Below are 144,179 nucleotides of genomic sequence, written 5' to 3' on the forward strand. Positions count from 1 at the left end.
AAATGACAAGATTTCTTTTTTTTCTATGGCTGAATAATGTTCCATAATATATATCATATTTTCTTTATCCATTCACCCATCAGTGAACACTTAGGTTGTTTCCATGTCTTGACTATTGTAAATAATGCTGCAATGAACTTGGGGGTACAGATATCTTTTTGAATTAGTGTTTTCATGTCCTTCTAATAAATACCCAGGTGGAATTACCTGTTGTTTATACAGGATCATTTGACTTGATGTTGACACTCACCCTCTGAGTAGCATGGCCTTGGGGGATACAAGGTCTGAGACTGCTTTGCAGGAAAATGTGTATCAAGAAGGAAGAAAAATGTAAACAGCATCATGGCAAGAGTTTGTGCTGATGGGAACTCTCCACATAAATTAGAGCCGCTGCATGGCCAGAGGGTTGGAAACCTGGGGAGGATGAGAACCTATGTAATACAGAGGAATTTGGCAAAGGGACCTAAGAGAGACATACAGAAATATCCTCTTTACCTTGATTTTATCATATGACCCCTGGAACTCAGGGTCTCTTACTGGGAAAACAAGCAAGAGATGTCTTTTGTAAGAGAAAGAGCCACAGAGCTGTTTTGAGTTAAAATTCAGCCCAAGACATGAGTCCAAGACCACTGAGGCTTGGGAATCTCCATTGTTTGAGAAGCTGATGCAGACAGCTTCCTATACATCCCAGTGTTGCCACTCAGAGGGTAAAATGGGGGTGAGGTCTATTTCTTAGGAGAAAACGAAGAGCCTCCTACTCTGACCAACTGCTATGTTGCAGTCTCTTCATAGCAACAACAAAGATCCCCCAGCAACAACAGAGATAATAACAGTAATAAGACTTACTTTTGCTGCAGTATGCATACTCTGAACACAGTGATGTGACAGATGGAACACGTAGTCCAATGCAGAGAAAGAGGTGGCATAGTGTCAAAGAGGGACGCCATGACTGACAGTGTGATAATTGTGGTTGTACTTACATATATTGAGATGTTTTACTTTATTATGCTTCATTATCATTTTTACTGGCTTTCTGTGTGTATGCTGTTTTTAATCTCTTAACTTCTTTTTGTATGCTTTCAAAAATTCTAGTATACCTCAAACCCAGAAAAGTGGAGAGCCACTGCTTTAAACCCTAGGATGATGTCAGGGAGAGAACCCTTTCAGTATAAGTCATGTCAAAACTCTGCCTGTAAAAAAAAAAAAAAAAAAACCAACTCTGCCTGTCACTTTGGCATATTTGGAAGTTAAAGGAATGGAGACCTTCAACTCTAATCTGATCAAGAGACTGGTGTTCTCAACTAAAGATGCAAAGTCCAGATAAATAAAGAGATACAGTAGATAAAGATACAAAGAGTCCCTCTCTTCCTCAAAAGAAAGAAGCTCAATAACAAATCTCCTTTAGGGTTTAACAACGTTTGGCAAGTCAGTCTCATTGGAAGCTTGTGGACTTTGCTGTCTGATCATTCACTCATTTCTTCAACAGCTCTGCCACTTACCAGCTAGGTAAACACACACAAGGTATTTGCCTTCTCTGAACCTTAATTTCCACCTTCGCAAGAAGAAAGAAATATCTCCCTCATGTATGATTGTAAAGATTAAAGAAGATAGTTTACTTAAAAGAACAGCGCACAGTGGTGCAAATAATGGGAATTCAATAAATGTTCAATTTCCTTCTTTTGCATTCTTTTTTTAAAAAAAAATTACATTTGATCTATTTTTTAAAAATCACCCCGCTGGTCTATGGAGACGACATATAAATGGAATGAATGGAAACAAGGTGAGTTCAGGAGGCAACTGCAGTTGTGCAAATGGGAGGTAATAATGATTTGGACTCAGAGGACAGCAGCAGAAGAGGAGAGAAGGGACTTCTCTGGTGGTCCAGTGGTTAATAATCTGCCTTCCAGTGCAGGGGACGTGGGTTCAATCCCTGGTCAGGGAACTACGATCCCACATGCCGCGGGGCAACTAAGTCCGCATGCTGCAACTACTGAGCGCATGTGCTCTGGAGCCCACATGCCACAACGAAGACCCAGTGCAGCCAAAAAAAATTTTTTTGGAAAAAAAGGAGAGAAGAGGTTAGATCTGGGAGTGTGTTTTAAGGTGGAGTTGACGAACTTACTTTGGGGCACAAAGAGAGAGAAAAATCCCTTTTAAAATTTGTATTTGGCTTATTTCATCCCAAAGAAAGGGAACTTGACCCATTGATGGTGCCTAGATTAGTGTTGTCCAGTAGAACTTTCCATGAAGATAGGAATGTTCTTTACAGGTGTTGCCCAATATGTTAGACAGTAGCCACATATGCCTATTAAGCACTTGAAGTGTGTCTAATGTGACTAAGGAACTGAATTTTTTATATTATTTAATAGTACTTAATTTAAATTTATATAGTTACCATATTGGACAGCGCAATTCTAGGTAATAGACCCACTAGATTATGTTTTCCTGCATAATCCCTTCAAGTTACACAGACACAATTTACAGAACCTACAATTTGCTTTCGCATACATTTTTATTATCTTATCTAATCTTAACTACTTGACCAGTTTCTGTTGACTAAGCTAAAACCTGAAAAAAATTAGCAAGACTCTTCTACTTATGGGACTTCCCTGGTGGTGCAGTGGTTAAGAATCCGCCTGCAAATGCAGGGTACATGGGTTCGATCCCTGGTCTGGGAGGATCCCATGTGCCGTAGAGCAACTAAGCCAGTGCGCCACAGCTACTGAGCCCGTGCACCACAACTACTGAAGCACACGGGCCTAGAGCCCGTGCTCCACAACAAGAGAAGTCACCGCAATGAGAAGCCCGTGCACCGCAATGAAGAGTAGCCCCCGCTTGCTGCAACTAGAGAAAGCCCACACGCAGCAACGAAGACTCACCACAGCCAAAAATAAATAAATAAAATAAATAAATTTTGTAAAAAAGACAATTCTGCTTCTATTAATCCCAATATTATAACATTAATGGGTAATCCATTTTGACCAACTGTACACATCATATAAATTATATCCTTGCATGTTTTAATTAAGTTGGAATATTGCTCTCCTGCCTAATTCATGTGAACTCAATTGCTGTGGTAACTACATATCATGTGCTTGACCATATGCCTATAGGAGAAATGATTAATTTCAAAAGGATTCAGAAGGAAGGCTATGACCTAAACTAACTGGTAATAAATCTGACTGTTTTCTAGCCTAAGAACTGGAGTTGTCATCAAACCACAGTTACATAGCAAATATCTCAAGGTCAACGTAATGGGAATTGCAGTGGTGTTATTAAAATTGAAAACAAATTTTAATTTTGTTCTATCTCATATTTTTTGTGAGATAGTAATATTTTCAATTTATTTAAAAATCTTTTCTTTTTCTTTTCTTCCTTTCTCTTCTTTTCCCATTCTCCTTAGGTGAGCTCCAAATATCTTCTGGCTACCATACAGTTCACATACAGCTCAACAATGTATTCAAAACTAAACTTTTCATCTAAGCTACCTTTAGGGAAAAGTTCAAGGTCTTATTGTGGTATGTATACTCCCTCCATATTCCTACTAGATATTTCTAGTGAATATCTTTTGGTTCTGTCGGCTCAGCCTCCCCTTGTCCTTTTTTTCTGGATAAAAGCCACTCTTTTCTCCCTAAGGTAATTTCCCTTCCCCACTACCTGTGATTTTGGTGGACAGCCAATCACAGTAAGCCTTCCATCCCCAGCCACAGTCATTGGCTAGAATGGTATATGTTGCAAATAGAGTTCTTATCTGGGATTTTATACATATTCTGGAAGAAAGAAGACCTCGCTTTCCTTTTTGGTAGCTAAACTGGGTTGCTGTAAACCTTGAGCTGCCTCTAATCATGCCCTGCCATTCCCCATCCATATGAAGGACATGCCTCCGAAACGGAGGAGAGGAAGACCAACACACAGAGGAAAGTAGAGGAGAGTAAGAGAGCAAAGAAACAGACCTGATGATCTCATTTCACTGCCCTTGAGGCCAGCTCCACTCATGGACCTCAACCAGCCAACAATTTCCCTTTTTTACTTCAACTCCCTAAGCTGGGCTTCTACTGCCTGTAACCAAATGAGTCCTGAATATAGTACCTGTCTAGATTCATAAGAATTCACACTCTCCTCCACTCTCCAGGCTCCAGCCATACTCAAACATTGTTTGAGTTTCCGTGCTAAAAATTATAAGCTCCTCAAATGCACCTGGGTTGAGCACCTCTGTTCTAAAATCACCTCATTTTTTAATATTAGAAACAGCTGATACCACTGAGTGGTATCACTGTAGTTGTTTTGTATGTCGCTGTGTATTTACTGTAATTCTCTTAATGAAATCATTACTTCCTTGAAACTTTAATCTTGCCACTCAAAGTGTGGTCCCTGGACCAGCAGAATTGACATCATCTTGGAGCTTTGCAGAAATGCAGAATCTCAAGCCCCACCTCAGACCTACTGAATTAGAAACTGCATTTTAATAAGATCCCCAGGTAATGTCAATGTACAGCCAAGGTTGAGAATTGCTCCTCTGGAGTAGGCAGTGACACCACATATTTTTATTATAACATTTGTATTGACAGCACACGGGTTGAGGGGAGACTATAGGTAAAGGAAAATACTTAATACTTACTGTTGAACAATCAGGTCTCAAGGGGGTCAATTAGGACAATGAGTCAAACTGAGAGTAACAATCAAGGCTTTATTCACTTACTATGACAGTGCAAGTAAGAGGCAAAAGAGAAAGGCTTCAGCTCCCCTCTGTTCCATTTTCCACCACGAAACAACACAGGTGAGGCTCATATGACATGCAGGACAGTCAGAGAAATCAACTCACAAGCAAAAGGAGCCCTAAACCAAAGGCTCCTCCCTCTTTATGGACTCCATAAGCTGGAGAAACGGGGAAGGGGAAAGACTAGAAATGGAAAGGTGAGTCGAAGGGAGAAGTGTCTTAGCCAAGACCCTCAGTAAAGAGGCATTAGAATGGAGGCACCTGGGCTAGGAAGGCAGCTATGTCTATGATCATGGAGAGGTGGGGGAACCTGAGTGCTTGCATGCAACTCCCTCCAGAAAACTGTAATGCACCAAGTCTGGAGTGGGGAAGGCAGCTTCCCTCCATGAGGCCTGCCAAACAAAGCTTTGTAATTGCTTCTAATCACACAGAGATCACACAAGGGATTTGGACCTGAAGCCAGACTCTTCCACTAGCTGGTACAAATTTTGTACCATTTAACAAGTAAAAACACTAGCTTACTTGGTAGGCTAAGCAAAGCAGCCTCTGAAATCAACCAGCGCATATTGATAGAATCATCTCCAGCAGTGGTTCTCAGAGTGTGGTTCCTGGACCAGCGACATCATCATCACCTGGGAACATCTTAGAAATGCAAATTCTTGGACCCCACACTGGACCTTCTGAATCAGAAAATGTAGGGATAGAGTCCAGCAATTTGTGTTGTAACAAGCTTCCCAGGTGACACTGATAGATGCTAAAGTTTGAGAAGCAATGCCCTAAAGGAGGGTTTCTCAAACAGATAATTCTTTGTTGTGGGAGCTAACCTGTGCATTGTAGGATGTTTAGATGAGTCTCAGGCCTCTACCTCCTAAATTTCTACACCATCTCCCTAAAGTGACACTCTAAAATATCTCCAGACATTACTAGGTATCCCCTGGGATACAAAATTGCCCCCAGTTGAGAACCACTGCCCTAGAGTGATAACTATGACCTAGACTGGTCCAAGTCTACATCATGACATATAAACAATCATGTCCATAACATATATGTATTCATGTGTTCACAGATATGTGAAAATGTGACATAAACTAAGGTTTGAATAGTTTACACTTTACAAAGCACTTTCATATGTGTCATTTGTTCTTCACATTAATCCTGTGAGGAAGGTAATTATCATCAGTCTCATATTACTGGTAAGGAAACTGAAACTCACAGAGGTTACTCGATGTGCCCAAGGTCATTGCCTGCTAAGTGGCAGAGCTGGAACTTAAACCCAGATCATCCTTTTTCATAAAGACAAAGAGAATTATCTTATTAAACACGTTATGGATGGGATATTTCCAGCCTTGAAAAATATAGTCTCTCTTGGAACAAATTCAATATTAGCTGAGAAGTAATAGTTGTAGGAATACTTAAATATACTGTTTAATATGAAAAATGTGTTGTATATCCAAGATTAGAGGAAGCCTATTTATAGATGTTGGCATGAGCTATTACTTGGAAACAAAAGCTTTATGACAGTTATCATGAGCCTTAGGCAAGATGTTGGGGAGATCTGTACTCAAATCAGAGAAGAAAAAAAAAACAGCACAATTAAATTCAGGAATAGTCTTTCTCCTCTAGACCACAGCCTCTGATGAGAAAGTGAAAGAGAATCAGAATCATTGACTGAACGAGAGAGAAAGAGGATGCCCAGAACACCAGAGAGCCATTGACCTGCCGTGACCCAGGTCCCAGCAGGATGAAGTGCTGACGACCAGCATCAGGCTCCCAGGGAGCAGGGTGCGAAAAGCCTGCAATGCCCACAACTTCCAGAGAGTGGACACAATACTCCTGCAGAGGTGAGCTGGGGATTTCCACTGCACAGTAATAGACTTTGGCTTCTGAGGGAGCATCCAATCGTCAGCAGCCAGCTCGCTGACCTTTGGACGGTCCTCCAACATGGCCAAACTTGTCACAGAGCATAAAACTGAAATGCTAAATAAAGACCAAGGCCAAATCAAAGTCACGATGAAACAAATGACCCCAAACAAACCTTTTGATGTCAGTTCTGTTTTGCCCTGAGAAGAATTTGAAACCTCTTGCCTCATTTTTAGAGAGGACTGTTAATGGTCCTATAAACTGGAGTCCAAATATGGAAACATTTCTAATCAGAGGAAAGAGCGCTGGGCTTGGAATCAGAAGGCCTGAGTTCTAGACCTGAATATTCAAAGGAGAAACTACTCAGCCTCCTTCAGCCTCAGGTTTGGTTTTGTGTGTGTATGTGTGTTTCCTATAAAACAGAAAGGTGTGATTACAGGAACTCTAGGATTACTTCCATTTGCAGAATTCTACTCTTTACCGACATCCTAAACTTGCAGTTAATATACTCACAACTTGGGAAAATACCATGCATAAAGTTAAAGAAGCTGGGATTTGGAGCCCTGCAGACCCAGCATGAAAGCCTTCCTCTGCTGTGTTCTAGCTGGGTCACATTGGACAACTCCCTAGCCCTTCCCATCCTCAGTTTCCTCATCTTTAAAATAGAAGTGATAATAATAGTAACTAACCCAAAGGGCTATTGTGACAATTAAATGGAATCATCTGGGTAAATAATTAGCACACAGTCCTTGGCATATAGGAAATACACAGTAGATTGTAATTATTATCATGTATTTGAAAACAAACTCAGAAAAATAAAATTGAAGGTTTTGAGTCAAATCTACACCTCCTATTGTGCTAGAGAGAATTAGAGCCACTTAAAAATCAACAGGCTAAGAAATATTATTTACATTCTATTAAAAGATCTCAAAACTGGTAGATGACAGTCTCTCAAAGCAATGCAGGTCATTTGCCATGTTTCCTACATGATCCAAATTAGTAGATAATTAGACCTAAAGGGTCCCTGCACACATAGCATCATTTTGTAATACACTGATTTCTGCCAGTTTAGGTAGAGATGGGGAAATGATGAAAGAAAGGGGGAAGGTGTAGAGCTGGACTGTCCAATACTGTAGCCATTGGTCACATGTAATTATTGAGCAGTTGAAAGTGACAGGCCAAGTTGAGTTGTGCCGTAAGTTGTGCCATAAAATACACACCGGATTTCAAAGACTCAGTACCAAAAAATATATATATAAAATTTCTTATTAATATTTTTATTTTGGCTATACATTAAAATGATGAAAACTAGGTACACTAGAGTAAATAAAATATATTTAAAATTAATTTCACCTGTTTCATTTTACTTTTCTAATGTGACTACGAAAAACTTAAATTACACGTGCAGATTGCATTATATCTCTATTGGACAACGTTGGTATAGAAAGAAAGGAAGAATACAAACACACACACACACAGATTGAGGAAAAAAGGAATCTCCAAGAATGTAGCAAACTGAAAAAAACATCGGTTCATGAAGGAGGACACAGGCTTGATAATCCTAGCTCCACTAAAGAAAGGAAGGCATCAAGATTAGATTTTACTATTAGCAGAAAAAGCTGAAAGAGACTGCATCCCCTATGCCTTTTACATATTCCATTTTGTAACATTTGGAAGAGGAAAGAAAAGAGAGGCTACAGGTCCTTCAGCCCTTTTCACTGGATAACAGTTTTTGATCTTATAAAACAGCTTGTTCCCTTTTTGGGAAGTGGTTGGAAAGACTTAAATTAAGGAAAGGGCACCCTCTGCTGGCTACTTAGTAACATTTTAAGAGAAAAATAGGCACGGAGGAGTCTGTAAAAATAATACAGAATAAACAAACGAATGAATGAGTTACATTTCACATTATTGAACTTACATCTTTCACTATGGATTCAGTGATGATGGAAATTAGGGCAAGGAAACAGGTTTAATAATGTGAAAACTATTATTAGGCCATGTCCAACTCTTTTTTTTTTCCTTCCCTCCTACTATCTTTTTCTTCCTTCCTTCCTTCCTTGGGTCTTTCCCTCCCTCCTCCCTTCCATCATTTTTTTTCCTTTCACCCTTTGAATAGCTCAGACCCTTTTTGTAAGTCCCTTTTTGTAAATCCTATGTAAAGACAGAAAGTACGAGGTTTCACCTTAGAGATCTATGCTGCTTATTTCAATACGATTTCTTTATGAGGTTAATACTTCGTTCCTGTGTCTAAGACCAACCTGGCAGACAAGGTCAAGAAATTATAAGACCACTTAGGACTTCCCTGGTGGTCCAGTGGTTAAGACTCCACGCTCCCAATGCAGGGGACCCGGGTTCAATCCCTGGTCAGGGAACTAGATCCTGAGTGCCACAACTAAGACCCGGCGCAACCAAATATATAATTAAAAAAAAAAAAAGAAATTATAAGACCACAAACATTCACCAGCTACTAACTTAATGGTGTCAAGTACAGAATAACAAGCAGCCATCAACTTAGGAAAGGGTTATCCTCCCAGAGGCAGTTTATATGCTGGTTGTTTAGAATTAGACATCTTTCTCTCATTTGTTCCTGGGCCAGTTTGCAAATATACAAATACACATTAACCTAGAATGTATCTGAGACAGACTACTAACAACACCATTATTTCTACTCTCTCAAAATAATATACAACAGTATTTTTATGGCAAAAGACCCATAAAAGTTCCAACTTGGGATCTGAGGAGCCCATCCGACTTTCCCCAAGCAGTATGAGCAGCCGTCCACAGCTTCTTCATTTAGGGAGGAGAGGTATCTCTGGGAGACCCACGCCCCATACTCCAATATCTTGTTAGTTCCCTCTGCACCAGCACCAGTATCTTGTTGGTTCTCTCTGTTGCAAAGAAAGGTAGCTAACTCACTGGGACAGTCACACCCCAAGATTCCAAACTAAAGAACAAGGAAACAAAGGAAAGTTCACGTCATCATGAGGTCAGAGAAAGCAGGACCACAAAAGGTGGACTGTCCCTACCTTCCTCAATACACACACACACACACACACACACACACACACACACATGCTTTCCCCTGTGTCAGCAAAACTCATTTCCTAAGTTGATCAATTGTAGGCTAAGATTGCCTGTAATAACTGGGCTTCAGCAGCCTCAAGAAATATAGCGTTAGTGTTATGGAATACATTTCCTATTAGCATTTATATTATTTGCAGCATAATTTATTTTAAAACTAATTTAATTCCTTTTAACCTATCAAATAAAACTAGCATGCTTAAATTAAACTTTGCAGGGTGTGAAATAACTTAAGGAGAGCTTATGACAGGGCACTTACAGGAACCCAGAAATTACATTTATTCCTTACACATAATTCAAAACAAATTATTTGCAATGATGCAAATGTAATGCAAGCCTGCAAACTTGTGTGCTTTTTGTCAAAAATGGATTACGTATTTTAAAATAAACACTTGCAGGAGAACATAACAAAAAGTGACAGTATTTGTTACTTGCTGTTTATGCTTATGCTTAAACTCCTTAATCATATTTAGAACAGACTAAATTGTGTGTCTATTTAAGCTTCACTTTTCATAGTTAAACTGCTGAAGAAGATAAAAGCATCTATGTTGATCAAAAGTATTAGAACAAAATTGAAATATTTTTCCAGCTCTGCTCTCTCCTGAGTGCATAGTCTTGAAATTCAGCACTTTTGAGAAATATGGGCACTATTTAATGCATAGTGGTTCAATAAAGTGGTTCAATAAGTTAACTAATTAACTTAGTTAGTAGATTACAACACAACCAGAATCCCTCTCCTGGGCATCGAAGTTTAGTTTTCAGCTATTATCTCTACATGAGTTCAGGTTTGATGTAAAGAGATCTCTTAATCAGTGTCTTAAAGCATGGTGGTTAAGAAAATGAGCTTCGGGATTAAGCCTGAATAAATACTGCATAAGCCTTTAGAAGCTGGGTGGCCTAAAATAGACAACCTCTCTGTGCTTCAGCTTCCTGATCCAAACATTGGGGTTCATTGATTTATTGATTGAATACCTTCTGTGTGCCGAGCACTGTTCTAAGAGCTGGAAACATAAAAACAAAGAACATGTTTGGTCCAAATTCTCAGAAAGATTACATGCCTGAGAATGTAATTCTTACATTACATTGGTGGAAATAGTTTTAATTAAGCAACATGAAAATTTTCAGGGACCGTTAGGTGTTATGATGAAAATAAAACAGAGTGATGTGAAGGAGGTATAGAGGAGATGCTTTAGATTGGAGTTGTCAAGGAAACCCTTTCTGGGAGGTGAGATTTAATCTGGGACCTGAATGACAAGTGGAGTCATCCATGCCTAGGTCTAGGAGAAGAGACGCCCAGGCGGAGGGAACAGCTGGTAGAAAAGCCCTAAGGAGGGAAGGAGTTCGCATGTTCCAAGAACAAAACAGAGGCCTATGTGGCTGTGGCAGAGTGAGTGAAAAAGAAGCAGGACAAGCAGTAGATGGGGACCAATCATGCTGGGCCTTAGAAGCCCTGGTGTAAAGCGTGGTTTTATTTTAAGTCCAATGTGAAGTCATTATAGGCTTTGCATCAGGCTGGCTGTGAAGATTAAATGAAATAACAAACATGAAGGGCTCAGTACAAGGAACGCATTGCACAGAGTAAACACTCAACAAGAGGTGACCTCATCATCATCACCCTTAAACCCTGACATATAATATTGGGAGGTCCAAAATATTCATTCTTATACAATTCAGAGTCAAGATATAGCAAAATTAATGTAGCAAGAACAGGGCTCAAGCAGGGGATAGGACTCAATTGCCAATCACCATAAAGCCAAATTCTTATCACTGTGGGGCATGTTTTACTGTACTATCTTTCTTGTCATCATTATCATCAATCAAACTGAAGTCAAATCTTAGGCCAGCACTCTCCACCACTCTTGATTTTTGCCATCTGCCTATGGAAAAAGGAATTTGAAGGAACAATCCCAAACACCGTGGTCACTATGAAATGACACAAACATTTCTTAATTTCTCCTAGCACCTCATCGGGTAAGTGGACTTTCTATTTCCCAGGCTTGGTGAGAATTCTTCCACCCACTTCCCAAAACAGGTGGGCAGCAAACGCTAGGCTGGGGACTTCCAGAAATCCATTTCAAGTTGGAACTCACATGGGTGCATCAAGGATTTTTTTTCCTGGCCACACTTGATCATCTGTGCCTTCTGTTTCTGTGAGAACACCATATAAAGCAATCCTTACTCCGTGGATCATTCTGTTTACTAAATCATGGTTTATTTTTTCCTCAGGATATCACATGCTATTCTAGAGTCAGTTTTCAAAAGGTCTTAAATGGCTTGGCTCAAAATTGGTTTTGTATTAAGGGAAAGAACCAGTCCCAGAGTTTCAATCAGCACATCAACAAATAGGCGAATGACCTGCCCCAGACTGCCCAGAGGTTGCCAACAGCAGTAGTTGACTCAGAGACTTCCAAGGTTCATTTCCCTCTGCTACTTTTCTACATTTTCCTTACCCTATTTCTGATGAAATACAGTTGTCAGTCTTATAGGAAGAGGTTGGAGGAGGGCATGGGGTAAAATCTGTCGCCACATCCCACGTAACTACTGAATACAAGTATCTGAAATGTTCGGTTACCTTGCACAGAAGCAATTTAACTACGTGAGTTGTCTTTCACAGAGAGTGATAAAGAGTTATGATTCTGCATCAAAACCATCACAACATTGCTTCAAACAACACACTAACCATGTCATTAGCATTCAATTAATGTTAAATATAATGGCCTTTCAGTCATAAATAATATCGGAGGAATGAGGTTGTTTTTATAAATGAATTTTCCAGACAAATGAAGCTCCCCCATCAAGAACCAAAAGATGTTCAAATTTTGCCATCATTTTTGATAGAACTTAAATGTATTTCACATATTCAATGACCACTTAAACAAGGTGCAACATCATTATTTATTTTGTTTACTTATAGCCAATGATCACTTTAAATGCAAAACACTGATACACACAGTGGCTTCTCTTAACAGCACCAATTATGTTGTTCTAGTTCTTCAAGTCTCCTTTAAATATTTCAGGCCCTTGTCTGTCTGGCTATTATCTGTCGGTCTGACTGTTCTTAGGTTGTGCTTTCTCACACCTGTTCCCATTTGCTCTATCTGAGAAACCAGATGATAAAGTTTATGGGAATGAGCTGCATTATTTTGCAATTCTCAGTCCAAAGGCCCCAGGTAAGGGCCTAAGAGTCATTCCATATTTCAAATAAGGAGAAAGTGCATGGGCTTGGAGACAGGTATTTTCCTTGCTAATTTTTTTTCCTTTTTCCTTTGTAATTTTTTGCAAAGTTTGAGAGTCATCTTGAGATAAGTGATTGCGTATTTTCACATTTTCTAAATTTTGCCTTGTATTTTCTAATACATATTGCCTTGTATCTCTTCTTTCTAAATAAATTTTCTCATTCATCTCAGGAAGTTAATTTCTAACTGTTGTTCGACTGTTCTCCTAAGTTGTCAAAAGCCCTGTTATGATGATGTAGGGGTATAAAAAGATCTCTTGGAAGGAATCTTTGGTAGCCATTCCCCTCCTTCTTCATCAGGATTCCTGATGTGGCTTAACTTTCACCTCAGCAGTGCAGTTTGGAACAGAGTCAGAAAAGTGAATATCTGTTAAGGAACAAAAAACAGCTCAGTCAGATAGCAATGAGAAAACATAATTGCTCTAGCCAACCATTACATAAATAGACATGAAGATCCTTCTTAATTTTATTCCCCTGAGACTAATGACTGACCCTATTGAAAATCCTAGTAGAAATCATTGTAACAAAAATAGCCAAAACATTAAGAATAGGACACGTGAGAATGACAATGGCTGATAAACATTTGAACCATCAAGCATCCTTGTTAATCCAACCACAAAAATAAGTACTAGCTCATGGGCTAAATAACTAAAAGAAATCGGGGACCATCTTACATGAATCAATTAATGTGTGTACCTTAAGGAAAACATTTCTACAACAATCCTTGATTCCCCTTACTGTTTTTAATGGAATCAATGTATAGTAATGTAAGAAGGTCTCAGACTTGTTTTATACTTTAGTTTTGTGTTACTTGCCGTGTGGTTGTGTTTCTAGCAAAAATGTAAACTCCTCTGTTTAAATTAGTAAGAAAAGAAAGAAAGAATGAAAGAGGGAGAGAAAGAAAGGGAGAGAGAGAGAAAGGAAGGAAGGAAGGAAGGAAAAGAGAGGGAGGGAGGGAAGGAGGATGGAAGGGAGGGAGGGAGGGGAAAGGTCACTCTACAGTAAAGCTTCTAACCCCTTTAATTATCCCCAAACCGTCTGTAAATCCATAAATTAGCACTTTAAAAAATATATTTATACCCCATCTCATTCCATAAAGGATTTGATGTGACTTATAAAACAAATAAAATTGATTAAAAAAATTTTTTTAAGTTGAGACGGTCTGGGCAAAATAAGAAAGAAGAAGCAAGAAAATAAAACCAACTAGTGAGTAGTACACAGATATGTCACACCATAGTCATATAGGTGGTAGAGCTGGGCTACATATTGCCTCAAAGTTTCTAGTAATTTAAAAGAGAAACAGAGAAGTTGTAGGATTCATAGAGATCACAAAATAAAAACAATGGTTGGATGGTAAGTTTTCCCCACAGGTCATATAAAAAAGATACTGTGTAACGAAATGTTTGACATCCACAAAAACAGGCCTAGAGTAAAGATAAGAGTCCCTTACCTTTGGCCATTCCTTTACTATTCCTTGTTATAAGACAATGGTAAGATATCAAAATGCATTTTGTCAAACTCAGTTCTCCAAAGAACTAGAATGTTGATACTCTGGCTTGATCCAAGGGCAAAATTTATTATCTAAATGAGAGTGCATGGAAGTTAGGGAATTTCCCTCAAATGTTAATTTTTGCAATTAGGCTTTTGATAAAAACTTGATAAAAGATGGTTAAAAGTTATATTCTCAAACTAGAATACAGGGTGCAGATATTCTGTGCAGTAAAGTCGAGAAAGTTGAGGAACTAACTGAGGCAAACACCTAAATATCTTTAGAAAGTACCAATTTCTGCCTTCCCAAAAGTTCTTCATTTATTTCAAATTACAAATAAAAGGAAAAGTAAGACACAAAAGCTCTACAACGCAAAGAATGACCACACTGATTTTTAGCCTGAATCTTTTCAATATAGATATTACCAACCATTCACTGTGGCTCAAGGATTAAAAAAAAAAAATCTCAGTAGCACACCAAAAGAAAATTTTAATTTAAGTAATGTTGCTTTCTAGTGAATCCTACAAGGTAAATTGGTTCTGATATTTTCCTAAGATAACTTTCTGAGTGGAATTGTTGAATACAAAGAAAATCAATATTGGAAAACTCTTACAAAAAGGATAGTTGGGGTTGAATAGCTATGGTAGTTTGACTGCACTATTGTCCTCAATTTTCATGCTCCTTGTGCCTACACTCTTTGATACTGCCCTCCTACACTGACTCTGGGCTTGGCCTTGTGACCTACTTTGGCCAACAGGATAGTAGCAAATTTGACAAGGTACTTGCACATTTCTGCTGGCTTTCTTGGAACCCTCATTTCCACCAGCACCAGTCCAGGTAGGCTGCTGAAGGATGAGGATTGTCCCAGTTGAGGCCTCCTAACCTACCAATTCTCAGCCCACCCGCCAGCTGACTGCAGATACATAAGCAATCCCCACCTAATACAACAATATCTGGTCCAGATCAGCCAAAGTGTCCAACCAGTCCTAGGTTTGTGAGGAATAATTAGTGGCTGTTGCTTTAAGCCACTAAGTTGTGGAGTGGTTTGTTTTTGTTAACTGATACAGCAGTTGCTAACAGCTACAGTGCTTGAATTTAAGCTAATCCTTTAGGTAATGGAAAAGAGAATCAAGAGCTGGTAAAGTCATTTCTAGAGCTTGATAATATTAGCAGATAATATGTATTACTTTTACTCTCAGTGGGAGTAGGGAGGGATTCAATTGGCTTATCTAAAAGTAATACTGAATCTTAAGAAACAAGTACAAGGAAAGGGGGTAGTCAAAAATCTCTATTTTACTCATCTTGAAATAATTACTTTTCAGGAGACTGTTCTTCCAAACCCAGATCTTTGCACTGGTGTTAAAGATGTAAATTCTACATAAGAATCAGGACTAAGCTCAATATTATACAGTTTAGGCTACAGCTGGTTCCTAACCACAGAGTCAAATACTGAGTAAAGAGCAATAAAAGTTATAAACAATCTTATCTTGTTCTTGAAAATTTCTGCATAAAACATACAGAAGGGAAAAAGTAGTTTACTGTGGAATAGCCTTGTCAAAATCTTGCTCCTTGCTTAAAATATTGGCTTGAGAAATCCGGTTTGCAATTTGTCATGGGAAACTGGCTAAAATGTAAAAAAAAAAAAAGTGATCTGATAAAGCCATAATTCAAAAATAATAAATAATCTATTTTTTTGAAAAGGGGGGAAGGTGGGGAGTGATATGCTATACTTTGATCCATTAGAACAAAGTTAGAAAGGCTAGTTACCAGCAGACCATAAACAATTTTAATAACAGAAAATCTTCACTGGGTAGCATATTTAATTTAACCTTTTTAATCAGTAAGACTATGAAAAGAAATGTTTTCTGCGTGTACTAGAGAGAAGCAATTTATTTCAAATTATAAACATAAGAAAAGGGGTGGTCTCTCATATCACTTGATATTGAGCCTTCTTCAGTCTTCCTCGATATTGGGCCTTCCTCAATCTTCCTCATCAGGTTCATCTCAAAATCTTTTCTGACTCTCAGTTCTGGGCCAGCCAAAAAGAATTGATTTTTAAAAAACTTTTTTTTAAAAACAAAATCAAGAGTAAAAATTAGATTTGGCAAGATCCTGAATGACTTCTGAATTTCATCTCACATGTTAGCTCACAAGCCTGGCCGTGACTGTTTTTAGCTTCCTAACAATCATAAACACAGGAATTGTCTCAATCAGCATCCCATGTAGGAAACAGAAACCACTCTAGGTTTTAGAAGCAGAAAGGGTTTTCATACAAGGAATTAGATGCTTCAAAAATCTACCATGGATGGATGGAGAAACAAGTTCTCAGGTGGGCCTCCAGGAATAAACCACAAATGTCACAGAACTGACCCACCTTGGGAGCCATACTTTCTGTATGATCGGAAAGGTGGGAATCAGGAATCACCACTGGACAGCCTGTGATCAAGAACACACCACCACAGCTGTGATGCAGAGAGCAGGCAGACAGGATAAGAAGCCTTCGCTATCGCCACAGCTGTCCCTCCACACAGAGTAACTACTGGAATAGTAAGGCCAAAACAGCATCCTCTCATAATTCTGCTTGCTGGAAGAACTATCAAAGCAGCTTGAAAATAGACTTTCTCTCCCTACCACCTTCCAACCCTCACATGAAGGTATCTAACTGGTGGAGACTTATTTCTATCCTGAACCATAACAGCAAGGGAACCTGGGAAATAGTTTCAGCTCTCTGGCCTCTGCAATACAGGACTGCACAAGTGTGCCAATCTAGCACATCCAACAGAGGAACTAAGGCAGTAACTTCTAATTTTACTAAAAGAGGGACTGATAAACACAGTTTTAGTTTATCGACAATCCATTCATAACAGCTGAAGGGAAACTTCTCTCTGAAGTCCTCTAAGAGATTTCATCAATCTTCAGAGATCTAAGGCATCACTAATAGAATTTAAATGCACTATCTCACTCCATTTCACCTTTCTCATCCCCATAACCTAACCAGCTCAATCATGGCCAGGCACCAATAGTCACTGGGACAACTAAGCCAACATTTAAAGTGAGTGGGAAATGATCACTTTCATCCTGTCCAAGATCTCCATTCTCAGAATGGTAATAACCAGGGAGTAATTAACTAACTATACATTTCATTTCTTTTTACTTTGCCTTGATCCAGAAAGCTTTAAGAGAGCTACTGACTACAGCATAGCCTTGGACAGATTGACTAGACTACTGATGAAATTCTGAATGTCGGCCACGTTTACAGCTCATTTTCACACAAAACAGCCACAAAGCATTCCTTACACCAAAGTCACAGATGATCCTGGCCCCCTGGTCACCATTAAGTGCACCAGGAATTCCTGCTTCAGCCAAGGCCGCCATAGAGATTTGTAGTATCCTTGATGAGAATCTGACAGGACCTGGGGGCTTTTTGTTAGATAGCAATAAATTGAATGAACCAGATCTTTTTTCTTGGGATGTTTAAGTATGAAACACACAGAGGCCCACCTGAAGGGGGTCAGGAAACTAAGGGACACAGAGAAAAGGATGCCAGCCAAAGCTAAGATGTAGAAAGAAGAAAAAGCAGTTGAAAGAGGTAAAGAGAATCAGGTGCCACCTTGGTGGAAGCCATAGAAAGAGATAAACTAAGATATGAAAATGGTAACTTAGAGACACCCAACCTATGGCCATATACATGAAAAGTCATCTGGCTCTAGGATTGTGCAATTTTGTACTTTTTTGTGATCCTTAATAAACCAAACCCTCTAAAGTGATCTCAGCATTTCTTTTCCTTGCAACCTCAAGGAACTCATATACCACTATTCCCAGAGTAGAGGGAAGTGACCTCTCCAGGTTTATCCCATTCGAATGAGCAGTCTCTGTATGCAAATGAAGTTGGTGAGGAATTTACCATTCAACAAATCCCCATAGAAGTGACTCATGGGAAGGTAAATCTGTCATTTGGTGCTTAAGGTTTAAGGAAAGTCTTCATCTGTTCTTTAACAGACCACGTGTTTAAATGGTTCTTCCTGCTATGGGGTTCACAGAATAAATTCCCCAAATGACAGAAATGTGGTCCAACACCTAAGCAGACAGTGGGTGATCTGATAAGGGCAATACATTCATCAAGGCAGATCTCATCGATTTATCAGATAAATTAATCAGGACAAAAACGCTACTATGAGCATGGAGAATACTAGGGATGAACTGTGTCTCCTTGGCCTTTTGCAAACTCCTGGGCAAGCCCTCTTGATCGCTTTGTGTTGTTCACTGATTTTATAGCAAGTACATCCGGAAGGGATGAATAGAGACCTCATCTCCCAGTCCTTTGGTCTTCTGTTCGGACACCCATTTAGTCACCCGTTAAGTCTCCACTTCATGCAATGCCCAGTGATAGATGCTGGCAACACAGCACCTACCTACCAGCTGCGAAAGATTGCAACTAATCTTGTCATTATAACTATGGTAAGTGCTCTGAAGGAGAAGCACAGAAGCTGTGAGAATGACTAACAGGGAATGTCTTGGGAGTCATCAAAGGCTTTCTAACCTAAGTGTTTGTTTACTGAAGTAGAACTAACTCAGCCAAAAGGGACCAGAAGAGCTTTCTAGGTAGAGAACAGCAGAGGCTAAGACCCTAAAGCAGAAGAGGTAAAGCAGACAGGATGAACTATTCAGGCTATTGCAGCCAGAACACAGAGAGGAAGGCCAAGAGGGCAAAGATACATGTGCTGAAAGCAGGGACCAGAACCTAGTCCTTGAAGCCACATTGAGGATTTGTGTTTATTTTCTATTCTGGGTGAGGAATATTTGACCTACTATTTGGAGCCAGTGGAAATTTTGCCCTTGATGTTTTTTGATTCTGTAATTATGAATACACCATCTAACCCAAATAATACAAAATAAATGAATTTTTACCTGAAAGGCAGTCTTCTTAGCAATTAAATCAATTTAATTCTTGATAAATTACCATACAGATTTCCATTTCCTTTTTAATTTACTAAAATTAAGATCCATTTTTTATTATAAATTTTCCATGGAAACTTGATTCATCAAAAGTTTTATCCTCAAGTTATCTTCCATGGTCCTTATCAAGACTTGATACCTTAATCATTTTTATTAAAATTTCATCAAGTGTCATCTTTAATCCCTTTCAGTTTTTTTTGTTGTTGTTGGTTATGTTTATAAGCAATGCTCTCTTTGAGTTAGATGAATGAGTTTTTATTTATTTCTTAGCTAATCCATGAGAAAATCTTGTGTTGTCCCTGGACCACACTTTGAGAATCACTGATCTCTTGTAATGTTTCCCAACAGGTGGTGCACATACCATTTGCTTTGAGGTGGCAAGAGTATTTTTTAATAATTATGTATTTTAAGTGCTCATTAGAAAAAGTTATAATACACTTGATACGTGATTATTCCTTAAGACACACTAAATCTGTCCCAAGTTAAGGAAAATAAGTCATTTGCAGGTGTCCAATCAAAGAACAAAAGACAAGTCAAACGTTCTGCTCAAGTTTTCCATATTTTCTACAAGGAAAGTGGATTACTTTCACCGTGTGAAATTATTCTTTAAAGTATTCTATTACCATTCAGTTCTTTTGAAATCAGTCATGTGCTGATGTGGGATGACACAGAGGTCAGGTTTCAAAGGATTCTGGGAGAGTAAAAGGGAGTTATACTTCCAAGAAAAAGCAGGAAAGAGGAATGTAGTTGGTTAACAACGTGCATTTTGCAGTCAGTCTGATCTGCGTAGGAATCCTAGCTTTAACATTACTAGCGTTGTGATCTTGTACAAATTACCGTTTGTAAATTGCAAATTCCCCTTCTACCAAATGGAAATAATAAGAATTAACTCGTAAGATTGACCATTAGTTAAGATACTGCACATAAAGCAAATAACAGAGCCTGGCACATAGGAGTACTCAGTATACAGTTATCCTTACAGATTTTAATTATCACCTTCAAGTCCCCAGAGCTGCTACAGCACCCAAGTCAGAGCACACGCTCAACGACAGATTTGGGGGATGAAGGCAGGTGCCCTGCCTTAGAAAAAAAAAAGAGGCGGGGGCGACGCACACCTGCCCTGATGTTATGCGAGGGTCTGGAAGATTACAAGGAAGGTAATCTTGGAAGGTGCGGCTTCCAGGTCAGAACCGGCAAAATTCAAACGTCCCGAGCACCGAGTCTACTCAAAGGGAAAAATCGGCAGCGTGCCACAACGCCCTGGCTGGCTGCGCGTGCGTCGGCCGGAAGACAGACGGCGCGCTCCGCGACCCGCCCGATCGATCGACCAGATCGAGGATCGTCAAGTCAGTTCTGACTGCGCGAAGTGCTCCTTCTCGCGAGGCTTCAGACCAGGAGGCTGGGGGAAGGGGCGGACCCAGCTGGAGAGAGAGGAGGAGCGTGAAGCCGCCGCACGCTACGTTCCCAGGAGGCTGTGCGCGCCCCTCGCTTCCTCCGGAATATTCTGAGCGGGCGCGTGAACTGATCCTTGCGTAGTGACCATGGCTCTCCACGTCCCCAAGGCCCCGGGCTTTGCCCAGATGCTCAAAGAGGGAGCGAAGGTAAGCAAAGGAGGAAGGAGGAGTGAGGGAGAGTCGGCGTAGGGCAGTGGCGGCCGCAGCGAAGGAGAAGGGCGTACTAACGGGCCGGGCGTGCTCCCCTGACACAGCGGTCGGAGGGAGAGAAGATTCCAGAAAGGGAGGTGATCTCGGGAGGGCTCTGCCGCGGAGGCCCGCGGGCATTTTGGTTCTTTACGGACCCCGGGGAGGGTCGAGCGGGCAGAGACGGCGAGTGGGGGAAGAGGCCGCAGACACCGCGTTCTGTACTTGGTTGTCGGACAGATAGATGTAAGGCCGCTCCTGCATTTTTCCTCCATCCGTAAAACGGGGGTGATGAGTCTCTCCTTTAGAAGGCGACATAGGTGAAACAACGTAGGTGAAGTTGCTTTGGGAACTGCGAAGCCGATTGCCACGGTTCAGGGAGTGGGCGGTGCGGTTAAGAGAGGGACAAGGGCCTGTCTTGGCAACTTTTATCTAAATGAGAAACAGCGGGCTCCCCACTTAGTTCGCAGAAGCAGTGCGTTATAGTAGGATAAACAATGGTTACAATGCGAATGGATTCTGGTCCCAACTTAGGTTAGCTAGCTTGATGTAAAACTTATCCCTCTGGGTCTTGCTTTCCCCATTTTTAAATTGAGCAGATTGGACGAAAAGGGTTGTAACGAGCACAGTTGTAACCCACAAGATAAGTGACACCCTGGCCTAATTAAAACTGCTTTGTTTTATGGCGAGATCTTGGACGTAATTTCAGAAGCTTAGTTTTTTAAAAATATCTTAAAGCACTACTGATAAATGTGTCTCTTGTATTCAAATGGTAGTGTTCCTTTATTTGTCCCCCATATTTTTTGTGCTTAGTTAAAGGGCTATAGATAGTGTGGTTCCATTTATGGTAACAGGTTTAGGGAACTAGGTTCTTGTTGGCATGATGCACTTTTGGGATGTTGTGAATATAGTAAATATCAAGGTTTAATGAAAATATTGGTGAAAGAGCTTCGCTGAAAATGACATTGACTGCTCACTTTTTTAAAAGGCTGAAGAACATCCATGGTTTTTATTTTTCTGAGGCAGAAATAATAAATGGCCAAATAAACAAAAAGGATAATTTCAAATAATGATAAAGGAAATAAGAAAGTCTGCCTCCAAAAAAAAAAAAAAAATTAAAAAGGAAGGGTTGGGGTAGATAGAACAATTAAGATGTTCAGGAAAGAACTCTCAGCTCGGTGCTTAGTGGCCAAGATTAAAGGCAGAAGTGTTCCAGGCTGAGGGACCAGTGAGTACAAAGACCCTGAGGATGGAATGAGTGTGACCTGCTAAAAGAAAACAAGAAAGGTGATAGGGCTGAAGCTTACCAAGGGAAGGAACGGTAAGAGATGAATTGAGAAGAGTTGTAGGCAAGGGTTAGAATGTGTAGGGCCTTTTAGCCCTGACAGGGGCTTTACATTTTATCCTAAGTGATGGGAAGTCATTAAAGGGTTTGACAGGATCTGATTTATGATCAGATATGACTGTCCCTCAGAGAATGGGGATGGGGGAAAAACAAGAGTGTAAAGCAGGAGATCTTTAGAACCGTATTGTCTGTCTGCCGCGATGGAAGTGTTCTATATCAGGACTGTCCAGTATGGTATCCACTAGTCACAAGTAGCTACTGGGCACTTGAATTGTGCCTAGTGCAATTGAGGAACTGAATTTTTAATTAGTTACTTAAAATTTAAATAGCTACTTGTGGCAAGTGGCTACTCTCTTGGGCAGAGCAGCTCTAGAAAAATGTTCACATGAACAGTAGGCTCTTGAAATTTATCTGAGACCACAGGTAAATGCCAAGTCTAAAAGAAGTCCAGTGTAAAACTTGAGAATTTTAGTACTGTGACCAATTCAGCAGTTTTCAATGTGTACACGTTGGAATTATATTGCAGTTCAAATGAGCATTCAAAATCTGTATGTTTTAGTTCCTAAAAATTTGTGAGGCAGATATGTTAATTCCCAGTGAACATAGAACTGCTGGTTTTACAGTGCTCAGGTTTTAACACAATAAATATGACCACATTTCAACTTTTAGAAAGTACTGATTAACTCTGAAAAGGTATTTTTATCTGCAAGATCTCATTTGCTTTCTGTAATCAATCTTAGCACTCTTCCCTGCACTTTTCACTATATTTTTTAAAAAGTATAGGCTTTATGTTTTGATGTGTAAGAAGGTACCTGTGGGCCCTAAAAATGTCACGTTTTATTCATTCGACTAGTGGACAAATCTGTGGATCATTTGTGAATACCAAGCACCATACTTTACATATATAAATCTTGCTTGATAGTTTCTTCAACAATCCTCTGAAAACAGGTACTATTATATTACTCCATTTTACAGATGAAGAAATTATTGAGATTCACTGTCCTGCCTAATCAGAAGTTTTCTTTGACAGCATTTTTCAGGGTTAGAAGAGGCTGTGTACAGGAACATACAGGCTTGCAAGGAGCTTGCCCAGACAACTCGTACAGCATATGGACCAAATGGTAATTTCTAAATTCATGTTTTAAAAGATACAATACTGTAATAGAATTTTGTGTACTAGCTCTTTCAAACTTTTTCTGAAGATATTATATGTAAATTGAGAGTTTTAGCCATAATATAGTATGGCATTGAAAATTATTTCATAGCTCAGTGACACCAGTACAGTGTTTCTAATCTTTAATCAGCACTTCAGATCTTTTTAGAAAAGTTGGAATCCAAATGTTATGTTTTGTCCTGTTAAGAGGATAGAAAAGTTATGATGCTTTCACCATTGAGGCAGTACCTAGTGTTCACGGTTGCAGATGTGGAACAGATCTTTTACATAGAGTGACATTATAATTTAAGGGAGAAAAATTCTTTCTTGTCTCCTACCATCGACTGAATTAATTGATACAGATTTATGGAATAAGCAAAAAAGTAAGTGTACTTTTAAGTAGATTATTTTAGTCTTTGTACATGTTAATATGTTGTGTTGATTGAACAAAAATATGACAAAATTGGCATCCTCGCTAATAAACATCATAGGAGATTAAAAAGGAAAGAGTACAGGTGTGCAGTTAGGCAAAGCCATAGGGCTATGAGATAACCTTAAAGAATAGATACTATGTTTTGAGTTCTTACAAAGTTATTTTTAGGAATGGATATAAATTTATATTTCTTGACTAGATTTTCCCGGTATTTGGAGAAGGGTTTGAGTAATAATGGATTTCTTTTTCTAACTGTTACTTTTGAGGAATGAACAAAATGATTATCAACCACCTGGAGAAGTTGTTTGTGACAAATGATGCAGCAACTGTTTTAAGAGAGCTAGAAGTAAGTTATTTCTTTAAAAAAGCCAAGAAATACCACACAGTGTCATAACATTAAAAAAAAAAAAAAAAAGCCAAGAAATGTTTTGGTGACATCAAAAAATCAGTATGTTTTAACATAAAAGAACCTTTATTTCAAATTGGATAATAAGGGATTTTTTTTATTCCCAACTTGAAAATTCATTATACAGGTTTTCCTAACTATAAAGAGTCCTCTTTATGTTTTAACATCTTAGCAACTCAAATTTTAAATCTCCTAAATTATTAATTTATGGAATGATTGGTTGTGATAAAAAAATATATTTGCTCATAATCATATCAAATTGAATATGTCTTCTTGTTCTATAGAGTGTGACACTTAAGTGAATTATTCCATAATGTAGAAACAGCTGATACTTGAAAATAGTAGTGTTTTTTTTTTAATTGTGTTTGTGAAGATAAAACATCAGTTTGTGGAATTTTGCTTTGTTCACCTGCAGTTTTGATGTTATAGAATCTGTAGAATAGATACTGCCAGCCAAGGTATGAGGACAGTCTGGCACCTGAACACATACAGAACCATTCCTCAGCCAGCTGCTAATTGAAGCATATGTTCAATCTCGGAATTTTCCTGAACTTAGCTCTTAAAGTACCAGAGCTTAATGCTTTTAGACAGAACTCCATAGATAAGTTAACATTTCTCCAATTTCTTAAATAACAGTATAGTCTTGAAATAATAATACTGAACAAAACAAATTTAATTCCACAAGATATTTGTGGAGGGGCTTGTCATTGTGAATGTGAATGTTGTACTCTGATGTTCTCAGGAGTTGTTCAAGTGTGATGGGGATACTGTCTTCCTAATAAACTATAGTGTCAGCTTTTTAGTTTTCTCAGTGCTATCAGTTGTTAACTCTGATTATTTCTTAAAAAGCATCTAAATCCTAAGGAGCGATCACTTAAAATTTTGATACGCTTTTTTAAAGAAATATTTTATATTCCCCTTCTTTTAAACTATAATTGATAACCCCTTACAAAAAGAATGTACATAAAAATTGAGACTTGTGACGAAGTTAAATGACATCTATTTTAGCACTTCTGAAGGCTTTTTTAAAAGTGCCTTAGGTTTAGTGGTTGGAATTACTTTGTTTTTTAATTTAGTGAATATATAATAGTTATGAACCTTATGTATGCAGGTGTACATACTGGGTGACTGACCATTAAAAGAAAGTGCCCTGTGAAGTTATTTCCATTTATGGTGATGCATTCGTGCTCATAGGCCTAGGCGGACTTGGATTGTCTTCTTGTGACCACAGTATAAGTAGTGTGTAGCAATGTGATCAAATGAGTTACCTGGCCCATAGGGAGATTGGAGTCTATTAATTTAAGAAGAAATGGAAATGAACAATTTTATTTTGCTTTAAGGATCAAATGTTTTAGCTTGATATTCAAATTCAAACCCCTTCTGCCAGGTACAGCATCCTGCTGCAAAAATGATTGTAATGGCCTCTCACATGCAAGAGCAAGAGGTTGGAGATGGCACAAACTTTGTTCTGGTTTTTGCTGGAGCTCTTCTAGAATTAGCTGAAGAGCTTCTGAGACTCGGCCTGTCAGTTTCAGAGGTGAGTGTTCATTTTATAATCTACTCCTGTTTCATATTTGCTTATGTATATATACCTACTAAATAAAGTCATTAGAAATAGCTGATTTTGAGCAGTTTTCTCTGTGCCAGGCATTGTAGTACATATACTTCACATGCAGTATCTCATTCTATCCTTACAAGAACCCTATGAGTGGGGCCTATTAGAAGTAATCCTGTTTTGTTTCAGATAAGGAAAGTGAGCCTTAAGTTAGAAAAACCTTGCGCAAGTAGCTAGTAATGGCAGTTAGGATTCAAATTTGGGCTCTCACCAAAGCCTGTACCCTTAAATAGTAGGCTCCGCTGTGAATGTTATTCTGGAAGTGTGCTTTGTCTTTTTCTATTGAAAATAAAGATTTGTATTCATTGGGTTACCAAAATAAAGCTACCTTAAGTCATGTCAAAATTACGTCTTTTGAAGAAACATTTTTGCTCTTTACGTTTAAGGTCATAGAAGGTTATGAAATAGCCTGCAAAAAAGCCCATGAGATTCTTCCTGACTTGGTATGTTGTTCTGCAAAAAATCTTCGGGATGTTGATGAAGTGTCATCTCTACTTCATACCTCCATAATGAGTAAACAATATGGTAATGAAGCATTTCTGGCCAAACTTATTGCTCAGGCATGTGGTGAGTAAATATCAGTAAATGAAAAGATCCAAAATTAAAATGTCTTAATGTGATTACGATATTTTCTCTGTTGTCCCAATATATCTTTTGATATGTCTCGTTTTCTTAACAGTATCTATTTTTCCTGACTCTGGCCACTTCAATGTTGATAACATCAGAGTTTGTAAGATTCTGGTAAGTTTAGAAAATGCATTAATGTTATCTAGATAGATCAGATTTTTTTTTGCAAAAAAAAAAAAATTTCTGTTAATCTAAATTTTACCTTGTGGGTTTTAGGCACTTAGGACTTCCTGCTTTTGTTGTAACATTTGGATATTGCTAGATTGTAATACTACCACTTGTTAAATTTAAAAGGATATCAACATATTATCTTCTTAAGTCATCATTTTTCCATGACAGCTGGAAGGTTGAGAATACTGCATAAACAAAATATTAATTATTTGCTATTTTGATATATGCTGACTTATAAAAAGGAGCTTAGAAGGCAATTTTGAATGAGGTTCAAGTTTTTCTGTTGCTCTATAATAATAAAATTCATACTTTTAATATTTAAAGAGTATTTGATAAAAATATTGTGCTTGATACAGTAAAACGTATAACTGGTGATTTTACACATGTGATTGTTAATGTAGCTGAGTTTAGCTTACATAAGTACATGTGTTAGCTATAAGTGTGTATGTGTTAACATACATGCTGGGTGTTTTCTGACTTTATCCATGCACTGCCTTCCCCTTCGCCATTACATGGTAAGCTTGTGAGATCAGAAACTTGGCTTTGATCCCTATTCTGCCTGGTACATTGGTACGGAGTGAGTGAATGGCTTAGAGCAGTTGTTCTTTGATTCTTCCCAGTACACTGAAGGACCCCCGTCCATAACAGTGGCTCATTGCCACAGTGATTCCTGCATTGAGCAAACTGGTATGCTTTATGTCCACCACCGTACTCATCCCCAGAAGTCACTGCCTTTGTATATTACATTATTTAGAAATGAATATTTTTGGTGCATGCAGAATCAACAAATTAGCCCTGATGTTATTTTCATGCAATCACTGGTGATTTTGGTATCCAACTCCTTAGGGCTCTGGTATCCATTCCTCTTCAGTATTGCATGGCATGGTTTTTAAGAAGGAAACTGAAGGTGATGTAACATCTGTCAAAGATGCAAAAATAGCAGTGTACTCTTGTCCTTTTGATGGAATGATAACAGAAACTAAGGTATGTAGATTTCAGAACCTTAAAGGTAAAAATTTGCGGTTTTCCTTTCAGACAGTTTTAATGATTCTAAAATTTTGAAGTAGAGTTTCCTCTTAATCCAGTGAATACTGCATAATTATTGAAAATTGCCAGGTCATGTTTATTTTTTAATCAGACTTATATTTGAACATCTAATTCAAATACTAAATACAAACCTTGAAACATTAAGATGGTGACAGTATTGTTTGTATTCTAATAAACAGCTCTTGACTTCTAGTAGAACTTACACATTTCAGCAGGTTAAATGTTCAGTGAAGAAAATGAGTATTTGTGTGCTGTTCATTAAAATTTTTTTAATAAATTTATTTTTATTTTTGGTTGCATTGGGTCTTTGTTGCTGTGCGCAAGCTTTCCCTAGTTGTGGCGAGCGGGGGCTACTCTTCGTTGTGGTGTGCGGGCTTCTCATTGCGGTGGCTTCCCTTGTTGCGGAGCGTGGGCTTCAGTAGTTGTGGCACACGGGCTCAGTAGTTGTGGCTCGCGGGCTCTAGAGCACAGGCTCAGTAGTTGTGGCATACGGGTTTAGTTGCTCCGCGGCATGTGGGATCTTCCCGGACCAGGGCTCGAACCCGTGTCCCCTGCGTTGGCAGGCGGATTCTTAACCACTGTGCCACCAGGGAAGTCCCTGAAGTTTGTTTTTAAAAATACATGTTAAGAAGTTTGAAGTATATGTTTACAGGTCACTGTTGATTGCATCCCTAGAATTCTTGAAATCTGAGTTGTGGACGGGTTTTGAAGTTTCGCAGGTATGGGGTGGGGTGGGGCTGGTCACTTAGTCCACGTTTTAGAAAAAGTTTGAGAACCACAACGTTGTTTTGGTTGACATTCATCAGAAGACAGATGTCAGGGTACCTGCCTAACGTATGTAAAAGTACAGTGTATTTCTCCAATTTTTCCATCAAAGTGCCTGTCAAAGAGCAAATGTGTCAGTGTTGGGGGTGGGGGCGTTGGTCTAGGAACAAGCTGAATTTCTGTTAATTTCATACAAATTTTGTATTCTGCTTCATAACGTGCATGTTTATCTTCATATTTTTCTCCCAAATCTTTAAATTATTTCTTCAATAAAATGTTATTCTGTGACTTTGAACCCAACGTGGCGAAATGGTTTTAAAGAAAATCCTCACTTAATTTGCTAGGGAACGGTATTGATAAAGACTGCTGAAGAATTGATGAATTTTAGTAAGGGAGAAGAAAATCTCATGGATACGCAAATCAGAGCTATTGCTGGTACTGGTGCAAACGTCGTAGTAACAGGTGGCAAAGTGGCAGACATGGCTCTTCATTATGCAAACAAATACGATATCATGTTGGTGAGGTAAGAGGGGACTGCATTCTGTTAACCTGGATTGTAAATGGCTTTGGGTGGTGAAACACTGAGCAAATAAATTCAACACACCATGAAGACTGTTAAAAGGGGGAAAGTATGAGGTGTTAGATCACATGGCAAGAGGACTTAACTTGATCTAGGGGAACAGGAAACACCTCTGGGAAAACTTACATTTAGGCTGAGAGCTGAAGGATCAGTTAACAGATGTAATTGAAGAGGGAGAGGGAAGAGCGTTCCCGGCAAGAGGAAGAGCTTAAGAGACCAGACACAAACCTGGTACACACTGTCAGCTGGAGTGTGGGGTCCGGAGCATAGCTTTAAATTCATGAACACGTTTGTGGGTTACACTAGACAGTTCACCTACCCGTTCCCACCTCTCCAAGCACCTAAGATAACGTGCAGAGTAAATCACTCTTCTCCTCCTCACAGAACACGCTGTTGCCCAAAGTAACAGCAAAAGTTTTCTGTATACCAGGGCTTCCTTAGTGTTTCAGAACTGTGAACTATGAACCCTTGACATCCTAAGGAGACTGGAACTCTCCCAGTTCTAGAATAATGCCCTAAACACCTGTGACTGGATTGCACAGTGCAGTCCAGACCCATTCTGAGCTTGAACCTTCAGGGTCAAAAGAAGGTGACCTGAGGCCCAATGTACAGTTTCCTGTTTAATCTCTTGTGTTTTACTATGGTATCTCATGGAATTAAAACTTCTGTTAAGGTCTTTGTTTTGTTTTTTAAAGGCTGAACTCAAAATGGGATCTCAGAAGATTATGTAAAACAGTTGGTGCTACAGCTCTTCCTAGATTGGTATGTATTTTGGACAATATTAAAAGAGTTGAACCTATTTGAATTATTTTTATTACAAGAGTCATTTTCTCGCAGACACCTCCTGTCCTTGAAGAAATGGGACATTGTGACAGTGTTTACCTCTCAGAGGTTGGAGATACGCAGGTGGTTGTTTTTAAACATGGTAAGTAGTAGTGGTAAACTATATGTGTATGAAGTGTGGGGAATTCATTTTCTTTTACTAATCCCCAAATATATTTAATTTATTGACAGAAAAGGAAGATGGTGCCATTTCTACCATAGTGCTTCGAGGCTCTACAGACAATCTGATGGATGATATAGAGAGGGCAGTAGATGATGGTGTTAATACTTTCAAAGTTCTCACAAGGGTCAGTATCAGTATTCATCTTAATTTATTATTTGTAAGTCCTCAAAAACACAGTTGGCAGACATTTTGAGAACTTGAAAATGGAAAATGAATGGCTTGTGTAAAGCAAAGCACCTTTTTCCTTAAGACTCCACTTAAGTATTTGTTGCTGATGAATTTTCTAAAATGAAATATGAAAAGGAGTAAATAGCAAATCAAGGCTTTATTTTTTTATAACTTTTAAAGAGATGGTTTATGGTGGTTTTCAATTATAATATACCTTCAGTTGCTTCAGCGCTCTTCTTAGTGCTATATCTGGAAATACAGATAACTGCATAGTGATGTTCCCATTCTTAACTTTGGTCCTTCTTTTTCGTATACCAGACACTGGTGCAGTAAGGTAATTTGTTCAAATCACGCCATTTTTATGACATTCATAATTGGAATTTGAATTTTATAAAATTTGTAATTGATTCTGATTAAAACCTCTAGTCTGGTGGAGTACTGGAATCTGAAAAGATTTAGAAAACTGGAAATTGCCTCTTGGTGACTTCTGTTTTGTTTTTTTTTTTTTAAACTATGTATTATAGGATAAACGTCTTGTGCCCGGAGGTGGAGCAACAGAAATTGAGTTAGCCAAACAGATCACATCGTATGGAGAGGTATATGGCTTTCTGTGTACAAACTGACTTGCTTGTCATTGTTTGAATAAAATTGAGTAATAAGCACATTTTTGTTGTAGACATGTCCTGGACTTGAACAGTATGCCATTAAGAAGTTTGCTGAGGCATTTGAAGCTATTCCCCGGGCACTGGCGGAAAACTCTGGAGTTAAGGCCAATGAAGTAATCTCTAAACTTTATGCAGTACATCAAGAAGGAAATAAAAATGTTGGATTAGATATTGAGGTATTTGAAAAAAACACTATGAACTTGTTTTATTTTGTGAATGCACAACCTAAAAATAGACGTATTAAGTTTAAAAGGAAAATCAGAAAATGTTCTGATTTGTGAGCAAATGATTTTCATAACAGTTCGCTTTTTCATAGTTTGTCTGATAATTTAGTATTCTTTGTTTTATTAAAATTTGTTTTGTAGTGTAGATGGGGTAGTACTTTTTCCTAGCTACTTATTCTAGTTTTATTTAAGTAGCCATGTTTCTATTGAGTAAAATACTTTCACATAAACATTTAAAGTGAAAGAATAAAAATAGTTTTATGTTGACAGGCTGAAGTTCCTGCTGTAAAGGACATGTTGGAAGCTGGTGTTCTAGATACTTACCTGGGAAAATACTGGGCTATCAAACTGGCTACTAATGCTGCTGTCACTGTACTTAGAGTGGATCAGGTGAGTGAGAAGTGAAATTTTGATCTTTAAAAATACTTATTTTTATATAGTTCAAAGTATATTTTCATGGAACTACAACATAGCACAGTTCTCATTCTATTCAAAATACCCGCCCCCCCCAAAAAAAATTGTTTTAATTTTCTTCTATTACAGTTTTAAATTGTTTTGAATGTATTTCAGCTAATTTAAAATGAAGATTTTGCCAGTGAAAGAATCCTTTGCCATTTGGGAACTGGAATGGGTAAAATAAATCTGATATAGATTCATAGTTTTCAAGACTTTTTAGACTAAGAACCCCTTTGTACACATAATCTAGAGAGGAAGTTTAATATGGAACATGGAAGGGCCATAAAGCGTGGAGGCAGATATTGCAGACTACAGTATTTCCTCCCTTATTTGCAGTTTTACTTTCTGTGGTTTCAGTTTACCCACAAGTCACCTGCAATCCCAGAATATAAGTAAGAAAATCCTAGAAATAAGTAATTCATAAATTTTAAATTGTGTGCCATTACAAGTATACTGCATGATGAAATCTCATGCTGTCCTGCTCCAGGACATGAATCATCTCTTTGTCCAGCATATCCACGCTGTGTGCACTGTCTGTTAGCCATTTCAATTATCAGGTCAACATATTTTACTTGTCCCAAAGTGCAAGAGTAGTGATGCTACCAATCAGGTATTCTCTTATTGTGCCTAATTTATATATTTTATCATAGGTATGTATGTATGGGAAAAAGCACAGATATAGGGTTCATTACTATGCTCAGTTTCAGGCATCCACTGGGACTCTTGGAAGGCATCTAAGGGGGAACTACTGTACCACCTTCAAGGAAGTGTGGAGATGATAGGACCTGGCATTTAAATTTTTTTTCTTCTGTGACAGATTATGTCTTGGGGTACTAAGATCTTAAGGTATAAAAAATCAGTATTTCTGCCAATATTTTTGAGGAATTATGGCAGAGAAGAAAAGTGGTGAAGCCTATTTTGGATTCACAGATAAACCAGAATTCATAGTTTTTCAAAAAGGTGTTTTCTAAACTTAATGAAATGTATTTTCCTACAAAATTCTAGGAGTGATTATTAACCAATGAATAATTTTTAAATAGTAGAAAATTTTAATTGCTAGGGGCACAGTATAAATCCATTAAATGAAAATCATGCCAAATTAATCGTGGGAGAAGCAAGTTTTAGGTAGAAATGGAAAGGAAATTAGACTTATTCTCAGATCAGTTGGTTGTAATTATAGCAAAACAAATTTCACTTCAGTAAAGGAAGAACTTTTTCTTAGGTAAGATGACGAAAAATGGAACCTGGAGATCCAGTTGCAACACATTGAAAATAATCAGAGACTGGATATCTATGTACTGGATTTATTAATAGTGTATTTTTATATCAGTGCCTCAAATAGTTTTCAGTGGAAGAATATGTTTTTGGAGTTTTTAAACAAAGATAATGTTTAAATGCCTCAAGGAAATGTTTGTTCTATAAGTTAACATGTGGCTAAGAATAAAAAGGAGGACCAAAAGTAGAAGGGGACAGGAGGAGCTAAGTAGACTGAAGCATGAGGTAAGCAGAAATTCTAATAGTAGAAGTTCCTAAGGAACTTCTTGAATGTCAGTGTCCAAGCAAGACAGTAATGTTAATAACACAAGTGCCTTGCTCACACAGGTACTTCTGAATTTCGGTTTTAAACTGGGAAGGCTGTGTTTTGTTTTACCCTAGGGGAGGATGTTCATTGTTATGTGCCCTTAGCACTCTGTACATGAAATATGTATCTGAAGAACCCATCCAGCTGTCTAACGAACACTCTTCAATATAGTTTTACCTATTTTGCATAGTATGTATTCTGGAAAAGGACTTGTAAATCAAGTTTTAAGCATTGGAAAATGTAGTAGGGCTGGATTAATGTTTGTTCAAGTGTTTATTTCACTAGTTCTCAAATTGTCTGCTAGTCAATAGCATCAACATCACTGAAGAACTTACTAAAAATACAAATTCCCAGACCCACTGAGTCAAACTCTGGAAAGAGGCCCATTCGTCTGTTTTAAATTATTTATTTATTTGTTTATGGCTGTGTTGGGTCCTCGTTTCTGTGCGAGGGCCCTCTCCAGCCGCGGCAAGCAGGGGCCACTCTTCATCGCGGTGCGCGGGCCCTCCACCATCGCGGCCTCTCTTGTTGCGGAGCACAGGCTCCAGACGCGCAGGCTCAGCAACTGCGGCTCACGGGCCCAGCCGCTCCGCGGCACGTGGGATCCTCCCAGACCAGGGCCCGAACCCGTGTCCCCTGCACTGGCAGGCAGACTCCCAACCACTGCGCCACCAGGGAAGCCCCAGTCTGTTTTAAATAAGCCCTTCAGGTGATTATGATGCCCACTAAAGTTTGAGAACTGTTTTTAGGTACTTTTTTCTTAAACTATACTTGGGTTCTAAAATTATACTTATTGCCTCTAATTCAATCTGAATTTATCCTCAGTTGGTAATATGTTTCTCCAGGAATTTCAGGGTAGGTTTCTTTATGAAAGCAACTTCTGAAAAGGGGTGGGAAATCTATTGAAGGTGGTAGTGAAGATATTTTACGGTTTGTGTTGCATGAGACTCAAGCCAAACCCCTTGATGTTATACAGAGAGATCTCTTAATTATAAATTTGGGAAGCAATGAATACTGTATCCAATTTTGAGATTTAGAATGTATATCAGAGTTTTAGAATTCTACTGTGGGGAAAGCCAACTGACTTTAACTTCTCCCAAATTTATTTGAGCCCAAAGCTACCACACACCCCCTTTTTTTTTTTTTTTTTTTTGCCCAAACATAAATCCTTTAAAAATGCTATATGATTATACTTGGAAAATGCTGGATTAGTGCATTCTAGATAAATGAGGCTTCTGGCATGTAAGTTTCCAGGCAACTAGGTGCTTGGATTTTTTTATGAACACACATTTCCTGTATTTGAATGGCTCTCATTTATAGATACTAGAAAATGTCATTGTTGAACTTAATATATATATTTTACGTATTGACCACTTTAGATTATAATGGCAAAACTGGCAGGTGGACCTAAAGCTTCTAAACCACAAGGAAATTGGGATAAAGATGGTTGGCAAGACGAATCTCATATATAAATAGCAAAATCAGGTGCCAAACTGACTGATTTATGCCAGTGATGCATGCAGATATTTTTCACATTCCGAGCACTGGGTTGTTGAAGTGCATGTCTTAGCGTGCCCCTCGCTAACGTGTGTGAATTTTGTTGCTGTTAATGTCCACAGAAGCGGAAAACTCACCTGCTGGACGATAACAAACATTATGCTAGTGTTTCATATGCAGTGTAATAACAGATTGCTTATTGGTGATGATTGCTCAGTAATGAAGCAGGGTAATAGAGAAATATTCTTTCTCTTCACTCTGAAGCTTGAGTTTGTGAGTATACTCTTGTGGATTTTGTTTTGCAGATCATCATGGCAAAACCAGCCGGTGGGCCCAAGCCTCCAAGTGGGAAGAAAGACTGGGATGATGACCAAAATGACTGAATGGCTAGATTTTTACTGTAGGTGAAGGCTGTGTTTGTAGTAGTACTCTAGGAATTGCCCGATGTTTTCATATTCTCCTAAATTAAGAAGTGTTTTGTGTATCTTGTATTCTCGGCTGGATGATACAATAAACATGTTGTTACTATCAAAGCCTCTTTGAGGACCACTGTTCTTGGATCTGGATGACCTGTTTTGTCTCAACCTTGTTAATGAAATGAGCTGTGGCACTTAAGGCAAGTCACCTAAGTTATTAGGGGCCTGTTTGCAATATAAATCTGGCCTGCTGCCTGTTTTTATACAATAAGTTTTATTGGAACACAGCCATGATCAGGTATTTATATATTGCCTATGGCTGCTTTCTACAAGGGAATGGCAGAGTTGGGTAGCTGTGACAGAGACCAAGTGGCCTTCAAGGCCTAAGACATTTAGGCCTTGACATTTACTTAGGCCTAAGACATTTACTACCTATAGGAAGTCTGTCAGTCCCTGGACTAGATGTATTTTTTCACAGCTCTGAAAATCCCTAAGACTGAGGTGGCTTGTTTCAGTAACATTAAATGATGTGTTAAATGGCTGACTTAAAACACATATATTCTGGTAGCAAAGAACAAAGATACTTGTGATGCAGCTGAAAACATGCCTCCTGACATATAAATGAAGCAAGTCAGTTTTTATACAGTGGAGTTTTGAAAAAAGCAAAGACCATAGTAAAAAGTTAATTTAACTTACTTTACAGAACATGTACTACTATATGTTTTGGTTATATAAGGTCTTTGAATAGCACTTTGAAATTTTATACTGTTTTTGGTATTTCAAAGGAATTTGGATGCAGTATGGCTGACTGGGTCTTAGGTAAACTCATCAAGGAAATTCTAATAGAGAACCTTACAGGACGTTTAGACAGGTTTGGTATTCTTAAGGCTCTTAGGGTTGTTTGCAACTTGGAAACAGTGGCTGGCTTGGGTAAAGAAAAGGAATTTATTAGGACAGTTCACAGACTTTCTGGCCAGAGGCTGGCATTAAGGGGATTCCAATGAATGTCTTCCTTGGGTCGATTAACAATTGCACAGAACAAGTGCAGAGTTCAGCCTACACCCCAGCTTATGCACACTGCGTGGCATCAGAACAATTATATATGTTACTACCAAGGTCAAATACCTATGCTTATAAAATTAACACTTTTTTGCTTTAACTAACACACTTGAAGTTTTAGTCTGAAACTTTTTTTTTTTAAATGTTTTCTAGTAGTGTATGTCAGTACAACTTAAAATCTTCTAAGTAATAAAACAAGTTTTAGGGGTAATTCATTTTATTGACGTGTTGCAAACCACCACCCAGACGTATTAATAAGCACAGAGGACTTAAGTAATTCAGAATCCTTTCCAGAAACTGGAAGCAGGAATAAAAACCACTGTGACAATACAAAACCACTGTAAATTTTTAGGTATTTTCCCTTCAGTATTTCAATAAACATGATTTCTTCTGGCATGTATTTAATTTTAAGTGAACATGATTTACAGTTAGTCTTTACTTTTTTATTATTACAGCCATTATAAAAGCCATAAACATGTTTCCAGAGAAAGCACTTCTTGAAATTGTTACAGTATTCTCTCATAAAATAGGAGGTAAGCCTGTGAATTTAGTACTTTAGTTGTAGGCACAGCTTGCACATGTGTGTCGCTGATGTGAAACCACTGTCCTTTGGTTGATTCCATTTCAGAATCTGTCAGGAGGAAATGTAAAATTAAATATGTAAATGGAAAGATTCAAGTTCATCCTTTTTTGGTTTTGCCATAAATATCTGCTGAATACCAGAATTCTGTAAGACCTTTCTTACCCTGTAGAATATCACCGTGGAGAACAAGATTAGAAAGATGACTGTTTGCAGATCTTGCCTTGGCATAGGCAGTGTAATGCCCCGACCTCATGGTACCACTGTGTTCAACGACTCCATATAAGGAATATAGTACCCTTGTATTTTCTTCAGCAACATTCTTTAAAAATGAACAGAAATCAAAAGTTAGTTCTAGTCCCATTTATACAGATGCCATCGGCAAGACAATTTTAAACTATGCAGAGGGTCTCTAACCTTCGAGAATGCAGAAGTCCTGAGTCTGAAATGGACTATTATTTTCTCCCCACCTTTTCTCAGCCTACTGAGTGGTATCACGCTTATGTTTTTACTAGAAAGTTGCCATTGCTCTTGCCCCGCTGGAAGAACCATAAACCAGGGTCCACCTGCTAGAATCACAGTTTCCTGGCCCAGATACTTAGATAACTGAACTTGGCAAAGTTTCTTTAGGGATCTGGGATCAGATCATTCCAGAATACCTCAACAACGCATCCTATTTCCAGCCCAAAATGGAAGCCTTTAACAGCAAGAGGAGAGCATTTAGGTCACACCCAAGACCACCCCTTAACGTTTTCAAATACCCCCTGCAGATCTGGTGAGGAGGACATGCAACCTCTCAGGAGCTCACTTTCCCCATCGAACATGGAGGCTGCTTATTTTAAGATCACATGTGCCGTAGGGCTAGTCAGCAACAGGGACAGGTGTTCCAGCTGGGGGCCACTTGCAGACAACTACTCCACTTACGTTCTCTTGTAAAAAGTCTTCCTGAACAAGCATCACTGCCCTTCAACAGTACTGTCACTAGACTCTCTAATCTTTGCCTCCCTATGTGCTAAAGAACTCTATTACGTCATGCCAAATCCTGTCAGCTTCCTCAGGGATTTCAGTGTCCAATGAACCTCACGGGATTTTCCCTGACATTCCATTTTAACCAACCACGGCCAGGACTACGTTCTGGAATCGGTCATCACTCAGAACCCTTTAACTTCAAAAATCTTACTAATTTTCTAGTCTCAGTCTACAATTCCATTCTTCCAACTGTCACCTCACCTATACTAGTCAACCTAACAGGATCCTCCAACCCTCGTTTTCTCCTGGCCTATGAGGCCTCTTTTGGCCTCATTCCCAAAAAAAGTCTCTTCACTTGTCAAAATGTAATGGAACAGCAACAGCAACATTACCTGAGAGCTTATTAGAAAGGCAGAGTCTCAGACCCCACCTCACACCTACTGATTCCCGTGTGATTCACATGCACGATAAAGTGAAGCCCCACATACCATTCTTACAGACAACCTCTCAACGCCCACCACCAGCCCCAGCCACCACATCCAGCTCATCACATAACCCAGCTCTGAATTCCACAGCGTACCTTCCCCGACCCCATACACAGCTGCTATTGCTAGGAAACAAAATTCTGTAACCATGCAGCCTGGAAAATTCATGATTTTCTACCTCACCAGGTCCTCAATGTGACCGTGTAATTTTATAATGTGTCCTCAGTTAGCTGCCTCTTCCATGGATGTCCTTCACAGCAACTAGACCAAACTGTCACCACTCTCTTGTAGCCTCTCCTTATAGTTGACCTCACCTCCCACTTCAGGAAAATTGAGACATGACCTACCCAGCTGCATGTTGCCCACTCTCAGGAACATGAAGTCTCCTTCCCTTTGGTTCAGAGATTCTCCACTTAGTGTCCTTATCCCAGCCTTCCTGGCCTCCTCCAGGATCTTTCCTCAGTTATCTCTCTTTTCTGTGTCTTTTACTTCTAGATTTTCCTCTTTGCCTACAAACCTAATTAAGTCTCCTAGTATTAAAAAAAAAATCTTCATCGATGCACATTTCCTTTTCAGCAAAAGCTCTAATGTATCTATATGCTCTATCTCCAATATTCTCATTCATTTCTCAACCTACTGAAGTTACCAACACTTCTTAAAAAACTTACCATGACCTCTATACTGTCTAACACTTTCTAGGTTTTTTCTCTGATATTCTGACACTGAGGCCACTTAATCCTTTCCTTGAAACCTGAACACAGGACAATGGCATTTTAGGCAAAAGATGGATTCCTGATGACCCTGTATTCAAAACGAATCCAACCAAAGCTATTTCTATTTACAGGCATATCTCATTTTATTGTACTTTGCTTTATTGTGCTTCACAGAGACTGCATTTTTTCATAAATTGAAGGTTCGCGGCAATCCTGCACTGAGCAAGTCTATCGGTGCCAATTTTTTTAATAGCATTTGCTCACCTGGTGTCTCAGTGTCACAGTTAGGTAATTCTCAAAATATCTAAAACCCTCCACCAGCAAAAAGATTACAACTCAGTGAAGGCTGAGATGATGGTTAGCATTTTTTAGCAATAAGGTATTTTTAACTAAGATATGCACATTGTTTTTTTAGACACAATGCTATTACACAGTTAACAGGTTGCAATATAGTGTAAGCATAGCTTTTATATGCACTGTGAAACCAAGAAATTCGTGTGACTTGCTTTATTGCAATATTTGCTTTATTGTGGTCTGGAACGGAACCCAAAATATCTGAAGTATGCATATACCAGCAAAAGTGGCCCTAGCCTATGGTAGTAACATAAAAATAATGACAATTCACTCTACCCACCACGTCTGAAATACCTTTCTTGGAGAATTTTAAATTGGGAGAGAGGAAGGGGGAATTTCCATCATTTCAAGTTTTGCACATAAAGACTTAATATGTTTACACTGAAGTATTTAAAATCTGAATAAAGAACAACAGTTTAGCTTCTTTTCTTCTCCAAATTCTTCAACATGGAGATTCGCTGATATCCTCGGTGGTGTCTTCTCCACCTACGCCTCTTACACTCCGATGCTCGCCAGAGTTCTGTCATTAAGTATCTCTCCTTTCTCTCTCCTTGTTTACACAAGAGATCCTATCCTCTCATAGTTTTAACCACCACCTATGTATTGATTTCCGAATCCTTATCTCCAGCCCTAACCCCTCTATTCTGGCCCTCAGACATGTACATCCAAATGTTTTCTAAACATAGCCACATGAATATCTCAAAACGATCTGAAACTCAGTGTTTCCAAAACTGAAATTATTATTCCTTTCTCCACCTCCCAACCTGCTCTTCTTCCTGTATTTCTTACCTCAATTTATGGCACTCCCAACTGCCCAGACACTCAAATCAGGCCCTGGGAATCATACTCAACTCCTTCTGTGGCACCGTCAGCATCCATTTAAAGGCCTCTCTGCCTCATCTTCCAGAGGCAAGAGATCAAAAGTCTTGTTAGGGGCTTCCCTGGTGGCACAGTGGTTGAGAATCTGCCTGCTAATGCAGGGGACACGGGTTCGAGCCCTGGTCTGGGAAGATCCCACATGCCGCGGAGCAACTAGGCCCGTGAGCCACAACTACTGAGCCTGCGCGTCTGGAGCCTGTGCTCCGCAACAAGAGAGGCCCGCGCACCGCGATGAAGAGTGGCCCCCACTTGCCACAACTAGAGAAAGCCCTCGCACAGAAATGAAGACCCAACACAGCCAAAAATAAATAAATAAACAAATGTGGGGTTTAAAAAATAATAATAATAATAAATACTTAAAGTGGATACATTTAGGAATGGAAGCAATGTTTAAAAAAAAAAAAAAAGTCTTGTTAATTTTACCTCCTGAAATATTCCTTCAATCTCCCCATCTCCAGCCCTAGTTTAAGCTGTCATCATCTACTGACTGAATTAACTCAACAGCCTCCTAACTTCTCTGCCTCTAGTCTTGTCCTCCTAAAATCCAGCCTCCATTGCTTCAGCAAGTAACCTATGTAATATACAGACCTGGCTGTGTCACCCTGTTGCTTTAAGTTCTTCAGTGGCTCCCCACCGCATACCTAATAAAGCCCAAGTTTCTCATCACAATCATCTTCCAAAGCCGCATTCCTCTCTCACTTCTCTGGCTTCATCTCCTAACGTTCCCAAGACCTTGTACTGTGAGCTCTAGACCTGCTTATACAGACAGTCCCCGGCACCCACCATGCCACTTTACACTGCTCTGCCTTTGCTCCTGCTCTTGCCTCTGCCTGGAAAACTTGTTTCCTCTTGATTCATCATACTAAGTCTTACTCCTTGAAGTCGCAGTTGAGGCATGTTCTACCTCCATAGCCTTCCCTGAACCACCAACATGCTGGGTTAAGTGCATATCACCCCTGCTCTGTGTATACCAATCTTAGCACTCAACCATATTAAACTGAGATTATCCATTAATATATCTGCTCATCTTTAGTTATATGCCCTCAGCTCCCAAGACGTCTGCCACAATAATGGGGGTTCAAAAAAATGTTGAACTGCAATAACAACCTAATGTTCAACATGATTCATCACAGATCTTGACATTATAAAGGTACAAAGATCAAAGACCCAGTCTACTCAGTAGTTCCTATCAACTTCATAGATATGTGAGTTGCTGTTGGAGTATTTGGTAATAAGCTATGATTTCCCTTTAAAGGATTTTCCCAAAAAGGCAAGTTCCACCTACCTTACATTTAAGGGTACAAAAAGGAGCCAAATCTAAGATTTCTGGAAATTTTATGTGTCTGTTAACTTTGCGTAGGTTAAAACCAGCCTATAAAAGAAGGATAATAGATTAAGTTCTCTTCCTGGAAAAGCTGTACATGTTAAGTAAACTGTAGTCCCACCCCAATGCCCAGAAGAACACTAACATCTAGCCTTGTTCAATCTGCTTAGAAGACTATCTCCCTGACTACTAATTGATTTCCAGTTGATTTGTTTTTGCTAAGAGCAACACACACACACACACACACACACAGTCCAACACACTGAGATAGCTGCTCCTATAAGAAAACTCTCAATGTTTCTGCTTTAGACATCTGGAAAAGCCAGATTAGACAAGAGGTTTCGAGTGCTTAAAACTCAGCAATAGCAGGGACTTCCCTGGTGGTCCAGTGGTTAAGAATCTGCCTTCTAATGCAGGGTACGCAGGTTCCATTCCTGGTCAGGGAACTAAGATCCCATAAGCCATGGGGCAACTAAGTCCGCACGCCACAACTACTGAGCCTGTGTGCCACAACTACAGGGCCCATGTGCCATAACTAAGACCCGACGCAGCCAAAAATAAAACAAATTAAGTAAAAAATAAACATAAAAAAAAAAAAAACTCAGCAACAGCAGAATACTGTTCTGTGAAGCACACACTTTCAGCCTCACCTTCTAACCAAGCTTGGTGAACTGTTCAGAGAGACCCGCCCAATTAGTCAAACTCATACCAATCACAGAACAGAAAACACTATGAAGGTACTTTGGGACTCGAACTGAATTTACAACTTGTACTGCTCATAGGAAAAAGTCTTCCAGAAAAGATGGAGTCACCAAAATGATGAAAAGCCAAGGTACCAATCAATGCCTTTTTATCAAGGGTCAGTAAAAATAAGATACCACACAGATCACTAAATTTCCCAAGTGTGAGAAATAACTAGTAAACTGGTCTTTTTTCTTTAAACCTGAAAATACGATTAGAGTAAAATGCTAATATATCTAAAAAGAGCAACATGAGTTCTAGTAAAACTGAGGTGTGATTGTGCCTAAATTTCTCTTCCACCTTGACATGCATCTTCATCAAACCCCTTTTGTGTGGTAACATAAACATATGTATTATTTTACTTTCCTACTTCTTTGAAGTTAGAATTAAGAAATAACAGAAAGCCAAAAAAAACACAGTAATATGTTGGGACAATAACAAATAAAGCAGGTGTCACATATTTAGAACAAATTTTAGGTAACAAACAAGGGGTACCTGCTGAAATCTCTTTAAGTGAAGAGTGAGAACAGGAGGAGCAAGGGAAATGAGCATCTGCTTCTTGGCATTGGTGTAAACATGCTGCTTTTCACCTACAGAAGGAAAGTAACTTTAGCAGTGTGAGGACCATTTCAGACCTCCATATAGCATTCACATCTGCTATAAAACCATTTCCAACATCTAAAGCAAGGATCAGTAAGCTTTCGGGAAAGAACCAAATAATAAATATTTTAGGCTTTTTGGACCAAGAGGCAAAATCAAGGATATTTTGTAGGTAATAATACACAAGAGAAAATTTCCACAAATTTTATAGAATTCAAACTATAATAAAATAATTGAGTATGATTGCAGTCTACTGAAAAGAAGAATGCAATCATTTTTGGAGAGGTAACAATTAGGGTTCAAAGTTCATGTTTTCTACTATAAAATCATTTTCAAATGTTCATCTGTAAAAAATATTTTTAGCTCAGAGATCACACAAAAACAAGAAGCAGGCCAAATTTAGCCTGCAGACCATAGTTCACTTACACCGGCTCTCAAGCAGCCAGAAATGCTATAAAATCAACACAATTTACTTTTTGTATCAACAAGTAAATAAATAAAAAGCTAGACTTTTTAAATGTTTCAACAATTCTAGTAAGAATCCTTAGGAATCTATGATGCCTCCCTATCCCACTTACCCAAGATCAAATAAAACACAAGGTGGGGGCAGGGGTAGGAGGGGAATTATCAATATCTTTCTGTTCTGTATTTGAAGAAGATGGTAAGAAAGCACTGTCCTCCCAGTACCTTGCACTGGGCACATCACTTCAGCCCGCTGAAGAATTAAAGTGTGGTTTTCTGGGTGCAAGGGAGATGAGGGTCATCACAAATGACAGGAAACTGAGGATACAAAGAAAGAGCCCCTATCTGTTAAGCAGCCTGCTGTGATAACATCTCAGTGGGATGATTTCCCTACAGGGAGTGGTATCAGAGCGCAAACTGCCCCACTTTAACTGCTGCTGGGATGCCACAGAGTACTAGCCACATCAACAAAGTTCTGCTTATCCGTCCTTCTATTAAAATATTTACACAGGATTTTGGGAAAAGGGAACTTATTGACACCATGCAAACCCTGATACAATTAAAACAGTAGTACTCTACTGATACAGTGCAAAATGTACCCCTAAACATTAATTTTACTTTCTGTGAAAGAATCTGAATACCTTTTATATTTGCTTTTGGTCCACTATACTGTCTCCGTGTGCACACTTCACAAAGCAGTTTATTAGCATCTCGAAGTTTCTCATTTCGGGTGAACTGATACAAACAATGTTGGATTGAACATTCATCAGTACTGAAAGCTTCCCTGTTTGCAAGAGTACAGAAAGCAGTTTCTGGATCTTCATTTACAACCTCATATACCTTCGTCCCGGGAGTATGAGCGTCATTCAGAATCTCTAAATTTATTTCGTCAGGTTGAAGAGCAGCATTCAAGTTAAGGTTCTTAAATCCACTGTAAATGTCCACTTCTCCACTGCTCCCTTCCTTCATGTAGGCACCATTTAAGTCCCTAGTACATTCAGCAGGAGAGGCCAAAACGTTCAGATCATTATCCATGTTGACATTTTTCATATCTACTTCCTCTGTGGATTTTTGATTGTCAGTTATACTTTCTATCATTTTTTCATGGCCATTCAAATCTTTCTGATTAACACAATATTCTTTATGTATAACTTCCTCTTGTGAAATATGGTTGGATTTAATATCCACTTCTCGCTGAAGTGACATTTCAACTTCACATTCATTATCTTCAGGATGGTCAATGGCACAGACATCATTTAAATGAAGAACTTTTCCTTGAATTTTTTGTTGCCTTCGTTGGTTCTGTGTAAAAAGTACAAAGCATTAAAAAGAAACAACAACGAGAGAGAGGAAGAGAAAAAGCGTACACGTATCACATCAGGTTTTCCTGTTTATCAATCAAAAATAAATAAGTTAATAAGGAAGAGTTCACTCCCAGAATTCCGACCCTAAAAGTTCCTTTACTATCAGGGATCAAATAAATTATAGAGGAAAGTTCTCTGAGGCTTCCCTGGTGGCGCGGCGGTTAAGAATCCACCTGCCAATGCAGGGGACACAGGTTCGAGCCTTGGTCCGGGAAGATCCCACATGCCGCGGAGCAACTAAGCCCATGCGCCACAACTACGGAGCCTGTGCTCTAGAGCCTGCGAGCCACAATTACTGAGTCCACATGCCACAACTACTGAAGCCTACACGCCTAGAGCCTGCGCTCTGCAACAAGAGAAGTCACCACAATGAAAAGCCCGTGCACCACAACAAAGATTAGCCTAGCCCCCGCTCGCTGCAACTAGAGAAAGCCCACGTACAGCAAGGAAGACCCAACGTAGCCAAAAATAAATAAATTAAATAAATAAATTTAAAAGAAAAGTTCTTTGATTGAAAGCAGGGATAAAACATCACCAATCATCAAAAAATTGTCACACAGGGCCAAATAAAAATGTGCAAGACATGGTCTCTGATCCAGACAGAGCAGTAAGGCTGTTGAACCCAAGTAGCCATGTATTAAAGCAGGGGGCAAGTGTCTACACACTCACCAGGAAGGGATATATCCAATGTGAGTTATAATTACCAGATCAAGGTTTCACTTAAAAGATAAAAATAAACTGAAAACTCAAGGATGTATAAAAACAAACCAAAAATTCAAGGATGGGCAGAGGGATGGAGGAAAACATTCCAGGAAACAAATGGCCCAAAACTAGAGAAGCAAGCAAGCCACATATACAGACGACAATAAAATACTCTACCCACTTAAATCACCTTCTTTGCCATTTGCTGCCCATGTCCAAGTGCGGGGCGGGGGGGTTGCATTTTATGCAGATTTCTGTTACTGTAATTCCTAAAGACTCAAGGGGTTAGCATTTTGAGTTGTCACTAAAAGGATAGTCCCTGTGAGGCTAATTCGTAATACCAGAAAGCTGAAGGGCAGCACACAGGGCTCTGGACACAAAAATTTTCTGATATGCTTCAGTTAAAAATAGTACACATGAAAGAAAAATGGGGAAAGGATATAAGCAAATGCTTCAAAGGAAAGGAAATACAAACAGCCCTTAAACATAAAAACATACTTAACTTCACTTACATTAAAATAAATGGAAAATAAAACTGCACTGAGATACTATTTTCCATCTATCAGACTGGCAGAAATCTAAAAGTTTGATAATACTCTGCTGTCAAGGATAAGGAGAAAAAGCACGTCTCATGTGTTGCTGGTGGGAATATAAATTGGTACAACTTTTGTGGAGGGCAATTAATTTATCAAACCACAAATACAATCCCTCTTCTCAAAATGTGCCCTATCGATGACATATGTATAGGGTGATTCACAGCAGCACTGGCCATCATAGCAAAAGACTATAGGTGTTCGTACACCTAAATCAAAAGAGAAATGGTTAGATCAACGATAGTACATCTATTATACTATATTTAGTAGTATGTTTACTACTAAAATAGAATACCATACAGCTGTTAAAAAAGGAATCTTTGTGTCCTGAAATGTAAAGATCTCCAACAATCTAAGTAGAAACAGACAAAAAGCAAGGTCCAGAACACTGTGCATAATTTTTAAAAGGAGTGAAAAACAAGACTACATATTTGTATTGTACTTGATCATATTTTCCAAAAAAACCTAGAGGATACATAAGAAACTAATGAAAGTAGTATCTAGGTCATACAAGGAGGGAGACTTTTATCGTACACATTTATATATTTAAAATTTTTTGAATGTCAATGTATTAGCAACTCAAAAAATTACTGAAAATGAACTAAAGTTTTTTTAAAGTTGTCACAAGTAATGCAGAATTTTTTTTTAAAAAGCACATTTTCTTCACATATACTCAGAGAAACTTCACTGCAGAGAATACTAAATGAGCTAATTCTGTAATTGCCCAATGAAAGTGCTGTATATAAAATAACAGACATGTCTACCAATGTCACTCAGACTTTAAACTCAATAGTTCAAAAAATTAAAATGAGAAAAGTATGGTTTTCCTCCTAATTACCCACCTTGGCTTGCTTTTTGGCTTGCTTCTTTGCTTTTTTCTGTAAGTGCTTACTTGTTCCTGAAGGAATATCATTTCTCTCCTTTATATAACTGTCATTATCTTTTTCTTCCTCACTTTCTTTATCTTCATCATCCATGGTCTTTTTCAGATTTTTATCATTTATACTTTTCTTACCACTCTTAAAATATGGAGAGAATATGGGCCAAAAATAAAACTTTACTATTGTTGGTGAAGAGACTTCATGTTACCTAAATAGTTTTCTACTCCTATTTTACACCAGATTTATTTTTCACAATGTTTGGAAACATGTCTAGGACAAAATTCATTCATCTCAAACACCAGAAAGCAATCTTCACATACTGAGAAAACAAGCAAACAAACAAATAGAACAGTAAAAAAGGGAACTTAACATATGAGTGTAATAGAAAGGAATTTAATGAGTTGTATTAGACACATGCTGTATCAAGCTGTAATTACGTCTATTTCTAAATGCACTTTCTGTTGGTAAGTGATTTACATGTCCCACTACAGGTATTCCTTTTTATTCTTTTCTTTCTTTGCATGCAAATGACAGTTTTAAAGAAAGAAAAAACAGAGTAAGTTTAGTAAGACTTTAATCACTAAGTAACAGTGATTTAAAGGGACCCCCAATTCATATTAAGTTGAATAATGATTTATCCAATACTCATAATATGTTCTCTTTTTCCTATGACTACTTGATAGGAACTAAATTAATATGGCTTAAAACTGAGATACTCTCTTAACATTTATAAACTTAAGTCTGTAAGGGATTTGTGGTTAATCTTAAATAATGAAAATAAATAGTAATTTATATGAAGTAAATATTTCCCGATATGTAAACTAATCAAGCTAATTATCTATAAATAATTCTAGACACACTCTTTAAAAATATATATATATTTATCCCATTCTCTTTTCAAATCTTTAAAATTCTTCTGTCTCATACACACTAAGAAATATTTCTCCATGCTTGGCCTAGTAATGTACAGCTTGGAAAAGGTAGCAAGCCCTCACCCATAAATCTAGCACAGGAAAGAAAAAAATCTACTTAAATAAAATAAACGCAATAGTCTTACCTGATCATCTAAAACCGGTAGAGACAAATCAAGGAACGATTCATGAACCAAGGAGACCTTAACCAACCAAAAAAGAAAACGTAAAAAGGAGGAAAAGATTCACTTTAAACATTATATAGTAAAATCATGGGGGTGGGAGTGCTAAATTTTAAAATAAAGGCTTAGGAAAATGAAATGAAAAATGACACAGTGTTGAGGACTCTGGGTTAGGGGAAATCAATTAAAATATTAAATAACTTCTTCCTGATATAAGGAGTGCTCATAGTTCCAGCAAAAAACTATGCATACTTGGACAGTTCAAAAAGAGTATCTTATGAAACTAACTAGACATTTCTGTTTTTGAAAGAAACAATTGATAAACTGTACACTATTAATATTAACGCATAAATCCAGTCTGCACTACATCTACTTACAGTTCTGCACTCATCACACATGATTGTACTAGTTAGTTCACCACCAAATACTCGGTCCACAAAACTTGGTACTGATTTTTTCTTTTCATAATCTATAAGGGGAAAAAGTCTATCAATTATCCTTATATAATTAATGAAATAAATCGAAACTACTTACTTACCTATCTAACCCTAAAATTTAATTTTAATTTCCTATCCTATTGACTTGTTTTTCTCTATTCATAATTACCACAATTTTATTTTTATGCTACAGTCAGCAGCGTATACTCCACTTCTAAGCATAACACATTTGAACATAACCACATCTTGTGAAAAAGAAAAAAAAAGTTCTTATCCAAGATCTAGTCAGTGGAAAATAAATTTTGCGACTCAGTGAGACTTTCTGTATATCAGTATCTTACCTAGTAAAACAAGCAGATCGAGCTATAGACAGAATGCTATTTTAGCTCGCTTCTAGCTCTAACATTCTAACACTGGCAGCAAGTTTGGGAGTCACTTGCTTTGTGAACTCCACTTAAAACAAAAACAAAAAGCCCTCAGGAGAGTATTTCAGACAAAATCCTCCTTTTATTTTTCTATGTTCCCAGAAATAACCTTGCTAAGTTTAGCATAAGGTGACATAATTTTACTACCTACTAGTCCAACTTTCTAATTACATGAAATGTGTAGGCCTTATTCAAATGACAGGTGTCATTTATACAGAAACACATTTTATGACAGACAGTGCGAACAGGCTTGATTTTGTCTCTCTGTTGCTGGCCAGGCCAGCACCAAGGGCACCAAGGAGGTAAACAGTTGCTATGTGTTGATTCTGAACTGTGCTTTACAATACAGTAGTTGCTAGTCACTGGGGCCACTTAAATTTAAATTAGTTAAAATTAAATGAAAATAAAATTTAGCTCCTTAGTTGCACCAGTCACATTTCAAGGGTTCAGTAGCCACATGTGGCTATTGTATCGGACAGCAGACGGAAGCGCTCCGTCATCACAGAAAGTTCTACTGGACAGACCTTTTCTAAATCTTTAAATGTCACATAATAAGAATAAAGTTGTCTCCATGATTAATAAACCAGCTGACAACTCTCAAAGACAATCACTGCTAATTAAAGTCTAAGCTTTTGAGGGAATTCCCTGGTGGTCCAGTGGTTAGGACGAGGCGCTTTCACTGCCGGGGCCCGGGTTCAGTCCCTAGTCGGAGAACTAGCCCTTCCGACTAAGATCCCACAAGCCGTGTGGCGTGGCCAAATAAATAAATAAATAAAGTCTAACTTTTTGAAAAATAAAATTTTACCTTTGGAGTATTGAATAATTGTTTTAAATCAACGAAGATAAAAAGAAATTATAATAACTGTGGATAATAATATAAATAATATAAATTATTAATAACTGTGGATTTGAAATACATGTGCTAGCAATCTTGTCCTAAAGTACAGAGGAATTCAACTATAGTGCTTTAGTTCAAAAATTCAGACATTACCTTTAACTTTATTTTTTAGTTCTTCATCCAGTTTTTCAGTAGAATTACCAAATGCTTTAAGAATTCCTTTACTCACTCTCTAAAAGTAATAAAATAGATACATATATACCATTAAATTTTATAGTTATTTTCCTTAAAAAGTATGTAATCAAGTCAAGAAAATGATCAAGAATTAATTAGCTCCCCAAACTTACTGAATAAAAATTAATATTTCTAAAATCACATTTTCAAAATTAATTCCAGGAGCTAAAAAGAATTATACTTAAAAAAACAATCACTAACCCCTGAGCAAAGGCACCATCTTATCATTTCAAGATTTTAACCTACTCAAACCAAAGCTTTTCAGAACATGCCCACCTCCTTTGAAAAGACCACTGAAATACCATGTCCTAGAAGCAGAGTGGATAATGAGAGCTACAGGGAAAAACTCCAGTGCTCAAAGCCCAGCTTCATCACTACTGGATGACCTTGAACCAGGCACTGAACTTCTCTATACCCTAGTTTCATAATCTATGAAGTGAGAAAATGACGCACGGCATGGTTGTGAGGACTGAGTAAGGTAATGCTTACAAAATACTGAGAACAGTGCTTGACAAAAAATAAGAACAACATAAATATTAGTTGTTATCACTGTGTTATTACTAATTATATCCACATTCCCCGAAATTACTTTACATCCTGGTAATTAACAAAAAATTTAAAATACAACAAATGTTCCCTGACTCTTACAAAATAAAAATACTTCCTAGATTCAAAAAGCAGTGTTAAATCACACTCAGAATTAAGAGTTAAGGGTGCGCTGCAACTGGGAGTCGTTTGGGGGAGACACATTTTCCAGTACCTTATAGCTCTCCTGGTATAGGCTAGTACAATAGAACCCTTAAAGAACAATAACGCTGTAAACATCAAGCAAAGTAGAGCATTATGAAAAGGAGACTCATTTCTAATTCCCTTCATTCATTCTAATAATTAAAGTATATTAGAAAAGGCTGGTGAAGAAAAAAAATTTTTTAATATAATGGCCTCGACTGCTCTAATAACTCTTAAGACATCAAATGACAAAGAAGTTAATGAAGATCAGATTATAAAATACACTCGTCAAAATATGCTAACTTGATGTTCTTCTGCTCTCATTCCATCCAATAAATAGCGAAGCAGCTCCTGGCTGTCTTGCTGCTGATAGCCTTTAAATCGCACTGCTCTACAGAAAAGAGAAAAAGAAAAAGAAAGAAAAAAGAAAACCAATGGTGAGTCTACTAAAATGAAACTATTTTTTATAAAATCTCAGGATCATATCCCAAATCTTGGCGTGTTCTAGTTTCTCAAAAATTTGTTTAGCCCAACAACATCCTTAGTAGATTTAATTTTCATACAAAGTACATATTTTTTAATCCAAATGAAATAAACCATGCTTTCATATATCTACCGAATTAACTCTAAAGCTAATAATTTTTTCATATTATTTCCCAGCATCCTACTGATGCACTGAAAGCACAATCAAAACAGATACTCACTTTTTACAGACCTGAGAAAAGAGTTCTCTAGGTGTCACGATTCCCTTTTTGGTCTCTTGCATCTCATTAAGAAACTGGCTCATGGCTAAAGTAAGAGGGCCTGGAGGCTCAAGGTTTATTTCTAAGGGTTCCTGAATATGGGAATAAAAATTACTTTCTTCAGTCAAATTTTGGAATCATTTATTTTATCAAAATGTAACTAGTCAACCTATATTCCTAGGTTCCTGACAGAGCTGTCCCAATTAAATTCTCAAAATGTACATCAAAAGATGGAGAAGGCTTCTGGTCACAGACGTTGATAAAGAATTCAGTTCTACTGTTTTAGATTATCAGGAACTTACTACCTAGGAACGGAAAGAGCCAAAGCAAAATGTAAATAATAAAAATGGATAAGGTAAAATTCATTTGGCTCTATAGCATTTAAGTCACCTGAAAAGATGTTAAAAATAAGAATGCATGCCTAGGGCTTCACAAACATCAACAGCATTCCCAAGAAGAAAGCCAAACACTCAGCACAGCAGTACGTGGCATACACAGAGCAAATAAATGCAAAGGCCCCTTATAAATTTCCATTAGCCTGAAAATCCTTAACTTGGTAGCTTAAATCAAAATAAACAAAAGAGGTGAAAATGAGCATCAATTCTTAAAAATAATTTAAAATGCTGCTATTCAGAGAGGAAAAGTACTGAATAAAAGAAAATTTTAAAGTACGTACTGTTAATGCCAAATCAGGTGGTTCAATTTTTACAATTGTTCCAGACATTTTTACTTCTTTTAGTAGTTCTCTAAGCACGGGTGTTTGTGACAAATTCTGGAATGTAGGATGGAAAAGAAAGGGAAAATTATTTAAAGGCAAACCAATTCATTCAAATGTTTTTTAAGTGCCTATTCTACCAAAACAGAAAATCACTATCAACACTGCAACTTTTACTGGGACTGTCAAACAAAAAGTAGTATCATGCTCTTCCCCCCACTCTAATTGGTTCATAAATACTTCAGTTCTGAGCTGATTCATCACCTCAGAAGGTCATTCTCCCAACCACCCAATATGAAGTAGCTACCCTACCACCACCACTACTTACCACTACGTGTAACTAGGTGTTTGTTTCTGTACTTGGTTCTCCTGTTTCCCCCACCCAAGTGAAAGTTCTTTGAGGGCAAGGGCCATGTTTGTTTTGAGCCCTATTGCACCCCAGTGCTTAGCACAGTGTTTTACTGTCATGCAAAGTAAACATTCCCTTGAGTTCTTTTTTGAAAACACAGAAATAAACTACTTACAAGGGAAAAGCTCAAGACTACAAGTAGCAAATATGCAAAAACACCCTACGAGGAAAACACTAGATTTCCTTAAAGGGGGAAAAATTAATATTGGCACCTGCATAACTGCATTGAAGAAACATGTATTTCCCAAATTACTGAGTCCTTTCACAGTTATTTGGGAAGTAGAATTCATGGAAGGATTTTCTTTAGCCACGTTTTCCTTTTTTTCTCTCTCTTGCTCATTTTTACTCTCCTTTTCTAGTTTTTTATTTTCAAGTTCAATATTACCACTATCTTTTGCTGCTTTAAAAAAAAAAAAAAGAAGAAGAAAAGACTTATTAGCAAAACGTATAACAGCCATACCAAATGCAAAGTTATACTGGGGACCAGAATTTGTGAATTTTACCTAATAACGTGATTTGCCACCTGTTTGATTTTAAATGTTTTCTTACAAATATAAGTAAATTACCATCAAGAGAGAAAAACCAATAAACAAAAAATATTCAGAACCGATGTAAGCATTACTTTGACAAATGAAACCAAACAGTATATGCTTCAATATAAATCCCTTTTTAATGCACAAATGTTTTCTACAAATGAGCATATCTTACCCTGTGAAATCAGAGTATAAAGCAATCAAATAAAGAATGTGGACATGAAATAAATTTTTAAATGAAGTCTGAGGGTCAAAAACCAATCCTGAAGTTAGGAACAAACAATTCTGGCTTGGCAAAAGATACCACTGTGACTGTAAAAATCTAAACAAGCTTTTAAAGTAAATGATGAAAGCCAACCCAATTAATTTAATTATGTATGAAAAAAACCTGAGAAGTATCTGGCCTTTTGAAGGAGTTACAGGCACTTTACTTTCACATCATCCAAACAAATGTAACAAAATAAATTCATTATAAGGCAGGTCTCCCTTAAGCCCCTGTGCCAGGGTATGGGAATAGGGTGTTACTGCCCATTACTTAGTCCAGACTCTGCATCACATTTGACTATATTATTTCTCAGATTCCCTTCTAATTCTAACTCCTTATAATTATCTATATTCTCACTGTTTTACATTCTTAACCAAAAATAGTTTGAAATCAATCATAATGTTATTCAGCTATATGTAATGCTACGGTATGTTAAACTAAATATCAGCAGATTATATAAATCAACATTACAGTATATGTTAAGAAACAAATGATTTTACCTGATTTTGGAGCTGTAATACCGGCTTGTTTTCTAACATAATCAACCACCTGACCCAATCGGTTTGAATTACAATACTGGACCTCATCATCACATAGGTAACACCTGTGTCCCAAAAGATCCCAGAGAAGAAAAGTAACAAACTGACAACCACAAAAGGGCACTAATTTTAATTCATGGAACCCAAAGTGTGTAACCCTCAAATTATTCTACTAAAGAAACTGAAAATGAAAATTCTATGTGTTGAAGGAGACTATACATATTAACTCTGGTTTACTGTTAAATAAGGTTAGCCTGAATTATAGCTACATATAAATACTGTGAAAATACTCCAAACATTTGACTGAAATGGCTATTTATAACATTAAAGTGAAAGTTTTTTCTAATATTTCAAATTACAGACCTACATCATCAAAATTAACAAATTTTACAACTGACAAATGTTCAGTGAACACTGCTGTGTAAATGGTTTTTAAAGATGTAAAATTTTATTCTAATGAGGTTAAAAGAAATGCCAGCCTGACATTTTCAAGCAAATTCATTGCCAAAATTTACTATATTCTCAGTTTATCTGGAATTTGTTCTTAGTGTCCCAATTTTTTTTTTGATGCTTTTTTCTAAGTATTTCTTTTTTTTTTTTTACCTCTTTATTGGAGTATAATTGCTTTACAATGGTGTGTTAGTTTCTGCTTTATAACAAAGTGAATCAGTTATACATACATGTATGTTCCCATATCTCTTCCCTCTTGCATCTCCCTCCCTCCCGCCCTCCCTATCCCACACCTCTAGGGGGTCACAAAGCACAGAGCTGATCTCCCTGTGCTATGCGGTTGCTTCCCACTAGCTATCTATTTTACGTTTGGTAGTGTATATATGTCCATGCCACTCTCTCTGAGTGTCCCAATTTTTAAACTAAAAACAATCTACCATTCACTTTGTAATATCACAAGAAAGAAAAACAAGTGTGAAAATTCCTATGTCTTCTCCATGCTGTAATTTTTGTGTTTGTACAATACTAAGCAAAAGCTTCTCATAACATCACATTCTCTAGCCTTCTGAAAGTGATGGTATTTAAACAAATACTACAAAAATTTTAACTTTCTTGCTCTTTAAACATTTCAAACACCTCCGTTCTCCAACATTTCAAATGATTTCCAGCAAATGGGCACAGGAGTTGAAACTCACCATACACTCCAGTTGTCCAAACTAAGAACCAGACAATGAGGTTCAGATCTCGGCGTCATATAGTGCTTCAAGGCATGCTGCTCCTGAGAATTTCTGCCGCAGCCCTAGAGAATCACAATCATAAACCTCAAAGCCACAAAAATTCACCAGGAGAGCATTCATAATCTACAATGAATAAGCAAGTGGGTCAAGAAATTCTGCCATTCTTATAATTTTGAAAATAAAGCTTTAGACTCTAGAGAGTCCAGATTTTGTTAAAACTTAAATATGAATAGGCAGCTGAGGACATTTCAGGAAGAAGGTGTGTATAAACCCAAGCATTAGGACTCTTGCACTCCAACTTGTCCTTTCCAGTCCCAACTAAACCATGCTAATGTAGTCATTCACTAGTTCTAGTTCAGACTCCTTAACATCTTCCTAAGTATTTTCCTAACTTCAACCTTTCTTCATATACATATTTTTTCAGTTTAATATTCCTAAAACAAAGCTCTGTTCATATACTCAATTCAAAAGGGATGAACTGCTCTTAAACTCCTACTCACCAAACCTGATACCCTCCGATCCCAATCCACCTTTTCAGGATTATCTCCCATAATCTCCTATTTGAATATCATCTACCAGCTAAAACCACAGCCCTTCCACAATACAATTTTGTTCACATTATTCCATTTGCCTTGAAATTCTTCACCGTTACTGCCACTGATCAAATCCCACCCAGTCTTCAGGATCTTGCTCAAAGGCCACTTCCTCTCAGAAGCCTGTGCTTATCCTTCAAGATGAGAAAACACTATATTCTTCCTCTAAACAAACTCCTACAAAACATGGTATAAATTCCTGGTGGCATTCCTTATTTTCTACCTGATATTAAAGTTGTTAATGTTGATATCCTTCCTCCCCTGGAGTGTAAATCCTGAAGGCATGAAAAACAGAATTAACCTATTACCAAAAACCTAGCAAAGTGAAGGTCAATAAGCATTAATTGAACAAGTAAATGGGAGATTTCACCTACATCTGCATAGGCATATTCATAAAAGAACACGACCATATTGTGTGTCTCCAGGTGATTAAATCACAGCTAAGAAATACATCTTCACTGTGTATCTATCTGAACCAGGCTTCCAACTCTTTGGATAGCACTACAATAAGTGGTCCTGTTTCTATTGTAGCTAATAAAAATATACTTCAGAGGGGAAATATTTATCAATGGCTTCTAATCCTTTAACTGTGATATCAAACCTACTGATTTAATTTATCCCGCTCAACATTTAAATCTAAAATAAACTAATTAACATTTGATATTAATTTTGAAAATTATAACACCATTTGAGATTATTTGAAACTTAAACATGACATGAGTTATCGTAAGACAACAGTTGAGAATCCCTTGTTAACACTGCAAAAGATAACTCTACTAGGATAAAAGTTAACAGTTAATACTGACATTGTCTTACCCTTAGGAATTAAAAAGATAGCAAAATAGATAAAATTTATAGCAGGAAATGTATTGTGGAAAATTTGAAGTAGTAAAATATATTCATCCTCATCACATGTATCTAACAGGTTAAATGAAAACTTTTCAAATATAAATAAACAATAAATATGTTCTTTACTAGCATATAAAATTTTTTTAACTGTCTGACCACAATAAGGTATCACCTATCAGAATGTTTAAAATAAAAAACTGTGACAATACTAAATGCTGGCAAGGATGTGGAGAAAGTGGATCACACATGCTACTGGTAGGGATATAAAATGGTACAACCGTTCTGGAAAAGTTTGGGAGTTTCTTAAAAACTAAGCATTTAAGGGGATTTCCCTGGTGGTCCAGTGGTTGGGACTCTGCACTTCCACTGCGGGGGGCACAGGTTCAGTCCCTGGTCCGGGAACTAGGATCACATGCCATGTGGGGCAGCCAAAAAAACCCAAAAAACTAAACATTTAATTATCATATTACCCAGCAATTGCACTCTTGGACATTGTCCCCAGAGAAATGCAATCTTAAGTTCACGCAAAAACGGGTACACAAATGTTCACAGCAGCTTTATTCATAATCACCAAAAAAGTGAGATAAGCCCCGATATCCTTCAACAGGTGAACAGTTAAAGTGTGGTACGCCCATACCATGTAATACCACTCAGCAATAAAAAAGAACTACTGATACACACGACTTGGGTAAACCCTCAGGTGATTAGGCTAAATGAAAAAAGCCAATCCCAAAATGTTGTATATTACATGATTCCATTTATATAACATTTTTAAAATGACAAAATTTTAGAAAGAGAGAACAGACTAGTGGCTGCGAGGGGCTGGGGGGAGGGATGGCAGTAGAGAAGTATGACTTTAAAAAGGCAACACAAGAGGTCCATGTAATGTTGGAACTATTCAATACCTTGACTGTGGTGGTGGATACACAAAACTACATAGGTGACAAACTGTACAGAACTTAATACACACATACTCACATGCACAACACACGTATACCCACACACAAATGAAGTAAAACTGGGGAGACCTGATTAAGACTGATGGATTGTATCAATGTTAGTATCTTGGTTGTGATATTATACTATAGTTTTATAAAATGTTACCACTGCCCTGTAGTCCAGTTTCCTAACATATAAACTTACCACCACTAAGGTTGACTAAGAGGTTCTCCTGACCTCTAGTACCAAGGTAATACCTGTGAGCTGTTCTGCAACCCACATACCACCCAACCCCAAGGTATTCATTCCCCCAGCAGCCAGAAATGTGGCCTGGTGACAGCTCACAGCTCAGTCTGTCCCCAAGAATTATCCTCAGTGGAAGGAAGCTGCCTTGCCCAAGGTTAGTCCCCTTCCCCAGAGTCAGCCCATATCCAATGGCTGGTCTTTGCACAAGTACAAAGGCCTGGCCTCTTGCCTCAACTCAGGACCTCTCTGAAGGCCAGAGTTCACTGTGGGATCAGCTGAGGCCCCGTAGCACTGCCTCTTTGCTCTCCCTCTGCCTAAACTTGCTTCCCTCACTGTTTTCCTTGGGTGGTACCTGAGAACACCCCCCAATAAACCACCTACACACAAATCTCACTCTCAGAATCTGTTCCCCAGGGAACATGACCTATGCCAGCTAACATTCCGGTCACCCATACTGTACTTTTAGGCAATATCTTCTAAAATAAGTTCATACTTATATAAATTTATAAGTTCATACTTAAATAATAAAATCCCATATCAATCAAAATCTAAGCATACCTGATGGCCACATTTAAGACACAGCCAAACTGAAGGATTTTCTTCTGTTTCTTCTTCAGATTTATCTTTTACTTTATTGTCTGTCTTACAATCTTGGCAAATGTTCCATTCCACATTCACTAAAGCCTTTTTCAAATTACCTTGTTCCAATCCTTTTCTAATGTGTCTGCACATAGGTTCTATTAAAACAAATAATAAAGGAGTACGTGAGGTAAAATACGACTTTCTTCAGTTAATCTCAAAACTTACACTTGATTTGAACTTCAAAAATGAATTTATAAACAAATTTTTAGACAACCTGAAAAGTTAAATTTTTGTTTGATATTTGATTGTAAGATGATTATGCAAGAAAGAGATTTTATACAAATTTTGAAGTCCTAGGTATAACTACCACCACCCCAAATCACTTCAATTTATTTATCACATCTATTATTCTCTTTATTTTAAAAGGTTTGTAGAGAAGGTCCCTCATTCAGTCAACAATACAACTACTGCACACCCGGCACTGTGATAGATGCCAGGGAACCTAAAAAGTGACCAACTCACAGCTCTTTCTTTAAGCAGCACACATTCTAGCAGGAGAAGCAAATAAATAAATAAATGTACAAGAATCTCTGAAACATGTTATAGCAGCACGAGAAGGTTGAAGTCAACGAAAGTTTCACAGGGGAGGTAACGTCTGTACAATTTTGGAAGATATTTACAGTACAAAAACTCATATTAATTAAGCACTTAACTATGAGTGTGACACTGTGCTACATTATCTCATTTAATCCACACAACCACCCCAGAAGGAAGACTCTACTATGCCCAATGACACATGAGAAACCTCAAAGTTAGTGCCCAAGGTCACATAACTACTGAGCAGCTATGCCAGAATTTGGATTCAAGTCTTTCTTATTTCACGCTCATAGTTTAAACTATGACCTCATGGAGTAAAGAACAATCTGAAAAGGCCACATCTCATGAACAAAGGGATGGTGGTGTAAAATGTAAAAGTACATGCTGTCTCCTGAGAATGGCAGTCACACACGTTTAAAAACGAGCAGCTGGACCTGAAACTGAAAACCCCCGCTGGGGCTAGATCACTAACAGGCTTCGCAAGCCACTCTAAAGGGCTTCAGTTCTTTCAGGGCCCCTGGAGGTTTAGAAACTCATCAAGTGACACAATTAGCTTTATGTCCACTGAGTGTGCACCAAGAGAATATAAATGCAAGTGAGATCATGTGAAAAACTACTAAATCCCAGTAAGTTGTCAAAAAAACACAGACTGAAAAAAGAAAATACTCTTTTTCAACTAGCAAATCAGGAAAGATTTTTACAAATGATACTAACCTGTGTCAATAAAGGTTCAGAGAAATGGGCACTTTGTTACGCTGCAAGGGGGCCTGTAAATTAGTAAAACATTTCTGAAGGGCAATTTGGCAATAGATCCAAAAGAGCCTTGAACATATTTATACCATTTTATTCAGCAATTCTAATTCTAGGATCTGTACCAAGAAGGTAACCAGATGTGCACAGTTTTAGCTATAAAAATGCTTACTATGACTCTATTCATAACACTGAAAAGTTAAAGATTTATCTACATTTGTAACAGTAGGGGATTACCTAAATAAATTATGAAATGTGCAACCATGGTCTTTTACATCAATGGAATAAACATCACGCCATTAAAAATGTTGTGCAGACTATTAAATGACATGTCTATACAAAGATTAAGTTAAAATGCAAATTACAGAATAATGTACACTTTGATCCCATTTTTACATATTAAAATAGATGTCCATTTAGGGATACAAACAGTACTTTAAAGATTTAGTTGGTGAAATATACCTAAAGATTCAGAAGAATCATCAATTGGAACAGTTTTTCCCTTTGTCCGTTTCTTTCCCATGTTGGCACTTTATGGATTACTTACTGACACAAAATAACAATCTAGAAAACAAGATAAAGTTAGCTTGACAAAAAAAAAGTATGTTTTACAGTTCTCTCGGAGACAGTTACATAGCTAAACCACATAATCTTGTGTGTCTATTAAGTTACAAAAACCATTCACATGTATCATCCAGTTTTCAGTGAGAACCCTGAAGTAGAGTATTACCTCTGTTTTTCATAGCCTAGGAAACTGATTCTTAGTAAGGTTAAAAGGTTTTCAATAAATGTAAAGGTCAGGAGAGAACCTACACCTTCTTACACAGATCTTGAAAAGTCTCAGCCCCTTATATTACTAGGAATTCAACGTCTCACTAGATAAATGTGGAATGGTGGTGGCACTTTGAAACAAGATAATTTCTCATCCTTCAAAGCCATCTTTCTTAGCTCCTGCAGGGAATGCAATTTGATTGATATTTCTCAAAGAAAATTAAAAATAATTCTGAAAACAATCTCCTAGAGGGAGTTAGAAAATTCACAAAATAATTCAAAGCCAAATATAAAAAGTGACACACGGTCCTGCATTTTTCCACACCAGGATTTCCTATGGATGTTAGCTGAAAATTGATTACATATGCATTCTCAACCATTTACATTATATTCTTGACAAAATCAGTTTGGACTACTATGATAAATCTAGTTCATATCAAATCACCTCCTTAGTCAACAATTTAAAATTAGAAAACATGAAAAATACTGAAAGTACATACAGGTCTACCTAATAGCGATTATGAAAAGTATATTTTACATACATTAGAATAACTTAGTGTCAAAATCACTTAAATGACTAAAATAATTATTTTACCTGGGATGCTTATTAAAATTCTGATTGCATAAATGGAAAGTAGGACCTGGGACATACGTTTTTAAAACACTTCCCAATTAATTCTGATACTTAGCTGTCATCTTGCTCTGGCTTGGAGTATTAGAAGTATTCCTCCTTTAGCTCTTAATGGGTTAGGGTAACTAAAGGTAATTCCAAAATGTTTGTATGAAGAATGAGTGGCAAATTAAATAACTGTTAACCTTTTCAAAGATAATATAAAACGTAACAGTTTCATGTTTACAAAATAAATGAATTAGCTACTAACAAAAGAACACAACTATATGGGTATATATAAAATGAGGGTATATTTTATGTAATTTTCTCACCCCAAAATAATATTTAACATAATTTATCTTATCTAGAATTGCAGATTTTAGGGGAAAAAAACAGCATCCAAGTTCTTGCCTCCAATCCAACTCCCTCTAATTTGTGCTGCATTCCAGTACCAGACATATCTTCCAATAACGCCATTTTTGTCGTATCACTCTCGATTCAAAGTATTTAACAGTTTTTCAACCCACCCTCCTATGCTGGGCACTCATGGTCCCTTATAAATTGTCCCCACCGCTGTGGTAATCCTGACTCTCATTACTTCTCAACAAAGAACCACTAACGTTTGATCATATAGTGCTTCTGATCTTCAAAGCCTTTTCATAAGTATTATCTCATTTGATTTTCACAAAACCCTTTAAATGGAGCATTTCGCTAAAGAAGGCAACTCAAGCAAAACGATGAAAGATCACAGGGTGGCAGAGATGGAACTAAAACGCCGATATTTTGGTTCCAAGACAGAATCAAGCCAGTCTCTTCGGTATCCTCCACTCCAAAACACCCTGCCCCTACCTCTAAGCCTTTGATCTCCAGATAGGAGTTCTCTCCATCTATCCAAATCTTCCCAATTTCTCCAAGATTTCCATTTCAATGGAGCCTTAGGCAACCATTCTACTCTAAATGAACCACTCAACTCTACTTCCCCAGCTAGTGTGCACTATTCATCTTGTACCCTCATCAGATACATAAGTGGGCTGCTTCTTAAATCTTTAACCTGAACATGTGTTATTTCTCTATCTGGAATCTGAAGTTCTAGGAGCAAGAAATGGTTTTCGGCATTACTTCTGAACCGCCTATAGCATTTAGCATAGTGTTAGTACATAGTAGGTCAAGAAATACTTCTTGCATTGAAATAGAAAAAGAGAATAGTACCTGAGGCATTAAGGATGATTAGGTGCAAAGGTAGGTACATAAGAATGAAGCACACAAGTTCCGGTGAAAAAGAGAAAGGTAAAGAATGAAGAAATCTTCAGTAGTGAAGACAGCACTAGCAAATCTGGTTTGAGGACTGCAGTAGCCCAGACTCCAAAGTAAAACTTGAAAGATGAACTGTAATTGCTGCAGGCAGAGGACAGTAAGGGGGTTGCTTCAATGATGTGGAAAGAGCTCCAATAAATTTTTTTAAATTTATTTTATTTTTATTTTTTGGCTGTGTTGGGTATTCGTTGCTGTGTGCGGGCTTTCTCTAGTTGTGGCGAGCGGGGACTACTTTTCGTTGTGGTGCGCGGGCTTCTCATTGCAGTGGCTTCTCTTGTTGCGGAGCACGGCCTCTAGGTGCGCGGGCTTCAGTAGTTGTGGCACGTGGGCTCAGTAGTTGTGGCTCGCGGGCTCTAGAGCGCAGGCTCAGTAGCTGTGGTGCACCGGCTTAGTTGCTCCGCGGCATGTGGGATCTTCCCAGACCAGGGCTCGAACCCACGTCCCCTGCATTGGCAGGCGGATTCTTAACCACTGCGCCACCAGGGAAGACCCTCCAATAAATTTTTGACAACTATAAAGGGCATCTAATGAGTCGTTGAGAAGAGAGTACTGTGAGTACCATCAGCTATAAAACATCAATAAATCTATAAAATTTTTCAGACAAGTCTTCAGATGAGCGTTACTTTTTGCAGGACTCCTCACAAAATTGAAATCATAGCCGGTTTTGCCCGCTCTCATATTATCCAGTTCCCTTCCCTCTCCGCCCTCCCAGTCTTCCCATGCCTGCTCGGTTCCGTTAAAAATGCAAGCGTTTGGAAAACTTTGCAAGACTAGAACACGGCTTTCAAGTTTTGAGTAGATTTATCCTACCCTGGGAGCACTGATTTGGTTAGGTGACAGATGCTGCCTATCCTACTAACCACCACACGGACGCGGCAGCGAACTCAGCCCCAACCCACAGGGTGCCCCTAGCCGCGTGGGCCCGCCACACCTCCCCTTCCCTACCAAACTGCTCCGCACCCACGGTGGGGGGACCTCGGGGTCCACCGGGTCGAGGAGGGCGCCAGCACCAACAACTCATTGGTCAGCTCCTGGAACTGACAGGACATGACGCCAATGAGAACGCGGTACCGGGCCGAGGCCAGGGAACGTGCTTAAGGACGAGGGCCTTCGAGAGGAGAACGAAGTCGGGCAGGAAATTCGGACTCCCGGCGCGCAGGAAGTCGTGCGAGTGATGACTGCGAGGCAGTGGGAGCAGAACTCACCCACGGCGACAGCGCCCATAACTGCATCCCCTAATGGGCCCTCGGGCTGGTCAGCCTGCTCCGTCTTCCTCCCGGTGACGAATTGAAAGCGACAGAGCGGAAGCCAGCGCGACCCCTAGAAAGCAACAACTTCCGCTGTGCAGCATTATGGGAAGTGGCTTTGGCCCCAGGGTCCGGCGGCACTGACGCCAGTTAATCAGCGCCTGCGCGGGGCTCACACCGGAAGTCTGAACGCGGCAGTCCCTGGAAGCTTGGCTGTCAATGAGTATTTCCCGCTCGCGTGTGGCTATGGGGTTATTGAAATACTTCTAAAGTGTGGGTACCTGGTGGTGGTCAGACATTTGGAGTCTCCAGGATAGTTACCTTACTCAAACACATCGCATCTGAAGGCTGGCTAAGAGGGGGACATTTAAAGTTCACGCATTTTCCCCTAATTCTGTCCAGTCGATTTCTAAAGTTGAGTATGTAAATAGTCTTGAACTAACCTTGCCGACACAGGGTAAAATTTACAAATATTTACTGTTTACTCGTTAGAAATAGGTAAGTGCCAAGCCCTCTGTAAAGTGAAAGAAACATGGGCCTCATCGCCCTGGACTATTGTCTTATGCAGAAGACACAATAATTGCTAGGAAAAAAAGATGCAGGTGCCAACAGAAAAGCAGGCAAGGGATATAAACAGGTAATTCACAATAAAAGAGCATTATGTGAAGAAATATTCATCCTTATTAGTAATCTGATAAAACTAGGTTAAGAAAGTGGCATCCTAGGGACTTCCTTGGTGGCACAGTGGTTAAGAATCCGCCTGCCAATGCAGGGGACACGGGTTCGAGCCCTGGTCTGGGAGGATCCTACATGCCGCGGAGCAACTAAGCCCGTGCGCCACAACTACTGAGCCTGCGCTCTAGAACCTGCGAGCCACAACTACTGAGCCTGCGCTCTAGAACCTGCGAGCCACACGTACCTAGAGCCCGTGCTCCACAAGAGAAGCCACCGCAATGAGAAGCCCACGCACTGAAACGAAGAGTAGCCCCAGCTTGTTGCAACTAGAGAAAGCCCGCGCGCATCAAGAAGACCCAACACAACCAAAAATAAATAAGTAAATAAATAAAAAGAAAGTGGCATCCTAATCTGTCCAATCGGCCAGAGTAACGATGGTTAAATCTGGGGGGAAACTGGCTCTCCTGCTCTTTACTGCTGATATAATTTAAGTTTTCTTCATTCAGCACATAGGCTTTTTTTTTTTCTATTCTAAAACAGCCTTAGGGCCATTGTACCACCTGCTTCCTCTTCCTAGAATGCTGTTCCCTTTTGATCTTATTCTAATTTTGTTCACACTTTAAAAGTCACTTCCTCACAAAGAAATTGGCTGAGCAATCTAGGAAACATAGCTACCCGATCACTCACATCACCTTATTTTACTTCTCCACCCAGCAATTATCACTATCTGGTATTTTTCTTTCATAGTTACCTACATTTACCTCCTCCCCCAGCCTATCCCCTTGCCTCCATAGATACACAGAAACAAGCAAATATAAGCTCTTTGAGAAATGGGACATCTTTGTCTTGTTCATGGCTGTATCTCTAGTACCTGGAAGTGTTTGGAACACAGTGCTTAATAAATACTTATTGAAGAAATATAGTCATGAGAAATGCTTGTACAAGAATGTTCATAGCAGCCTTATTCATAATAGTCAAACTGCAAACAGCCCACATCTCCATCAAAAGAGGAATGGAAGAACTGTGGTATAGTCACAGTGGAATACAACTAAGCAAAAAAAAAAGAAGTTACTGATACACACAAAAACATGGATGACTCTTTAAACTATACTGAAAGAAGCCTTACACAAATGTACCTACTGTGTAATTCCATCCATATGAAATTTTGGAACAGGCAAAACTAATTGTGGTAGGAAAAAAAATCAGAGTAGTGGTTGCCTCTTGGGTTGGGTGGGGACTGACCGGGAGGAGCATTTAGGAACTTTCTGGGGTGCTGGTAATGTTCTATATCTTAACAGGATTTGAGTTACAAAGGTGTTTGCATTTGTCTAAACTCAGCAAATATACATTTAAGATGTTCATTTCATTTTTACTTCAAAAAAAAAACTGATAGGGATAGAGTAGGATAATCAAATAGCTCAGAAACCCCATTAGGGGATTGTAGATAAAGAGGGAACTTTAGGGGGCTTTGGGAGACCACAGTAAGTTAATGATCACTCAAGAATGCAGGTTTGCCTAACCACAAAACCATGCAACAGAAGAATGAGGCATGCCTCAAAACAATAAAACAATGGTAGCATGAGACCCACATCCTGCCCAGTGAGCTCAGTAAGTTAATGACCCCTAGGATATGCTCTCTGCACACATAAAAAACAATAATTTATGGAAAGGTGACACTTCAAAGTGAAAGACCCTCATTGTACTGAGACCTGAAATAATTTTTCCACAGTGCCATGACAGTCCCAGCTTGACCATGTAGGGACAAGAAAAACTCCCCTGCCCAACCTGGAGGAGGAGCTGATGATGGAAACATGACATCTACTCAAGAATGAGGAAGAAGCTGGTCTTTTCCCCCTCCCCACTTTTCCTTTGATTATAAAAATGTAACCCACGAAGTACTCGGGGCAGCACAACGCTCGCCTGCCCGCCTGTAAGCCTCACAAACGTCCTATTCTAATAAATCACTTCTTATCCATCACTTTGCCTCTGGCTGAATTCTTTCTGCTCTGAGACATAAAGGAGCAGAGCTCCTGGGAGCGCCCCCCCCCCCAAAAAAACGCCACCTAGCAGTTTCAATAGTACCTGACATCAATGGGTATCAGTTTACAAATCTTATAAATTTATGAGATTTCTACAATGAATATGTAACGTAAAGGAAAAAGTGCATTGTGTATATTTAGTTCGTGAAGAAAAACATTTTTAATTACTCTCGTGTTGGAGTCGCGTTCAAACTGTCCTTTTATTAGCCGGGACAAATTTCTGTGCATGCACAGGGTCCTTCCTAAGGTCGCCAAGGCCAGCATCCACGCTCACCTGTTCCTATTGCCTTGCTACTCAGCGTCCTTCAGGGACCAGGAGGATCGTTACTGATTGGGAAGATCTTAGGAATGCAGAAAGTGGGACCCCACCACTACCTACCGAATCCCGATCTGCATTATATCAAGATCCTCGAAAGATTCCGCTGCGAGTTCAAATTTGAGGAGTGTTATTTTAATGGACCATTTCCTGACTCAGGAAACTTGCCGGCTATGCGTCTCACTGACAGTGGCAGCAGCTGGGAAACGCCAATCCGGTAGAACAAAAACTGCGCGACCGAGAAGAAGGAAGCTGTGCCCAGGAATCCCACTGGTCTCTGCTCGCGCTTCCGGGATGAGCGGGCCTGCGAGTGCGCATGCGCCAGCCTGGAGGACTCGGTCTCACTTTCCCAAGCTGCCGGGCCAGAGCGGTTTGTAGACTTCCGGTTGCCTAGCCCTAGAATTCTGAGGCTCCCTCCGGATGAGAATTGAGCTGTCCGTACTGCCGGGAAACTCGGGGTTACAGCACCGAGGGGGTCCATGGCTCGAGGTGAGTCCTTGTCCACTGGTGCTCAGCGGGATTAGGGGGGGGTCCGTCGCTGCAGCGGCCCCTTCCACGTCCCGGGAGCTTGGCGACCTGGTGGCACCGCCTTCCCACGACCTTCTCACCGCTCATTGGTTAGAGCTGGCTTCGGGGTTTCCTGGCCCCGCCCATCCCTTTACCCTCCCCGCACCCCCACCCCAACCCTCACCCTCACCCTCACCCCCACCCCCACCCCCGGCCTGGTCAGTCGTTAGGGGCGAGGGCCGCTGCGAGTCTGGCTTCGGTAGTGGCCCTGGCAACCTTCTGAGACGGTTAGGAGTCGGGCAGCGAGACGCGCTCCGCCCTTAAAAAAAAAAAAACTTGGGGAAAAAGGATTCAGCTCGGGAAACTCAAGATTCATTCTGCGTTCTTACAGCATTCATTAAAATCTCGAGTCAGAAAATTCTCATAAGGGTGTTTCTGGGACTGAAATCTCATCTACGAAAATAATTTGACAAATCACTTACTTGTGACATTACTGTAGTTGTCCACCCGTAGGTCTATTAGTCCCACACTTTGCTGGTTCCATTTCATCTTCCAGACCTCCAAACTCAATGAGGCCTCCTCCCAAATTCACTCACTCCCTGACTGAGTAAACAAACGTGCCTTTAAATAAATGTCGATTACTCCCCAAATTATATCTTCAGCCGGATCTCATAGCTGGACATCTCTGCTTAATAGGTGTCCTGATAGGCACTTCATTACCTAGTATGTCTAAAACCAAACTTCACATTTCCATCATCTTCCCCATCTAAGTAAATGGCAGATCCATTCTTCCAGTTTCTTAAGGCCTTGGAGTTATTCTTACATATCACATATAATTCATCAATAATCCTATTGGTTCTATACTAAATCTATGTCCAGAACGTGAACAGTTGCTTACCACTTCCATCGCCATACCTTAATCCAAGCCACCATCACCTCTCCTCCTATCATTGTGGTGCCTAACCTGGTCACCCTGCTTCCATCCTTGTTCCCCTACCCTCTTCCCAGCAGTGAGTGCGGGCCTCTTCATAAGCCAAAGCCCTCCAGTGGCCTTCCATATCAGTCAGGATAAAATCCCAAATCCTAGCCATCCCTATGAGTTCCAACATGAACTGCCCCATATTTCCTTTCTAACCTTGTGTCCTAAAACCCTTCCCCTGGCTCATTCGGCTCCAGCCACCTGGTGTAGCACCATCCTGCTTCATGGACTTTGGACATGCTGTTCCTTTTGCCTGGAAAACTTTTTGCCCAGTTAAACACATGGCTTTCTTCTTCAGTGCCTTCAGGTCTCTCCCCTGCAGTCACCTTAGCAGAGAGGCTGTCCCTGGCCACCCCGTGTAAAATTCAACCACCCACCCTGCAACTTGAGCCTTACCTTCTTTATCTTCTTCATAACCGTTATTCACTGGACATACATATATGTGTGGGTTTTGTTGTCATGGTCTTCTCCCACTAGATTAAATCTCTGAGAGCGGAGTTTTTTTGTTACGTTTGTCCGTTAGAGTCTTAGTGTTTGACAACACAATAGGTGCTCAAGAAACATTTGTTGAATGAATATAATAATAATAGCAAGTACTTTATGGCACTTTATCTGTTACCAGGCACTACTTTAAGCACTTTCCACACATCCTCATTTAATCCTCGCAGCCACCCTGTCATTCCCATTCTGGAGATGGGGAGACTGAGGCACAGAAAATTAAGCCACCTGCCTAAGGTCACACAGTTGGTAATTGGCAGAGCCAGGAGTTGCACCTTGGCAGTCTGGTAACAGAGTACATACTTAAACCAGTATGATAAAAAAACCAAAGTAAATTCACCTTCTCTAATAACCATGTAACAAGTTGTTTCCTAGTTTCCTCAACTCCAACACGACTAGAAAAGATATGGAATTCCAATAATCCAGGAATTTTAAATATTTATGAAGATATTTTTAATAACTGAGCAACTGCTTAATTAAGTTAGGATGTCAAGTGAAAATAGTAGGATATAAAAATATACAAAGTCACTAGAGAGTAAAGCAAACATTATATTTAAAGGAGGGAGGCATGTGCAGTTCTAACTGTGTAGAGAAGAGCAAATATCATTAGGTCTGGAAAAAATGTTTGAGGGTCAGAAAGGTTTGGGATACTATGCATACTAAACCCTCTTGTTAGAAATTCATGGTGCATATTGGCATCTAACAATAAAGACTCTGAGAAATCACACACAAAAAGTGTGCCATATAATTTATTGTCCTAGACTTCTCTGGTGATCCAGTGGTTAAGACTCCATGCTTCCAATGCAGGGGGCACGGGTTCAATCCCTGGTTGGGAAGTTCCACATGCAGCGAGGTATGGCCAAAAAAAAAAAAAAAAGTTTATTGTACAAATGGGGTCACTTTTGTCTAGGATAAATACTAAACCAGTCAGGACAAGAAGATGACCCATGGTCACCCTAAAGAAACCTATTGAGCTTTGTGTCATTCAGCATTTCAAGAACTTATTTAAGCACACAATGCTTTATGTATTTTTTTTTCCCAGCATGGCATTGACACCCTGGTAAGGCGTTTTAAGGACATGAGTTGAGAACCACTGGGATTGGGAATGATTAGGTGGTGTTGGCATTGGTTTATACTCTGATCTGTGGAGACTGCCTATCGTATACATGACGTTATTTTCATATTTTCCTGATTCGTGTCCAGTTAATCCTAGTGAAGTTAACACCCCACCACATTAATCATTCCCATAATCTTTGGTGTGTTTTTGACAGGACCCATTGCAGCTACTGACCTGACACCTCTGAGTAGTTTGCATTTCTTTTTAAGTGGAAGAACTTTTTTTGCTCTTTAAAAGTACCATAGAGTGAACTAGCTAAATTGTTGGCCAAATACCATTTTCTGATGTTAAAGAAATGACCCAACTATATTGGATGAAATAAAGAAGACTTGAATAAATAGAGAGACATGTTCTTCGAGGGCTTATAATGGATGATGCAAGGCACCCTTTGCGAAGTAGATCCGCTCTCAATACGCTGGCATTTTGTGATACTGTGTCTTTGAAACTAACAGCCAGATGGTGAACTGGGATAAATTCTCTCTGTTACTGACCAGGGATCTTGGCCTCCTTAATCAACAGAAATTGATAAGAGGCCAGACAAGAAATTCAGGCAGAGCTTTATTGGAACCCCTGCTGCAGCAGGAGGGAGCGAAAACAAGTAACAAGTTCCCTTGCTCACTCCGGGGGCAGGGGGAGCTGTTTCCTTATATGGGGTGAGGATAGCGGTGGGTCCAGGGGTCGGGGTGGTCTGCCCACCCCATTGGTAGTGCTGTGTGGGTTTTTGGTCTTTTTGTATGTTGTTCATAATTTGCCCCAGTTGCGCCTGCATGTAGTCATTTTTAGTCCCTTATAGTTTCTTTGTATTTTTTTGCTCGAGGAGACATTTGTCCGCGTGCAAGCACTGCAGCAAAAGGTCCCAGGTCCCAGCCTGTCTCAACTCTATTGGGTAGCTGTCAGGGTCATCAGCCAGTATGCCTTTCCCCCCGGGAACCTAACACACCTCCACCCCATTCTCCCAGACCACAACACTGTTGCCCAATCACCGATTATGTGAACTTTTCCCTAATAGATAGTTGGCGCCCTCTTGCTTGTCTCAGTATACTTCTGTTAGACACTGCATACGATCAGTATAATGACAATGTGGAGTGTGAATTGATGGTTGATGGAGAGATATTAGAGGCGGAGGCCAGGTAAGGGGAGTCATGGTTCTGGAAAGAAATAGATACATACTCAACTTTGAAACTTTGAATAGGCTGTTTAATAAAGGGGCTATTTACAGAGGTGTGGCCAGGTTTAAAGGAACCATGACTATCCCTAGGCTGTAAGTTCTGCTGGAGCTAAAGAAGAAGGGCTGCCTGCAGAAGCTTGGTCATAGAGGGTCACAGCCATTGTCAGAATACCACCAAAGCAGGGAAGGAGTAGTGAGGAAATACCCTAGCCTCTTTCTCCTCCCATCCTCCCACTTCCTGCCAGAGCATTGGCTGAACCCAACCACAAGAAAGGCAGAAGACTTGGGTGCTATAGGCTATAGAGGTCAGCTGTCCAGAGTCCAGGGCAGGGAAAAGAAGGACCAAGAATGAATTTAGAGGATAATCAGAAAGTAACCAGCACAAGAAGAAATATTCTAAATGATGAGTCCCTGAATTAGACCTTGGTAGTTGGGCTTGTGAAGAAGGGACAGGTTCAGGCCTATGCTGTTTTTCTTGCGCTTTCCTGCCTTGCACACCTGTTCTCTCTGCCCACTATGCCCCCTCCTCCCTTGTCTAAGTCTTACCCTTCCTTCAAGGCTCAACTCATATCCTGCTGCCTTCCTCAAATCTTTCCTGATGACCTATTTCATTGATTATGCTCTCATCTTAATCCTCATGATAATACCTTACTGGTCATTTAACACTTGGCCTTTTTACCTTCATTGTTCTATATTTTATTAGATATAAGTCCTGATCTTCGAACTAAATAGAAAGTTCCAAGAAGGAATGAAGGATGAAACTCTACATATAGTAGCTGCTCAATAAACCTTTACCAACAATTAAAAGGAATTCCATGAAGGCACCACTAGCTGAAATAATGGTGTTTGATTTCACGGAGTAAATTCTTATTGAGAAGGTAAGCCATGTTTGCCTCTGCAACAGTGGGATTGAGCTCTTCTTCTCCATTCGGAAGAGTAACCCTTATTTTTTTTCTGGTGAATTTAGAAGTACTACATGCTAATCATAAAACATCAAACAATATAGAAGCACACAAATTAAAAAGTGAAAATCCTTCTCTTCTTCCCTCTACCCACATTTAGCTAACTGTTAATAGTTCGGTGACTTCTCTTTGTGATTTTTTTTCAAATATGTGTGATGGTATAAGAATGAATAGTAATATCATTATCTATTGATTAAGATTATTTATATTGCTCTACAATCTACTATTTTAGGTAACCATATAAAATGAACATCAATGTTAATATCCATTTTTTAAATTATAATATTCTACTGTTTGGGTATACAGGCATACCTCATTTTATTGCACTTTGCAGATACTGTGTTTTTTACAAATGGAAGGTTTGTGGCAACCGTTGAGCACGTCTATTGGTGCCATTTTTCCAACAGCATTTGCTCACTTTGTGTCTCTCTGTCATATTTGGATTGGTATCCAGAAATCCAAGGGTACCAACCAGAAAAAAAAAAAGAAAAATTTAAGCCCTAACAAAAGCCTGCTCTATCTAATAAGGTATCAAGAAAAGTACAGTCTAGCAAGACAGAAAACATTTAAATAATAAATACTGTATACCAGGCAAATCCCATGAAAACACTGTGGCCTCTCCCCTACTAACACCAGCAAAGGGAGCCTAGATTCCATCTTCACTGAGCTGTAATAAGCACCTAATGCCCACCCCTTGTCAGAAAGGTGCCGAAATGTCTGAGTTGGGACCCAGGACTTTCTTCCCTGCTAGGCAGTAACAAGGACTGCACTGTAGTGTCAGTGTCAGCCCCATGTCAGGTCCATGTCAGACCACATGAAGAGTTTGTACGTCCACGTGATGCAGCAATAACAAGGGACCCTCTTTTATCCTTCTGGGGTGTTGTCAGAGAGGTCTAGTGGAAAGTCAGAGCTCTCAACACCACTTACCATTTACAAAGCCACCCCTAACCCTGGTGTTAGTGGAGGCCACCTGGGGAGCAATAATGAGGCACTCCTATCACTCCCAGCCAAGGAGGTATCCTTAGAGGCCTACAGTGGCACTAGAACTCCCATCCTCACCCAGCAGTAATGAAGAACTCTCTCCACTCCCCCACTCACCTTAGATGTCAATAAAAGCTGAGTAGGGAACCTGGATTTCTTTCACACTTGGTAGTAATGAAGCAGCACCCACCTCTTCCCCTCCTGAAGCATTATCAGAAAAAGCATGCTAAAATGGACGATTTAAATAATATCCAGAGTCTCCTAATACCCCAAGTGTCCAAGTTTCAATCAAAATCGCTCATCATACCAAGGACAATGACAATCTCAAACTAAATGAAAAAAGAAAATCAATAGATGCCAATACCAGAATGACAGAGATGGGAGACTTATCTGACAAAGGTTTTAAAACCCCTATCATAAAAGTTTTCAACAAGCAATTACAAACACACTTGAAGCAAATGAAAAAAATAGAGTCTCAGTAGAGAAACAGAAGATATAAAGAAGAACTAAAAAGAAATGTTAGAAATGAAAAATACAACAACCAAAGTTAAAAACGCAGTAGATAGAATCAACACCAGAAGGAAAGGAGCAAAGGAAAGAATCAGCAAACTGGAAGTTACAACAAAAATTACCCAATCTGAATAACAGAGAAAATAGACCAAAAATAAATAGAGTTTTAGGGACATGTGAGACTATAACAAAAGATCTGACATTCATGTCATCCCAGAAGGAGAGGAGAAAGAGGACAGAACTGAAAATGTACTTGAAGAAATAATGGCTGAAAATTCCCCAAATTTGTCAAAAGGTATAAACAGATTCAAGAGACCAGATTAATGTCAAGCAAGATGAACCCAAAGAAATCCACATCAAGACACATCATAGTCAAACTTCCGAAAACTAAAAGAAAAAAGTCTTGAAAGCAGCAAGAGCAAAATGAACCTTAGCTATAAGGGTAAACAATTCAAATAAGAGAGCATTTTTCATCAGAAACTATGGAGACCAGAAGGAAGACGCATAATACTGTTCAAATGCTGAAAGTAAAGAACTATCATCCCAGAATACTTATATCCAGTGAAAATATGCTTCAGGAATGAAGGAGAAATCAAGACATTCTATGATAAAGGAAAACTAAGAGAATTTGTAACTAGAAGACTTACCCTAAAAGAATGGCTAAAGTAAGTTTTCTAAACAGAAAAGAAACAATAAAGGAATTATGGAGGAAATATCATGACTGAGCAAAAATATGAATGAATAAAATGGATTTTCCTTGAGCTTTCTACATCATATTTGATGGCTGAATCAAAAATTATTACACTGTTGTTCTAAATATATGTAGAAGAAAAATTTAAGATCACTATATTATTAATGGAGGGAGGTTAAAGTAAAAGTGACATAAGATTTCTGTATTTTACTGACACTGGTAAAATATGATACCAGTAGACTGTTATAATTTGTATATACATATGTGTAATTATATATACATAATGTTATGTATATATAATTTAGAGTAACCACTAAAAAGGCTATAAAAGGAAATACGTGGGGCTTCCCTGGTGGCGCAGTGGTTGAGAGTCTGCCTGCCAGTTCAGGGGACACGGGTTCGAGCCCTGGTCTGGGAGGATCCCACATGCCGTGGAGCAACTGGGCCCGTGAGCCACAACTGCTGAGCCTGCGCATCTGGAGCCTGTGCTCCGCAACAAGAGAGGCCGCGATAGTGAGGGGCCCGCGCACTGCGATGAAGAGTGGCCCCTGCTCGCCGCAACTAGAGTAAGCCCTCGCACAGAAACGAAGACCCAGCATAGCCAAAAATAAATAAATAAATTTATTAAAAAAAAAAGAAATACATGCAAAAACATTACAGATTAACCAAAATGGAATTACAAAATGTTTTCAAAAAGGCAGGAAAAAAAACCCAAAGAAATGGAAAACAGATAGAAAACAAAATGGTTGACTTAAGACCTAACATGAATATTGCATTAAATGTAAATGTCTAAATACTATAATTAAAAGATAGAGATTGCCACACACACACACACACACACACACACACACACACACACACACACATACACAGAGTTATCTCATCCAAAATGTCAGTGGTACCAATATTAAGAGACGCTGAACTAGAGTCTAATTAAAGTCTAGACTCTAGACTTTCAACAAATTCTTGTTTTCTACTGCATACACACTGCTGCTTTCCAAGGTAGCTGGTGTTGACAGTACTGAGCCTTTCTGAAGTTCTGCAGCTCCCTTCCCCACCTGACCAAGCAGTTAACAGAGGGAAGAAAGCTGAAATTTGTTAGTTATAATTCATTCACCCCTTTCCATCTTCCAGAATTTTGTTGACAGCTTTTATCTATTATTTCCTCTCCCTTTGTATTTAAGAATCTGTTCCTTTACTGTAGTTTTAATGGGGGAAAAAGAGAGAAAGAGAAATAAATACATGTGCTCAACCTTCGTGTTTTATTAGAAAGCCCCACACTTTTTCTTGCAAATGAAATTAAAATCAATTTATCAAATTCTAAAAATTTTTTAAAATCATATTTTGATTAGCAGCTTGGTAACCTTTATAACCTTGGAGTGGGGAAGACTTTTCTAACAAAGATTCAAAGTCCAGAATGTGTAAAAGAAAAGGCTGGTGAGTTTGCCACCTTACAAATAAAAACTCATGAATGGCTCACACAGACACAGAACACCATAAAAAGACTATTAAGAATTTTTTTTAAAGGAGGGGACTGTGTAAAAATTTTAAACTTCCATGTAGCAACTTTCTGGAAGGCAGCTTGGCAATATCTACCAAAATTTTTAAATGCTGTACCAACCAGCCACCTCTACAAACTGATTCTTGAATATACAGTATTCACAGTTCAACATGCTTATGTGTGTGTATATATATATATATATATATATATATACATATATATATGTATATATATGTATATATATATACATGCACATATATATATGCACATATATATATGTATATATATATATATGTGTATATATATATATATATATATATATAAACTACCATTATAGAAGTGTTCATAATAGAAAAAAATCTGGAAGCAACCCAAGTGCCCATCAGTAGATAACAAACGCAATAAATTATGACATATCTACATGAGTCAGTATGACAGTCAACCACTAGAAAGAATGAGATAGAGCAATATGTGCTGACAGTGAATAGATCTCCAAAATATATTCGGGGGGAAGAGGGATAGGAAGTAAGGAAAAAAGATATGTATGTATGATCCCCTGTAGATACATTTTAATTATATATTTCATTCTCTATGTTTATTTACACATTATACCAACATGTGTTTTCCATATATGTATAATGCCTAAAATGTTTTCTGTTTCTGAAACACCAAAAACTCTGCCTCGGATCAGGGACTTGGACAGATAGGGGAAGCAATCACCAGCAGCAAACTGTATCTTCATTTTTTAACCTTTCTCTGCCATTTGAATTTTATAATCTTGTACTTTTTTTTTAAATGTTAACATGGGTTACTTGAGCTGTGGGATAATTAGCCTTTGTTTTCTCTTTTTCACATTCTTCTACTTTTTTTAAAAACTAACAAATATTAAGTTAAGAGGGAAAAATTAACCATCCACATAACTAACTCTCTTATTCTTTTCATTCTAACTTTCCAAGGTAACCAATCAGAGCCTCTGTCCTTGTTATATCATTGATATGGCGTTTGACTACATAATTAGTTTACTTCAATGTAATTGCTCATTGTGGCAGCTCAAGACGCCACATCAACTATCTAGAAACAGAGGAATTTGGTGCCTGCTTATTATTAGAGTTTTATGGCTCACATTGGATTGTCCCTTTCTTTGGGTCCTTAGCATATTACATCTGAAAGTAGAATAACCAGAAGGTACTCTGATTAAATTTCATATTTTATGAAGAAATCAAATTTTCAATAAGTATCCATATTCAGTAAGTACCCATATTGAGTTCTCCCAAGATTGTATAATACTTGTAAATGTCTCTATTATCCTATCTTCCTAGAAACCTACAGATATCCAAAAATGATTGAGATTGAACAGGCAGAGGCCCAGCTCTCTGAGTTGGACCTGCTAGCCAGTATGTTCCCCGGTGTGAATGAGCTCATAGTGAATGACCAGCTGGCTTTAGCAGAACTAAAAGATTGTATTGAAAAGAGGACAATGGAAGGACGATCTTCAAAAGTTTACTTTACTATCACTATGAACCTGGACATATCTGAGGAAGCAATGGTAATTCAATTTTACTTTTGGAAGCGTGTTTCATGTTTACTTTTGAAACATGTCTCAACTTAAAACAGCACTTACGGCACTTTTCCCCCCCCTTTTTTTTTTTTTTTTTTTTTTTAATCAGGTGATGTTTTCTCTGGCCTGTGTTCTTCCCTTTAAATACCCTGCAGTTCTGCCTGAAATTACTGTCAGGTATGGTACAGAAACTGGCCAACTCTAGAGGTCAAAACTAATCTGAGAATAAAAGCAATTCTCAAGTTTGTTCTCTGTTCCAAGAAAATTGATTTAATTTTTTAATCCTGTATCTTTTCCATCAGATCAGTATTATTAAGTAGATCCCAGCAGGCTCAGCTGAATACAGATCTGACCACATACCTACAAAAGAATTGTCTCGGAGATGTCTGTATATTGAATGCCACAGAGTGGGTTAGAGAACACGCTTCTGGCTATGTCAGCAAAGACACCACACCTTCCCCTGCTCCAGGAAGTACAGTCCAGCCAGTTGACCTCATTCTCACAAGACTCTGGATCTACAGCCATCACATCTACAACAAATGCAAAAGAAAGAACATTCTAGAGTGGGCAAAGGAGCTTTCCCTATCTGGGTTTAGCATGCCTGGGAAACCTGGTGTTGTTTGTGTGGAAGGCCCACAAAGTGCCTGTGAAGAATTCTGGTCAAGGTTGGCTTTCACGACTTTTGTATGCCTTGTCAATAATTTTAGTACTAAACACGACACTAGAGATGTGGAAATCAGTATGTATGGGCACTCAGTCTAAAACAGCACTCACATATGATCAGCATCACTCCCTTCGCCTAATACAGGGCGCAGAGAAGATGTTCTGTAGATAGATGTTAAATCGAGCCCCTGCCCAAGATGGTGTCTACCGTCCCCTCCATGTCTATGGATCTGATTCTTCCCTCATCTTAGTGATGCTGTAAGTTGTGTGAACCCTGTGAAACAAGGGGGTTTCTAATCTTCTCATTTCTGAGAAGTCCCTTTGGGAAGTCGAGATTCAGCAATTTCCACATTTCTAAAATGCTAATATGAGGCAGTGATAATGGCAATAAGTGAGTTTGGGGGTGGGTTTATAACCAGAATCATATTTGATTAAAATAAAATCCATGGGAGATAAAAGTAGATTTCTTTACTTCTAGGAAAAGGCACTGAGAAATCTGTTTTATAACTTCTATTTTCAGTGCTTTAGAATACACAACACATTTTCAAAATTTCTACTCTGAAAATTTCTTTCAGACTCAGAAAATTAAACTGGAAGAGAATTTTAATTCGCCATCGAGAAGACATTGCTTTTGATGGTACAACTGAGGAAATGGAAAGACAAAGAAAATTTTCAGCTTTTGAAGAAAAAGTATTCAGTGTTAATGGAGCCAGAGGAAGCCACATGGACTTTGGTCAACTGTATCAGTTTTTAAATGGCAAAGGATGTGGGGATGTTTTCCAGATGTTCTTTGGTGTGGAAGGACAATGAGCAGAGGAGTAGTTGAAAGTGTTTTGCTGCTGTTGGTCTTTTGACTTTCTCCCCGACTCTTTCTTGAAAGATTAAGTAATTTCACTTTAGTCCCATTCTAAAATGTTAAGGGGGAAAAAGAGGAAAAGTAGTATAGCTGAAATGCATCTGTTAAAAATATTCATGATTGAATGCAGAACTGAGTTTTATAATCTTAAAATTGTTGATAGACATGTCTTGACATATAAACTACCTATTTTGAGAGAGAAGTTAATTATATTTGAGGACGATAGTGTTGGTGATAACTTGCCACTTATTCCCAATCCCCTTCCCCTTTATCTGCCTCCACTAAGAACCTGGGAAAGTTTAATGCTCACTCTCTCCAGGCTCTCTTGCAGCTGGGGGGGTGGGCAGGGAACCTTTGGGAAAACTTTTGCTTCCCTGATTAAAATGATAGATGCAGCTAGGGCACATCTTCCCTCTCTTTCAGTCTGAAATACCAAAGTGATGGCTGGAGCTGCAGTAGTCCTTTCAACCACGAGGGAAGGAAGGGCCAAGAGAGCCACAGAGATGCCAGTCCTCAAGCTGTTAAACTACTGATCGAACACTAGCCGCTGCCTATCTCTAGACAGCTTATTATGAAATAAAACCAGTTTTATGTATATTTCTCTGCCTGTTACTAGCAGTTAAAAGCAAGTTTGCCAAATAGATTTTTTTCAAAGCATAAGTTTTGCATCTGCCCCAGGCATTTGATACAAAGGTAAGTGAAATTTTTCTTAAACGGAGTTTTCAGTTCATCTCTATTTTTGTATACTTATGCTCTGCCCCTGCTCCTTGGCTCACCTCACAGAAGGCTTTGAAGCACGAGCAGAGCTCAAACTTTTTAATAGGCCTCAACTATTCATCAAACTGGTAATTTAGAGCATTCGTTTTTGGAAAATTGGATTTTGACAAATTTTTCTCTCTGGAAGTGGCTTTCTGTAAATTTATTTTCAGCAAATTGACCTAGAGTCAAGTAAACACACTACCTGGATTTTGAGGCCCTCCATAAATCAGTTTCCAAAGTGTTTATTAAATATTTACTAATTGCTAGCACTCAGCTTGGTACTGTGTGTTGGGTATTCCTTGAAAAGTCAGACTTGGGTAGAGGGGTGGGCGTGGGGGGACATAATGCATTGTTTATCTTAGTAAAAAGTTGGAGGCAATGTAGGTGCCCATCACTAAGTGAATCAGTAAATACATTATGCTACATACTATCCAAGTAAAAATCAAAAGTAATAAAGTAGAACTAACAAGGCAATGTGGATAGATCTTAAATATAAACACAAATAAGAATCCAAATGGTATTCATAGCACAGTGCCTATATTGGCTGCAAATCTTATGTGCTTCCTCAGATTCCCTCCATGCTGCCCACCTCCCCAGTGCCCTGTCAGTTGCCCTGGAAATGCCAGTCCTTCCTCCGCTGCCACCACACAGCCAGCTGAACCAGCTGGTCGTTTAGTTTCTGACTCACTCCGGCCACTTCCAGATTTGGGTGAAATACCCCACAGAGCATGAGACTGACATCCCTAGAGGCCACCAAAGGGGCCAGGTGATGCACATGTTACTTTCAGCAGGACTAAATTGCTATAATTTTTTTAGTCTTTGTACATTATTTTAATAAAAAACACATTGTTATGTGTAAATATATAGATCTCAAGTGTAATATAAAAACATAGACTACAATAATGTAGCATTATAAGTTTTCTTCCCAGACAGACCTGTCAAATTTAGACATTGGACTATTAACACAGTGACCAAGAGAAGTACAGATTTTCCAACCTCATGATTAATAAATTTTTTTGGAGAGTGGATGGAAGTATTAGAAAACAGCAAATTAGGTGGTCCTGCCTACATTATATAATGTAAGAGACACAATAAAAGCTGTAAGAAACTATAATTAAATGTTAGAGGCAATATAGCTTTCTTAGACTTTTACCAATGATTATGTACTTCATATATAGACATCCTTAAATGTAAAATTGTTCAGTATGTATCTTTATTCCACAGTGACAGTTTGTCATGTATTAATCTGAAAAATATCTTGAACTGGAATCATCTATAAAGAAATAATGATAAACCCTTAAAAGAAACTTTTAGTCCCAAATCAAATCATGTTTAAAAATTAAAAGATCTATAGAACGCAAGAGTGGGGGCAGGAAACATTGACTACATGTCCATTTTTATTTGTAAAAGTAATTCCTGTACAAACAATAGTATTATTGAGTCAAGTAAAACAAAACAAAATTTAAACATTCTAAAATTAATCCCACAAGCCCAAATGTTCAGATTGGAGTAACAAAGTCAAAGCCAGTCCTACCATCTGCACATTAATTTGATAAACTGCATTAAAACAAACAAACAAAAAACTGCATCTGCTGCGGTGCACAACTGATGATTACTTTCGGCACTTGTATAAAAATAACTGTGGCACCGTTTTGTTTTTGGTTTTGGTTTTAGAAAGCTGTGTATCAGGGAAGCCCAACATAATGTATCATTCGTGAAATTCCATTAAAGCTACAAGGCAGCCAAGAGTTAAAGGCATACAAGGACAGGTGCACGTACATAACTTGCCAGTCCGCTGCCCGCCGAAACACTGATTACAACTACATAGTACAAACTGGGCCCACAAAAATTCTGCAAAAGGGGGTACAAGGAACATGTGCTTCCACTTAAGCACAATCTGGCAATCTGATCCCACCGCGTGGAGTAAGGATGGAGGCCTTAATGCCCTTTGCGGACTGCTTCGAGGAACAGGGCCTGGCGAGGGAGGATTCCGGCTCATAATGAAAGGCAAGTGCCCGGCTACCTACGGAAACCGGGGTCCCGAGCGGCTCCCAAGAGCGCTGGGCCTTAACGGACACCACGGCCGTCTTCTACAACCCCGCACCTCCCCCGTGCAGGACCGCCGCACGTGCAGCTACAGAACGCAGATGGGAGGGGCCCTAGGACGCTTCACGCATGCGCCCCGCCTTCGTCGGTGCGCCCCAGAAGCACTAGCCCGTGAGGGTCGGAGACGTGGTGAGCGCTGGGCAGTTGGGCAGGTAGCGTAACCGCAGCTGGGACAGCTGGATTCGGATCTGGTGAAAGGATTCTGACCCTGGCTGAGTCCTGCGCTTGTCTTTCGGACGGGCTTCCTGCAGCCGTGCCAGTTGCAGCTCTGGTGCTGAGATAACGGTTTTTGTTGTGTGGTGGTTGTTGTTGTTGTTGTTGTTTTTTAATACTTATCTTTTACTCTCTTGGGATTTCCCGGATGTTGCTAACAGCTGGGATGATTGGAGGAATGATGCTCTCTGGGGCCTGGGTGGCACCTTCGAGGTTCAGGGTGTCTCCCGATTTTAACCAGGGAATTACTGAAATGGAGGCTTAATTTTTTTAATATTAAAATTTTTTTTATTTGGTTTTAAACGGATACATTTTTTGAAAGAAATTTAAGTAGTTTCAGAGAAGTTTAAATGACATGTGTTCTCAACAATATTGTCTTCCTGAGATAGTTTGAAGTTCTAATTTATGATTCTTTAAGTAACACTAAATTTAACCCAAAACGCAATATGCTAGGAAAAAGTGATTTTTTTCAGAAAGAAAATTCTTAAGTTTATTGGCCTAAAGTTCTTATTTTACCTGAGTTCTTTTTTAAAAATTTATTTTGTTGAAGTATAGTTGATTTACAATGTTGTGTTAACTTCTACTTTACAGCAAAGTGATTCAGTTATACGTATACATACATTCTTGGAAAAAGTAATTTTTGATACACCATCACTTTTGTTCTTAAAATATTTTCAAATTAACTATTTTCAAATAGTTCCTAAATAATAATTTGCTTTGGATGACTGAATATAGGAATTTTGCTCATACTGTATGGAGGCTTAATTCCCCACCCCCCCCACCGGGGTGTTTGGCATTTTGGATTTTGTAAACTTGTTCTCTTGCTTTCCCCCGCCCCCCAAATATATGTAAATAAGTGTAAGCAATATATTTTTACTAGAAAAGATGACCATTGAGAAAATGTACACATAACTGGATATAAAACTCACCCATAATCTCCTGCCCAAGAAGACAAATTTTTGTTTTATGTTTTATTTTTTAGTATATTACTTTTGCATATGTGTATATGTTTTCTTCCCTTTTTAAACAAGTCATACTGTACATGCTGCTTTGTATCTGCCTTCTTTAATTAAACAATAGGTTGTAAACAGTTCCATGACATTAAATATTTTCAAGACTGTCTTGTATTCGGTTGTTTGAGTGTACCGTAATTGATTTCAGCAGTTCACTGTTTTGGTCGTGAGATCATAACCTTTTTGGTTTGGTTTGGTTTGGTTTAGTTTAGTTTCAAAAACGAAGCTGCTCTGAGCATCCATTATTATCTCTTCAAGGTAGATTTCTAGAAGTGGAAATTCACTCAAACTCTGGATTTGTCTTGCCGATTGCACTTGTGAAAGGTTGAGAAATGAAAATTGCAAGACCTCTAGAATTTCCTTTGCCTTAGATTTTTACCAACACTGATTATTATTTTGCCAGTTTAATAGATGGAAAACTCTACATTGGTTTATGTTATTTTCAATTGACTTTTAGTGTGGGCTAATACTTTTTACACGAGTACTGGTCAATTTTATTTCTTCCGTGGTGAATTGCCTGTTTATGCCTTATTTATACCTAAATAAGAAGCCTTAAAATAGTTATTTGTAAGAACTTTTTTTTAACAGTAAGCATATTAACACCTAGTTAATGTTGCAGATGTTTCCCAAGCTTGTCTATTTGTTTTTTCTGACATAGAAAAAAAAAAAAAAAACACTTTCAAATTAATGTTACTTAAATGTATCAGTCATTTTCTTTATGGTTTTCTGTCTTTGGAGCATTGACTGGGAATGCTTTCCCTACTCCAGGATAATTTAAAAGTATGTCTATATAACCTTATAACTTTTTTTTGTTTTAAAAAATCTTATTGTGAAGTAGATATGTAACATTCATACTACTTATCTTACTATGAATATTTACCTTATACAAAAAGGTAAAAAGAAGTAAAAAATGAATAGTCATAATCTTACCAACTAGTTTAAGAAAACTTTACCGACAAGTAAAACTTTACCACTCTACTACACGAGTGTGGTTGAAATCCTCTTGTGTACTTCTGCTGATTACAATTCTGTTCCTTGGCAGTATTAACTCCACCCTAAAATATTTATCATTCCCATATATTTCTTTTTTTTTTTTAATTAATTAATTTATTTAATTTTTGGCTGCGTTGGGTCTTCGTTGCAGTGCACGGGCTTCTCATTGTGGTGGCTTCTTTTGTTGCAGAGCACAGGCTCTAGGCACGTGGGCTTCAGTAGTTGTGGCACACAGACTCAGTAATTGTGGCTTGCGGGCTCTAGATCGCAGGCTCAGTAGTTGTGGCACACGGGCTTAGCTGCTCCGCGGCATATGGGATCTTCCTGGACCAGGGCTCGAACCCATGTCCCCTGCATTGGCAGGCGGATTCTTAACCACTACGCCACCAGGGAAGTCCCCCCATATATTTCTTTGTACTTTAATGACGTGTGTGTGTATCCCCGTGCCACATTTTATGGCTTCATTTTTAACATTCAGTCATCAGCAATTCATTTTAGAGTGCTGCATGAAGTAGGTACTAAAGTTATTTTCTCAGAAGGCAAGCAGTTGTTCCAATGATATTTGCTGGATAATCCATATTCTTCAGACATTTGAGATGCCACTTTTATCAGAGCCTGAATGTGGGTTCTGGATTTGCCATTCTATTTTAGCTTATTCCTAACAACACTATTAGGATTGCTACGGCAATATCTTGAGTTTTGAAGTTTAGAAGGACAAATCATTGTTACTCCTGCTTTTCAAAATATCTTTAGCTATTCTTTCATGTTATTCTTTCAGGTGAGCTTTTGAGATAGTTTTGTGATATCTGAAAACAAAATCTTACTGAGAATTCTTTTGGGAGCACATAGGTTACAGACTTAACTTTCAAGATTTGACATCTCAGCTATTGTAATTTCCCATCCTCTCTCTAGTTATAACTCTTTAAGTTTTTGTAGCTTTTTTCCTCTACGTACTGCACCTATATATTAATTTTTATGTATTTTGGATTTTATAATTATCTTTAATTAGGTCTTTTATTTTAGAACTTGTTTATTATTTTATAACATCAAAATTGATGTTACAATCTGATAGGACAGATTTCTCTCTTCATTGTTTACCAAAAATATCCTTTTGATTCTCCTTTTATTCTTCCAGATAAACTTTTAAATCATGTGTCCAAAGTTCATTAAGACTTTGGTTTACATTAGAGTTATGGATATTTTGATTAGAATTGACATAATATTACCACTTTGGCAGGCACTGTTTAGAGTACCCTGGTGTAAGAGGGTCTCATCTTCAAAAGAGACAACCACTGGGAACTGTTACGTAACGGAGACTATTTTCGAATGCCCAAACCAATTATAAAATGGCGTTCTAGGAAAATCAAACAGAGACCTGCGTGGTTTGGAATAGTTTGAGGGTTTACATCAAGCGATATGGATCCTTGTTATGAAATGTGGGCAGTGTCAAGGAAATAGAAAGAAATGAAATCATGAGATATTTCGAAGTAAGAATAGTAAACAAGGGCATGGATAATCACCCTGGTCCTTTCCCTCAAGTTGTTTTTCCCTGATAACAGTCCCTGCACAGAAGTCAGTCCAGTTTCTTGACTGGCCTTTCCAAAGGCCATGCTAATTCCTTAGTTCACTGACTCTGCCCCTCTCTAGTCCTGTTTAGAGTGTTCTTCCCTAGGTCTGCTCTTCCTAATTTTGTCCAAGCTTTGGGCTGAAGTTGTCATCCAGGAAGTCTTTCTGACTATTCCAGCACATTACTCTCCCCCTCCTGTAGCATTTTTGATATGTGACACCCAAATTATCAGTGAATTGCCTGATATCTAGTACTATTTCTTATGGTAAGCTGTTTTCCAGCTATACTGTATAACTCTTAAGAGGACACTGTGATTTGTGCAACTGATAATGTAAGGTATTTTATACAAACAACTTGATTAAATATTTATTTTTATTTAAAATTACATAATTAATACATGAATATATTCTCCTTGTATAAAATAAAATCTTACAGGGAAGGCTTAATTTCCTTTGACTATAACTCTTAACCCTAATCTCTTTTCTTGCCACCTCTTTCCCCTAAGGATTAACTTCAATTATCAGATTGGTATGATAATTGCATACCAATTGCAGCCTTTTTTTCTGTGTATTTACATAATATATATGTATCCATATAATATTGTTTTATAAATTTTTTAGACACAAATGGTATTATGCTGTACATATTACTCTATTTGCTTTTAAGAATGTCTTAGAATTCTTCCCATGTATGTACAGATAAACCTCTCTTAACTGCTGCCTAATAGTCCATAGAACAGATATAATTTACTTAGCCATTCCCCCAATGGATAGACACTACGTTGTTTTCAATTATCTTGCTATTATAGTGTTTTAGTGAACATCCTGCAGCATGTCTCTGGATGCATTTTTTAATCAGGGTCCAGTCAGGAAAACAGAAACTTCACTACTTATTTAAAGAGAAAAAAATGTAACATGGCAGATTGGTTAAAAACGAGTATAAAAAGCAAAAAGAGAATCCTGAGGTAACACAGAGGTGATTACTGCAGAGCAGCTACTATCACTAGGGCTAGAAAAGGAAGGAAGGAAAGAAGAGGTTGGGGTAATCCGAATTTAGAAGTTTGGAGGAGGGCCTGGAAAAGCTGGGGCTCAGTTCAAGCCTATGAAGAGAGGGTGGTTCCTGGCTGGAGCTGCTCTCTGGAGCTCAAAGAAGGTACTGCGTGATGCTGGGGCTCTGACTTCTGAGAAGGGGGCACCACAGGCCGTCTTAAGAGCTCAAAGGAGGGGGCCCATGGAGCTAGGACTCATACCGCGGAGGTGAAAGGTCCTGGCTGGCTGCTGCTTGTACAATGCAGCAATGGTACGTGCAATGAGGTTGACTCTGATTGTCGAAAAAAAAGATGGAGACGGAAAACAACTGCTGCCTAAACCAATTGCTGCTACCAGGGCAAAGCGCTGCTGCTGAGATGATGTTAACAGTATGGAGCAAGTCCCTTCTTCCTCTTCTCTTTCCGTCTCCTTCTAGTCCATCGTCCCCCGCCCCTCCCCCCAACGTTGAAGGAACCTAACAGGAAGCCAGTTGACTAAAGGAGAAATAGTCTGCAGAGCCTCCGTATCATGGAGTTGATTATAATAGGGTGAGTGTGTGGGCATGAGAGATAATAACCAGCAACATGTGCTTATGTTTCTCTACTGCGATTCTGAGGAGCAAAATCACTAACTACAAAACCTGTAAATTTCAAATTTTAAGAGAGACTACCACACTACCCTCTTTTCTGAAAGCTGCACATAACACTTTTGATATGGGGGGGAAAAAAAACGCGGAGGGGGGCGGATTTAGAGTTGCCTAGAGCACTACTTTGCAAATTTTAACAAAACCTGGGGAAATTGTTAAAAATGCAAAATCTAATTTAATAGTCCCAAAGTGGGCCTGACAGTCTGCATTTCTAAGAAGCAGCCGGGTGATACTGATAATTGCTTTTTTGCGTGGGGGGGGGGGGGGTGGGCTGCGTTGGGTTTTAGTTGCGGCATGCAGGATCTTCCTTGAGGCGTGCGGGATCTTTTCGTTGCGGCACGCGGGCTCCTCTTCAGTTGTGGCCTGCGGGTTTTCTCTCTCTAGTTGTGGCTCGCCAGCTCCAGGGCGCGTGGGCTCTGTGCTTTGTGGCACGCTGGCTCTCTCGTTGAGCTGAGCGAGCTCAGTAGTGTGGCACGAGGGCTTGGCTGCCCCTCTGGCATGTGGGAATCTTAGTTCCCCGATCAGGGATGGAACCCTCGCCCGGTGCACTGGAAGGCGGATTCTTTACCATTGGACCACCAGGGAAGTCCCGATAATTGCATTTTAAAAGGTCTAACATTGTCCCATCTTCCTTCAGCCACTACTGTGTCATTCCATTGCTACCCTTGTATGAAAATACCTCCCTTATGGCCCATGCCGATCTCCTACCCGCTAAGCAGGGAACAAACCTTCGCTGCAGGAAAGCGAAGAAGCAGGGTTTGGCGCTATTGGTCCAATGCTTGGCTTCCTATTGGGCAGGGGTTACGTCACTCAGATGGGCGTGGCCACAAGTGTGACATTTCCCGCCACGGATGGCCAGGGACGCGGCAGGAGGCGGGAGGGGAAGTGGGGCGGCATGTGGGCGGGGTGGGTGACGGAAGGGGAGGGCCAGGGGAAGGCGTTCCTGTGGGCCCTTTTCCGGTGCAAGGGGCCGGAAGTTGTGGCTCGGTCGTGTTAACTCGGGGGCTGCGGGTTGAGAGAGGCGCTGAGACCTCGAGCATGGGCGGGAAGAACAAGCAGAGGACTAAGGGGAACCTGAGGGTGAGTGTGGGGTGGCCCAGCCAACCTAGGAGTCCTCGCCTCGCAGTGGCTGGCTCCGCCCGGCGCAGGGCCGGAGGATGTGTGGAGCGCGGCTGTGGGGAGGCGTGTGTTTGCGTGTCGAGTGTGACCTCTCTGTTGTGTGTGCGTCCCCGCGGGCGGGGTGGGTTATCTCTGAGCAGACTGGGGAGTCGTGAGAGAAAAGATGTTCCGTGCCAGAGCTGTCCCCACCCGAGCATATTCCCCCCCCACCCCAACATTTTCATTAAGAATTGGTTCCGTGTCAGCTTCAAGAGGAAGGTTACCTGGCCAGGGTGGCAGGGGTGAACAAGGGAATTGGGTGGGAAGCAGTTAAGGTGAGCCTGGTGTGCACGGTATCTCGCATCATGTCGCTCCTTCGCTCAGAAACCTGCTGTGGCTCCCCACATCCCTCGGGGTAAAGGCTAAAGCCGTGACGACGATACGTACACGGTGCATGGTCTGCTGCGGCCCCTTTCCATCTCCGACCCCATCTTCAACTCCCTCCGCCTCGCTCACTCCATCTGGCCACGCTTATCTCTTCACCGAACCTTGACCTTGCCTGGCAGGCTCCCCGACGCTCTTTTGTTAGGTGCCTCCAAATTTTGCCCGAGATATCTCCGTGAGGTCTCCGGTGATCACCCTATTTTAAGTTGTAGCCCTCCCCCCCCCCGCTCCCTTTTTTCCTTTCCTGCTTTATTTTATTCCATTGCATTTATGACTTTTAACATATTAGTTGACTGTCCCGCTTCATTTACTGTCTTGCTTCACTAGGATATTAGTATAGGATATAAGTATCATGAAGGCAGGCGTTTCTATCTGCTGCTGTTAACCTTGGAGCCTAGAACAAAGATTAGCATATAGTAGAAGTTCACTAAATACTTGTTTAAACCCCAGAGTGGACTAAACTACAGGATTGGGGATGCCATAATGATATTTTTTTATAGTACTAGGTTTATTATGGCACAGTCTAATTTTATGAGGATGCTTTTTTCCTGTTTCTGAAACAATTCTCGTGATTCCAGTACCACATTTTCTTAGATCTGTCACTTAATCTGTTTTGGAGGTTAATAATAGTAACAGTGATAATAGTAACTTACCTTGTGTTAGTACTCTCCTAAATGCTTTACTTGCATCCTCATTTAATTTTATTTTTTTATTTAAAAAATTTTCTCAATGTTTACTTTTGAAATATTCCAAATATTAGGAAAAGTTGCAAGAATATTAGAGCAACAACTCATAAATTCTTTACCTAGGATTACCAATTGTTAATCTTTGGTCACTTTTGCTTTCTCTTTCTAAAATATATGTATTTTGATGAACCGTGTGAGAATTAGTTGCAGAAATCATGACCCTTAGCTCCTAAATACTTCAGCAAGTATATTCTAAAAACAGCGCCATTCTTCTACACAACCGTGAGCAATTATAACATGCAGAAAATTTAACTTCAGTCTAATACTATTATCTAATAATATACATTATCATATTCAGATTTGTATAGTCATCTCAATATTGTTCTCTATGAGTTTTATTTAGATATAGCATTTAAAAAATTTTTTAAATTTATTTTTGGCTCTTGGTGCACGTGGGCTTTCTCTAGTTGCAGTGAGCAGGGGCTACACTTCGTTGCGGTGCACAGGCTTCTCATTGCAGTGGCTTTTGTTGCAGAGCACGGGCTCTAGGCGCGCGGGCTTCAGGAGTTGAGGCACGTGGGCTCAGTAGTTGTAGCTTGTGGGTTCTAGAGCGCAGGCTCAGTAGTTGTGGCGTATGGGCTTAGTTGCTCTGCGGTATGTGGGATCTTCCCGGACCAGGGATCGAACCCATGTCCCCTGCATTGGCAGGCGGATTCTTAACCTCTGAGCCACCAGGGAAGTCCCTAGATATAGCATTTTTAAAAACATCCAAGATCCATGAAAGGATCATTCATTCCATTTAGCTATCATTTAGATCTAGGCAGTTTCCTAGTGCCTTTTTTTGGAGGAAGATTCTTTTATGACGTGGACCATTTGGAAGAGTCTAGGCAGTTGATTTGCTTAACTTAGATTTGCCTAATTGTTCCTTATAATTACATTCAGGTTAAACAGTTTTTGACAGAAATGCTTCATAGATGATGTGTATTTCTCAGTGCCTCTCACACCACAGGGACACATAATGCCTGTTTTTCCTGTTATTGGTGGTATATGTTTAATCACTTGATTAAGGTGTTGTCCATTGTATAAGTGTCTCTTTTTATTGGCTATTAACAAATAATATGTGGAGTAGTAATTTCGGAATAACCTGTTCTCTCATAGACTTTCACTTAATGGTTTTTAGCATCCTTTGATAATTCTTGCTGGAATCAATTATTATTATGGTGGTTTGAAAACTTATGTTTAATCTTGACTACACCTAAGTCATGATTTAGTGACTGTTGTCTCATTTTAAAGGTGATGATTCTGAGGCTTTGAGAATTAAGTTGCCTAAATTCATGTAGTCAGGAAGTTGTGGAGTTGGGATTTGGACTTCAGAGTGGCAGTCATTTATTCAACAGAAGACTTTGAATACTGAATGCCATGTATTCAGAGACGATAGAGAAATTTTCTGTTCTTGAACTATTAGTTTGATGATAGACAGATAAGTAAGCAAATAATTGTAATATATTAAAGAATTATGGAACAGGTATCAGTAGAAGCAAAGTGGGAGAACAGCAAAGAACGGTGATTGACCTGAGAGGCAAATGTTGAAAACATGAATGTGTTTTCAGGGATAAGTGGGAGTTTGTCAGGGAGAGAAGAGATTACACAAAGACCAAATTGTGGGTAACTAATAAGAACCTGCTGTATAGCACAAGGAACTCTGCTCAATTACTCTGTAATGGCCTGTATGGGAAAAGAATCTAAAAAAAAAAAAAGTGGATATATGTATATGTATAATTGATTCACTTCGCTGTACTCCTGAAACTAACACAACATTGTAAATCAACTGTACTCCAATAAAAATTTTTAAAAAAAGAAGCATGTTTGCTGTTTGAAAAAAATGAATAAAAAGACCAGATTGTGAAAAGGCATGACATTTTCGGGGATCTTTGTATTGAGTTTGGAACTAGAACATAAATGGTGGGAACAAAAGGGAGCAGGGAGGAGAAAGTGGGACAAGAGAAGAAAAAAGTGTTAGAAAGATGACTGGAGAGGTCGAGGCCAGATGGTGAAAGATCCCGAAAGCTTCCTGAATTTGGTCTTTAAACTGTAGATTCAGGATTGCCACCTCAAATATTATACCTCTAGAAGCCAGGCACAAAAGAATGAAGTAGGTGTAGTATAAGAAAATTAACTGCCAGAAATAGTATCGAGGTTCTTAATTTTTGAACTGTGGGTATGAGCATCTAATGTACAGTGGAGAAAGTAACAAGAAACAGTAACTACATTTTAAGTTCAAAGTAGACATTGAAAAAAGATACAATTAGTTGAAAATAATTTGTTTCTGTGAAACTGGACATCTGATACCTTTTCTGCACCTGGTTGTCACTGTCAGCTCTGGTCTTCAGGTCAGTTCAGAACTCAGCCTTGACTCCTTTAGCTTTTAGCTTTTTATACTATTTCATTATTCTGTTTCATAATAAAACTGTTTACACATGAGACTATAGGTAAAATTCCAATGTCTTAATATCATCATAGTTTTCAGAATTATAATTCACTAACTTCCTTTGTAGCTCTTTATTCATGTATCAATATTGAGAAAGGTGAACTGAATAATTTTAGTTCATTTTAATAAAGTTTTAAAATAGAGAACCTTTTTTGAAATTAGGCCAAGTGCTACTGTTTTGAAAAAATATCTAGTCCATCATTTTCATTTCTGGTCACTCATTTCAGTTTAGGAAGTAGTACAGATTATTATTCCTTGATAAATGATTTTCCCAAACACAGTTTTGCTAGGTATGAACAAACTGAATCACACATTTGGATTTGGATTTTCAGACATTCTTACGGAGGAATAAGAAATAGATGAGTTTAGATGGGTTGTAATGTCATCCTGGACATTGAACTGAGGCATTTTCCTATTAGATGACAATGAATACATTAATTTCTTTCAACAGTTCAAATATTTTCTTTCTTTGTCACAAAGAATCCTTTAATTTTTAGTACTGGAAGCCACTATATTGTGTATCAAACAAGCCACTGACTGTGTTTCAAAACAAAGGAGTCTATCTTATATCCTGATCGTTGTATTGATTTTTATGTACATACTAATGTAATTTGTAACCATTTTAGCCTAAAGAGATTTGGTTAGGCTGTGGGTATGTGGAAATGAGTGTGTCTGCCCACAAGGAACTCCTGGTCTAGAAGTTGCTATCATTAGACTTGTCCTAGGGTAGTTGCTTAATAAATATTTGTTGAATGAGTGGGTGAATGAAAAGATATCCATTTATGAGTTAATTTTGCATCACTACACAGTATACATATGTGTGTGTACATACTATTTATACAAAAGTTGGAAATAAAAAATTTCATACAACAGTACTTATTCTTACCATATGTGATGCTTTCTGATTTTTAAAATTTTGTTCTATTTCTTTAAAATGTTGTCATGGCCCATTAAGTTGATATCATGAGTCTCTAATGGCTTGTAATCACAACTTTAAAAACATGGTTCTGATGTTTAGGAAACCAGGAAATAGCTCCTAGGAACATTATTGTTAAGTTCTTGGTGACAAAAATATTTATCTTTGGGGAACATTGCAATAGATGCATAAGCTAGGGGGAAAAAGTCCTCAAATAGAAGTTTGCTTCATTGTGGGAATTGTCAAGTAATTACTCCAAAGAACTCAAAGTTAAATTTTGAACTCTTCCTTGACTCTGACTTTTTTTCTACCTACTTTCTTACCAGCCTTCAAACAGTGGCCGAGCTGCAGAACTCCTTGCCAAGGAACAGGGAACAGTGCCTGGATTTATTGGTTTTGGAACATTTCACAGTGACCTAGGCTATGTTCCTGCTATTCAGGGAGCTGAAGAAATAGACAGTCTTGTGGATTCTGATTTCCGAATGGTGCTGCGGAAACTTTCAAAGAAAGATGTCACAACAAAACTAAAAGCAAGTTTTATCGTTTTCATTAAAATGGTCAAGAAAATCTTTTTGTTAAAATGTCATTGGCATATTTTATGTAAAGAAGAATGAAGAATCATCACTAATAAGTACTTTTACAATTGTACTTTTTTCTGACACAGACTTTAGGTTATACTTATCTTCTAGGTTATAAGTTAGTTTGTTTTTCTGCACTTCTTAGAATCACTTTGGAATTCTGGCTTTACATTTTTTCCTATTAAGTAATGTAATTTTGACTCTCTAATTTTAAATGGTTTCTGTTTTTTGTTTGGGTACGTTTTATATATTTTTTAAAACAACTGAAAAGTTTCTACCATAGTAACCTATAAAGGAACTCTTCAGATTAGTCCCATATGGCACAAACAGGGATGGTGTATTCTCACGTTACGTAAAATAGACTAAGCTTCTAGAACAGCATAAATATAATCAACAGCCAGTATTATGGCTGTTGATCCTTAACAATTTTAATAATTTATTTTAGGCTATGCAGGAATTTGGAACCATGTGTACAGAGAGAGACACGGAAATTGTGAAAGGAGTTCTTCCATACTGGCCAAGAATTTTCTGCAAAATTTCACTTGTAAGTATTAAGACTTGGCTAGTTTATTTCTGTTGTGGTTTTTTTGTTTTGTTTTTTGTGTTTTTTGTTTTTGTTTCTGGTTGAAGTTGTGGGGACTATCAAATTTATATGATTCATTTTTGGTGAGGGTTGTGGAATGTTATGTCAATATTATTATGCAGATTGGATCATGTTGGGTTGTAAAAAGGAGTCTGTTAGGTCCTTACTATAGAATTACCTAGATACTTTTAAGTCATAGCACATTTTGACAATGCAATTTCTTTGTATACTTGCTGCAGAAGAATGAGAATGAATTGCTTATTTATTCCAGGCTTAGCCTTGACTCTATCTTGAATACAGTCATTTTTAACTCGTTGGGAAAAGGAAAAATTAATCAGTTTTTTAATATAATTACTGATTTTAGTTTAGGTTTGTGCATAGGTGAATTCTTATTAATGGGTCCTCATCGCATACCCAGAAATGTCAGTATTTATTTTTATGGGTTAGAGCTGTTTTAAACCATATTATATTTTCAATAGGATCATGACCGCCGGGTTCGAGAAGCCACACAGCAAGCTTTTGAAAAGCTTATCCTTAAAGTTAAGAAACACTTGGCTCCTTACTTAAAAAGTTTAATGGGCTATTGGCTAATGGCTCAGTGTGATACTTACACACCAGCTGCATCTGCAGCAAAAGATGCCTTTGAAGCAGCTTTCCCTCCAAGCAAGCAACCTGAAGCCATAGCATTTTGTAAGGATGAAATTACAAGTGTAAGTCCTTGGAACCATTCTGTATCTATTTTTTTGAAGTATTTAAGGGATATAAGGCATATTACAAAGGCAGCTCTTTTACCTAGCATTGTGAGGATATGAGACGTGAAATATTTTCAATGGAAGATTGTGTTTTTTAAACGGTGTTTATCAAAGTTGACCATTTTGGCTTTTTAAACATAATTAACTTTTTGGATTGGATCTTTCTAAATGATTTAAGTTTTCCCTGTTTATTTTAATGTCTTCATTTACCGTATCTAAAAAAATTTAGATATGTGCTTTGTAATATATAATCTAAAAAAAGAATACATCTAAAAATCAAATCTAAACTTTTTTCCCCCATATATCCAAATCAATACATGTATACAAATCTGTTTCATCCTGGTATTCCTTTGTATATATAGATATACAACAGTTTATTTAACTTCTTTCATTTTAATATACATTTGGGATTTTTCCCTAGTTTTTTTTTAAGACTAGGTTTATTTATTTATTATTTTTAAAAATATTTACCCGGTTTTTTATGATAACAAACAATGTGCCTCAGTGAACATTCTTGAATAGATTTCTTCATACCCTGTAGGAGTGGGAGTTACCAGAACTTCTAGTAACTATATGTTGGGTCACAGGGTTTAAATTTTTTATAGATGTGGATAAACTGCCCTTCAAAGGGCCATACAAATTTGTACTCCCATTAACAGATATACATTTCTCCAACACTTGGCCAACAGTTTTGCCAGACTGATACCAGCCATAACTTTTGTGGCTTTTAGTTTGTACACAGTACTGTCCTTCCTCACTTTTTCTCTCCTTATTTGCTATTCCTGATATATGGACTGGAAAAAACTAGACGCCAATTTGTTAGCATTATACCAAGAGATAAAAATAGGTGGGCTGTGAGTCCATTGAGGAGAAGTAAAGATTTTTAAAAAAAGATAATGCTTGCATTTATTTCCTCATTTAGTACTCTTACATTTCCATAGCACCCGATGTATAATCCTACTTAAACACCTTCCCTCCTCCTCCCTCGTTTTCTCCCTGCTTCCCTCCTTTCAATTAGTCGACCTTTCTGTGGCTTCCCATTATACTTACAAGTCCAGATTTCTTATCTTGGCCTACAAAGCTCTGCATGATGTGGTCCCTTCTTACCTATCTGATCTCTTCACCCAACATCTCTACACACACACGCACACGCACACACGCACACAGGCATTCTAGTTCCCCCTTTAAGTTCTTGGTTCTTACATTCTTTATTTTCTGTTGTACCAGAGTTGTTTTTCTAGGGTGATGGTTTGTAGTTGTGTGGTTTTTTTTGGCCGCACCGCGCGGCTTGTAGGATCTTAGTTCCCGGACCAGGGATTGAACCGGGGCCCCAGCCTTGAAAGCGCTGAGTCCGAACCACTGGACTGCCAGGGAATTCCGTAGGGTTTGTAGGTTTAATCATACTCTCAAAGGGAGTTCTCTATCCCACCTGTAAATTAAATATCATTGGTTTCTTTAAAATATCAAGTGATGAATGTTACGAGTGAAGTATCATGAGTTTGGACACTTAAGAGTTTTAGAAAATGGATTTTGAGATAATTAATTCGGCTATTCATAGTTTTGTTTATTTGGTTGGTTTTTTGTTCTTGGTTTTATTATGGATGGGTAACTGATCATTGGATATGTGGATTATTTCCTCCATTATTTTACCTTTAGTTGGCTGTGTCACAGATATACAGATACTGGGTTTGAACTTTCCTAAGTTCAAAACACATTTATTAGAGAGGAGTTAGGCAAATGAGATCCAAATGTCACAGTGTCTGTAAGAGAACATGGGCTCTGGGTCATACCACTGGGTTCCAGTCCACTCTGCCATTAGTTGGGGTGTTTGACCATGGGCACGTTTCTGTGCTTCCATTTCCTCAGCTGTTAAAGTAGGAATTAACTTGTACTTCATCGAGTTGTTTTGAGGATTTAGTTAATGCACGGAATGTGCTCAAAGCAATACATGGTAAGTGGAAAAACTCAGTAAATGTTGGTTATTATTATTGCTGATAAAAGTGATACTGGAACAGTGGACTTGCTAGTACTCTACCCCAGAAGTAAGCAGACTTACTCAGTATTTCAAGTGGAACCTTAAACCTTCCTCCATGATGGAGCAGAGCATAATGTGTGTTCTATGTGAGCAGGGAGGTGCTCAAAAAAGAGGGGCGAGGAAAGCAGAGCCTAATTCACTCCCAAACTTACTAATCGGACATCCCATTCACTTCACTGCTGTGTACAAGAGGAATGGAGAAGCAAGGGGCCAGGAGTATTTAAGGGAAAATTCCTCTCAGTGGAAACTGGAGGTGTTTGGAAGAAGTACCTTATCCTTCTTTACCCCAGCAGGTGCCAACCTTGGGGATTGATAGGGGGAAAAAATTGGTAAAATTCAAACCTTTTAGTTTTGCTACTTAATTTTGCTACTTTTGTGAGAAAGGGGATAAAAACTTTTAGATAAGATGAAGTTTATGTTCTGTCTCTTCACCACTGACAATTCAATAAAATCTCAAGACTGTGGCATTTTTCTCCCCTCTATAGGTGCTGCAGGATCATCTTATAAAAGAAACACCTGATACACTCAGTGACCCACAGTAAGTTGTATTGTTTCTGTGTAACTCAGATTAAGTGAAACTATGTTTCACTCATAGGTAATAAGATGGTAATTTCAATGTGACATTTTTTTAAAAAGGGATGCTAAATATAGAGGTGAAAATACTTAATATAGTGCTATTTGCCAGGTGCTGTTTTAAGTGCTTTTACCTGCAAGTTGTCCCGCTATTTAACTTGAATTATCTGGGAGCCCACGATTTGGTTCTTTTACAAAGAGATGTTTTTAGGTTTTTTCAAGATTTGCCTTTTGACAGTCATAGCAGGAACCATTTTAAGGTCTGGATGAAAATAGTTGAACTATGAATAGTTCTATTGAAAGAATAGTAAGATGTTCCATTTACTTTTTACTCTTGTGTTCTAATCAAACTATTAAGAGTCTGTAAGGGAAAGTACTCTTAGATGCAGTGTTATTTATTCTCTAATCATCCAATTAACTGCTACTGAGAGCGGTGTACATGCACACTTATGAATGAAGCCACAACTCTTCATTTACGTTCACCTTGTATTATTCGAATAATATGTGATTAAAATTCTATATTGGCATTTTGCGGGGGTTTGGCACAGGGAGAATGAATATAGAGATAAAGCAACTTTGGTAGATATTCAATGATAAAACATTTAAAATAGAAGTGCTGAATATGTATTTTGTCTTATTCTCAATCCTTATATGTATTTATTTTCTTTTTACATGAAGAACTGTTCCAGAGGAAGAGAGAGAAGCTAAATTCTATCGGGTTGTAACTTGTTCCTTATTGGCATTGAAAAAATTGCTTAGCCTCCTACCTGATAATGAGCTTGATTCTCTGGAGGAGAAATTTAAGTCTCTTTTATCACAGAATAAGTTTTGGAAGTATGGAAAACACAGTATACCTCAGGTATCTTAATCTTTTTTATTTTAAGACATTTCTCTGATTCCGTTTTCTCCCCTGATCTTGTTATTTTTTATTTAGGCTTCATGTTTATTGTTTATGTTTAAAATTCTGCAAACACATTTTTGTGGTGGGACTGAATTACCTCTTACTAGAATGTCCTTGTATTTTCATTTTTTTATTTAGTTGTTTGGACCTCAGATTCAGAGTTGAATCATCATCTTTCTCTGTTCATGGCACCTTAAAACTGCTAGGTGTGTACAAGTCTCTTCCTTTTAATGTATTTATTTTGTCCCTTTTGTCTGTCTGTCTCCGTTTTCCACCTCCACCAGCTGCCCATCCTAAGTGTGATTAATGTATGTGCTTTCGTCTGTGCAGTCGATTCTCATTATTTACTGTGATTTTATTCTGTGAAGTCCACGAACACTGAATTAGTGAATACTGAAGCATTGCTCTTAGGGGAAATGCAGGATCAGGCTCCTGTTAGTCTCTTGTCATGACATTTTTGACAGTTGGTCAGTACATAACCTTGTTTTATGTGTGTCTGTTTAAAGACACCTTATTTAATGTATATTGTTGATTCACTAACTTTGAATTCCCACACAACAGCACTAGACATCATGCCTGAATGAAGTTTATCTAATTTTCTGTTAGGCATGTCACAGCCTTTTTGCATGTGTTTTTAATTCACATAAATGATACTGTGTTATATTTCGTCCCATTTATTGCTTTTTACTTAGTAGGCTTTTTTTTATACATGTACTTTTTGTTTGTTTGTTTAAAAAAATATTTACTTATTTATTTATTTAGGCTGCACCGGGTCTTAGTTGCGGCATGCGGGATCTTTTTTTTCTTTTTTTAAATTAATTAATTAATTAATTAATTAATTATTTTTTGGGCTGTGTTGGGTTTTCTTTGCTGCGCGTTGGCTTTCTCTAGTTGTGGTGAGTGGGGGCTACTCTTCCTTGTGCTGTAGGTGCGAGGGCTTCAGTAGTTGCGGCACGCGGGCTCAGTAGTTGTGGCTCGCGGGCTCTAGAGCACAGGCTCAGTAGTTCTGGCGCACGGGCTTCGTTGCTCTGCAGCATGTGGGATCTTCCTGGGCGAGGGCTTGAACCCGTGTCGCCTGCATTGGCAGGCGGTTTCTTAACCACTGCACTACCAGGGAAGTCCCAAGCTCACAGGATCTTTTAGTTGCGGCATGCGAGCTCTTAGTTGCGGCATGCATGCAGGATCTAGTTCCCCGACCAGGGATCAAACCCAGGCCCCCTGCATTGGGAGCACGGAGTCTTACCCACTGGACCACCAGGGAAGTCCCAGTAGTTTTTTAAAAAGTACAAAGATATTTAAATTTATCACATTCCTGTATGTGTATCTGGCCCATGGCTTCTAACTGATGCGTAGTACTCAGAAGTTTGCATTCATTCCATTTTACCTGTTCATTCCCCCAGTGATAGACACCCTGATTGTCTTTGACTCCCTGCTCTCACAAATAAAGCAGCAGTGAGCATCTTTCATGTATCCCCAGATCTGTGAGAATTTCTTTTTCTGAAATTCTCTTGATTTCTGAATTGCTGAGTCAAAGAATATAGGCATACTTAATTTTCTGAAGTAATGCCAGATTGCTTACCTGATTGGCTGCATTAGTCTAGGCTCAACTGTCAATACATGATGACTACTATATATCCTTACTGTAGCCAGGACTGGGCATCATTCAACTTCCTATTTTTCAGTAGTCTAATTAGGAGTTCAAATGATACCTCTCTTTAATTTTAATTACTCTGCTTACTAGTGACTTAACATCTCTTCATAAGCTTTTCAGATTTTTATGTTTCCTCTGTAAACTACTTATTCATATCTTTCACCCCTTTTTTTCTATTGGAGATCTCTTTTTCTTATTTTACTGGAGTTCCTTGTATATTTTAAATATTAGTCCTTTTGTCATTTTTAGGCATTGTAAATAATCTCCCATTCTGTCACCTTTCATGTGTCCTCTTTTATAAAGAAATCTTAATTTTGATGTAATCAAAACCACTGATATTGCCTTATGAAGGCCTTTCTCACTTTTAAGCCATAAAAATATTGTTATATTTAATAGTTATATCTTTTTAAACAGCTATATCCTTTTTTAAGTTATATTTTTCTTAACAGATATCTTTTAATCTCTTTAGTTTTATCTTTCATATGAAGTTTTTAATCCATCAATAACCCACCTTTTTATGTGGTGTTAAGTGGAGATCTAGTTACATTTCTCTTCATGTACAGTGAGCCACTTTTCCTAACATCACCTAGTTAAACTGTTCATTCTCTCCCTATTGATTTATGGTCCTGCCATTATGGTATATTAAGTTCCCATATGTTCATGAGTTTTTCTCAAAACTCTATCTTCTGATCTATTAGTCTTTGTTTCTTCTTATGCCAGTACCACTGTTAAAATGACATTATGATATGTCCTAATAATTGCTCAGGTGAGTCACTCTTTTTTTCATCTTCAAAACTAAGTTGTTTTAGAACTTTATTCTTCTGTATAAATTTAAATAAATTTATTGAATTCCTCAAAAAAAATCTAACTGGAATTTTGATTGGGGTTTCACTGAATGATTTGGGGAGACTTGCTGTTTTTAGGTTATTGAACCTGATGTTATAATTACCTCTCAATTTATTCAGGTATTTAAAAAATATCCTAGAATAACTTTTTAAACAAATTTTATTAAGATATGACTTACATACAATAAAATGCAGTCATTTTAAGCTTACAGTTTAAGATTTGACAGATGTATACACTCATCTTCATGTACATACCCACATAACCACTACAATCAAGAAGTAAAACATTTTTATCACCCAGAAATTGGTTCCTTGTGTCCCTGCTAGTCATCCTCTCCCTTAACCTAGGCAACTATTTATCTACTTTTCTGTCACTACAGATTCGATTTGTCTTTTTTAGGTTTTCCTATAAATGTAGCCATATATTACTCTGTATCTGGCTTCTTTTCTTTCCTTCTCTTTTCTTTTTTCTTTTCTTTTTTTGCCTTGCCGCACAGCTTGTGGGATTTTAGTTTCCCAACCAGGGATTGAACCTGGGCCCTCGCCAGTGAGAGCGCGGAATCCTAACCACTGGACTACCAGGGAATTCCCTGTATCTGGCTTCTTTTGCTCAGCATAATGTTTTTAAGATTCTTTGTTGTTGCTTGTATCAGTATTTCAAAGTGGTTATACTATTTTACACTCTTAATCAGCAGTGTATGAGATTTTTAGTTCCATATCATTACTTCAATATTGTCCGTTGTTGTTTTTTTTTTTTTAATTTATTTATTATTTATTTATTATTTATTTTTGGCTGTGTTGGGTCTTCGTTTCTGTGCGAGGGCTTTCTCTAGTTGCGGCAAGCGGAGGCCACTCTTCATCGCGATGCGCGGGCCTCTCACTATCGCGGCCTCTCTTGTTGCGGAGCACAGGCTCCAGACACGCAGGCTCAGTAGTTGTGGTTCACGGGCCTAGTTGCTCCGCAGCATGTGGGATCTTCCCAGACCAGGGCTCAAACCCATGTCCCCTGCATTGGCAGGCAGATTCTCAACCACTGTGCCACAAGGGAAGCCCTGTCCGTTGTTTTAAGTCATTCTCTTGGGTGTGGGATTGGGGATTGGCAAATTACAGCTCATGGGTCAAAATCTGGCACACCTGACCTGTTTTTGTAAATCGTTTTTGTATTGTATGTGACTGCTTTGTGCTAACATAGCAGAACAAAGTAGTTGCAACACAGTCCATATGGCTTGCAAAGCTTAAAATATTTTTCTGGCTCTTTAAAGAAAATGTTTGCTGACCTTTGGGGTAGAGACTTTACATTGTGGTTTTAATTTGCACTTCCCTGATGGCTAATGGTATTGAACATCGTTTTTTTTTTTTTTTAAGATTTATTTATTTTTATTTATTTATTTTTGGCTGTGTTGGGTCTTCATTGCTGTGCATGGGCTTTCTCTAGTTGCGGCGAGTGGGGGCTACTCTTCATTGTGGTGCGTGGGCTTCTCATTGCGGTGGCTTCTCTTGTTGCGGAGCACAGGCTCTAGGTGCGCGGGCTTCAGTACTTGCGGCACACAGGCTCAGTAGTTGTGGCTCGCGGGCTCTAGAGCACAGGCTCAGTAGTTGTGGCGCACAAGCTTAGTTGCTCTGCAGCATGTGGGATCTTCCCGGACCAGGGCTTGAACCCGTGTCCCCTGCATTGGCAGGCGGATTCTTCACCACTGTGCCACCAGGGAAGCCCTGAACATCTTTTAATGTGTTTATTGGCCTTTTGTTTTTCTTCTTCTTCTTCTTTTTTTTTTTTTTTAATTTGGCCGCACCACTTGGCTTGCGGGACCGTAGTTCCCCAACCAGGGATTGAACCAGGGTACCAGCAGTGAAAAGGCTGAGTCCTAATCTCTGAACTGTCAAGGAATTCCCTATCTTCTGCTTTTTTGAGGTGTCTGTTTAACCCTTTTGCTCATTTTAAATTTAATATGTTGTAGTTTTTATATCTAAAATTTCAACTTGGTTTTTGTATTTTCTATTTCTTTGATGAAATTTTCTACTTTTTTAAGACTTTTTTTAAGAGCAGTTTTAGGTTCACAGCAAAATTGAGGAAAAAGTACCAAGATTTCCCATATATCTCCTGCCCCTCACATACATAGCTTCCCCCATTATCTACATCCTCTCACCAGAGTGGTACCTGTTTTTTTTTTTTTTAAACAATTGATGAACCTACGTTGATACATCATTATCATCCAGAATCCGTAATTTACATTAGGGTTCACTGTTGATGTTTTATATTCTGTAGGTTTGGACAAATGTATAATGACATGTATCTGTTTCCTATATTTTCATTCATTGTTGGCATATTTTTCTTTACCTCACTGAGTATAGTTATAATAGCTGCTGTAAAGTACGTGTCTGATAATAACATCTGGGATCACATTTTCTTGGCTTTCACATGCTGAGGGATTTTAGATTGTATCCTACACGTAAATATTTAGATTGCATCCTAGACGTAAATATTTAGATTGTATCCTGGAATGTTATATTTTGGAGACAGGATTATTTTATATTGCTCCAAAGGGTGTTGATGTCTTTGTGTTAGTGGGCAATCAACTTGGTTAGACTCAACAAACTCTCATGCCTGCAGTGGGCATGGTTCAAGTGTCAGCTGTAGATTTAGACTGTTTAATAAACACAGAACGTGGGGGTTCTCTTCGTTGGTTCTCTTCTTTCTGGAGTTCCCTATTACTCTCTTGCCATCTTGGTTACCCTGGGCTCCTTTTCCTGGTTCTTTCAGTTCTTCCAACCAGAAGGATGTCAGGCTTTCTGTTGCAGTTGTAGCTGCCCCAGTGCCTCTGTGGTGGTGACTGCATCCACCTTCAGGGCAAAACTGCACAAAATGGGAACTCAGTATGTGTGATTGCTTACTCCAAGTTATGATACCCCCTCCAAAATGTGTATTTCAGTCTTCAGAGCCCTTGGATAGTTTTTTTGTGTCGGGTTCACAGAGTCTATAGTTGTTCTTTGCAGGAAGATCAGTGTATCAGCCTGTCACTACTTGATATTCTTTTGCCTATTTTTAAGTTGGGTTTTTGGTTTTTATTGTGAGTTATGAATATGCTTTAGTTATTCTGGGTACAAGTATTTTGTCAGGTAAAGTATCATGAATGTTTTATTATAGTTTGTGGCTTGACTTTTCACTTTTTTTCCATGGTTTTTGGAGAGTAGGTGTTTTAAAGTCCCATTTATCAATTTTTTTTTTTTTTTACACTTCATACTTTTGATTTCTTATATAAGGAGTCTTTGCCTACTTGAAGGTTGCAAAGATTTTTTTATATTTTATTCTAGAAATTTTATAGTTTAGGTTTATTTAGACTTAATTTTTGTGTATGGCATAAAGGTGAGAGTCAGATTTCTTTTCATACAGGTATCCATTTCTTGAAAGACTACCAGCTCCTCACCCCACCACCCTGGCACCTTTGTCAAAATTCAGTTGAACATATGAGATTTTAATTTTGGACTCTTACTCCGTTACATTTTATGTCTATCTTTACACCAGTACCACTCTTTCTTGATTATTATTGTTTTACGGTAAGTCCTGAAACCCTCCAACTTTGTTCTTCTTTTTCAAAATTATTTAGCCTATATCAGGCCCTTGCCATCCTGGAATTGTATTTTATAATACTGAACATGACTTCATGGTTTTTGTTACTATTGTGAAATGGGTTTTCTCTTTTGATTCCATTTTCTATTTTGTCTCTACTGTTGTATAGGAATGCTATGCTTTTGTGCGTTAATTTTGTATCCAGCAACTCTTCTGAACTGTTAGTTCTTTTCTTTTTAATCAATTCTTTTATTATTTACAACAATCTTTTGATAATTTCTGCCAAATTTGTTCTGATATATTCTTTTTTTTTTAACATCTTTATTGCAGTATAATTGCTTTACAATGTTACGTTACTTTCTGCTTTGTAACAAAGTGAATCAGCTATACCTATGCATATATCCCCATATTTCCTCCCTCTTGCATCTCCCTCCCTCCCACCCTCCCTATTTCACCCCTCTAGGTGGTCACAAAGCACCGAGCTGATCTCCCTATGCTGTGCGGCTGCTTCTCACTAGCTATCTCTTTTACCTTTGGTACTGTATATATGTCCATGCCACTCTCTCACTTTGTCACAGCTTACCCTTCCCCCTCCCCATATCCTCAAGTCCATTCTCTACTAGGTCTGTGTCTTTATTCCTGTCTTGCCCCTAGGTTCTTCAGAACTTTTTTTTTTTTTTTATTCTATATATGTGTGTTAGCATATGGTATTTGTTTTTCTCTTTCTGACTTACATCACTCTGTATTACACACTCTAGGTCCATCCACCTCACTACAAATAACTCAATTTCATTTCTTTTTATGGCTGAGTAATATTCCATTGTATATATGTGCCACATCTTCTTTATCCATTCATCTGTTGATGGACACTTAGGTTGCTTCCATGTCCTGGCTGTTGTAATAGAGCTGCAATGAACACTGTGGTACATGACTCTTTTTTAATCATTCATCAGTTTTTTACACATCACTTTATACATGTCAATCCCAATCGCCCAATTCAGCACACCACCATCCCCACCCCACCGCAGTTTTCCCCCCTTGGTGTCCACATGTTTGTTCTCTACATCTGTGTCTCAACTTCTGCCCTGCAACCCGGTTCATCTGTACCATTTTTCTAGGTTCCACATACATGCGTTAATATACGATATTTGTTTTTCTCTTTCTGACTTACTTCACTCTGTATGACAGTCTCTACATCCATCCACGTCTCAACAAATGACTCAATTTCGTTCCTTTTTATGGCTGAGTAATATTCCATTGTATATATGTACCACATCTTCTTTATCCATTCGTCTGTCGATGGGCATTTAGGTTGCTTCCATGACCTGGCTATTGTAAATAGTGCTGCAGTGAACATTGGGGTGCATGTGTCTTTTTGAATTACAGTTTTCTCTGGGTATATGCCCAGTAGTGGGATTGCTGGGTCATATGGTAATTCTACTTTTAGTTTTTTAAGGTACCTCCATATTGTTCTCCATAGTGGCTGTATCAATTTACATTCCCACCAACAGTGCAAGAGGGTTCCCTTTTCTCCACACCCTCTCCAGCATTTGTTGTTTGTAGATTTTCTGATGATGGCCATTCTGACTGGTGTGAGGTGATACCTCATTGTAGATTTGATTTGCATTTCTCTAATAATTAGTGATGTTGAGCATCTTTTCATGTGCTTCGTGGCCGTCTGTATGTCTTCTTTGGAGAAATGTCTATTTAGGTCTTCTGCCCATTTTTGGATTGGGGTGTCTGTTTCTTTAATATTGAGCTGAATGAGCTGTTTATATATTTTGGAGATTAATCCTTTGTCCGTTGATTGGTTTGCAAATATCTTCTCCCATTCTGAGGGTTGTCTTTTAGTCTTGTTTATGGTTTCCTTTGCTGTGCAAAAGCTTTGAAGTTTCATTAGGTCCCATTTGTTTATTTTTGTTTTTATTTCCATTACTCTAAGGAGGTGGATCAATAAAGATCTTGTTGTGATTTATGTCAAAGAGTGTTCTTCCTATGTTTTCCTCGAAGAGTTTTATAGTGTCCGGTCTTACATTTAGGTCTCTAATCCATTTTGAGTTTATTTTTGTGTATGGTGTTAGGGAGTATTCTAATTTCATTCTTTTACATGTAGCTGTCCAGTTTTCCCAGCACCACTTATTGAAGAGACTGTCTTTTCTCCATTGTATATCTTTGCCTCCTTTGTCATAGATTAGTTGACCGTAGGTGCGTGGGTTTATCTCTGGGCTTTCTATCTTGTTCCATTGATCTATGTTTCTGTTTTTGTGCCAGTACCATATTGTCTTGATTACTGTAGCTTTGTAGTATAGTCTGAAGTCAGGGAGTCTGATTCCTCCAGCTCCGTTTTTTTCCCTCAAGACTGCTTTGGCTATTCGGGGTCTTTTTTGTCTACATACAAATTTTAAGATGATTTGTTCTAGTTCTGTAAAAAATGCCATTGGTAATTTGATAGGGATTGCACTGAATCTGTAGATTGCTTTGGGTAGTATAGTCATTTTCACAATGTTGATTCTTCCAATCCAAGAACAGGGTATATCTCTCCATCTGTTCGTATCATCTTTAATTTCTTTCATCAGTGTCTTATATTTTTCTGCATACAGGTCTTTTGTCTCCCTAGGTAGGTTTATTCCTAGGTATTTTATTCTTTTTTTTTTTTTTTTTTATTCTTTTTGTTGCAGTGGTAAATGGGAGTGTTTCCATAATTTCTCTTACAGATTTTTCATCATTAGTGTATAGGAATGCAAGAGATTTTTGTGCATTAATTTTGTATCCTGCAACTTTACCAAATTCTTTAATTAGCTCTAGCAGTTTTCTGGTGGCAGTTTTAGGATTCTCTATGTATAGTATCATGTCATCTGCAAACAGTGACAGTTTTACTTCTTCTTTTCCAGTTTGTATTCTTTTATTTCTTTTTCTTCTCTGATGTCCGTGGCTAGGACTTCCAGAACTATGTTGAATAATAGTGGTGAGAGTGGACATCCTTGTCTCGTTCCTGATCTTAGAGGAAATGCTTTCAGTTTTTCACCATTGAGAATGATGTTTGCTGTGGGTTTGTCATATATGGCCTTTATTATGTTGAGGTAGGTTCCCTCTATGCCCACTTTCTGGAGAGTTTTTATCATATATGGATGTTGAATTTTGTCAAAAGCTTTTTCTGCATCTATTGAGATGATCATTTGGTTTTTATTCTTCAATTTGTTAATATGGTGTATCACATCGATTGATTGGCGTATATTGAAGAATCCTTGCATCCCTGGGATAAATCCCACTTGATCGTGGTGTATGATCCTTTTAATGTGTTGTTGGATTCTGTTTGCTAGTATTTTGTTGAGGATTTTTGCATCTATATTCATCAGTGATATTGGTCTGTAATTTTCTTTTTTTGTAGTGTCTTTGTCTGGTTTTGGTATCAGGGTGATGGTGGCCTCATAGAATGAGTTTGGGAGTGTTCCTTCCTCTGCAATTTTTTGGTAGAGTTTGAGAAGGATGGGTGTTAGCTCTTCTCTAAAAGTTTGATAGAATTCACCTGTGAAGCCATCTGGTCCTGGACTTTTGTTTGTTGGAAGATTTTTAATCACAGTTTCAATTTCATTACTTGTGATTGGTCTGTTCATATTTTCTGTTTCTTCCTGATTCAGTCTTGGAAGGTTATACCTTTCTAAGAATTTGTCCATTTCTTCCAGGTTGTCCATTTTATTGGCATAGAGTTGCTTGTAGTAGTCTCTTAGGATGCTTTGTATTTCTGCGGTGTCTGTTGTAACTTCTCCTTTTTCATTTCTGATTTTATTGATTTGAGTCCTCTCCCTCTTTTTCTTGATGAGTCTGGGTAATGGCTTATCAATTTTGTTTATCTTCTCAAAGAACCAGCTTTTAGTTTTATTGATCTTTGCTATTGTTTTCTTTGTTTCTATTTCATTTATTTCCTCTCTGATCTTTATCATTTCTTTCCTTCTGCTAACTTTGGGTTTTGTTTGTTCGTCTTTCTCTAGTTCCTTTAGGTGTAAGGTTAGATTGTTTACTTGAGATTTTTCTTGTTTCTTTAGGTAGGCTTGTATAGCTATAAACTGCCCTCTTAGAACTGCTTTTGCTGCATCCCATAGGTTTTGGGTCGTCGTGTTTTCATTGTCATTTGTCTCTAGGTATGTTTTGATTTCCTTTTTGATTTCTTCAGTGATCTCCTGGTTATTTAGTAATGTATTGTTTAGCCTCCATGTGTTTGTGTTTTTTACGTTTTTTTCCCTGCAATTCATTTCTAATCTCATAGCGTTGTGGTCAGAAAAGATACTTGATATGATTTCAATTTTCTTAAATTTACTGAGGCTTGATTTGTGACCCAAGATGTGATCTATCCTAGAGAATGTTCCGTGCGCACTTGAGAAGAACGTGTAATCTGCTGTTTTTGGGTGGAATGTCCTATAAATATCAATTAAATCTAGCTGGTCTGTTGTGTCTTTTAAAGCTTCTGTTTCCTTATTTATTTTCATTTTGGATGATCTGTCCATTGGTGTAAGTGAGGTGTTAAAGTCCCCCACTATTATTGTGTTACTGTCGATTTCCTCTTTTGTAGCTGTTAGCAGTTGCCTTATGTATTGAGGTGCTCCTATGTTGGGTGCATATATATTTATAATTTTTATATCTTCTTCTTGGATTGATCCCTTGATCATTATGTAGTGTCCTTCCTTGTCTCTTGTAACATTCTTTATTTTAAAGTCTATTTTATCTGATATGAGTATAGCTACTCCAGCTTTCTTTTGATTTCCATTTGCATGGAATATCTTTTTCCATCCCCTCACTTTCAGTCTGTATGTGTCCCTAGGTCTAAAGTGGGTCTCTTGTAGACAGCATATATATGGGTCTTGTTTTTGTATCCATTCAGCAAGCCTGTGTCTTTTGGTTGGAGCATTTAATCCATCCACGTTTAAGGTAATTATCGATATGTATGTTCCTATGACCATTTTCTTAATTGTTTTGGGTTTGTTTTTGTAGGTCCTTTTCTTCTCTTGTGTTTCCCACTTAGAGAAGTTCCTTTAGCATTTGTTGTAGAGCTGGTTTGGTGGTGCTGAATTCTCTTAGCTTTGGCTTGTCTGTAAAGCTTTTGATTTCTCCATCAAATGTAAATGAGATCCTTGCCGGGTAGAGTAATCTTGGTTGTAGGTTCTTCCCTTTCATCACTTTAAGTATATCATGCCACTCCCTTCTGGCTTGTAGAGTTTCTGCTGAGAAATCAGCTGTTAACCTTATGGGAGTTCCCTTGTATGTTATTTGTCGTTTTTCCCTTGCTGCTTTCAATAATTTTTCTTTGTCTTTAATTTTTGCCACTTTGATTACTATGTGTCTCGGCGTGTCTCTCCTTGGGTTTATCCTGTATGGGACTCTCTGCGCTTCCTGGACTTGAGTGGCTATTTCCTTTCCCATGTTAGGGAAGTTTTCGACTATAATCTCTTCAAATATTTTCTCTGGTCCTTTTTCTCTCTCTTCTCCTTCTGGGACCCCTATAATGTGAATGTTGTTGCGTTTAATGTTGTCCCAGAGGTCTCTTAGGCTGTCTTCATTTCTTTTCATTCTTTTTTCTTTAGTCTGTTCCAAAGCAGTGAATTCCAACATTCTGTTTTCCAGGTCACTTATCCGTTCTTCTGCCTCAGTTATTCTGCTATTGATTCCTTCTAGTGTAGTTTTCATTTCAGTTATTGTATTGGTCATCTCTGTTTGTTTGTTCTTTAATTCTTCTAGGTCTTTGTTAATCATTTCTTGCATCTTCTCAATCTTTGCCTCCATTCTTATTCCGAGGTCCTGGATCATCTTCACTATCATTATTCTGAATTTTTTTTCTGGAAGGTTGCCTATCTCCACTTCATTTAGTTGTTTTCCTGGGGTTTTTTCTTGTTCCTTCATCTGGTATATAGCCCTTTGCCTTTTCATCTTGTCTATCTTTGTATAAATGTGGTTTTTGTTCCACAGGCTGCAGGATTGTAGTTTTTCTTGCTTCTGCTGTCTGTCCTCTGGTGGTTGAGGCTATCTAAGAGGCTTGATGGGAGGCTCTGGTGGTGGGTAGAGCTGACTGTTGCTGTGGCTCCGTAAAACTTTAATCCACTTGACTGTTGATGGGTGGGGCTGGGTTCCCTCCTTGTTGGTTGTTTTGCCTGAGGCAACCCAACACTGGAGCCTACCTGGGCTCTTTGGTGGGGCTAATGGCAGACTCTGAGAGGGCTCACGCCAAGGAGTACTTCCCAGAACCTCCGCTGCCAGTGTCCCTGTCCCCACGGTGAAACAGAGCTAGCCCCCGCCTCTGCAGGAGACCCTCCAACACCAGCAGGTAGGTCTGGTTCAGTCTCCCCCAGGGTCACTGCTCCTTCCCCCGGGTCCCGATGCACACACTATTCCGTGTGTGCCCTCCAAGAGTGGGGTCTCTGTTTCCCTTAGTCCTGTCGAAGTCTTGCAGTCAATTCCCACTAGGCTTCAAAGTCTGATTCTCTATGAATTCCTCCTCCCGTTGCCGGACCCCCAGGTTGGGAAGCCTGACGTGGGGCTCAGAACCTTCACTGCAGTGGGTGGACTTCTGTGGTATAAGTGTTTGCCAGTCTGTGAGTCACCCACCCAGCAGTTATGGGATTTGATTTTACTCTGATTGCGCCCCTCCTACCATCTCACTGTGGCTTTTCCTCTGTCCTTGGACGTGGGGTATCCTCCTAGGTGAAGTCCAGTGTCTTCCTGTCGATGATTGTCCAGCAGCCAGTTGTGATTCTGGTGTTCTCGCAAGAGGGAGTGAGAGCACGACCTTCTACTCCGCCATCTTGGTTTATCTCCCACATGACTCTTTTTGAATTATGGTTTTCCCAGGGTATATGCCTAGTAGTGGCATTGCTGGGTCGTATGGTAGTTCTATTTTTAGTTTTTTAAGGAGCCTCCATACTGTTCTCCATAGTAGCTTTATCAATTTACATTCCCACCAACAGTGCAAGAGAGTTCCCTTTTCTCCACACCCTCTCCAGCATTTATTGTTTGTAGACTTTTTGATGGTGGCCATTCTGACCGGTATGAGATGATGTCTTGTAGTTTTGATTTGCATTTCTCTAATGATTAATGATGTTGAGCATTCTTTCATGTATTTGTTGGCAATCTGTATATCTTCTTTGGAGAAATGTCTGTTTAGGTCTTCTGCCCATTTTTGGATTGGGTTGTTTGTTTTTTTGATATTGAGCTGCATGAGCTGCTTGTAAATTTTGGAGATTAATCCTTTGTTAGTTGCTTCATTTGCAAATATTTTCTCCTATTCTGAGGGTTGTCTTTTCGTCTTGTTTATGGTTTCCTTTGCTGTGCAAAAGCTTTTAAGTTTCATTTGGTCCCATTTGTTTCTTTTTCTTTTTATTTCCATTTCTCTAGGAGGTGGGTCAAAAAGGATCTTGCTGTGATTTATGTCATAGAGTGTTCTGCCTATGTTTTCCTGTAAGAGTTTGATAGTGTCTGTTCTTACTTTTCGGTCTTTAATCCACTTTGAGTTTATTTTTGTGTATGGTGTTAGAGTGTTCTAATTTCGTTCTTTTACATGTAGCTGTCCAGTTTTCCCAGCACCACTTATTGAAGAGGTTGTCTTTTCTCCATTGTATATTCTTGCCTCCTTTATCAAAGATAAGATGACCATATGTGTGTGGGTTCATCACTGGGCTTTCTATCCTGTTCCATTGATCTGTATTTCTGTTTTTGTGCCAGTACCATACTGTCTTGATTACTGTAGCTTTGTAGTATAGTCTGAAGTCAGGGAGCCGGATTCCTCCAGCTCTGTTTTTCTTTCTCAAGATTGCTTTGGCTACTCAGGGTCTTTTGTGTTTCCATACAATTTGTGAAATTTTTGGTTCTAGTTCTGTGAAAAATGCCAGTGGTAGTTTGATAGGGATTGCATTGAATCTGTAGATTGCTTTGGGTAGTGTAGTCATTTTCACAATGTTGATTCTTCCAATCGAAGAACATGGGATATCTCTCCATCTATTTGTATCATCTTTAATTTCTTTCATCAGTGTCTTATAATTTTCTGCATACAGGTCTTTTGTCTCCTTAGGTAGGTTTATTCCTAGATTTTATTCTTTTTGTTACAATGATAAATGGGAGTGTTTTCTTAATTTCACTTTCAGAGTTTTCATCATTAGTGTATAGGAATGCAAGAGATTTCTTTGCATTAATTTTGTATCCTGCTACTTTACCAAATTCATTGATTAGCTCTAGTAGTTTTCTGGTAGCATCTTTAGGATTCTCTATGTACAGTATCATGTCATCTGCAAACAGTGACAGCTTTACTTCTTCTTTTCCGATTTGGATTCCTTTTATTTCTTTTTCTTCTCTGATTGCTGTGGCTAAAACTTCTAAAACTATGTTGAATAATAGTGGTGAGAGTGGGCAACCTTGTCTTGTTAATGATCTTAGTGGAAATGGTTTCAGTTTTTCACCATTGAGGACGATGTTTGCTGTGGGTTTGTCATATATGGCTTTTATTATGTTGAGGAAAGTTCCCTTTATGCCTACTTTCTGGAGGGTTTTTGTCATAAATCGGTGTTGAATTTTATGGAAAGCTTTCTCTGCATCTATTGAGATGATCATATGGTTTTTCTCCTTCAATTTGTTAATATGGTGTTCACATTGATTGATTTGCATATATTGAAGAATCCTTGCATTCCTGGGATAAACCCCTCTTGATCGTGGTTTATGATCCTTTTAATGTGCTGTTGGATTCTGTTTGCTAGTATTTTGTTGAGGTTTTTTGCATCTGTATTCATCAGTGATATTGCCCTGTAGTTTTCTTTCTTTGTGACATATTTGTCTGGTTTTGGTATCAGGGTGATGGTGGCCTCGTAGAATGAGTTTGGGAGTGTTCCTCCCTCTGCTGTATTTTGAAAGAGTTTGAGAAGGGTAGGTGTTAGCTCTTCTCTAAATGTTTGATAGAATTCACCTGTGAAGCCATCTGGTCCTGGGCTTTTGTTTGTTGGAAGATTTTTAATCACAGTTTCAATTTCAGTGCTTGTGATTGGTCTGTTCATATTTTCTATTTCTTCCTTGTTCAGGCTTGGAAGGTTGTGCATTTCTAAGAATTTGTCCATTTCTCCCAGGTTGTCCATTTTATTGGCATATAGTTGCTTGTAGTAATCTCTCATGATCCTTTGTATTTCTGCTGTGTCAGTTGTTACTTCTCCTTTTTCATTTCTAATTCTATTGATTTGAGTCTTCTTTTTTTCTTGATGTCTGGCTAATGGTTTATCAATTTTGTTTATCTGCTCAAAGAACCAGCTTTTAGTTTTATTAATCTTTGCTATCATTTCCTTCATTTCTTTTTCATTTATTTCTGACTTGATCTTTATGATTTCTTTCCTTCTGCTAACTTTGGGTTTTTTTTGTTGTTCTTTCTCTGATTGCTTTAGGTGTAAGGTTAGGTTGTTTATATGAAATGTTTCTTGTTTCTTTCTTTCTTTTAAATTAAGTAATTAATTTACTTACTTATTTATTTATTTATTTATTTATGGCTGTGTTAGGTCTTCATTGCTGTGCGCGGGCTTTCTCTAGTTGCGGTGAGTGGGGGCTACTCTTCGTTGTGGTGCGCAGGCTTCTCATTGTCCTGGCTTCTCTTGTTGCAGAGCACCAGCTCTAGGTGCACAGGCTTCAGTAGTTGTGGCACGTGGGCTCAGTAGTTGTGGCTCGTGAGCTCTAGAGCACAGGCTCAGTAGTTATGGCGCTCGGGCTTAGTTGCTCTGCAGCATGTGGGATCTTCCTGGACCAGGGCTTGAACCTGTGTCCCCTGCATTGGCAGGCTGATTCTTAACCACTGCACCACCAGGGAAACCCCCGTTTCTTGTTTCTTAAGGTAGGATTGTATTGCTATAAGCTTCCCTCTTAGAACTGCTTTTGCACCATCCCATAAGTTTTGGGTTGTCGTGTTTTCATTGTCATTTGTTTCTATGTATTTTTTGATTTCCTCTTTGATTTCTTCAGTGATCTCTTGGTTATTAAGTAGTGTATTGTTTAGGCTCCATATGTTTGTATTTTTTACAGATTTTTTCCTGTTATTGATAACTAGTCTCATAGCGTTGTTGTCAGAAAAGATACTTGATATGCTTTCAATTTTCTTAAATTTACCAAGGTTTGATTTGTGACCCAAGATATGATCTATCCTGGAGAATGTTCCATGAGCACTTGAGAAGAATGTGTATTCTGTTGTTTTTGGATGGAATGTCCTATAAATATCAATAAAGTCCATCTTGTTTAATGTATCACTTAAAGCTTGTGTTTCCTTTTATTTTCATTTTGGATGATCTGTCCATTGGTAAAAGTGAGGTGTTAAAGTCCCCTACTATGATTGTGTTACTGTCGATTTCCCCTTTTATGGCTGTTAGTATTTGCCTTATGTATTGAGGTGCTCCTATGTTGGGTGCATAAATATTTACAATTGTTATATCTTCCTCTTGGATTGATCCCTTGATCATTATGTAATGTCCTTCTTTGTCTCTTGTAATAGTCTTTGTTTTAAAGTCTATTTTGTCCAATATGAGAATTGCTACTCCAGCTTTCTTTTGATTTCCATTTGCATGGAATATCTTTTTCCATCCTCTCACTTGCAGTCTGTATGTGTCCCTAGGTCTGAAGTGGGTCTCTTGTAGACAGCATATATACGGGTATTGTTTTTGTATCCATTGAGCTAGTCTGTGTCTTTTGGTTGGAGCATTTAATCCATTTACATTTAAGGTAATTATCAATATGTTTGTTCCTATTACCATTATCTTAATTGTTTTGGGTTTGTTATTGTAGATCTTTTCCTTCTCTTGTGTTTCTTGCTTAGAGAAGTTCCTTTAGCATTTGTTGTAGAGTTGGTTTGTTGGTGCTGAATTCTCTTAGCTTTTGCTTGTCTGTAAAGGTTTTAATTTCTCCATCAAATCTGAATGAGATCCTTGCTGGGTAGAGTAATCTTGGTTGTAGGTTTTTCTCCTTCATCACTTTAAATATGTCCTGCCGCTCCCTTCTGGCTTGCAGAGTTTCTGCTGAAAGATCAGCTGTTAACCTTATGGGGATTCCCTTGTGTGTTTTTTGTTGTTTTTCCCTTGCTGCTTTTAATATTTTTTCTTTGCATTTAATTTTTGATAGTTTGATTAATATGTGTCTTGGCGTGTTTCTCCTTGGATTTATCCTGTATGGGACTCTCTGTGCTTCCTGGACTTGATTAACTATTTCCTTTGCCATATTAGGGAAGTTTTCAACTATAATCTCTTCAAATATTTTCTCAGTCCCTTTCTTTTTCTCTTCTTCTTCTGGGACCCCTAGAATTCAAATGTTGGTGCATTTAATGTTGTCCCAGAGATCTTCCTGAGACTGTCCTCAATTCTTTTCATTCTTTTTTCTTTATTCTGCTCTACAGTAGTTATTTCTACTGTTTTGTCTTCCAGGTCACTTATCCATTCTTCTGCCTCAGTTATTCTGCTATTGATCCCTTCTAGAGAATTTTTAATTTCATTTATCGTGTTGTTCATCACTGTTTGTTTGCTCTTTAGTCCTTCTAGGTGCTTGTTAAACGTTTCTTGTATTTTCTCCGTTCTATTCCAAGATTTTGGATCATCTTTACTATCATTATTCTGAATTCTTTTTCAGGTTCACTGCCTATTTCCTCTTTATTTGTTAGGTCTGGTGGGTTTTTGCCTTGCTCCTTCATCTGCTGTGTGTTTCTCTGTCTTCTCACTTTGCTTAACTTACTGTGTTTGGGTTCTCCTTTTTGCAGGCTGCAGGTTCGTAGTTCCCGTTGTTTTTGGTGTCTGTCCCCAGTGGCTAAGGTTGGTTCAGTGGGTTGTGTAGGCTTCCTGGTGGAGGGGAGTAGTGCCTGTGTTCTGGTGGATGAGGCTGGATCTCATCTTTATGGTGGGCAGGCCCACGTCTGGTGGTGTGTTTTGGGGTGTCTGTGGCCTTAATATGATTTTAGGAAGCCTGTCTGCTAATGAATGGGGTTATGTTCCTTTCTTGCTAGTTGTTTGGCATAGGGTGTCCAGCACTGTAGCTTGCTGGTCGTTAAGTGGAGCTGGGAGGTCTCTTGTGGATCAGTGTCCTGAACTTCGCTCTCCCACCTCAGAGGCACAGTCCTGATGTCTGGCTGGAGCACCAGGAGCCTGTCATCCACACAGCTCAGAATAAAAGGGAGAAAATAAAAGAAAGAAATAAAGAAGAAGATAAAATAAAATAAAGTAAAATAAAATAAAGTTATTAAAATAAAAAATAATTATTAAAAAAAATTATTTTAAGTAATTTAAAAAAAAAAAGGAAAGAAAGAAAGAAGAGAGCAACCAAACCAAAAAACAAATCCACCAATGATAACATTTGCTAAAAATTATACTTAAAAAAAAAAAAAAAAAAAAAAAAAACGGACAGACAGAACCCTAGGACAAATGGTAAAAGCAAAGCTATACAGACAAGATCACACACAGAAGCATACACATACACACTCACAAAAAGAGAAAAAGGGAAAAATATAAATATATCGTTGCTCCCAAAGTCCACCTCCTCAATTTGGGATGATTCGTTGTCTATTCAGTTATTCCACAGATGCAGGGTACATCAAGTTGATTGTGGAGATTTAATCCGCTGCTCCTGAGGCTGCTGGGAGAAATTTCCCTTTCTCTTCTTTGTTCGCACAGCTCCTGGGGTTCAGCTTTGGATTTGGCCCCGCCTCTGCGTTAGGTCGCCTGAGGGCATCTGTTCTTCGCTCAGACAGGACGGGCTTAAAGTAGCAGCTGATTCGGGGGCTCTGGGTCACTCAGGCCGGGGGGAGGGAGGGGTACGGATGCAGGGCGAGCCTGTGGTGGCAGAGGCCAGAATGATGTTGCACCAGCCTGAGGCGCGCCGTGCATTCTCCCGGGGAAGTTGTCCCTGGATCACGGGACCCTGGCCGTGGCGGGCTGCACAGGCTCCCGGGAGGGGAGGTGTGGATGGTGACCTGTGCTCGCACACAGGCTTCTTGGTGGCTGCAGCAGCAGCCTTAGCGTCTCATGCCCGTCTCTGGGGTCGGCGCTGATAGCCGCCGCTCGCACCCGTCTCTGGAGCTCCTTTAAGCGGCGCTCTGAATCCCCTCTCCTCGCGCACCACGAAACACAGAAGCAAGAAAAAGTCTCTTGTCTCTTCGGCAGCTCCAGACTTTTTCCCGAACTCCCTCCCGGCTAACTATGGTGCACTAGCCCCCTTCAGGCTGTGTTCACGCAGCCAATCCCAGTCCTCTCCCTGGGATCTGACCGAAACCCGAGCCTCAGTTCCCAGCCCACGCCCGCCTCGGTGGGTGAGCAGACAAGCCTCTCAGGCTGCTGAGTGCTGTTTGGCACTGATCCTCTGTGCGGGAATCTCTCTGCTTTGCCCTCCGCACCCCCGTTGCTGCGCTATCCTCCGCAGCTCCAAAGCTCCCCCCCTCCGCCACCGGCAGTCTCCACCCGCGAAGGGGCTTCCTAGTGTGTGGAAATCTTTCCTCCTTCACAGCTCCCTTCCACTGGCGCAGGTCCTGTCCCTATTCTTTTGTCTCTGTTTTTTCTTTTTTCTTTTGCCCTTCCCAGGTACGTGGAGAGTTTCTTGCCTTTTGGGAAGTCTGAGGTCTTCTGCCAGCATTCAGTAGGTGTTCTGTAGGAGTTGTTCCACATGTAGATGTATTTCTGATGTATTTGTAAGGAGGAGGGTGATCTCCACATCTTACTCTTCTGCCATCTTGAAGCTCCTCCTCCTCCTGTTCTTATTATTTGTCTTTAGATTTTCTTTTCCTAAATTTTTAAAAAATTGATTAATTTAATTTATTTTTTGGTTGCTTTGGGTCTTCATTGCTACACGTGGGCTTTCTGTAGTTGCTGCGAGTGGGGGCTATTCTTCATTGCAGTGCGTGGGCTTCTCATTACGGTGGCTTCTCTTTTTGCAGAGCATGGGCTCTAGGCACGTGGGCTTCAGTGTGGCATGCGGGCTCAGTAGTTGTGGCGCATGGGCTTGGTTCCTCCATGGCATGTGGGATCTTCCCAGACCAGGGCTCGAACCCATTTCCCCTTCATTGGCAGGCAGATTCTTAACCACTGTGCCACCAGGGAAGTTCTGTCTTTAGAGTTTTTGGAATATTTTTTATAGCCTTTTATTTTGCTATGATTATAAACAGTAATTTGGGTTACTTTCTAGTTTCTTTTTTTCCCCTTTTCTCTGTATTAATTAGGTTCTCAGTACCATGGTGAATAGAAGTGGTGATAGCAGGCATCCTTTTCTTGTTTCTTACTTTAATGGAAATAGTTGTAGACTCTTAATGTTGAGTATGATGCTCTTAAACTATGAATTGTGCTCTTATTTATTTATTTGTGTATTTATTTTTACTTTAGGAATTGTGCTTGGTTCTTTTTCAGATCTGCTGTGCTTTTTCTAAGATCCTTTTCCCTTTAAATTTCTTTAAACTTTTGTTTCTTTAAATATAATAAACATTGTTGATATGGAGTTTGTTACTGATAGATAATTATAAGATTTAAAGTCTCAGGTCTCTGTGTTATCTTTTGGTTCTGCATCGTGGCTCATGGTGTCTTATTTTTTGTTTGGCTGTATTTAATTTTGTGCTGACTAGTATATTCATAGGGATAATTTGAGCCCCCAAATGAAGGCTTCTTACGCTACCGAGGATTTGTATTTGCTTGAGCCAAAGAAATAGAAAGTTGAATTCTTTCTGCCTTCACTTTTGGCTTGGTAATTCCTAATGTCTCTTCAGCCCTGTGGTGTTCTTAAGATTTTTAAAAAGTATTTTTTCTAGCCCTTTTAGTTTTATTAATGGAAGGGTTAGTATGAATAACCTACTTGCCATTACCATAAATAAAATTTTATCATACCTTGACTAGGCTTTAGTTTAATTCAGCTTTCCATTTTTTTCTTTCAGATCCGCTCAGCCTATTTTGAGTTAGTTTCTGCTTTGTGCCAGCGTACTCCACAGTTGATGAAAGATGAAGCATCCAAAGTGAGCCCATCTGTCCTTCTTAGCATTGATGACAGTGACCCCATTGTATGCCCTGCTCTCTGGGAAGCTGTGCTTTACACACTTACAACTATTGAGGTAAGTTAAGAGGTACATTGAGTACATCTGGGAATATTTGTCTTCTTAGTTGTATTTTAGAAGCCTTAGATACCATGTGAGAGAGCCTATCAGATTATAATATTTAAAACTTGCTAGAAAAATGCTTTCTTGGGAATAAAATATTTAATCCAAAACTTTGTATAAATCTTAAACTGACTATAAAATGATATAGCATTTTTATTTTACTTTCAGGTTAGTCAATATCAATTATCCTTTAAACTTATATGGCCCAATGAAATCAACATATCTGAATCTTATATTTAAGATTAAATATTGCTGTCCCTTTTAGAAAGCAGCTTTTTTTTTTTTTCTTTTTTTTTTAACTTGTTTAGAAAGCAGCTTTTATAGAAATCTTTTCAGTTAAATATTACTTCTTTTTTGGCTGCCTCAGGCCTTAGTTGCAGCACGCGGGATCTTCATTGAGGCATGCAGGATCTTTCGTTGCGGCGCACGGGCTTCTCTCTAGTTGTGGCGTGCGGGTTGTTTTCTCTTCTCTAGTTGTGGCGCGCAGGCTCCAGGGCATGTGGGCTCTGTAGTTGTGGCGCATGGGTTCCAGTGTGGGCAAGCTCTGTAGTTTGCCGCACACAGCCTCTCTAGTTGAGGTGCACGAGCTCAGTAGTTGTGGCATGCGGGCTTAGTTGCCCCGTAGCATGTGGGATCTTAGTTCCCTGAGCAGGGATCGAACCCACGTCCCCTGCATTGTAAGGTGGTTTCTTTACCACTGGACCACCAGGGAAGTCCCTAAATAGTTATTTCTGATCAATATTGTCCTGGAAGCATGTTGTATACATAATTACTAAATGTAATAAATTTCTTATAATTTCAGACTTTTAGTTTTTAATGGTGGTGAGAGATTTTGACCCTCTTTAGGTAGAATACTTGATTTTTATTTTTGAGAGTCTATGTGTCTTCTCTCTTAATTGGGAAATGTATGTTTATGATCTCTAATTATTATCATAATCTTTTTTTTTTTTTTTTTTGGTAAGGACTGTTGGCTTCATGTAAATGCAAAAAAAAGCGTGTTTCCCAAGCTGTCAGCTATGGTTCGTGAAGGAGGTCGGGGTCTGGCTGCTGTCATATATCCTTATCTTCTGCCATTTATCAGCAAACTCCCTCAGTCTATTACAGATCCAAAGTTGGATTTCTTCAAAAATTTTCTCACCTCCCTAGTTGCAGGGTAAGGAATTTAAATTCTTGACCTTTAAAGCAAAATAGATTTTTTCTTATTTTCATAAATGGGCAGAACGACATACTTGTTATTATCATATGTAAATTTCCCCAAATTGTTTTGCTGTTCATTAAACACTTTTGAAGTTTTAGAGAATTACAATTGGAATTCTTTTTTTGGGTACTTTCAAGACTTCAGTGGTAGTATGCAGCAGAAAGTGAGATAAATTATGGCAAGGCCCTTAGGTGGAAGTAGGCTCTTTTTCAATGACCCATTTTTTGGTATGTTGATAAATACAAATGCCCGAGTGCAGAAAATGAACCAGTGAACTTTTCCATTAACTTAAATATAATAGCTGTTTAAAGTCACACTTAAAACGTCATTTCAGTGTATTTGTTGAACTTAGTAAAAGATACCCGGTTTTATTAATGATTAAAAATTTTTTTTCCACTACAGTATTATCTTTATTTGGTTAAGTCCTCTCTTTGAAATTTGCAGGTGGATTGGTTCATGAATAGAAAATAAATATGTTATCTTCTGTTGATACATTTTTGAAGATATGCTATTTTTCATAGTTCTTCAAGTTTATAATCTAATTGGGCTGTATTTTGGTTGTTCTTAGTTTTTCATTAAAGAATTTTATTTTTAGAAATTCTTTTTCATGCCTTTATTTTGGTGTTTTTGTATTGCTTATTTTCTTTTTCATGAAGGAGTAAGCCACAGGTATTTATTATTTCTTAGGCTATCAACAGAAAGAACCAAAACCAGCTTTTCAGAGTGCTCAGCAGTAGTATCTGCTTTTTTTGAATGCTTACGTTTTATAATGCAGCAAAACTTAGGTGAGGAAGAGATAGAAGAGATGCTCGTCAATGATCAGGTATTTATAATGTAAAAAATCATCAGTACCTTTGCACACTAACTATAAAGAATCAAGCTCATTGTGTCTTGTTGCCATTTTTATTAATTAGCCTTCCTTGTAAAGATTTCATTTTTATGATTTACAAATTAGGTAATGTGTATTGCTGACCAATAAATGAAAATTTCTGTATTGTTAGTTGTTAGCATAATGCCATAATGCCTAAGTACTAGTCACTCTCTGGTTGTACAAACTCTGTTTTAGAGAGTTGCAATGCAAAACAATTTAGAAGATGCAATTTTCAACATTTTGTATTTTAGTTTATATTATAATCATCTTCTTCCTTCTAAAATATGTAGTACATTTATCCTTTTGTGAGCAATTGTGCTTGGCTTTTAGAACTAGTGATGAGAGCAGGTCCTGGAATATGGTTCCTTATGGTAGGAAATTAATTAATATGATTATATAAGCCCAGATCCTAGTTGATGTCTCAGATAGTTAATTTCTCTTATCTTTGTAATTTAAGAGAAAGCACTGAATTCTGTGGGTCCTGTATGTCTTTCATATTGGTTTAGAAAAAAGGAAAAAACTTTGAATAAGTTCAGAAGATGCAAAGAGTTGATGACCAATGATCTTGGTCAATTATATCATAAAAAATAAGTAATTCGGGGGGATACAGTGAAATCGTTAGGCTCTTTGAATGATATGAAGATGATTTTCAGGTTCAAATTAACTCTTTTCATAGTTCTGGGGGAAAAATTCATGTTTTTCAGTTATTAAATATGAAAATTTATAATGTTTTACAAATACCTTGTTTAAATTTTATTTTCCCTGAAAACTGAACTTTAATATTTCTGCCTTCTCTTTCAGTTGATTCCTTTTATTGATGCAGTTCTCAAAGACCCAAGATTGCAAGATGGGCAGCTGTTTAACCATTTGGCAGAAACTTTAAGTTCATGGGAAGCCAAAGCAGATTTGGATAAAGATGATAAAACAGCTTACAATTTGGAGAAAGTGCTACTGAATTTCTGGGAAAGACTGTCAGAGATCTGTGTTGAGAAAATCAGTGAGCCAGAAGCCGATGTTAAGTCAGTTTTGGGTGTTTCTAACCTATTACAGGTCCTTCAGAAGCCAAAGAGCTCCTTGAAGTTAAATAAAAAAAACTTTGGTAAGGTTAGATTTGCTGATGAGATGCCCGAAAGTAATAAAGAGAATGAGAAATATGTCTCCTCAGAAGGAGAGAATAGTGAAGGCTCTGAATTAATGGCTGAACCTTCTCTCACTCACAGTTGCTCAGACCTTATATCACCCCTAAGGAAAAAACCTTTGGAAGACTTAGTCTGTAAACTAGCAGAAATGAGTGTTAATTATGTCAATGAACAAAAGTCGGAGCAACATCTAAGGTTTCTTTCCACTCTGCTCAACTCCTTCTCTTCAAGCCAAGTATTTACAGTGCTATTAGGTGATGAAAAACAGAGTATTGTCAAAGCCAAGCCTCTTGAAATAGCCAAACTTGCACAAAAAAATCCCGCGATACAGTTTTTGTACCAGAAAGTAATAAGTTGGCTAAATGAATATCAAAGGAAGGATGCTGGTTTCTTGGTGGACATTTTGTACAGTGCCCTTTGTTGCTGTGATAATCATATGGAACGAAAAGCTGTCTTGGATGATCTAATTGAGGTATTACTGTTCTGTATCTTTTTATTTTCATTTATTTATTTATTCATTCATTCATGCATGCCTGCATGCAGGATCTTTGTTCCCCAGGCAGGGATCAAACCTGTGCCCCCTACAGTGGAAGCATGGAGCCCTAACCACTGGATCACCAGGGAGTTCCCTGTATCTTTTTAAACTATAATGGTTTACACTGGCACACTGATTATGGATGAGTAGAACGAGACCTCTGTGGGGGTTATTTTGGGATTGTTTCTTAACTATGAATGTCAATTTAAAGACAATATATTCTTGATTGGGATTGGGAAGTATGTGAGACTTCTGGGTAGCTGTTCAGTAAGAGTAAATATGTTAAGATGACAAAAGCTTGGTAATAAAAGGGTAAGTTCTTTCAGTCCATACTTTTTAAAGCTGGACTCGCTAAAAAAATGTTTTAGTTTTGTAGTGGTTCCATGGTCACCTCATTTACTAATAAAAAGTTTTACCAGTTACTGTTTTTTCTAGCAGATTGTTTCTCTTTTTCTTCTTTTAGGTGGATCTGAAATGGAATTCTATGCTTCAGGTCATTGAAAAGGTATCTTAGAGATTTTTCTCTTTGTTTTGTATTTATAAGTATAGAAAAATGAAACCACAGCTATATTCACATAATGGTATGTGATCAGGAGTCTCTGTTAGAGAATTTCCTTATTATTGTCACTTTCTTCTCATAATTTGAGAAGACATGGTGTTCAGCTTTCTATAGTATTATTTTTCTGGTTAGGAATATCAGGGAAGAATGGACAGGTTCTGGAAGATCCAGTGTCTCTTCCCTAGTGGGTAACAAAGGAAGAGTTAAGCATTTATCTTAGTTTATCTTTTAAACTAAGGTTTCTGCTGTTATCCTAGTTATTTTTTCTTCTGTAGAAATGGATTGAATGGTTCTAGCTTTGAGTAGAACGCATCAGGATATTAAGTTTGTTTTACCCTGGAATACTATACAGGCAAACTAAAGTCTTCCCACCTTTATTTAATTGCCATTTGAGTAAGTAAGAAAATTAGTGATGAGAATAATAAAAAGAAGTCAAGGAACATAATTCAGAAAAATGTTTAAATGGCTTAAGTATTCTTTCCTAATGAAGATGTAAATGATATAACATAACACTTTTCCAACCATAGAAATGTTATGACTAGCTGCCTAAAAGTCTTCCTTCTCTTAAAGAACTTTTTCATTATTTTAAAATTTTACATACATAACTCTAATTTACAAGTTTCTTTTTTTCTGTCTTTTTAAATTATGTTGAAAAAACATATAATTTGCCATAGTAACCATTTCTAAGTGTACAGTTCAGTAGTGTTAAGTTTATTCACATTATTGTGCAACCAATCTCCAGAACTTTTTCACCTTGTAAAATGGAAACTATACCCATTAAACAATAACTCCCTATTTCCCCCAGTAGTTTATTTTTACAAAATAAATACAGAGTATTAATTTACTCTTTTTCAATGGGAAATATAACTTACTAGACACACCATTTGAATTATTTTATTCAGTACCTCCTCTCCCTATAGGCAGGCTACAGGAAAAGCCAAATTATGAGAAAGCTGCTTGATAAGTCTAGAATCAGAGCAAAAGTATATAGTTAATAATTTGATAAGATAAAGATTGATATATCCATTTCCAACTTAGGAATGTACCTGCCAGTAGTTCAGGTACATCTGTTTAGAAGACTCCTTTTCCTGGGCAGTGTTTGGCAGTTCATAGCCAGTGTTTGCTTCCTGTACTTCTGTGACTAACTAGTCTCCCTAACCCCTGTTAGATTCTTTCTGTGGATATGTTAAAACATTGAGAAGTTGGACTTCATGTCTTAATAACCTGAGAGACATTTTATTCAGAAGTTTGCTTTTTGGATTCTGTAGGATTCTATAAAATAGATTGGTTTTATTTGGTAAGCTGTCTTAGGAAAGCCAATATTATAGCTATCTAAATTCTAGTTTTTCTTGTTTTTATGCAACCTCATACTTCATGAGTAGAGTCCTAAAGTCAGCTTGCTTAAAAACAAACCTGACTTCTGTAACCAGAAAGAACCTTAGAGATTTTCTAAGTTAATCTTCATTTTTCAAATTAGGAAATAGGCCCAGGTTGGTTAAGAGCTTTGTCTAAGGTCATAAAGCCAGAATAGTGGTAAAGGTTGGGTTAAAATAGAAGCTCTCATTACAGTTTTTTAAATAAGGAGATGAAACAGTTTTGGGGGCACTACCCAATCTGCACGTGGATTTTTTTTTTTTCCAGATTGCTTTGAAATGAGCCAAGTTGCAAATTCCTTTCTTCTCAGCCCTTAAACCAAAAGAAGCTCTGGGAACATGGATCACCATGCTTTTGGGGGTGGATTTACAGTTTTTTTCCTTGCTTCCCCACCCCATGAAAATAAACCAGTTGCTGTCAGCTATCTGCCCCAGTAACTATTTCAGAAAATTTGGGCAAATGATAAGTCCCATTGTTCATATTGAAGTAATTTACCACTATTGTATGTTAATTGTTCTTTAATTTTAGCAAAATTAATGAAAAAAATTTAATATTTGTAGAGGATTTTAAAATCCGTTTTTGAAGTTCATTCATTATTCATTGAACATATCTGCAGTGTTGATAGCAGGTATCAAAGAAGTTTAAGACAGTCTCTGCTCTCAAGGAACTTACAGTCTCATTGGAAACAAGACATACACAGATGAAACATTATAAATAATAATACAACCCAGTAAGTGCTCTAGAGATTCAGAGAAAAGCAGTGATGAGTATGGGCTGGCATGGATGGGGGAGACTTCACAAAGCAGGGGGGATTTATACTGAATCTCAAGTAATGAATGTGATTTTGATAAATAGAGAAGAGGGGGAATATTTATGGTTGGGAAGATAGCATGAACAAAGCATGGAAGCGTACATAAGCAAGGCTTAGTGGGGAATAGGGAAGATACCAGCCTTCTTAGAACTTGAGGAGGAGGCATGGGGGATGATGTTGAGGCCATGATGATGAAAGGAGGTAATATGGTACAAGTAATATTTTGGCAAGTCTACTTTTTGATCTTGCTTCTAATCTTTGCTTTAATTTTATGGTTTTAGGCATGTTCTAGTTCAGATAAACATGCTTTAGTAACTCCTTGGCTAAAAGGAGATATCCTTGGCGAGAAATTGGTAACCTTGGCAGATCATCTTTGTAATAAGGACTTGGAATCCACAGTATCTTCTGAATCTTACTTCTCAGAAAGATGGTCTCTTTTAAGCTTGGTATTATCCCAACATGTTAAAAATGGTAGGTAAAAATATGGCTTTTGTTTTTTAGTAGGGAGGGAGTAGTTTTTTCACCTTTTGGGAGGATTCCGTGCTGCTCAGTTTGCATAATATTAGTTGAGAATAACAAGATTTAGTTCACTCAAATATCTGAATTTTGTAAGCACCCTAAATGTTTATAAATCTCTGTAACATGACTTGGAAGATATTTAATACTTTTAGTTTTATATTTTAAAGGGTTTTGAATTTAGTCATTCACTCTAATTTTGTCTAGCATTGCTTTTTTACTTAATTTAAAACAGCTTTTTTTTTAATGTGAGGGCTTTTATGCGTGGGGAACAGATTGATTTGTTGATGTGATTTTCTTTTATCTAAAACATAAACACCTTTTTTTCTTTAAGAAAAAAACACATGGAGAGACCAAGGTGGAATGTTAACCCAAAGTATTAAAATACACAGGTTAAAAAATTAAAAACAAAGATTAAAAAAAGGAAATCACACTGTTAATATTTCTTGTATTTTGTCTGTTTGAATTTTTTTTCTGTAGATTACTTGATTGGAGAAGTATATGTTGAAAGAATTATTGTTAAACTTCATGAAACTTTATCCAAAGCAAAGAAATTGTCAGAAGCTGAAAATAATGACTCATCAGTGTCTTTTATCTGTGATGTGGCCTATAACTATTTCAGCTCAGCGAAAGGATGCTTGCTAATGCCATCATCTGAAGATTTATTGTTAACTCTCTTTCAGTTGTGTGCTGAGAGCAAAGAAAAAACACATTTGCCAGGTAATAGCCTACTGCTCAAATGTTTTGTTGGGAATCTCCGGCTCTGACCTTCATAGTGTAAGTGCCCAGGCTTTATTAATTGAATCATAATGTGTTTGAACTTTGAAAGCATTTTGAGTAAAGGACTACAAATCTTAAACACTTTCAGCTTTAGAAACCAAGTTAAAGATGTATGTAGACATTATATCTAAAGTTTTTACTTGATATCAAGGAAATGGTTTTGGAAGGGGCCATGATAGATGAGTTTGAATCTTAGCTCCTTCACTCAGTAACTCTCGCAAGTTGCTTAATTTCTTGATGCCTCAGTTTCCATATTATTCATAAAGGGGGACATGAATACCTTCTTCTCTTATAGTTAAAGACATTCAATCTTGGTGTATAGTAAAATGAAATTGAGATTGCCTTTTTAAGGACTATATTCCTGTATTATGTGTTAATTCAGAGTTATTTGTGAAAGGAATGTAAAAAATACTCTTGAAAAAAAAAAATGCTGTTAATGGAGAGCCCTCCTCCCCAACCCTTTCTTTAATACTAACTTTTCTATTTGGAAAAGGTATAATATTTTTCATATCTCCAGAAGGGCAACTCTCTTATAAATAAGTTCAGAGCGGAAAAAAGCTGACTTTAAAAATCTTAGCATTTTTACATTTATATGGCATGAGTTAGCTTATATTATTGCATATTTATGACATAGTTATTTTGTTTTAGCCGTTGAACAGTAATTTTATGTTTTCTTAATGGTACCTTAAAAATCTCAGATCTGCAATGAGTTCTTTCAGACCTTTTGTACCGATGATAGTTACTTCATAGGGATTATGAATCACTGTTGACATCTTGATTTTAGACTTTCTTATCAGTAAACTGAATAATACGTGGCTCTCTGGTGTGAATTTATTGGTCCATCAAACTGGCGACACACATAAACAGAGCACCTTCCTACGTTTATCTGCTCTGTGGCTGAAAAACCAAGTTCAGTCTTCATCATTGGATATCACAAGGTAACCTTTTTTTGTGCTCAGTTGCAGAGTTATCTCTTTAATAATTGATCATTGTCCTTAATAAGATTCCATGATTAGTGTGAGTGCCTATGAAAAATGACGTGTTTGTTATGTAAGAAATCTACAGGATTCTAAGGGAAGATCCAAACAGATTTTTTCAAAAGGATTTTGTTTTAATGATCATCCATTTAAGCTCAATTAATTGGAGAGTGATTTGTTCTGACCATAATAATTGATGGTCAGTGATGTGATAGGGGTGCTGCCCTGTGTCTTAGGCTGGTATGGATTGTAACCGTAAACTCTTACGGCCACCACGGACAGTGATTGTCCTTCATTGTTTATTTTTTGGGGGAGTCTGGTAGCCACTGTTGTAAGGGGTTGGATTGCAGATGTATTTCACATCTCATGCCTAAATCCATATATAAAAATGAAAACTAAGAGAATGCATCCAGAGCTACTGGGGTTGGGTTAAATCTTTTTCTGATTATCATGCTCTTTTCATGGAATAAAGTAGCTATATTTCAGAAATATCTGATCTGAAATAGGTCATTCCCCTTCATTCTGAAATAGAAGCAGCACTTGATTTCAATTATAAAATGTTGGATAAAGTCCCCTGTTTGATTGTGTGTTAGTCATGAGGGGAGGGTGGAGGGGCCATTTACTTTTATTGTGAATTGTCTTTTTTGTTCAGGTAAACTGTTACCTGCCGTAGGGTATTTAATGTATACCAGGGTGTTCAAATTGGTTATAACATAACTGCAGTGGTTGAGTTATTTGCATTATTTGCAGTCTTCAGGTCCTATTGTCTGCTGTTGATGATTTGCTAAATGCGCTTCTAGAGAGTGAAGATACTTATCTTCTGGGAGTTTATATTGGAAGTGTAATGCCAGACAACAGCGAATGGGAAAAGATGAGACAGTCTCTTCCTATGCAGGTACGTTTGAGATTGGAGAGTACTTATTTTATTCTGAAGTTTGGATTTCATGCAAGCTTAAATATTTTAATTTTATTCTGGGGAAGAAAAAAAGTAAATGAAATGAGTATCTTACTTTGTGTTTCTGCCTTTGAATGCTCCTGTGTTGGGTGTTTGCTCTTTGCAAGATACCAGTTGACACTTGGCAGTTGCCATGGTACAAGGTAAATAAGACCTTGTTCGGTCCTGAAGGAATCCTAAAGAAACACACACATTGATCATTTCTGTTCGTAGAAACCAAACTTCAAGGCTTCTGTGGTTTTACTAGTAAACTAGCAATAGCTTCATTTTTGAAGTTATTCTAATAACATTTTGAAGATATTTTAATAACTTTATTTTTGTTCCCTTCTTAATTGCAGAGGTAGTAATTAATTGAACTATTGAATGCTTTTGTGTATAATTTAATGTATTTTTTTTTACAGTGGTTGCATAGACCTCTTTTAGAAGGAAGACTGAGTTTGAATTATGAGTGTTTCAAAACAGATTTTAAAGAACAAGATACAAAGAAACTTCCCAGCCATTTGTGTACTTCAGCATTATTGAGCAAAATGATATTAGTTGCACTGAAAAAGGAAATAGTCCTAGAAAATAATGAGCTTGAGAAAATAAGTAAGTATATATGAGCATTCAGGTAAATACGTATAAACATAAGTAAGTATATATGAGTATTCAGATAAATACATATAAACATAAATCTTGAAGTAATTAAAATGTAATTTTGAAATAATTTTGATTATACTTCAATCTAAATCTTTAAAGAATCAAAAATCCTCAGCTCCTTTTAATTATTTTAGCAATGAGAAACTTGAGGACACTTAAGAGATGAATATTAAATTGCAAATCAAATGGAATCATACTGAATATCTTGCTGTAGTCTTGTTAGCAATAGAGCAGAATTTGGTATAAGATGTTACTCTAGCTGGCATGATATCAGTATAAGCATATCCTATGGCACATAACCCTAAAGAAAATGGTTAAGTGAGTCTTGTGTTTCATCAAGGATTCTGAATTTTCAATTAATTTTTGAATCAATCTACCTTTGTATAGGGCTATAATTTTTTTCCCAGCAAGTGGAGCTTCAAATCTTGAATTTCAAAAGGATTTAAAAATTCCCCCATTCCAGGAAATGGTGTAGAATTGTAGGTAGCAGTGTGACCTGTACAAAATGGGCTGAAAGGTGGAGGACTTGCATAATTCCTGTATCAGTCTTGATTGTGAGCCCTCAGCTGAGTACAGTTACTAGCGTAGGAGAATATTGTGCCCTGTGGAAGAAAGTTGGAACACCTCTCGTGGTGAGCGAACTCCACGTGCAGTTGAGGTCAAGGAGATTAGCCTGCTGTTTACTCACAGAGTGAATCTGTCCAAAAACAACAATGGAAATTAGAGTAATAATTTTTGTTTTTCTTATCTGGAACTTGCAAGGGATGGGATTTGATTTTTGAACCAGGTTTCAAGTCTTCTAACTCCAAAATCCATACCTGGCTTTATAAAAGAGAGTTGTGACTAATTATGTATTGAAAACCTGTGACATGCCAGGTTTTGTGATACTTGGTCATTTAATTCTCACAGTAGTCCCATGAGGTAGATTTGTATTATCCTAGCTGATGACGATGTGTGCAGCTCATTTGAATCCAGACTAGTCTGTCACCAAGGCCCATGCCCTGTGTACTAGATCATGCTCTCTCCCACTTCTTAACACATTGACTTGAACTTCTCAGGTCTTGGGTCCCATAGTTGCTTATCCTGGATGCAACTTCTTATCATTTGTGGCAAAAATAGTAGGAAGATTCTTCCAGTATCTGTCTCTGATAACTTAGGTTACTGTCACATTCTTAACTAATCAGAAAACGGACCAAGTAATGTTTGGGAGAGGAGTGATATATTTTATCAGGTATTCTCAGCTTTCATTATAGTTGAACATCAAATAGTTGAAAATCAGTTCATAGATATTTTATTTATTTATTTACTTACTAACTAACTTACTTACTTACTTACTTACTGCGCTATGCAGCACGTGGGATCTTAGTTCCCCGTATCAGGTATTTCATTTCATTATACTTGAACATCAAATAGTTGAAAATCAGTTCATAGATTATTGATTGATTGATTGATTGCGCTACGTAGCATGTGGGATCTTAGTTCCCCAACCAGGGATCGAACCAGCGCCCCCTGTGTTGGAAGTGCAGAGTCTTAACCACTGGACCACCAGGGAAGTCCCAGTTCATAGATATTTTGAAATTAGCGAGCACAACAATGTTAGGGAATGGGGGGGACAAGTGAAAACAGTTCAAAGGTCTGTTCACAAAATATACTCAGTAATGTGTTGTCCATTCTGTTAGTTGCAGAACTGCTCTATTCATTGCAGTGGTATGAAGAATTAGACAATCCACCTATTTTTCTAACTGGATTTTGTGAAATGCTTCAAAAAATGAACATTACATACGATAACTTACGTGGACTTGGTAATACTTCTGGCCTTTTGCAGCTGTTATTTAACAGGTAAGAATCTCTTTCAATTTCCATTTTTTTATGACTGTTTTGCTAGTTTATGGCTTGTGTCTTTAAAATGTAAGCCCACTTCATGCTAATCTTTGAATCAGAGGGTTTATCTAAATTAATCCCAATTCTTAATGATAAATACTTTGTGGATACTAAGTACTTGATTTACTCTTCTGGTGAGATATTTGGACTTTGCCTGTGTTATTAAATCCATAAATACATTCAAGGGCCAGATGACAATGAAAGAAATAGAATCCTGTAGAAGTTGTTTTAATTTGTCATATGTAACCCATCCTTCCACTACTCTAAATTTAACCTTTTACCTTGCATGTTGTTGCAGGTGTGTCTTAATATCATAACCACAAAACCCTCTCCTTTAGACGAGGAAGTAGGTATGAAAACAGAGTTGTTGTAGAGGTTATAGCAGTTTGATGGTTAGCTCGTTGAAATTACTGTGTTGAACTGCTTTCTCTTGAAGAGTTTTTCACTTGCCTGTAGTATTTTTCGTATGCTTTGCAGTATCAGAGGCCCCAGGCTGAACAGGTCTTCCTTTCCAGTCCCACTCTACATACTTGACACTCAGAACTTTCCTCAGTGGATATCAATACCTCCTTGCTTTCTCAACTTCAACAATCCTCGGTGTCCTCTGGGATATGTCCTCTTTCCAGCTGCAACCTCTGGTCCTCAAGCTTAATCTTTAAGGTCATCTCCCCTATTGGAACTTGAGGGGCTTTGGGATTGCCTTGGATGAGAGCTCAATATCAGCTGTAAAGGAGTTTCAGAAGTTAAGTTCCCAATCCTTTTGGTAACAGCAGTTGTTTGGGTGCAGAAGTGCTGTGTGAATTGATACCCTTACAAGGTGATTTATTTAGTTCTGTAAAAGGAATCCAGGTAAGCATTGTTTAAAAATCTTAACTACACTTTAAAAACAGAATTTTTTTTCCTCTTTTAGATCCAGGGAAAATGGCACCCTTTGGTCTCTTATTATTGCTAAGTTGATCCTTTCCCGAAGTGTTTCATCTGATGAAGTAAAACGGCATTATAGGAGAAAAGAAGGGTATTCTTCTTGAAAATACTTTTACTTTGAAATTTATTATGAGTGGTCACTTTGGCAACCCCAAACTAACAAACAGTCTAATGAATCAGGAAAACAAGACTTAGGAAATGAGGAAATTAAAGAAAATGAGACTTAACAATTTAAATTGCTTTAGGTTGTGGACACGTCTTTTTTTTAATAAGCATTTTTAACCTTATAACATTTTGTTGAGGAATTTTATATGTGCTATAAATAATTAGCATTTCATAAACTTGTTCTCTTTTCCCCAGAAATCTCTCTGGTAGAATCTATCTCCCTATCCTTCCATCACTTTATTTGCTAAATGGAAATGATAAGGAAAGTTACTTACTCTTAACTCTATTCGATATCCTGTGATAGGAAAAGAATATGAAAAGAATGTATATATACGTATAACTGAGTCACTTTGCTGTACAGCAGTAATAAACACAACATTGTAATTCAACTGTACTTCAATAAAAAATAAATTTAAAAAATTAAATTAAAAAAAGGTTACTTTTAAATAAGGATCATCCTATTGACATATATTCTAAAAATGCAATAAATGTGTTCTTAAGACAAATAGTGAGGTTGGACATACTAGAGATTTACTAGAGTTGATCATACTAGAGAAGCTGAGCATTCAAATTAAACACCTAGCTGAAATTTACCAAGAGGCATTTTGAATTTACTGATTTACCAAGAAGAATTCAGAAGTTATATGTGTGTGTGTGTGTGTGTGTGTGTATTCTGGTACAGTAGAGTTGTAAGCTAAATTTTGATGTTTTTAATCTTATTTAAAAATTTTAAAAATTTATTATTACTATGTTTTTAGAAGAATTTATATATATATATAAATTTATTTATTTGGCTGCATTGGGTCTTCGTTGCTGCACGCAGGCTTTCTCTAGTTGGCGATGAGCGTAGGCTACTCTTCATTGTGGTGCACGGGCTTCTCATTGTGGTGACTTCTCTTGTTGCAGAGCACGGGCTCTAGGTGCACAGGCTTCAGTAGTTGTGGCACGTGGGCTCAGTAGGTGTGGCTCACGGGCTCTAGAGCGCAAGCTCAGTAGTTGTGGCACATGGGCTTAGTTGCTTCGCGGCATGTGGGAATGTTGCCGGACCAGGGCTCGAACCTGTGTCCCCTGCATTGGCAGGTGGATTCTTAACCACTGTGCCACCAGGGAAGTCCTAAATGTATTATTTTGAGTTCAGTTATTAATGTGGATTATAGGTTCACATGTAATTATAAAAAATACAGGGGCTTCCCTGGTGGCGCAGTGGTTGAGAATCTGCCTGCCAATGCAGGGGACACGGGTTCGAGCCCTGGTCTGGGAAGATCCCACATGCCGCGGAGCAACTAGGCCCGTGAGCCACAACTGCTGAGCCTGCGCGTCTGGAGCCTGTGCTCCGCAACAACAGAGGCCGCGATGGTGAGAGGCCCGCGCACCGCGATGAAGAGTGGCCCCTGCTTGCCACAACTAGAGAAAGCCCTCGCACAGAAATAAAGACTCAAAAAAAAAAAAAAATACAGAGAAATTCTGTGTACCTTTCATTCAGTTTCTTCCAGTGGTACCAGTTTGCATAATTTTAGTACAATTTCCCAACCAAGAGAATGGCATTGATACAATTCACTGACCAAGTTTACTTGCACTCACGTGTTTGTGTGTGTGTTCTTTGTGGGTTACCACCACCATATTACAAGCTACAGAATAGTTTTATCATAAGGATCCCCTATGTTACCCTTTCTTGCCAAAGCCACCTCCCCTCTTGCCATTCTCCTCACCTCTGACAAACAATAATCTGTTCTCTATATAATTTTATCATTTAGGAATGTTATATAAATGGAGTCATATCGCATATGATCTTTTGATGTTAGCTTTTTTTTTTAAAGTAATTTAATTAATTAATTTATTTATTTTTGGCTGCGTTGGGTCTTCGTTGCTGCGCATGGGCTTTTCTCTAGTTGCGGCGAGCAGGGGCTACTCTCCGTTGCGGTGCGTGGGCTTCTCATTGCGGTGGCTTCTTGTTGTGGAGCACGGGCTCTAGGCGCGTGGGCTTCAGTAGGTGTGGCTTGTGGGCTCTAGAGCGTAGGCTCAGTAGTTGTGGCGCACGGGCTTAGTTGCTCCGCAGCATGTGGGATCTTCCTGGACCAGGGATCAAACCCGTGTGCCCTGCATTGACAGGCAGATTCTTAACCACTGTGCCACCAGGGAAGTCCTGATGTTAGCTTTTTTTATTCAGCATAATTTTTAATTTTTTTCTGATTATAAAAGTCATAGGGAATTAACTAAAGAAGTATTAAAACTAATTACAAATGAGATGGACATATACTTGACATACAGAAATCAGTATCTTTCTTATTTACCAGTAATAATCAATTTAAAAATGGCATAGGAAAAAAGAAATTCTGTTCACAATGACAACAAAACTGTAAATACCCAGAAATAAATTTAACAAAAATTTAAAATTATAAAACTTAAGATCACAAAAGAAGGTGGGACAATAAATTATAAAAATTGTATCGGGCTTCCCTGGTGGCGCAGTGGTTGAGAGTCTGCCTGCCGATGCGGGGGACACGGGTTCGAGCCCTGGTCTGGGAGGATCCCACATGCCGCGGAGCAACTAGGCCCATGAGCCACAATTACTGAGCCTGCGCGTCTCAGCCTGTGCTTCGCAACAAGAGAGGCCGCAATAGTGAGAGGCCCGCGCATCGCGATGAAGAGTGGCCCCTGCTTGCCGCAACTAGAGAAAGCCCTCGCACAGAAACGAAGACCCAACACAGCCATAAATAAATAAATAAATAAAAATTAAAAAATTAAAAAATTGTTGTATCTATAATTTCAGTGTAATGTCAATCAAAATTTCAGCAGAATTTTTTGAAAAACTTGACAAACTGTTCTAAACATAGTATGCATTTGAAGGAAAAAAATGCTTAAGAATAGCTGGGACATTTATGAAAGAGAAAAGTGAAAAGGACTTGCCCTACCAAAATAATAATTAAGCAGTATGAAATTGGTGAACACACAGATCACTGGATCAAAATATAGAGTCCAGAAACCAGTCCACACATATATGAAAATTTAGTTTTTGATACAGGTGGTCTTTCAAATCAGTGAGATGAGTCAATAATAAATGACATTAGGAAAATAGGACATGTGTTTGAAAAAAATTGTGAGACCCACTCCCTTACATTATACATAAAAGTAAAGCCCAGATGAAAACTAAATGTAAAGAACAGACCTATGAAAGTATTAGGGGAAAATGAGACTATAATCTTGGCATGGGGAAGATCTTAAGCAAAGCACAAACCCAGAATCCATAAAAGAAGCAATAGATATCTGATTTTGTAAAAACAAAAACCTTTGTGCCCATCAACAGATAAATGGATAAACAAAAATGTGGCATATACATATAGTGGATATAATGGAATATTATTCTGCCTTAAGAAGGAAGGAAATTCTGACATGTTAAAATGTGGATGGGGAGGGAGGGTGGGAGACGCCACAGGGAGGAGATATGGGGATATTTGTATATGTATGGCTGATTCACTTTGTTATACAGAAGAAACTAACACACCATTGTAGAGCAGTTATACTCGAATAAAGATGTTAAAACAAAATGTGGATGAACCTTGAGGACATATGCTCAGTGCAATAAAACAGTCACAAAAAGGCAAATGCTGTATGATTCCACTTATATGAGGTACCTAGCATAGTCAAATTCATAGAGACAGAAAGTAGAATGATGGTTGTTAGGGGCTGAGGGGAAGGGAGGTGGAGAGTTCTTAATTAATGGATAGAGTTTCAATTTTGTGAATGAAAAAGTACTGGGGATTGGTTGCACAACCATGTGAATGAACATAACACTACTGAACTGTACACTTTAATATGGTAAATTTTACATAATGTGTATTTTACCACAATTTAAAAAGAGAACTTCTGTATGATAAAAGTACAGTAAGCAAAGGTTAAAGGGCAGGTGGCAAAATGGAAGAAAACACTTGCAAATTAATAAAGAATTAATATTCATAATATATAAATAGCTTCTATTAATAAAACTATTCAAATTGAAGAATGTATCTAGGACTTGAACAGGTAATTCATAGGTGAAATAGTCAAAGGTAGTTCATTTATGAAATGTGAAATACAAAAGAAATACAAATTAAAAGTAGTACATTTTATCTACCATATTGCCAGGAATTAAAAAGAGTCATTAAGTGTGCAGCTAACCAAACTTGTACAGTTTTAGTGAAAATGTAAATTGATTATGCTTTTTTGAAAAGCAACTTGAAATTATCAAAATATAATACACTCAAATCCTTTGATTTTGCAGTTCTACTTCCAGGAGACTAGCCTAAAGAGGTATTTGCACATATGCAGAATAGTATCTGCTCAAGGACAGTTATTACAGCATTATTTGTAAGAGCGAAAATTTGGGGGGAAAAACCTAAATGTCCACTAATAGGGAAATAGTTAAATTATGATAGTGTGGAATATTTGGGTTTTTTTTTTAGATTTATTTTTGGCCGCGTTGGGTCTTCGTTGCTGCGCACGGGCTTTCTCTAGTTGCAGCGAGTGGGGGCTACTCTTCCTTGCGGTGCACGGGCTTCTCATTGCAGTGGCTTCTCTTGTTGCGGAACACGGGCTCTAGGCGCTCAGGCTTCAGTAGTTGTGGCACGCGGGCTCTGTAGTTGTGGCTCACAGGCTCTAGAGCGCAAGCTCAGTAGCTATGGTGCACCGGCTTAGTTGCTCCGCGGCATGTGGGATCCCTGGTTTTGTTTTTAATCTAGTTATGTAGCTTTAAAGTGGAAAGAATGGACTTCCCTGGTGGCGCAGTGGTTAAGAATCCGCCTGCCAATGCAGGGGACATGGGTTCGAGCCCGGGTCTGGGAAGATCCCACATGCCGCGGAGCAACTAAGCCGGTGCACCACAGCTACTGAGCCTGCACACCACAACTACTGAAGCCCGCACGCCTAGAGCCGGTGCTCCGCAACAAGAGAAGCCACCGCAATGAGAAGCTCGCACACCGCAACGAAGAGTAGTCCCTGCTCGCCACAACTAGAGAAAGCCCACGCATAGCAATGAAAACCCAATGCAGCTAAAAATAAATAAATACATAATTAATTAAATTTTAATAAATAAATAAAGTAGAAAGAATACTTTATACCTATATGTTCTGATGTAAAACAATCTACAAAGTACAGAAGTGTATATACTTATATACAAAGTATATAAGCTGCTGCATAGCACAAGGAGATCAGCTCCATGCCTTGTGACGACCTAGAGGGGTGGGATAGGGAGGATGAGAGGGAGGCTCAACAGGGAGGGGATATAGGGATATATGTATACATATAACTGATTCACTTAGTTGTTCAACAGAAACTAACACAACATTGTAAAGCAATTATACTCCAATAAAGATATTAAAAAAAAGACAATCTACAAAGTATATAAGTGGCAAATAATACAAAACTTAGGTAAATAAAACCCAACTATATATGTGCACATATATGAATATCAGTTCATACAAACAACATGCAGCTAGTACTCTTTAAATTGAATCAGTAGACTCTTAAAGAGAGCATAATCATGTATAATTTTTAAAAATTATACATGGGGAAAGTTATTTTAAAAATTAGAAACGTGAAAAAGAGAAAGAAGCAGCAAAAAATAATTATCCACAGTTTCGTCATCCAGCATCAGCAAGTGTCAATCTCTTTCCTAGTTTCTTTTTTTTTCTCTACAATTATTTTATATAGTGGAAATATTAGTCTTTCTGAATAGTCTGAATAAGAAGAATTTTCTGAAATAACTAAATATTTAGGATAAATATAATTCATACCTTTTTTTTTTCTTTAAACAGTTTTTTTCCACTAACAGAAGGTAACATGCATACCATTCAAAGTCTCTGTCCATTTTTGTCAAAAGAAGACAGGAAAGAATTCATTGCTCAATGTATACCTGCCCTTTTGGCCTGGACCAAGGAAGATGTTTGCAGTATTAATGGTTAGTTGCTTGGTAATAAATATTTCACTAATTATTGCTTGAGATGAAAGAAATGTTTCTTAATATCTAAATCCAAATCTAGCAGAGATGAATTATAGTTAATTTTTTTCCTAGTTTATAATTATTCTATATAACAAGTTGACTCAGTAGGACGAGTGTCATTGGAGAGTGGCTGTTACCATTTTGCAGGTCAGAAATGCTGCAGCCTTTCGGGAAGATTCACAAACAGATACCCTCTAATCATTTCTTTTCCATGTACAGCTTTTTTTAGCTATGCGTCATCTCTCCCTAGTCAACCAGTGATTGAACTTACAAAGGCAAAAGAGGGAACAGCTTTTGTTATGTTTTAAACTTTTCGGACATTCTGTACTCTATTAGTTCATTTGCTTATTAGTTTAACAAGCACTTACTGACCCTGGCTATGTGGCAATTCCTTTTGTAGAGAAGGTAGACATAAAGTTGTATGATAACTGACGTAGCAAAAAGATGTCATATGTGTGAAAGTGCAGAAAAGGAGTTTTCTACATGGCTTTGAGATGTTCTGGCTATTTCACAAAGAGAAATATTTCAATGGAGTGATGAAAGATAGTTTTCCATATGGACACAGTTGGGAAAGGTATTCCAGGTACACAAAAACATAAGAGAATGCAGATAGTTCATTTTGGTTGACATTTAAGGTAGAAAGTTGGGGACAAAGCTGTTAAGGTGCACAAGAATATGGATTTTTGAAAAACATCATAAAGGCCTAGTTTTGTCAGTTATGGAGTTTGGACTTTAAGCGGTAGGAGGTAAGGAGCTATTGGCCCAAGTTAGGTAGGAAGGTAGTAAGACTATCACATTGACGTTAGAAAGGTTATTTTGACAACTGTGTGAAGGGTGAATGTGAGAGAAGAGAGATTAGGGGTAGAAGACTAGGTAGAGAGCTATGGGAATAATCATGATGAGAGATAAGAGAGCTTGAATCAAGGCACACATGGAAGAGAGGAGATGGAAATGAAAGACGTAGGAAGTAGAATTGATGGGGTTCTGTGATTATATTTCTGGACTGGGTATATGGAAGTACCATTAGGCCTTATAGGAAACCCTATAGGAGACTTGAGGATTGGAAGGAGGTTGGGGAAGGAGTATACAGGGAGCTAATGTTGAGTTTTAGACACATTAGGTTAAGGTGTCTTTGGAATAAATACTAAAATGGAGATTGTCAGTAAGCAATAGACTATTGGCTGGATGGAAATACAGGGAGCTAATGTTGAGTTTTAGACACATTAGGTTAAGGTGTCTTTGGAATAAATACTAAAATGGAGATTGTCAGTAAGCAATAGACTATTGGCTGGATGGAAATACAGGGAGCTAATGTTGAGTTTTAGACACATTAGGTTAAGGTGTCTTTGGAATAAATACTAAAATGGAGATTGTCAGTAAGCAATAGACTATTGGCTGGATGGAAATACTGCTTTCAAAGTCCATGTCACGTAGGTGGTAGTAAAACCGTAAATAAGTATGAGCTTGTTTAGGGAGAGTGAAGAGTGAAAAGAATATCAAGGGAACACCAGTACATAGATTTAATGAGTATGTGGATGGAGGCACATTTGAGAATAAGGACTAAAGATAAAAAATAAGCAAAAGCAGAGTTTTAGGTAATATTCATCACCTGTTAAATGCCACAGTCCAGCCATTGGCTTTGGCATTGTTGGAATGAATAGTGGTGAGAAAATGGGAGCAGATAGTCTGTTCTGCGTGTTTGGCAGAAAGGGATGTTGAAAGAGGTGAAAGCCGGAGATGAACACAAGGTCAAAGGGGAAATATATGTTGTGGGGACGGAGGGGGAATAGAAAATAGAGACGGGATAACTGACAATAGCTCCCACTGAGAAGGTGAGAGGGGAGGGCATGTAGGGTTGGATCTAGAGCAGTTAGAAGATACCAACCACGTATAGGTGGAGACAAGATAAGGAACGGTGTAGGATGGACGCACATGTAGGTATAGAGGGGGTTGGGAACTTCATGGCTTCATGTCTCTTTAGGTCATTTAATAAGTAAAAACTGGATTGTAGATTTTAAGAAGGGTAGGGAAAGTTTGAAATAGTGGAAGAAGAATATGTCCATCAAAGAACATAATGAAACAGAGTTGCCTTGATAGCACAAAGGGCCAGCCGGTGTCAAAAATAAACTTCTGTGGCATTAAGCTTTACCGTTGAGCTCACTTATATAGTTAAACTGTGGGATTAGGTTGGGATTTGCAGTTCTGGAACAGGGATACAGTTGAACTTACTGTGCACGGAAGAGAGGATTACCTAATGGAAGTGTAGGTGATTTCTCCAGCACGGGTTATAACTGAAGGATGGCAGAGAGGGGGAAGGGGCAGGAGACAGGAACACGGTGCCACACAGCTGTGTGCTGTTCACACAGACCAGAGGTGCCCAGCTGTGCAGAGGCCAGCAGGAACGGGAATGTTTTTAAGATTTGACAGTCAATTTTGCTCTTCCAGCCAAAGTGACAAAACAGAATTAGCTAAGAAATACTTTTCAGTTATTAGAAAATCAGTTGTTTCTGATTAAACTTGAGCCTCTTCTATTTTGTCAGGAAGATTTTTTAAAAAATTCTTCCTCAGCCTTTAAAGGAAGATTACATTGTTATTAATTAATTAATTAATTAATTTTTGCTTTTTCCCTTGGTTCCCATTTGCCTACAGGATAAAAACCTAAATCCTTAGTTTGGCCTATAAGACATTTTACAATCTTACTGCAACTATTTCTCCGGTTTTACCTCTTTTGCTTCCATCCTGGACCCTGACCATGCTAAATTCTCATGAATTTTGAACACTGTACTTTCTTACAACTTTGTGCCTTAGCATTCCTTGGAGTGTCCCTTTTCTAGGCTTGCAGACTTTGATCTTTTGATAAATCCCAGTTCACACACCAACTTTAGGAAGCCTCTTCTGACTCAATCTGATTTCCTGTTCTGGGCTCTCAGTTTTTGGCCATATTATATTCTAATTTGTTAAGTCTGCCAATACTGCTAGATGAGTCCCTTCAGAGACTGGATTTTGTTCAGCTTTCTCTCCCCAGCATCTAACATTGTACCTTGTATTCACTCATTTATTTGTTCTTCATTTAGTCAGTCAAAATAAACGTCTCTGGATCTCAGGCATCATGCTAGGGGGACATATGCTAGTGGTAAGTAAAACAGACAAGGTTCCTGCTCTCACGGAGCTTACTTTCTAATTAAGATAATAAGTAAACATGTACACCTAGGGAATAAGGTCAATAATATTTTAACAACCTTCTATGGTGATGGATGGTAACTGGTCTTACTGCAATGGTGATCATTTTGTAATGTATAAAAATATCAGAAAAGCTATGTTGTACACCTGAAACTACTATAACATTGTATGTTTTAATAAAAAAGTAGAGCTCCTCCCCCCAAAATAAGTAAATAAACAAACAAACATTAGTGCTATAAAGGCAACAAATAAGTGATATTAGAGAAATGAGGAGGTGCATACTTTGTATACTTGGGAATTTCAGTGTGGAGGCAGTATTTAAGCTGAGAGTTGAAGGATAAGGAGGAACCAGGGATACTAAAGAGTAGGGAACCCTTAAGAACTTTCCAGACATAGTAGGTGCTTACTGAGTGAATATATGAATTAGGAAACAGTATGTTCTATCTTCCAACTTTATTTAACTTTGCACTCTAGCTAAGGTTTGTTTGTTTTTTGAGAGGTCGGTATGCTGAATAAGTCCTATACTTAAGAAAACAAAAAAGTAGCATAGGTTAGTTTAATGCACAGTATCATTTACTTGCTTCCCAGCTTCCCTTCCACACTTTCTTTTCTGTGCTGGGTGTGGAGACAGGGTCCCTGCCCTGTGGAGTTTATAAGCTCATTCATTGACTCTTTCATGTAAGCCCTAATTTTCAGAGTTCTTAACCTGTACACTTGTGAAGAAAGTTTTTAACCTATCTCAAAGTAGACTTTCTTTTTTATAGTAGCAATACAACTAAAAACATTTTTAATTTTTTATTTTGCTTTAGGAGGTTTTGGACATCTCGCCATTTTCAATTCTTGTCTGCAAACCAAAAGCATAGATGATGGAGAGCTATTACATGGTATATTAAAAATTCTGATAACCTGGAAGAAAGATCATGAAGATATTTTTCTTTTCAGTTGGTAGGTAATACTTTATACAGTTTTTTTCCCTCTATTTATGATGTGGACTGAGATTATGTATCTTATAATCACAGTTTTGTAGAGCAATAAGATGGTAGACATTTCAGTCAGTCTGTTGTAAATATATGAGATTTAAATGTTTCCAATTGAATGTCTATGTAATTCTTCAATGTTTTGTTTTTGTCTTTATCACAGTAACCTGTCAGAAGTAAGTCCAGAGATACTGGGTGTAAATATAGAAATAATCCGGTTCCTTTCCCTATTTCTGAAATACTGCTCATCTCCTTTGGCAGAGAGTGAATGGGACTTCATCATGTGCTCCATGTTGGCTTGGCTGGAGGTAAATTAACCTGCTGGGTCATCACGGCTACCGGGTCTTCGTGCATATCTGTGTACGAGAACTATTCGCTAATCTTCTTCAAGTAACGATTGTAGTTAGCTCCTTTGCAAACGTTTAAACACTTTGTAGATATGTTCCACACCAGCTACTACTTGACAGATCAGTAAAATGATGGAGGTTTAATGTCTGTCAAAGTCATTCAGTAACAAATCTGCTAATTGCTTTTAAAATGTTCTCTCCATTAGCTCATTCTGGCATAATATTTGCAATACAGCCCATTAAGGTTTTATCTTTTCATGACAAGTTTTTAGGTCTTTTGGTTCTAATTAAATTATTCTTAAAATGTACTGTTTCAGTATTGCCAGAGTAATGCATTAAAGATTACGCAAATTCAGAGGGAATTAGTGTTCTTTTTATGACCCAAAGCAACCAGATGTGTAATACTCATGGGCTGTCACATAGCAAGTCAGTCAGGGTTGAATTTGTCTGAATCTCTGCTTTGCCTGCTGTTAGCTGTGTGGCTTAGAGTATTAAAGTTTACCTAGTTGAGCCTCAGTTTCCTTATTTTAAAATAGTTTAACAATGCCCAATTACTAGGGCTCCTGTAGGGCTCCTGAGAAGATTATAAATGTGCTTTTAATGTACTCAACTTGGTAAATGGTAATTGATAATATTTTCTTTCATAGTTTTAGAAATAAAATAGAACATTTCAGAATAAATGGATTGATTCTATTGATAATTCCTAGTATTTAATTTTGAAACGAAGTTATTTTGATGTAAAATATATAAATGTCTTCTGAGACTATGCATTTCAACTGCTTCTTTTTAAATTTAGAGAAATGAAAGGGACTTTTCTTTATTGCCTTGATTTGTAGTATTCTAGAAGTCTGCTTACTTATTTAATTTTTGTTTCTTCAGACAACGAATGAGAATCAGACATTGTATTCTGTTCCACTTGTACAACTGTTTGCCTGTGTCAGCTGTGATTTGACCTGTGAACTCAGTGCTTTTTTTGATTCCACAACTCTGGATACCACTGGCGGTCTTCCTGTAAATCTAATCAGTGAATGGAAAGAATTTTTTTCTCCAGGCATCCACAGTTTGCTTTTACCTCTTTTGGTAACTGTTACAGGCAAGTGAAAAAGGGAATAATAGTGAGATTCATTGAAAATGACTTGTTGAAAAGTTAAAAAAAAAAAAAAAAACTCTGGATGTTTAAGTCACACAGTGCAAAATAGTAAAAGAGCCAGAGAGAAAGCTTGGCATCTCAGAAGCATCATATATGCTTCTGCTTTACAGACAAGAATTGAAAAATGGCAAGACATCTGAAGACCATTGAAAATTAAAATAATACT

The 144,179-nt window shown here is 38.2% G+C and overlaps 4 protein-coding genes across 18 annotated transcripts in view; 3 read left to right on the plus strand and 1 right to left on the minus strand.

Annotated features, from left to right (window-relative positions):
• The first annotated feature begins 20,766 nt into the window (after nt 1–20,766).
• Nucleotides 20,767–36,593, plus strand: CCT8 (chaperonin containing TCP1 subunit 8). 2 transcript variants are annotated; one of them, XR_014244633.1, is made up of 16 exons: nt 20,785–20,939; nt 23,354–23,444; nt 24,176–24,255; nt 25,703–25,852; nt 26,317–26,497; nt 26,610–26,671; nt 27,575–27,712; nt 28,885–29,063; nt 29,816–29,882; nt 29,958–30,045; nt 30,135–30,250; nt 30,819–30,890; nt 30,971–31,135; nt 31,454–31,573; nt 35,024–35,515; nt 35,549–36,328. XR_014244633.1 is itself a non-coding variant. In XM_082391945.1 (15 exons), exons 1-15 carry the CDS (start codon nt 20,880–20,882, stop codon nt 35,099–35,101), a joined length of 1,647 nt encoding a protein of 548 aa, XP_082248071.1. In that variant the 5' UTR covers nt 20,767–20,879; the 3' UTR covers nt 35,102–36,593. The 2 variants fall into 2 exon arrangements, 1 of the variants encoding a protein (XP_082248071.1); XM_082391945.1 differs by having other exon boundaries at nt 20,767–20,939; nt 35,024–36,593.
• A 28-nt stretch (nt 36,594–36,621) lies between these two features.
• Nucleotides 36,622–66,779, minus strand: USP16 (ubiquitin specific peptidase 16). Of its 12 annotated transcripts, none has more exons than XM_082391916.1 (19): nt 63,444–63,531; nt 60,006–60,107; nt 59,508–59,560; nt 58,173–58,351; nt 54,946–55,049; nt 53,762–53,865; nt 52,676–52,860; nt 52,016–52,111; nt 51,301–51,431; nt 50,900–50,987; nt 49,787–49,865; nt 48,311–48,402; nt 47,898–47,954; nt 46,802–46,978; nt 43,942–44,602; nt 42,734–42,828; nt 41,459–41,545; nt 36,939–37,095; nt 36,622–36,824 (listed from the first exon to the last, which is right to left on the minus strand). In XM_082391916.1, the coding sequence occupies exons 4-19, from the start codon at nt 58,344–58,346 to the stop codon at nt 36,700–36,702; spliced, it is 2,412 nt and encodes an 803-aa protein (XP_082248042.1). In that variant the 5' UTR covers nt 58,347–58,351; nt 59,508–59,560; nt 60,006–60,107; nt 63,444–63,531; the 3' UTR covers nt 36,622–36,699. The 12 variants fall into 12 exon arrangements, with proteins under 12 accessions (XP_082248042.1, XP_082248035.1, XP_082248040.1 ...); XM_082391909.1 differs by lacking the exon at nt 59,508–59,560 and adding an exon at nt 62,134–62,319 and having other exon boundaries at nt 52,676–52,863; XM_082391914.1 differs by having other exon boundaries at nt 52,676–52,863; nt 63,444–63,460.
• A 71-nt stretch (nt 66,780–66,850) lies between these two features.
• RWDD2B (RWD domain containing 2B) lies at nt 66,851–79,531 on the plus strand. Its single transcript, XM_082391975.1, has 6 exons — nt 66,851–67,004; nt 71,488–71,662; nt 76,749–76,975; nt 77,097–77,164; nt 77,290–77,652; nt 78,226–79,531. Exons 3-6 carry the CDS (start codon nt 76,769–76,771, stop codon nt 78,458–78,460), a joined length of 873 nt encoding a protein of 290 aa, XP_082248101.1. The 5' UTR covers nt 66,851–67,004; nt 71,488–71,662; nt 76,749–76,768; the 3' UTR covers nt 78,461–79,531.
• An 8,262-nt stretch (nt 79,532–87,793) lies between these two features.
• Nucleotides 87,794–144,179, plus strand: part of LTN1 (listerin E3 ubiquitin protein ligase 1) — a 71,522-nt gene continuing 15,136 nt past the window's right edge. For 2 of the 3 annotated variants that reach the window (XM_082391882.1, XM_082391884.1), the window contains exons 1-23: nt 87,794–87,911; nt 92,790–92,993; nt 93,487–93,585; nt 94,104–94,334; nt 96,897–96,949; nt 97,663–97,843; nt 118,843–119,016; nt 120,024–120,214; nt 120,947–121,082; nt 121,932–122,741; nt 123,268–123,309; nt 125,830–126,019; nt 126,399–126,440; nt 126,545–126,784; nt 127,629–127,782; nt 128,572–128,716; nt 129,178–129,364; nt 131,095–131,254; nt 132,207–132,311; nt 138,175–138,317; nt 142,349–142,484; nt 142,680–142,824; nt 143,743–143,956. In XM_082391882.1, the coding sequence (XP_082248008.1) occupies nt 87,870–87,911; nt 92,790–92,993; nt 93,487–93,585; nt 94,104–94,334; nt 96,897–96,949; nt 97,663–97,843; nt 118,843–119,016; nt 120,024–120,214; nt 120,947–121,082; nt 121,932–122,741; nt 123,268–123,309; nt 125,830–126,019; nt 126,399–126,440; nt 126,545–126,784; nt 127,629–127,782; nt 128,572–128,716; nt 129,178–129,364; nt 131,095–131,254; nt 132,207–132,311; nt 138,175–138,317; nt 142,349–142,484; nt 142,680–142,824; nt 143,743–143,956 (4,024 nt within the window). In that variant the 5' untranslated portion in view covers nt 87,794–87,869. The remainder of the gene's footprint in view (nt 87,912–92,789; nt 92,994–93,486; nt 93,586–94,103; nt 94,335–96,896; nt 96,950–97,662; nt 97,844–118,842; nt 119,017–120,023; nt 120,215–120,946; nt 121,083–121,931; nt 122,742–123,267; nt 123,310–125,829; nt 126,020–126,398; nt 126,441–126,544; nt 126,785–127,628; nt 127,783–128,571; nt 128,717–129,177; nt 129,365–131,094; nt 131,255–132,206; nt 132,312–138,174; nt 138,318–142,348; nt 142,485–142,679; nt 142,825–143,742; nt 143,957–144,179) is intronic. The other variant, XM_082391883.1, reaches the window with a different exon arrangement.

The sequence above is a fragment of the Balaenoptera borealis genome (genome assembly GCF_965194805.1).
Source record: "Balaenoptera borealis genome assembly, chromosome: 5".
Lineage (NCBI taxonomy): Eukaryota > Metazoa > Chordata > Mammalia > Artiodactyla > Balaenopteridae > Balaenoptera > Balaenoptera borealis.

Coding starts and splice junctions, on each gene's coding strand:
- CCT8 (XM_082391945.1), top strand. CDS start 20,880: ATGGCTCTCCACGTCCCCAAGGCCCCGGGCTTTGCCCAGATGCTCAAA. Junction 29,883..29,957: donor CTACAGCTCTTCCTAGATTG/GTATGTATTTTG, acceptor ATTTTCTCGCAG/ACACCTCCTGTCCTTGAAGA. Junction 31,136..31,453: donor ATGTTGGATTAGATATTGAG/GTATTTGAAAAA, acceptor TTATGTTGACAG/GCTGAAGTTCCTGCTGTAAA.
- RWDD2B (XM_082391975.1), top strand. CDS start 76,769: ATGATTGAGATTGAACAGGCAGAGGCCCAGCTCTCTGAGTTGGACCTG. Junction 76,976..77,096: donor ACATATCTGAGGAAGCAATG/GTAATTCAATTT, acceptor TTTTTTAATCAG/GTGATGTTTTCTCTGGCCTG. Junction 77,653..78,225: donor TGTGAAGAATTCTGGTCAAG/GTTGGCTTTCAC, acceptor AATTTCTTTCAG/ACTCAGAAAATTAAACTGGA.
- USP16 (XM_082391910.1), bottom strand. CDS start 60,066: ATGGGAAAGAAACGGACAAAGGGAAAAACTGTTCCAATTGATGATTCT. Junction 52,864..53,761: donor TATTACAGCTCCAAAATCAG/GTAAAATCATTT, acceptor TTTTTTTTAAAG/CAGCAAAAGATAGTGGTAAT. Junction 52,112..52,675: donor TCTTCAATGCAGTTATGCAG/GTGCCAATATTA, acceptor CCTACATTCCAG/AATTTGTCACAAACACCCGT.